Source organism: Diadema antillarum, unplaced genomic scaffold (assembly GCF_040938485.1).
Source record: "Diadema antillarum isolate AM-2024a unplaced genomic scaffold, OU_Dant_1.0 scf00000022, whole genome shotgun sequence".
In the NCBI taxonomy this organism is placed as follows: domain Eukaryota; kingdom Metazoa; phylum Echinodermata; class Echinoidea; order Diadematoida; family Diadematidae; genus Diadema; species Diadema antillarum.
In genome coordinates this window covers 1,743,975-1,845,448 of record NW_027270911.1, presented here as the reverse complement: position 1 = coordinate 1,845,448, position 101,474 = coordinate 1,743,975, and the positions used below count along the sequence as shown (strand labels likewise).

Below are 101,474 nucleotides of genomic sequence, written 5' to 3'. Positions count from 1 at the left end.
AAAAAACCAAGCCCAAAACAAAAACGAAACAACCATAGAGTACACTATCGATTGAAAATCTGTCCCCTACCAGCAGCTACACATTGTTCTTTTAAAGTAATCATGAATTGTGTCATTATTATTTAGTACCAGTGGTATACATTGTATGAATGAAATCCACTGTCATATTCCCTTTGTGTTGTCCTCCTCGGCCAAATGATATTGAAAATAATCTCTGTGCTTAATGTTATGTGTAATATCAGTGGCGGATCCAGAGGTGGCGCATCGGGCGCGCGCCCCCTCTAGTTATTTGTTGTTAAAACAAAACAAATAAAAAGAACAAAAAATGAGATGAAATCCTGAAGTAGCACCAGAAATGATTGCGCCCACCCCCTTTACGGAATTCCTGGTTCCGTTCCTGTGTGTTTGTTCCTTCGGTTCAAAATTGATATCCCAGTCAAGCGAATTGTTATTCATCGATAATGTTCAGTCTCATCCACTTGTATAAATACCTTAGAATACGATGAATATCCTATGTATATCATACACATAATAATGTGATTTTCTATTTTGAGTACTCATGTTTACACTTCTAATGATGTGATTTTGTTATAATGATTTCATTCGTATTTAAGCGGATGAATGAAAACAAACTGAGACTGAAACTAAAATTTGTCTCAAAAACTTGGTAGGCGTGTATTTTCAGTAGGGTGACAGAATCTTCATAGATGGGCACCATACCCCCACAATCCCGGGGACTCCCAGGGCCCCCCAGAACCCCTATAACGCAGATAATCTTTATAAACTATGTAACCAGCAATACTGCGAGTAAATGCACAATGAATGTATACATTCAAGGAATTTATGGATGCTCCAACGGTGGCTTTTTATTGGGGCAGGGAGCGAATAAGGGACAAATTTTTACATTTTGATCTGCTTTTTCAATATAACCGAGCAACCAATCTTATTTGATTTTCAGATTAGAGTAAACGAACCCTCGGTATAATGCGATAATTAAACATTCCGATTAATGAACATAACATAGCTTTGTGTGTTTTGGTATAACTAATCTTCGGGATAACGAAATTTATTTCACGTTCGGAATAAAGAAACCTTCGGAATAACGAACATGGCGTATCAATCAACATTGATTTCCGAATGTTACTTCATTGTTCACTTTGTTCAGCCTCCAAAACATACCATACAGCATCACCATGTCTGTTTACACGGGGTTGTTTTCCTTTTCTCAAGAAAAAATTACGGTGGTATGGGCCTACCAAATGCTGATCTTCGCTAGTATTTCATTTGGGTCTCACTAAATCATCATCGGTTTTTACTGACTGACATCTGATTAGAGTCTGTTTGGGGTGCTGTCTGCCTAAAGATTGCCCTTCTATAAATAAATGTAACTCTGTTTTTCACTAGATATGGTATGCAATGGCGCCACCTTACAGTATCTGACGATGAGGGCGTGACACAACAATTGCTCCTTCGACAATTGCTCCGATGTTATTTTCTCCGAGGACTTGGGGTTAGGTTCAGGGTGTAAGGTTTAGTTGATGTCTGTGTGAGGATTATACATAGAGGATTAGCGTTATGTGTGTGGGTAGAATTTATGTTTGGCCTATGGTGCAGATATTTCATGGGAGCAACACTGTCCCAGGAGCAAATGTCGTGGAATACATGAGGGAAGAGAACTTAATTGGCACAAGTACTCTTAGATGCCTTCAATTTAAAGTTTGAAATATTGAAAATAAAAAATATCTTAGACTGCTATAGTCTGTACGTGTGCGGATAGAAATTCAAAAATTTTCGTACAATAGGCACACAGTTATGAATAACAACTGGTTCTCTTATAATGATCTAAAAACGTCTGCTTATATTATAGAATGGCAAACGTTTGTTGATTCACTTTCAGTGCTCCATATCCATCGCCCCTCCGAAATATTGCATGTTGTGTTGTTATTATATATGTCTGTAGTCCATATAAGTGTCTGCTTACCTTTCATGGTTGCCATTTTGCCTCTGACGAAGATTCTGCTTGCATTGAAAATTTACTCCCCCCCCCCCCCCCATCTAAATTTTGCTCTCCTGAATGGGTCGCTATAATACCATCGGATAAGCAGTTTTCAACATTTTTGGTATTTTCGGTACTTTTTGTGTATTTAAAGGAGAAATTTTCCAGAAACAAGTTGATTCAGAAAATGAATAATAAATCCACTGAAAATGATGGATTTAGCGCCTGTTGGAAGCAAGCTCTTCAAATACAGAATGATTAGTAAAGACTCAAGAAATGCTTAGGGAAGAAATCAAATAACTTTCAGGGGAAATAAAGAGATTATCCTTGAATATCTTTGTAGGGCCTTTATGCATTTTGCTTAGCTCCTCCAAAAGGTCCGACGTTTATTCATTACTTAAATTTATCTTGGTAAAGCCCAGGGAATGTAAGCTCTTGGAAAGAAACGAACATTTTATGAAAATCTTTGTGTATATCATTGTAGTACTGTAACGTCATTACAATGACATTCAAGGGCGTACCGAGGGGGGGTGTTTTGGGTGTTCAAACACCCCCCTTTGCCAAAAGGGGGGTGTTTAAGGTGTTCAAACACCCCCCTTGGGCAAAAGGGATGTGTTTGAGCTATTCAACACCCCTCTTCAGCAATGCTTAGATGTTGACAAATGAAACAAAAGCTGTCTTTACGGCTTTTATTTCCGTTTTGAATTCCGCCTTTCCTTTCTTTTGCGTTCATTTTCTCTCTCTCTCTCTCTCTCTCTCTTCCTTGTTTTAATGTCTGTGTGGATGATGATACATTATGGAGAACATTACATTATATCATACGCACTAAAGAACTCGTGTACAGTACGTGTTAATACTACGTTACTGCACCGCGCGCGAAGCTGACGCGCAAACAGTAGACATTCCCGATCCCTGCTTTGCTTTCTGACCGAATCGCGAAGATACATTGCGCATAATGTTCACTGTTTACCGGTCAAAGAGATTACAATCTCTTTGTTACCGGTACTATGCCGTACGCGGTACCGTAAATTGTGTATGATGCATAATATTATGTGTGTACAATGCATGCTGCGCTGCAGCCTATTATAGGCACATTGCATGCTAAGTCGGTAGTATCAACTACCAACAGTGGCGTATCTGGGGGGGGGGGGGGGCAAGGGGGCACGTGAAAAAAAAACGAGAAAAAAGAAGAAGAAGAAGAAGAAGAAGAAGAAAAAAAAAAAAAAAACTCGCCCGGACTGGGGAAGGAGAATGGGGGGGGGGGGGGGGGCAGAAAACCAAATCAACAAGATAAAAACAAAACATGAATTCCATGAATTCCATGTTTCGTAACGCTGAAATATAAAAATTTTCGGCTCGCTCGCTGCGCTCGCTCGCCAAAATTTATCAAAAAAAAAAATAAGAGGAACAAAACGTAATGATGACGTGGAAATATAAAAATTTCGGCTCACTCACTCGTAGTAAGTAATTTTCCAAGTCCTTAGTTTGCTGGCATAAATCGTTATCTATGAAACCGTCACTATATCTTGATTAGAATTGTAAGATTTAATAACCAAAAAATGACAAGAATTCCATGTTTTGTAAGGTGAAATACAAAAATTGTCGGCTCGCTCGCTGCGCTCGCTCGCCAAAATTTATCAAAATTTATCAGATTTTATATCACCCTCAAAAAAAACCCTTTTAAGTGCTCGAAAAAGCATATCAAGTGGACTTTTTTTAAGTCCCTACCGGGATGGGATTGGGGTTGAACACTGTTGGTATAAATCGTTATCTATAAGACCGTCACTACATCTTGATTAGAATTGTCATTCGAAGATTTAATAACCAAAAATGACAAGAATTCCATGTTTTGTAAGCTGAAATACAAAAATTTTCGGCTCGCTCGCTGCACTCGCTGGCCAAAATTCTTCAATATCTATTACATTTAAAACACCCTCAAAAGACCCCTTCTATAAGTGCTTGAAAAAGCACATCATGTGGACTTTTTTTAAGTCCCTACCGGGATGGGGTTGGACACTGTTGGTACAAATCGTTATCTATAAGGCCGTCACTATGATTAGAATTGTAATTCGAAGATTTAATAACCAAAAATGACAAGAATTCCATGTTATGTATAAAGCTGAAATAAAAAAAAATTCGGCTCGCTTGCTGCGCTCGCTCGCCAAAATATATCAAAATTTAGGGTTGCCTATTACATTTAAATCACCCTCAAAAGACCCCTCTTAAGTGCTTCAAAAACCATATCATGAGGACACTTTTAAAGTCCCTACCGGGATGGGGTTGGGGTTGAACACTTTTTCAGAAATTAGGGGCGCAATTTTCGCGCTTGCCACGGGCGCCGTTTTCCCTAGATACGCCACTGACTACCAAGTACAGTCAGTATATTAGTAGCCTACTGGAAGCAGCAAGCTCTGGAAGCTCTGGAAGTAGCAAGTTACTTGCTATACTCAATGTAATTAGTAATAACACATGGACTTGGTAATCGACATGAAAGGATGATCAAGAAAAAAAGATATTTTTCTAAGATTTCTTTTAACCATATAATTAAAGAGGTATAACATTGTTCAAAAAGCCCGGAGACGACAAAAGATTGTGATTCAGCGTGATTCCTGGTTGGCATTTTGAATACAAGCAGGATGTGCGCAGTGTACTCAGAATATCGGAATGGCAAGAAGAGTCGCTGCAATGTTGCGCAATGTTTGATAGGTTGTACACATTTGCTATCAAAGCTTGATCATTGATTTTGCAATGTTGCTTTACATACTAGTCTATATTAAAATGCCTTGCATTGCCAATAATAAGACTTGACCTTGGCTATTTCCTAACTTTTCCATCTATATGAAACACACACACTCACAAACACAAACAAATTAGGGGATGCTCTATATAAAGTGCAGATTTTGGACATCCTTCTCCCGCTTGGTCACTTCGACGCCCCCTCGCTGGTCATACCTCCCCCAATCATGAACATTAACCGACACCCTTGACTACCAGTGGCGGATCCAGGGGGCGCACCGGGTGCCCCCTCCCTCCAATGCGAAAAAAATATAGCTACAAACGACAGTTTTTGGACGGTAAAATGTCAAAATTTTCAAGCTCGCTCGCTTCGCTCGCTCGCATTTAACCGTTATAATATGCCATTCTCCTGATGTTACTGCCAGTAATTGCCAGCAGTTGCGCCCAGTGCGCCCCCCCCCCCCCGAATTTCCAAAGCGAAAAAATAAAGCTACAAACGGCAGTTTGGGGACTGTAAAATGTCACAATTTTCAAGCTCGCTCGCTTCGCTCGCTCGCATTTAATCGTTATGCGATTCTCCTGATGTTGCTGTCAGTAATTGCCAGCAGTTGCGCCCGGTGCGCCCCCTCCCCTTAATTTCTAAAGCGAAAAAATATAGCTACAAACGGCAGTTTTGGGACTGTAAAATGTCAAAAATTTCAAGCTCGCTCGCTTCGCTCGCTCGCATCTAACCGTTATATGCCATCCTCCTGATGTTACTGCAAGTAATTGCCAGCAGTTGCGCCCGGTGCGCCCCCACCCCCCCGAATTTCCAAAGCGAAAAAATATAGCTACAAACGGCAGTTTTGGGACTGTAAAATGTCAAAATTTTCAAGCTCGCTCGCTTCGCTCGCTCGCATTTAATCGTTATGCAATTCTCCTGATGTTGCTGTCAGTAATTGCCAGCAGTTGCGCCCGGTGCGCCCCCTTCCCTTAATTTCTAAAGCGAAAAAATATAGCTACAAACGGCAGTTTTGGGACTGCAAAATGTCAAAATTTTCAAGCTCGCTCGCTTCGCTCGCTCGCATAATCGTTATGCAATTCTCCTGATGTTGCTGTCAGTAATTGCCAGCAGTTGCGCCCGGTGCGCCCCCTCCCCTTAATTTCTAAAGCGAAAAAATATAGCTACAAACGGCAGTTTTGGGACTGTAAAATGTCACAATTTTCAAGCTCGCTCGCTTCGCTCGCTCGCATTTAATCGTTATGCAATTCTCCTGATGTTGCTGTCAGTAATTGCCAGCAGTTGCGCCCGGTGCGCCCCCTCCCCTTAATTTCTAAAGCGAAAAAATATAGCTACAAACGGCAGTTTTGGGACTGTAAAATGTCACAATTTTCAAGCTCGCTCGCTTCGCTCGCTCGCATTTAATCGTTATGCAATTCTCCTGATGTTGCTGTCAGTAATTGCCAGCAGTTGCGCCCGGTGCGCCCCCTCCCCTTAATTTCTAAAGCGAAAAAATATAGCTACAAACGGCAGTTTTGGGACTGTAAAATGTCACAATTTTCAAGCTCGCTCGCTTCGCTCGCTCGCATAATCGTTATGCAATTCTCCTGATGTTGCTGTCAGTAATTGCCAGCAGTTGCGCCCGGTGCGTCCCCTCCCCTTAATTTCTAAAGCGAAAAAATATAGCTACAAACGGCAGTTTTGGGACTGTAAAATGTCACAATTTTCAAGCTCGCTCGCTTCGCTCGCTCGCATTTAATCGTTATGCAATTCTCCTGATGTTGCTGTCAGTAATTGCCAGCAGTTGCGCCTGGTGCGCCCCCTCCCCTTAATTTCTAAAGCGAAAAAATATAGCTGCAAACGGCAGTTTTGGGACTGTAAAATGTCAAAAATTTCAAGCTCGCTCGCTTCGTTCGCTCGCATCTAACCGTTATATGCCATCCTCCTGATGTTACTGCAAGTAATTGCCAGCAGTTGCGCCCGGTGCGCCCCCACCCCCCCGAATTTCCAAAGCGAAAAAATATAGCTACAAACGGCAGTTTTGGGACTGTAAAATGTCAAAATTTTCAAGCTCGCTCGCTTCGCTCGCTCGCATTTAATCGTTATGCAATTCTCCTGATGTTGCTGTCAGTAATTGCCAGCAGTTGCGCCCGGTGCGCCCCCTTCCCTTAATTTCTAAAGCGAAAAAATATAGCTACAAACGGCAGTTTTGGGACTGCAAAATGTCAAAATTTTCAAGCTCGCTCGCTTCGCTCGCTCGCATAATCGTTATGCAATTCTCCTGATGTTGCTGTCAGTAATTGCCAGCAGTTGCGCCCGGTGCGCCCCCTCCCCTTAATTTCTAAAGCGAAAAAATATAGCTACAAACGGCAGTTTTGGGACTGTAAAATGTCACAATTTTCAAGCTCGCTCGCTTCGCTCGCTCGCATTTAATCGTTATGCAATTCTCCTGATGTTGCTGTCAGTAATTGCCAGCAGTTGCGCCCGGTGCGCCCCCTCCCCTTAATTTCTAAAGCGAAAAAATATAGCTACAAACGGCAGTTTTGGGACTGTAAAATGTCACAATTTTCAAGCTCGCTCGCTTCGCTCGCTCGCATTTAATCGTTATGCAATTCTCCTGATGTTGCTGTCAGTAATTGCCAGCAGTTGCGCCCGGTGCGCCCCCTCCCCTTAATTTCTAAAGCGAAAAAATATAGCTACAAACGGCAGTTTTGGGACTGTAAAATGTCACAATTTTCAAGCTCGCTCGCTTCGCTCGCTCGCATAATCGTTATGCAATTCTCCTGATGTTGCTGTCAGTAATTGCCAGCAGTTGCGCCCGGTGCGTCCCCTCCCCTTAATTTCTAAAGCGAAAAAATATAGCTACAAACGGCAGTTTTGGGACTGTAAAATGTCACAATTTTCAAGCTCGCTCGCTTCGCTCGCTCGCATTTAATCGTTATGCAATTCTCCTGATGTTGCTGTCAGTAATTGCCAGCAGTTGCGCCTGGTGCGCCCCCTCCCCTTAATTTCTAAAGCGAAAAAATATAGCTGCAAACGGCAGTTTTGGGACTGTAAAATGTCAAAAATTTCAAGCTCGCTCGCTTCGCTCGCTCGCATCTAACCGTTATATGCCATCCTCCTGATGTTACTGCAAGTAATTGCCAGCAGTTGCGCCCGGTGCGCCCCCCCCCCCCGAATTTCCAAAGCGAAAAAATATAGCTACAAACGGCAGTTTGGGGACTGTAAAATGTCACAATTTTCAAGCTCGCTCGCTTCGCTCGCTCGCATTTAATCGTTATGCAATTCTCCTGATGTTGCTGCCAGTAATTACCAGCAGTTGCGCCCGGTGCGCCCCCTCCCCTTAATTTCTAAAGCGAAAAAATATAGCTGCCAACGGCAGTTTGGGGACTTAAAATGTCAAAAATTTCAAGCTCGCTCGCTTCGCTCGCTCGCATTTAATCGTTTTTATATGTCATTCTCCTGATGTTACTGCCAACATCTGCCAGCAGTTGCACCCGGTGCAACCCCCTTAATTTCCAAAGCAAATATATATATATATATATATATATATATATTATCATATATAGCTACAAACGGCAGTTTGGGGACTGAAAAATGTCAAAATTTTCAAGCTCGCTCGCTCCGCTCGCTCGCATTTTTATTGTACAGTTATGCAATTCTGATGTTGCTTCCATGAGGTGCGCCCCCCCCCATGTCTTGACCCACGGTACGCCACTGAACACCCCCCTCTAAAAAATCCTGGGTACGCCTATGATGACATTATTGTCAATTTACCATCTGATTGCTAGAGAAAGCAGTGTAATATACTATTACTAATTCGCCAAAACCTTAACAACTTCTAACATTGGAACGGATTGAAAAATTTTCTTAAAGCCTTCTCTTAGTATTTCAGTATTGATTTTCTTCATTCACAGAAACCGTATACCATTTCGGGTGCTGTTCGTTATTCCGAAAGTTCGTTAATCCGAAACACACAAATTCCCTATACCTAGAGGTTCGTTAATCCGAAAATGAAAAGGGGTTCGTTAATCCGAACATTTGTGGCGTTATTCCGAAGGTTCGTCAATCCGAAAATGAAATAGGGTTCGCTATTCCGAAGGCTCGTTTATCCCAAAATGAAATAGGGTTCGTTATTCCGAAGGTTCGTTGATCCGAAGTGATATAGGGTCCGTAACGAACCTTCGGAAGAACGAGCTTTGTTCATTTTCGGATTAATGAACCTTCGGAATAACAAACCTCATCACATGTTCGGATTAACGAACCTTCGGAATAACAAATCTTCGGAATAACGAACCTTCCGAATAACGACCCTTCGGACCAAAGAACCTTCGGAATAACGCACCTTCGGAATAACGAGCTGTAACCGATATTTCAAGGAATACGACTTCCCCTTTAATGGGTAATTTGGCAGATACTACACATACTATTAGTCATGAGGGGATTCGTATTTCTCCTTGTTTCACAACCTATTTGCAAAGTCTACTCGCTGGTACTTACTAATATAGCCTTTGAGAATTTGTGACGATTTATCTGTTAATATCGATCACTTTCTTTTGTCACTTCCACTTCAAAGTACAGTAGGCGTACGTGACAAGATCTGTTAGAACTTTCAATGTAGAAACATTGACTTGTGTCTTTCATTGCTCAATAATTATGATTTTATTTTTGTGGATAGATCTATAGATAAAAGAAAATGATGATAAAGGGGAAATGATTGTAAAACCATTTCATTTAATGTATATTAATCAAATTGATGACACCGCTAACATGTTAGCTGACTTCATCCTTATACAGGCGGTCTGGCTTTTGATTATGTTCGTGTTAAGAATAAATGTATAAGCTGAAACTTATGATAATTACCTATTCATGTGACTTGTGAAGATTAGCTCTTTAAAACGTGTTCACAGTGATCCATGCAACTCGTTTCCGAGTAGTGCTATTTAGTGCACTTATAACCTTACATCTATCCGCTGCCTGGCTGATCGAGGGCATTTTATCCCGTGATTAAATAAAATGCAACAAACAAACAAACAAAACCTTAAATAAAATCAAGTAGAATGGGAGTGAAATTTGATATTTCTGCCTCTTGCCAAAAATTAACCTCTTGTGATTTCATATTCCTTCTGGACATTCAGCTTGACAGTGTATCACACGATCCTCTATATTTAAAGTTTCATGTTACGCCATGTTTAGATTAATCGCTTTTAAAAGACTAAAGTCATATTTTTTACTTGCAGTATGGCAGAGGTCTCATCAAAATTGGATGTGAATTAAGGTTATTGCATCTCTTCCGCTTCACATTGAGTGACAAAAACAGTGATATTGGTTGCAAAACATGCAAATAACATCAAATAATAATGTCATCATTTCACGGAGTACCCAAGAATTCATGAAATCCTTGTCTTATACTTAAACAACTGCACTCCTAACCGTTTCATATAGGGCCTAGAAGTCTTTTTATTTTGTTCTGTGTTTGTTTGTTGTTGTTGTTTGTATTACGACACTACAGACAACTGACTCGGATACACGTTTTTATCTTACTTTCAAAATCAAAGAGAAGAATTTCAGTAAAGATCTCTGCTCAAGTCGATGGGAGATTCGTGAAGGGATGACACCATTTCATCATCATCGTTTTGATATTATTTTGTATAGTTGAGCCTAATATCTCTATGTCTTGTGAAAATATGTAAACCTTTAAATTCCATAACTTCCGTACTTTACGTTTATTCTATTTTGAAACCTCTATCATTTCTGTGATTTTTTTCTGAAGTTTCTATTTTATGATTATGAAAATGATTTAATGAAATGAAATGAAATGAAATGATTATTATTTCAAACATTATCATCACAATTATCAATACAAAATACAACTTTGCTGTATCTGAAAATGAAACCTGTAACATAGAGTGGAACTGCATTGAGGAAACACTTCATAACCCACTGTTCAGAAGATCTTGATTAGATTTGCTCTGGCACGTTCAAATTTATCTTACTTCTTGTAAAAACTCTAGGGCATTTTTCTAAAAACATTATGGGGGCAAAGGAGCCTCTCACTTCTCAGCAGGGCGTGCGATTACCAAACGAAACTAGAGTCCTGTGACAAATTCAGATTCTACCAGCAGTTGAGATATAGACGTTAATGTTCACAAAGATTTTGTTATAACGATATTCGTCATGCCAATCAGCAAAATAGTTTTGAGATCCGTATATAAGAAACTGTGCTTCTGTTTCCAAAGGTAAATTCCAAGGTTACAGTTTTAAAAAGTCTCTCAACCATGTCAACCTTACGCCTTTTCAAGATAGCAGGGTTTTTTTTTTCATCTCCGTATAGTCAAACTTGACTAAAAAATTACTCATTGATTTCTGTCAGGAGACGACATGTCGGACAATCTGTAACAAAATTTTAATAATTTAGCAAGAAGTTACCAAACCGTTTGGATTTATTTTCAATTTGTTTGAAGTATTCGGAACGCCTTCGGTATGCACGCTTTTGAGTTGCACTCACATAATAATGTACACACGCACACGCACACACACACATTATAAATATATATAATGTATGTACATTGTTATATGTATGTTTATATATTGCATACAATTTTTATTGCATATGTATTGCATATTTTTATTTGTTTGTGTATAAATGTATCTTTGGTCAATTCGTTTGTGAGTACGTAACTGTAACTGAGTGTGCTTTTTTACAATGTATGATGTATTTACATGTTTTTCTGTATTGTCCTTTGTCTTTGCCTTGTGCCTCCTGTTCAATCCAGGAGACAACCTATATTTCATGTTACATCGTTTATTGATCTAATAAAGAATGCTGAACAACAAATATATATACACATATATATCATGTATGCATATGCATATATATATGTTTATATATAAATATATGTATATATGAATATATATATATATATATATATATATATATATATAATGATATCAGAAATACTGTTGTATTGTTGTCTTGAGGAAATGATGCGATACCAAACAAACAAACAAACAAACTCATGAGCTGTGCAAAAAAAAATGTAATGTGTAAAGGCTTCGATTATCAAGCATCGATCTGTTTCGATGTTTGCATGTTTTGTATGCAAAATTAGCCACCATTTATCATCATTCCTAAGTGCTATGTGGAGCTGGAAGTCAGTACAAAGTGCAAAATTTTGTTAGTCAAACAGCAGTTTAGTTAGGGGAGGAAAGAAAAGTTTTGAAATGACTTAATCGTCAGAACATTCAGATGATTTAGCTGATAACACAACAGTTTATTATGATGAGACGAAAACTATTTTTAAAAGTTGTCTCATAAAGGAACTTGAATATAAAAAGAAGACATACAAAATTTTGATTTCATTTTCAGTGAATGACATTATGCTGGAGCCACATACTTCTTGCGTGGTCAGTTCTGTCTCTTGTCCTACAGAGAAAAAGAAGGATATGAAGAGAAATCTTAGAAAGATCCGGTAACAATAATAAATCTCTGTTTATTCAGCACGCCTTGGAAAAATATTACAGCATTTACCTTGACCCAATCTTACGTATATCGTAGCATAAGATTCAAATTTCATTCAAAAGCTAACCGTTTGCATCGCAAGCGTCTTGGAATATTCACTCTATTTCCGTCAAATAGAATAAATAAATAGAGAAAAGGAGTAGCATTTTCAAAAAGGCGAGGGAGAAAGGGGGAAAGGAATAGGCAAAGTTAAACAATCTCCTAAACTTTGCGCGTGCAGGAGATGCGAGTCTCTACCCCTAAGAGCGGGGGCAGAGCGATTTTAAAGCGGTCGGCGCAGGGCCGGCTAAGCTAACGCATTTTTCAATGGACAACTCCCGGGGGACCCAACCGGAGAGGTGGCGTCGCCTCCTCCCTTCAAGCTCGCTTGCCCGCTCCCTATATACCCGGTCCTAGCCGAGCACGCAAGCCCGCCGCGCGTGACAAAATAAACGAAGGACCTCACAGAAATGTAACTGATATACTGTCAGTTTACCATGTGTTGGCATCGCACTATGTGCCTTCGGAAATGGGCACCGTTCATCGATTTACAGGGCAAATACGAGGAACTGAATTGAAGACATTGCTTGGCGGGGACAGGTGGGTTGGTTTAACGCGCATAGTTAGAAATCGTTAAAAGACGGACGAAATGAAATTCTGCGATTGGGCGCGCCAATTTGGAAGCGCCACGACTCCAATTTATTTCAATTTGTTTTCGGCTGCACCCGTATATGCACAGGCGGCCTTGTGCAAAATACCGTGCCGGTTTGGGTCGGAAACCCAATCCCGTAAAAGATAATTTTCTCATTTTTTACTTGGCACGCTTGTTCAAACGGTGTTCAAACGCTGTTATGAACCGCCCTTGGGGCTGAAAATACTCATAAAACTCTTCGCTGGATATAATGCCTCAAAGGCAAAAACACTCTAATTGTGTCCTATCGGTTACATAATATCAACGACTGCCAGTACAGTAAGTCAAATGAAGAAATAGAATAAGCGGAGGAGACCAAACGGGAACTGATGTTTTCACAAAATTAAAATGCATATTATTGCTCGATATGTCGCACTATTTATGAGTAATAATATTTTGTCAACACAAATATAATGTCCTTATGACCCTGCATGTTCTAATTCGAAGAGAGAGAGGGAGAGAAAAAAAAACATAATCAGGTCGATAAATCTATTTCGCGTTATCATGATTGTAAACAACCAATTCGGCGAGACAAAAAAACAACAACAAAAAAAAAACATTCACCCCCTCCATTTCCAACTCCACCCCCCCCCCCCCAAAAAAAAAAAAAATGTATGTAGGCCCTAATAGGAGAACATGCAGGGAGGTTCGGAAGTTCTGGAATTTGAACGGAAATGTTCTTACAAGAGATAATCTGTATCACCAACATTTCGGAAGATTGAGGGTAATTAGAAGTCACTCATCACCCAACCTGCACGTGGCAATTTTCCTCATTCATAAATTGCTAGTACAACAGACCGATTTACCGTTATATTTTACTTAAAATGTTCACCGATACGTCTTCGATAAGGTTGTTCCTCACGTCAATAAAGTTTGCCAAAGTTTTGCAGAGCACCTATCATGCCTACATACCGGTGGGTGTCAACTAGTCTCCAGTTAATGCAAATTATCTAACAGGAACTACTGAGTTGACTTACTATTTCTCTGTTTCTTGCAGGTCGTCCAGTTTTTCATGGAATTTAAAAAATGTATGTATATATACTAAAGAGGAAATCGGCCGATTTCTAAAAGAGAGCAATGTGTGGCTGACTTTACACAGAGAGATAGTGCAGACACCACACTATCAGAGCTACCAAGTCTCACGCATTGTGAGTGAGACTCAAGCATTTAGGGTCCATCTCACAATCTCACGCATGGCACCCATTTTTCTCACGCATTGGGAGCATAGCTTAAAGGATTAAAGTGAGAGTTGCTATTGAAGGCATATTTCCCTTTTGTCTCTCAAAATAAGTAAAAAATAGTCACTTATTGCACCAGCTTGCACCATTAAGAGCTATAAATTGAAAAAGCTCCCTACCGTGGGAGGGCGGACAGCCCACTCCCACACCCTCCCCTCGCTCAGTCGCTTCGCTCCCTCACTCACGAACATGCACGCGCGCCGAGATGCTGAGTCATGAAAATCTCACTCATAACAATTTTTTGAACTTGGCATCTATGCACTATAAAACAGCTCAGGTATAAGACTTTTACTCCCAGGAACAAACTCTCCCGTACTTGGATTGAGAAAAAAAAAATCGCATGGAAAGAATGAGGAGAAGGAGGAGGAAGAAAAAACAGGAGCAGCACAAGGAATAAAAAAGTCAAGAAGAAGATAATGATTAAACAAATAATGTATGATGATAATGATGAAGAGCAAAGGGAAACTATCCTGGGGAATCAATGTAAACTCAGTGTGTGTGTATGTATCGTTGTGTGTAGGGGTTTTCGACAGGTTTCGTATATATTTTAGGCTCTCGATTTTTTTTTCCTTAGATGCATTTTATTTGGTTGCATTATTTTTTATTACTGCAGCGTAGATGGTTTTGTAAATGAAAGTGATGCGTTTGATTTGACTTATGCGTTCTTTTTATCTATTTTGAATTTATGATAGAATGTTATATTTATGTGAATGAATTGTATGCCTTTAATATTATGTATTGAACCCCTTTGAAAATCAGCGTCTGCTCAAAGAGCTTCCAAATAACAAGTGAGAATAATTCATATCATATTATATCAAGGAAAAGGGGGAAGAAGAAGGAGATTAGGAAGATAATACATATAATGAGGTCTTCTTTATTCAGGGTAGCTTCTTCAGTGTTGCCACTGCTCTACCAGACGGCCCTACCATTATAATTACCCTAGAGTTGCCAGATTCATACACGTGGATCAAGGGGGACGTTGTGGGTAAAAACATCTTGTCCAAAGACGTAAGCACTGCATGGCGGGAATCGAACTCGGGTCCTCCGATTGGGAGTGATGATGACGATGGATAATCGACGACGATGAAGCAAGCCGTCTCGAAAGACCTCCTAAATTTCTTCTAATTATACGTCGAACAGCGTGAGAGCCGCAAAGACAAACTCACGGTGATATTAATGAGGCTATACGGCCTTGGCGCGGAGTCGCGCAATATTAATCAAGTTAGCACCTCCAGCAAAATCACCGACGAAATATTGACAAATGCTCTGGCCAGGCTCCGAACCAAGCAGCGGAAAGATGGAACAAAAGCGAATGCGGCAAACGAATGCACGGATTTAAATATGCATTTACTCTTCTAATATAAATGTAGACCTTTGAATTTCTGTCTGTATAAACTTTTGTGTACAGATGTAAGTATTGTTTGCCAACCAAACACAATAATTTTGCTGTTTGAAGTGGCGTTGTGTTCGTCTCCTCTGTGGAACCTCCTACAGTTCTAGACCATTGTTTCTTTTTCTTTTAATTGGACATTCTTTAATTTGTCTCGTAATTTCATGATAGAAGAAGAGTGACAGGGTATCATAGTCACCCCTGGATGCCTAAATAACTTTGTTGAAATATAATTGACGAACATTTGAAGTTGTTTAAAAAAATAAGAAAAAAAAAACTTTGGCAGTTTTGCGTTGTAAATTCGTTAAAATTACGAGATCAGATCTTTTTAAGAGACTGATTTATTCAAGAACCTTATGTTACTCCCTCCCCCTCGCGAGTGAAACAGAGACACATAAATTGACAGTACAGCTAGTTTGTATGAGCTGTAAGTTGTTTCTACGAAATTAAGAGATTTATTTATGGCTTGGGATCATAACATCCATGCTAGTAAATCTTGTAATACATGTGGTATAAGATGAGACGTGTCAACTGAAATGAGCGACTGTCAATGAAGTGATTCAGAAGTTATCATGAAACAGCAGTAATTGTAAATAGTTCATCATTTCGGCAAAAGAAACAAAAAGGCTTATGACATACACAGCCATATACCATCAGTAACAACAAATATTCAGAATCACACTTAGTTGATGTAAAGATTCTGTTTTAACTACGACCTCTTCTAGTTTTCATGAGTCTGTTTTCGCAGAGCTGATTTCAGTTTGATAAATAAGGTATATATGTATTAGGTTTTAGGTTTCTATCACATAAATTATACATATATATATGTATATATATATATATATATATATATATATATATATATATATGAAGAGTCTGTTTGCAAAAACCGATAAGTCCATATTTGCCAAATGGAGATACATGTATTTGCGATTAAAGGTCAAGAAAAATAAAGAGAATAATAAGAAAACTTTTGCTTCTTTTGACCATAACTTCAAAATTGTACCTTTATGTAGTGACAATATATCATTTAAAAGGTATTATTTTGTACTTTATGACAGAGACCGTACTTCAAAGTCTTCAAAAATGGACTTATCGGTTTTTGCGAACAAACTCTTCATATATATATATATATATATATATATATATATATATATATATATATGATTTATGTGATACAAAGCTAAAACATTGCGAAATGGCATTAAAACACTTCATCCTAGCGGGGAAGCGCACGTCTTGTTTCTAAAACATGCGCTTCTCCGACGGGATGAAGCGTTTTGATGCCACATTAGGTTTTTATCACATATACGTGTGTGTGTGTGTGTGTGTGTGCATTTTCGATGTCTTTCAAGCCATAAATGCTGCTATTTGACAAAAATGTGATGAATACAAACAATATGTTGTCAGCGATTTAAGAAAAGTTTGTCTGTAAATCGCACGATTGAAGGGGAAATCATAACATAGGAACATCGACAAGATTCCCACTTGAATACCATTTCGAAGGCAGCAAAATTAGAGCTAGTCAAAGCAAATATTGAATTTAATCAAACGCCCAATGAATTCTAATTGGTACTGAATGCCTGAGGAAAGATAGTTTATTGACATTTTTCGCACGTCTTTAATTAGAAATGTATCTCGCTCTCAAACGCTTGTTAGATTCGCCACTATCCAACACAGCTCGACCCAGTTCACATTGAAAATGTAAGCTAGTCATTTCACGTTGTTTCTTCCTCTGTCATATACGAAGAGATTATGGTTCCCTTTAACATGATACTTAGATATCGATAATGTAAGACTGGGAAAATACGATTTTGATGTACTTCAGGATACGAATGTAGTTCAAGCACAGCAATGATTGACTCACACAGTTGAGATATATTTCCGATTCACAATCACATCCAGATTTACATTGACAATTATTGTCTTTTGCTAGAGAACAAGACTTATGTTTTTAAATTTTCAACATATTTCATTACTCTTCTGCTAAAGAACAAGACGTATGTTTTTGAATTCTCAATATATTTCATTACTTTCTAACTGTAACTCTTTTCATTATTCCTTTGAAATTTTAATTTTCATTCTTTTTATCAATTTCATTATTTCTTATTTTTTAACAGCTTTGGAGAATATACCTGTAGTATGGCTGTTAATTGTTGTCTCAGTACACCTGTACATGAGAGTGTGCGTGCGTGTGTGCGTGGGGTGTGTGTTTTGTGTGTGTGTGTGTGTGTTAAGAAATGATGAGTGATATTTGGATTAAGTATTTTGGGAAGGAGAAGATATTGCTATATAATTCAGTATCAGAGTATGAAATGGGTGCAGGACATTCGCCACCCAGAAGTGTCAATCACGTAGCCTATAAGTATAAGCTTTGTGCGTGGAGCTGTCGAGGAGTCACCCCCAAATCCGCCCCATTTTCACGAGGGAGTGGTGGTGAAGGGAGGAGTAGTAAGAGAGGGAGGCAGGAAGGCAGAATAAGAGTTGGTAAATAATGGTTCATGGGCATCCGAGATCCAGAGAACGAGGAAATGAGAAAGAAAGAAAGAAGGTGGAGTATAAAAGAGAAAATTGAGTGAGAGAGAGAGAGATGACTTTAATAGTGAGGATAGTTGTTAGCATTTGTGACGGGATGAGTTCGTCATCTTCGTGATGGGAGTTTTTTCAAAGGTAGGCCTATTAATCACATGGAATCGAATAATACATCAATTGAGGGGTGATTTTCGTACCTTTCCGATTTGAAGATTTCAATTCATTTGAATTTTTAATATTCCATCCAACAGAAAAGTAATACAAATACAAAGTATACATTGATCACATTGTTAGCAATTCATAAATGAGGCAAGTTTGTATACAAAATATATAATTATTATGAACGAATGAATATAAACAATTTATACTTTGCAATTACAACAAAGAAGAGCGGTGCTTGTAAAGTGTACAACACTCGAATAACAAATGCCAAAATCATTGTTATATCTTTTATATCCATATCTATATAATTATTTACTTTTAGAGCAATTTACGACAGATATATAGGCCTTTACAAGAGATTTAAAGCAGAAGGGTGAAGATATGAGGTTAGAGTGTTCTTTAATTTGTCTGCCCTCTGTACAAATGAAATATGTTAGATAGCAACTGCTGATCTACATTATTTAACAAACACGTCGAAAAACAGGAACCACCAGGCACGCCAGGAATTGAACCTGTCATCTAATTTCATTTGTACAGATGGCAGACAAATTGAAGAACACGCATATCTCATGATATATATCTATATTTCAAAGCATTTTAAAGTATCTATAAGAGAACATCTAATCTTAAAATAAAATAAATGTTGCGGCACAGACTCTATTCATTCACTGAGCTGTATGTACAAATTTTGGTCATTTCACCTTAAAATATTATAGCAATTTCCCGAAAGCGGAGATTTGTAAGAGTTCTTGCTTTTAAACATTCGATACTAGATTTCGTCAATGTGTCGGTCTTGTATATGTTCTTAAGCAAAAGTTATGTCCTTTTTTTCTGTCGCCTATATATAAATTCATCCATATACTTAGATGCAGAGAATAACAATGACAAAACTGGTGCTAATAATAAACAATATTGCACGACACTTGGGCAGTGTCGTGGAGAGGATCCACTGTTTATTTTTATAGTGTCTCGTGTTATATTTATTCACTTTATTCACTTCATCCACAATTAAATAAAAGGAAAGGATATGGAGAGGGTGTCGGACGGAAATTACGTAATCTTCGATTCAAAATCAATGTGCCTGTCCAAGTGAACATAAGAGTATTGTTAAATGTGAGAATTGGCTCAAATAATTTGCATTTGACAACATTATAGAGAATAGCAATTTCTGTTATAGAGAAAAAAAGTAATGACTAAAAGAAACTAGAGTAGAGGGGGAAAAACACACGCTCTATATACAAACAGTCAAAAAGACTTTGAAATATGTGGAGAAAATAATTTCAGCGGGAATGGGGGTGGGAAGGGATTGTATACTGACGGATACCAGGAGAGATTTTCTTCTGAAAACAAAATTTAGGAACAGAAAATTGCAGTCATGGGATGACTATTATTTTATAGATGATTCCAATGGCAAGCAGCACGTTCTTTTTTGTTCTCCGCAAATTTTCTTTTTTATTTGCCCCTCTTGACTCCAAAACAAGACCAGAAAATAATCTCCAATGTTTTATCTTGTCCACCGTGGGTGGCTCCTGTTTTTTATTCTTTCTTCTTCTTCTTCTTTTCTTCTTTTTACTGTTATTTTCTTTGGAAGTTCTTAAGGGTTCGTGTGGGTCCGTGTGTATACACAGATTCGAGTGGTGAAAGGGGTCTTCTCGGAGAAGGAAAGCAGTGAAAGGAATAGGAGGGGGAAACAAGAAGACGATTTATAACGAACTGGAAAATAGTGCGAGGAATGAGAGAGAACCAATAAAACTTAATCACCGTCTCACCATGCGAAGACACGTAATGTTTGAACACTGCTATTGTACCTTATCAAGGTGTTGCTTGTTGTCCCAGTGTAGCTACCTCTGTCTCTTATTTTTGTGTTATTTTCTCGACATCGACCACTTTCTCCCCCCACCCTCTTTCCCTTTTCCTTCTCCGTACTGGAAAGGACACCTGTACAAGCAGGCGAGACGGAGCCGAGCGAAGTCCTTTGCAATCGGCCGCCGCGACCCCCCTGTTACGGAACCGCAGCCCAAACATGGCGTAATAATTACTGTTTGCACGTGCGCATTGTCTGTGTGTGTACCATGTAATTAGTGCGTTGCTTCTCGTCTCCAGTGTGTGAGGAGGAATCGTGGCCAATTAAGAAGCTCCCAGATTTTAGGCTGGTCTGCTCTATCCCTTCCACGCAACTCACCCCCACCCCCTTTTCTAGCTCTCTCTCTCTCTCTCTCTCTCTCTCTCCCTCTGCTCTCCTGCTCGTAGATATAATGACTACATCATCTACTCTCTTTTCGCCAAACGTCTCGCACTGTTGCGGAAAGTTCATGGACTTTAAAGCAATGAAATCAGTAAAAATAAAGCGGACGTGTCTTCCTGACTTTGCTTTAAGTTAAGGTAACGTAGACACATTCTGGCATATGGACTCAAGAGAGAAAAGTTAAAGAGACTATTTCTTTCAAACGATACTTCCACATCTTTGGTAGCTAGCAGAACTTTCAGCGCCCGATATCGTGTACTTGAATTAATTGCCCACAACTCCTTTGATAAAATACACAGTCGATGATAGCACGTCCTACTCATATATTCATTCATAAATTTCTTCCTTACGTGGTTGCCTTCAGGTATCATTTGTCTACCTTTCAATATTATCAGTATTATCATTTTTATGATTCAGGGTCAACATGGTCCCATCCATGTGATAATCGCATTGTAAATGGGGTTAGAAGCCGAATTCATCCTGGATTTAATCTGGTAAGTGAGTTAGCAGCGAAGTGGGTATTCCTGCTGTATCGTGCAACCGTGGTCAAATATTGCCACTCTGCTTCTCTCTTTAGGAGCTATTAGGGGTGCAATGTAAACCCTGCCCCCTTCGCGGCAGGTGCATTGATTGTTTTCGGTGAGTGTGTGCCAAGTGTGTTTGACAACTCCATATTACTGTCTTGACTTTCGAATGACACGATAGACGCTAGCTTCAGGCGCTAAGTGAGTTCACAGTTCCCGTTCAAATGATCTTCCTGGAGTAAAAACAGTACAATATCAATGATTTATGTCGAAAAGGAAATAGAAATCCAACTAGGGAAATGAGAAGATCAATCATGTTTAAAACCAAAGCTTTCAGAACAGCGATAACAGTAATTATGTTTAAAGTGTCTGCGAAAGAGAGACTAGTTAATCCGAACGTTCCCCGCCTTCAATTTAAAAAATTTACACCTTTACTCAAGACGTTATTGTTCTCTCTTTTGACCGCTAGGCTTTCCACGAAACGGTCTCTATTTGAGGAAGACGTGATTATGGACATGACCATGGCTTAAATTCCCTATTTTTCGTGTAGCCTATATCCCAACGACTATAATGAGAACAAAACATGACAATGCACTTTCTCTTTTAAGACAACAGATTCTGGAGGTTTGTTGCTCGGCTTAGCCTGATCACGGTGCGTTTTCTTTCGAGAGCAAGCAAGCTTCGTGTAGAAAGTTGACGCGAAGCTAGAAAACATCATTTTCTTTTCGATTGTGGTCCTCGTGCAGGGAAGTTAGCACTCACTTTGGGAACTCAATTGTCATATACGAGTGTTTGACAACAAGAGAAAATTTGCAATTCTTGTTAACAGCAACCTGTAAGCCGCTTTGCATCACGATATCCACGCTCAAAAAGCTTGTCGAAGTATTCTATTTACTACTGAGAATGGCATACCGTCGTGTTTACTGCTGCATGATTAATTTCTGTGTTTCGAACGTGTTCCGTATGTTTCTGTTTGTATGTGTGTGTGTGTCCCTGTGTGTCCTGTTGTGTGTTTGGAAAGAGAAAGTTTGAATCTTTCGGGAAGAGTTGTAAATAATTATGTCTGCGTGTGCACGTAATATTTATCATGTGTGTTAATACGTCTGCATGGATTCGTGCGAATTTGTATATTGACGAGAAGGTATTTTACGTTTGTCCATGTATTGTGTCTGTATGTATGTGGGTGTGGGTGTTTTTCTTTATGTGCTACACAGCTGTATTGAAATGATTTTTCTCTCTACAATAGTTTCCTCTTTTCACATCCGCAATCCTTGTAGGCCATCTACTTTTCTTCATTCCTAAAATGATTTTTCACTCGTATATGCCATTCGACTCATGTGATAGCGCATAATCACAAAGCACACGAAACATGACGATGATTAAAATGGACCCTTATGTATAAATCATACATGTATGTATATACCTTAAATTGCACCTTTGGTATTTCATATCATAAGCATTAGCAAATGGAATATACTGTTCTCTATTAATGCTTGCAGTTTGATTGCGTCATAATGAAATTTTTGAGTGAGATTTGACAGTGGTATAATAAAAGCAAATCGAGCTCTGAAATTCTCCACAAAAACAAAACAAACCACAGAACAATGACAGAATAAAATGACAGTACTCATTATTTACTAGAACTTCTTGTTGTGGTGAACAAGGAAGTCTGAATGTAAGCCGAGAGTGAAAACATGTGAAAGTTGTATGCTGACTGCACGTGTGGTTATCCACAGAACAAACTACATCAATATTGATAAGCCGCAAGAAACGCTTTCACGACTTGGATGAGGAAAGGCATATAGGAGACCCCAGTTCACATGTTAAAATAAAACCTTTAACCATCCGCACGTCAACGAAATGATAGAAACTTACAATCCGGTGTTCTCCGTCAGAAGTATAATCTCTCACTGTTTTATGAGATTGTTAGATATTTCATTTGAAAAAGAAAATGGATTACAATAACACAAATCACAGAGACTTGTATCTACATGTATACGGCGCGCAATTCAGCCTTTGGGCTGCTATGTACTAGATATGTTTGACCACAATAAACCAATGGGTATCTATCTATCTTTCTATTCTTATCTGTTGATGTGGTCTCCGAGCCTTTCTCGGCTATAGGCATGATAGGTGTGAACAAGCGCAAAGATATGACCCCACCACTCTTACATAAAGCTGTCTGGTCTGACTTTTTTTCTTTGATATGTAACAGTAAAAATGCACAGCAAGTAGTAATCGAGCTCAGATTGCATTCAGATTGGATTCTGAAGCATGATGATATGGCAAGCACACCTCACACACAAAAAGAAAAGTCTACTGAATCAAATTCATAATGGCGTTGGTGTTTGAGTAAATGTGGTGATGTCCCATTACAAAACTCTGTCCTTATATTTTTTTTTCACCAACCTGTAAAAGTTGTGCAATGTAGAGTGCAAAGGGCGTCGTATCAAGATATATACATTTCTCGAATTCGGATTTAATTATCAACTCTGGCATTTAGAGTGTTCCATCGTGCCGATGTAGAGCAAGAGTTAGGAGACATAACTATCTTACAATGGTCATTCAATCGGTGAAAATGAAGCGTGACGTTGGAACATGAGATAATACCACACCACGAATATTTTCACAGAGTGACAAATCGAGCTTGAACTTTTGAGCGAAGAAAGATGTAAGTTAAATTCTCAATCTGAATCGCCCCCCTCTTCTCTTTACCTCCCCCACCCCCCCCCCCTCTCTCTCTCTCTTCTTTTTCGTTCTCGTCGCATCCACGGATCATCATAATAATGACCCTTCAATTAAAAGTCAAAAGTTAAAGGGATATTCTTTTCTTTCCCGAAGTGGTCTTGCTCTCCCGTCTGTGTCAACACTGAACACCTGAGCTACCGAACGCGGCTGAAAAGGGGGAAGACTTTAGCCAAACCACCGTACAGGTGAAAAGCAAATTAAACGCTTGAAAAGGAAGGGAGTCAAAATGCGCCGAGAACAAAGGCGGGACACATTCCAGACAGGACCCCCTCCTCCCAAAGTCCTTGTCCGCAAAATAAAAGGATGAACAGGCAAAAGGAAGAAGAAGAAGAAACTCATGGGGACCTGGATTTATTCTTCTCCTTCTATACGTTGACTTAACAGAGGCTTAAGTCGCTGCCCTTTTCTTGATACCGTGTTTGCCCGGGCCAAACAGACCCTTCGCCAAAAACTTCCGCTCCCGATCTGCAGAATGATATGCGGAGTGATTGGGCCTATTACATAGTTCTGCAAGACTTTGAAAACTTCAAAGATGGTCGACCGTTCCACCCAATTGTTTTGACCATTGCATGACAGATTGGTTGCAATATTTAGTATGTTACTCATACATAGGCCATTACTTTTCCTCTGAAATCTCTTTTTTTTTCTGTTTAAGGATTCAACCGGATGACAAATTGCCCACGCTTGTACAACTACAGTGAAATGTGTGACTTATTATGCAATTTGAATCACCAACCATTTTCAATTCATAGATTTTTTACTTCAATCTCGACAGCCTCACTTACGACCCTTAGAGAGCAAACCACATTTCAGATTCATGCAATAGCAGTCAACACGTAGGGAGAGTTCTGAATTTCTGATCAATTATGATTATGATGATGATTATAATTATTATTGTTATCATTATTATCATCATTACTATTAACAATAATGAAACAGTCTCTTGGGGTCATACAATGTGTGGAAAATTCTGTATTCGCAGTGTATTTTGTTTAAGGTAAGACTCAACACGAAATATGTTCGAATTTGAAACTGCAAAGTCAGCCAGCATAATATCATATAAGGCATCTCATTACGACTCAGAGGAGATGATTGAACTAAACGATATGTTGATTTTGAAACGCCCCTACCCGACAACAAGAAAACAACAACAACTAAGAGCAAGCAACATTTACCTCGTCTGGGAATTGGTGTTAGTGTCCTAATTTGACCGTCTGGGATCTATATGGGATCAAAGTTTGGACAGTTAGTTGGCGCGCGACGACCGCCATGTCGATACAAAAAGCTATCTAACGGCGACGCCACTAAATGACGAAGTATAAAAACATGAATAGCATTCGCCATTGAATACGCGCACTAATCACCGGGCTTTACCTTACAATAGGTGTGTGCGGGCAAGTGTGTGTGCTTTTATGCATATCTGTCCATCACACACCTGGTGCTCTGTTGGTCCTGTTTTCTATTTTCTTGTTTACACGGACAGACGTCAATTTCGGGTTTATCTAATCTATAACGCATTTACACTGTTCAAGTTCTCAAGGGGATGTAAGTGTACGCATGTTTGCAAACCTTACTCATTCTAGCTATGAACGAGCTCTTTTTATTTATCAAAGGAATAAAGATATCACCCATATGTCGTTGAAATGATGCACGTTTATGGTAAGACATTTTCAATAAGAAATTTCCGCCAGATTTTCACTGTACATTTATGAAACTCATTGTTCACATTAGCTTGTCATTAAAACGTTAAAGGCATTAGCATTTATAGATGAAACAAAACCCAGCTTTAGTGCTTCAAAATAGTTCTTCAGTGTGAGTTAGGGATAGAAACAACCAATGTAAAAACTTTGATTACTATAATCAATGTTAAGTATTGTTAAATATACAAAATGTGAACAATAGTTATAATAAGATTGTTTCTAGACTAAGCCGTCTACAGTTATGGTTTAGTGAGGAAGATAGTGGTTTCTCCTTATATTTAAGGCTGTATTGCGAATTCTTTATGGTAAGAGGTTTTGTTATACAACTGACCTACACATACATATCATTATGCATCAAATGTGATATCTTGAACATTTTTGAATCACTGCTCCAAATGGTAAATAGTACCTTTAATAAAAAACCACTGTAGCTCCATTAGTAATTGAAATGACATACAAAATATGGTAAACTCACACTCACACGCACGTATATGAATATATACATATATATATATATATATATATATATATATATATATATACACATATAAACTGGTCGTGATTAGTCATAATGAAATCACTTAACTAATGCAAAGAGAATCGAAATCGATGTAATGCACGCAGCGACGTCACGCCAAGTAATATGATTTCAAGATTTGATTGGCTACCGCGGAAGGGGCTTAACAATGAATTGATGTGTATTTGATATGTAGACCATTACAACAGAATATTGCCTTGTCTCCGGGCCTTGTCTTTAGTTGAAATATAGCACTTAACAGCCCCATAGAAGTTATATCTTCCCCTCCATACAATATTTTCCTTCAGCTCTGTGCGCTTTTTGAAAATGTAAATCATTGGAGAGAATGTAACCCCCACGGAGATGTCAAGTAGTGTTAAGTCGTAACATATATCATAATCTCATTTATTTCATCAATTTATAGCAATTTTTTGAATGCAATACATCATACAAAATGGTGCTCAGCTGCCTTCGTAATTAAATATGAATGTATCATATATATCGTATATATATGTATATATATATACACACAAATATATATATATATATGAATATATCCGATAATCATGTGTTCAAAAATTTGTACCCAGAACTAACAAGGAAAATCCAAAAAAGAGAGGCTTTTTTCGAGGAACAAAATCAACTCGCACGTTTTTAATGACATTTTCTGCACGCGCTGCCGGGCAATTCGGACGCTCTCTCGTCAAATCGCCTAATTACGATTCCAACCGTAGGTTGTCCCCCCTCATTGGCATATGTAAACTGAGGGAGTTAAGCGGCCGAAGTGAGGCTTTTTGTTGACGTACATGGACGTGGAAGGTAAAAACCGTCATTCCAAAGAGAGCGTTGATTCGAGAGGAGATAGGGAAAAAGAGGAAGGGGGTGGGGAGAAGAAACAACATCTTTTGTGCGTGAGCGTCCGGGACGAACTAAATTTTCAGGAAATAAGTAAACGAAGTGTGGAGCGAAGAAAAACGAAAAAAAAAATACCACCCACAAGTCGCCTTCCTATACCCCGCCATTCCCTACCAGTCTCCTTTGTGTCTTTAAAAAAAGATTTGACCCCCTCTGAATATTTTTTTTTTTCAAAGTGAGACTGGTTATTCTGTCTACTTGTGAGGTAAAATACAGAGCGCGAGGCCAAAGAAGCAATTGAGAGCGTGGTGGAGTGAATGGGGTAAGAGTTGAAAGCCATTCTTCGCTTTAATTGATGTTTTCACGATAAGCTTCGGTAGTTAGCGCCACAAAAGGATCACTTTAACTGTGATTGCCCCCCATGTAACAACTTTCCCCATTCAGCCTTTTCAAGTCCACCCCACTTATACCTTTGCCGGTCCACTAGACACTACAGCCCGCGGAGGTTTTTATTCCCCTCTTGTGTCTGAAGTGTGAACACCTTTAAACTCAAGCACGATTATGTATTAATTGCGATTATTAACAAGTCAGCCAAGGAGGTTTTTGCTACGGATTATTCAATATTTGTAAGAAATAGTCCATACATACACAGACACGCACGCACGCGCGCGCACACACACACACACACACACACACACAAACACAAACACACACACATACACAAAGAATCCTTGCAATGTAAATCATTCAGAGAGGATTATGCAGAACGAACAAATGGTGGTAGAGGTAAGGGACAAAAAGAGTCGTGTAATGGTCAGGAATGAGTGTGTATTGGTTTCATTTCTGTCACGCTCGCATTCATTTTAAGACGCCAAACAAGTTTCAGGTGGTTTAGGTGATAAACAAGTTGTCCTTTCTTTTCAGCAAAGGTGTCGATGCGTTCATTATGACCTTTCGTGTCTCCTCCTCCCCCACCCCCTTCATTTTCCCCCACCTCCACCATCTGACCCAATGAATTACCCCCTTTTTGTCGGACAAAGAAAAGCGCTAAACAATTTCACATGTTTGGGTGTTAGTCTCTCACCTGGTCAACCTGGAAATTGCCACCTCCCTGATCCCGTCACTCCAAAACATCTTGGCCCGAATTCACGAAGGTGGTACAAACGAAACCACGGTTTAAACCATGGACAAAAACCATGGAGCGCCAGGTGTTGCATGGAATATTTCTTTACGAAATCAGTAATTTTGACAATGAAATGATTATTTTGTAACGAAATGATGACATTTTGTAACTAAATGGTCATTTGTCCACGAAATGATAATTTTGTTAACGAAACGGTCATTTCATCGATGAAATGACTGATTTCGTAACGAAATATTCCGTGCGACACTTGGCGCTCCATGGTTTTTGTCCATGGTTTAAACCATGGTTTCATTTGTACCACCTTCGTGAATTCGGGCCCTTGTGTCTTTTGAATTGGTCATCACGTAGCACCCAGTATGGAATAAGCCAGCTCACAGTTTCAATTCTTCTTTTCCCAACAAAACATGACACAGAATAAATCAGGAATTATATCATAAACATATACATTCGATTTTGAAAAGGATAATGATACAGATAAACTTAAGAATGCATACTGGCAAAAATACAAAGTTATGCTTCATTTAAGAAAAAAAAAAGAATTGAGAGGTCTACTAAAAAGTAAGCTTGTATTATGAACCACTCAAACAAATTTGAAATGCTCTGCAATGACCCCTGAACTACAGACATTTCAAAACACGGATTTTATCATTATTATTATCATTTTTATTACTACTACTATTATTATCATAATTATCATCATCACCATCATTAATATATTATATTATATTATATAATATTATAATATATTATATTATATTATATTATATTATATTATATTATATTATATTATATTATATTTTATTTTATTTTATTACATTATGTTATATTATATTATACTATATCATATCATATTATATTATGTTATATTATATTATACTGTATCATACTATATCATATAATGTTATATTATATTGTATATCATGTTATGTTATATTATATTGTATATCATGTTATGTTATATTATATCATATCATCATTATATTACTATTATCATTATCATCATCATTCTAATCATCAATACTACTATTAGAGCAGTTAAAAACAGCCAGGCAGAAAGAGGTAATTTACACGCAAGTGCTGCATGATATGCTTTTGTTAATCAAGTTAAAAATGATACACAATCACCAGTAAATTCTGGTATTCACCTACTAAAAACATAAATATCAATAGCATAGTTTTCATAAAGAGCTGTCCAGTTTTTCAAAAACCTCACTCACTAATTGATTTAAAGAGAAGGTCTACGATGAGCGATATCTGCACATGGTCTGATTGTAACTGCGAAATGGTCTATAAAACTCGCACTCAGTTATATTCTAGACTATGTTTGCATTGTATTGTTTTTATCTTTTAATTCAGCAATACTATAAAACGCATTAAGACTAACAAAATAATGTATACAAGTAAAACATTTGCATGAATGAAACTGGTCTTTTCGGATAAGGTACTCAAGTTGTTAAAAAAATAATACAACTGAGTGAAATATGCACACATCTTTGTCTTTTAAACAAATACAGAAACACAATTCATCATTTTTCCACCGGCTACTGTACACCAATCGTGAATCTTAAAGGGTTATAATTTTTAATCTGCAATCTCCGTTCCCTTCACATTTTTTTTCTCTAAAATCATTATATATCACTTGGTCAAAATCTCCCTGCTTTTGATGAGATTATCAGTAATGATTTGACTTCTTGTATAATAGATGACAATAATTAGAATGCGTTATCTGCAAAGGTGCAGGAAATGACGAAGAGAATAACTATCCCCCCTTATCCCCTCCCCCTTTTGGCCACCGATGTCACTAGGTCACCAAGCAGACAACATCGTCTGACAAGTGTCAGAGGATGCAGGGTTAAGTATCGAATTCCAGCGCCCTTTTCTTTCTTTCATTGATTCTAACTTCGATTGTTACAAATCGCTATATTCAAGTTAAAGGAAACGACTCTTCCTACGCAATTGTATTGTACTGTAAAACTTTAAAGGCCCCCCCCAAAAAAAAACAAAACAAGAAAGCAGAAAAAAGAAGGAACTGAAAGAAAAGAAGAGGAAAGACTCGACAGTGAAAAAACGAGAGCGACTTATTAGTGCAGTGTTTAACTAGAGTCAACATATACGAGCGTGAGATCGTGTGAAACACTGAGTAATTACGCAAAAGGGAAGGCGTTTCGGGCAAGTCAAAGCGTGGGACAATAATAAAAAAAAAGGTAACAGGAGTGGACGCAGGTTGCTTATTGTAAAAGTGTTACAAAGTTTGAGTTAGTCATCGTGCAAATAGGTTGCAGGTGAGATGGTCAAATACAGTAAGAATGGACATGAGGCAGCGAAGAAGAAAAGAAGAGATGACCTCCCAGGAAGAAATTTGAAAGAAGATCTGCAAGGCATCTATACCCTATGTGGATGGTTAATTCTTGAATGACTCGGTTTTGGAAAATAGATCACATGATAATGGCTTATTCCAGATACCGGGATCAGGTTTGTGAAAAAAAAATGAATTCAATACTTATTGTACTATCTCTTCTGATATTTTTTATGTGATATCATTATGATAAGGAAAATATGACCCGGCTATTAAAGTACTCCATGTACTTTGTAAATAATTATGTAAGGAACACATCGAAATCCTTTGATGTTAATTCGTGTCGGAGGTGTTTCCTTTTCCTTGTCTTTTCTTTCTTTTTTTTCTTTTGCAGCATTGACCAGTTGGTTCTCTCTACCCCATATATGTTGTATATTACAGAAATATAAATCGATGAAATTGTTAATATGTAAAGATGATTGCCGTAACTATCTTATTACAATACACGCATGCACACATACACATACATACACCCACGCCCACCCCCCACACACATAATTTATGCACTCATACACACGCCAGATGGATAGAAATACAGTGATATATTTTGTGTTTGTGTCTGTTTGTTGTGTGCGTCTATCGATGATAATGATAACATTAAAAATAATGATATACACCATTGTATGTAACTTATACCTCTGAAATACGCATTAGAGTTTGACAAGACTCGTCTATAAGACTCTTTCCTCGTGCGATGTGGTTGGTTCCTGATCCCTATGAGTGTTGCGTCATTGATGCCGTCATGCAGGTGTGTGCATGACGTCATAATATCCACCCCGATAATCTATAAGTGCCACAGTGCGCGTCACAACCAGTGGCGATACATATCAAGACAGTTCCCAAGCGTAAGGTATGCGTCCATGCATCTACGATTATATGAACATTATCTTTGTGCATCTTCAAGTAATCGTCAAAGTTACATGATCACAGTAAATTATACAGCAGTTTATCTTTGAAACATCAATATTCATCAGTAAATGCTGTTTTCAGACAGAGAAATAAAGAGATGTGCAAAATATTCGGAGGCATTGGGATATTTGTCAGGATATTGTTTTCTTTATTTTGATCAACTTCATGCATGCATCACTGCGATTCTAATTTGCGATTCGTTCCGGTCTCTTTCACAAATATATTTAGACTCTATATACACAGAAAAACAAAATATATATACATTCGAATTGGCTTGGCTAAGATAAATACAATATTTATACAGAATAAACAATATACCCTCAAGAATAGCAAATGGAAACGCTTTGTATTATCAGCAATACCACTTAATCGGCATTTCAAGGAAACGGCAAACAAAAAAAAAAACTGCCACAGTGTCTGTTCTACGTGTATAATGCAAGTACAATTGCTTTTCTTGCATTCCTCTTGTTTGCATGGGATAAAGACGTAATCCACCTCAAACAGGCTAAACATAATTTTGGGGAGTGCTGTCGATTTTACACAAGGTATACGTAGCTCCTCAAAAAATACTCGCACTGTCCCACTTGTACACTATAGATAATGAACCAAGTGGTTCGATACCAGGATGCATACTGTAGCATAATGTAAACTTTTTAAGAGCAGACGGAAAAGTGTGAATATCTATCATTTCTTTGTGTGTGTGTGTGTGTGTGTTTGTGTGTGTGTGTGTGTGTGTGTGTGTGTGTGTGTGTGTGTGTGTGTGTTTGAGTGTTAATGCGCGCGCGCGTGTGTTTTCATGAACTGGCAGACGACTGACTTTATACCCGAGAATGTGTATTCAACACTATCTGAAACAAATTCTTGCTGCGGAGAAAGAAAACAAATCTTCTTCGAGAGGCAACATGTGCTATAAATGGTAGTGATGACGATGCTTTATCACATACATGCCGTTCAATTCTGCCCCCCCCCCAACTGCTGGGAGAAAAAAGTGTTACATCTGACACCTGCCAAACGTTTGTCATTAATGTTGTTTGCTTGTTTGCTTTTAGTTGGCCTGTCCGTTACACGCCCTCAGTTTCACATGCCAATACCAAATGCGGTGGGGGAATCTTTGTATACAGGTTGCCCGTAATTCGTATAACAGCAGCCAGGAATTGGCATGTAGGGGCAGTTGTCCCTGAGTTTAGCGGAGAAAGTCTTGTGTATGAGATGAATCAGTTTCAGAAAACTGAATAGAAACTAGAAAGGCAACAAGGGGTTACCTTAAATGATCGCATAATAGATTTGTATCGAAACATGAACTTGCAGAAATTCATGACTCAAGCGATATTGGGAGTACAATATTGCCCATCTGCCCCTGAGAAACTTTCCCGTGAACAATCTTGTCAACCGTGCGAAAATGAAGGCTACTGCTGGTTGGACTTACACTATATCGTCACTCTTCGGAGAGTACATTCGCACATACAAAACTAAACAAAAGAACGCAGAGCACATTTTCCCCAACTTAAGTACTGTACAAAGAAACATTTACAACTTAGACTCACACTCATGTTAGAGATGTGAGTAATAATTACAAGAACAAACGTGTATGGGACTATGCTTTCTCTTTGAAATGTCAGTCATGTTTCCCATTGTAAGTATATGCGTGATAGCCCGCTACCACATGTCTAAATGGTTCAAACTTTGGTTTATACAAATACTATAGGCCTACGTATTAAAGTTAAACAAACAAATTTGAATGTCATTCAACGTCCATAGAGTGTTAGCCCAGAAGTTCTCAACCGGAACAAAATTCAAGCCTCTTTAAAAAAACACATCAAACCTAGAAAATGGTAGTATGTTAGACAGGTATCATTAATCATTTGACACTTGCTACTTAGAAAGGATGCAGCAGGCTTTGAAAGCGTAGGTAATTTACTAAAAAAACTGAATTCACCTCTAAAATCTTAATTGTAACACATTCACTTTAGAGCATTTTATTTATTTTTTTCTTTACAGCGAGTCTACAGTTAAGTGTTATGTCATAACCAATCTATAGTTCCAACTTAATCTTTGTGCATTAGTTCTGCACATTGGATAGTTTTCGGTTTTTACGAAGAAATTCATCCAAAGCGAATTAACAAGAAAATAAAATGATTAGATAAGAGATTACACCATTGAACTCAAGTCCAAATTAGCGACGTTTATAAGACGATATCTGAGCAAAATGCATGAATGTTTGAAGAGGCGTGTCCATAAAAACAATTCACTCAACAAGCATTGCTAAATGAATACAAATTCAACTATGTAAAAACTGTAGTCAGCGCCAAACCAAGATTTCTATATCTTAGAGTCATTCAGTACGACAACGCTCACATTATTTATCCATTGTTGTTTCTCTTTGCTTTTTTCTTTCCCTGTTTTTCCTTCTACACAGATGGTGGCGTTAAAGGGTTCCACGAAGAAGCACTTTTGCCAATGAGTTGATGAGAGGAGTTCTGATGATGGTGGGGCGTATTACAGCCACCATAGCCCGTCACATCCAAACCGATAGAGCTGTTTGTAATGTCCGTGGGGAAAGTGTCATGATAGCCGGCTTGGTGGCATTGCGCCGCGCTGCTGGGCGAGGCGGTCAAGTCGTGTGCGTTGCCTGCGCTAATCGGCGCCGAAATGGGCGCCATGGCGGGATGGCTATCAGCGTTGGACACGGAGGCGGTCGTTATCGCAGCAGACGACATGCACGTAGCAACCGGCACGGCGCCGCTCGAGGACGTAGTGGCGTTGTGATGATGAGCGGCCGGGTGAGCGTTGCGGAAGAGACCAGACGACAGGTGCGATTGCGACGAGCTCACATGCGAGAAACCGCTGGTCGCTGCGGAGCTGGGCCACATACCCCCGTACTGGCTGCCGGCTGGCGACATGCCGTTGGCACCCGAAGTTGCGTTGGCCAAGGTTGACCAGCCATCAGCAGCTAGTAACGACAAACTACTGGAGAGACCGGGCGAAACATCCGTGCCGTATCCCGCACCTATGAGAACAAGCAGCAGAGATTCCATCATTAACTTTGGAACAACAAAAAAGGCAGCAGAAAGTGTGTCACTTTCTCCTGAAGATATCGCAAACATTCTAGTGTCAATTTCATCGAAAATAATAGAAAAATGGGTTAATGGAACTCTATGCCTCATTAATTTGGAACACTCACAAAAGAGTGGAGAGTTAATCATTTACACAGTCATGACAAGAATGAGGGAAAAATATTTATGTCGATAAGTTGCAAAACAAGAATGATATGGTGCAATTAGTACAGAGCTTAAATTCATACTTTTGTCACGGCAGTTGTATACACTTAAAGTTGGTTACCGTTATACAAATTGAAAACACAGCACACACAAAGTAATTGACGAATCAATATTTTGGTGGATTTCTGTTAAGAAATTAATTGTTACTAACACAATTAATGTTTCTTCGGTATTTCATCGTAGCACGTTTTGAAGTTGTACAACTTGTTTATGTGTGAATCTTTAATGGGAAGAATAGTGCATAAAGCCATCTTTAGATTCAAATCTAATGTGCATTACTGAAACCGAGCGATCAGTGTCTGTAAAAACTGTCTACAGCTCGAGCACTGTCACCAAGGTTGCATTATTATCTATGTTTGCATAATGATCTGGGATTCCAAAGTGATACTCTAAACGGAAAGGGCTGGAACCATGTCTCTGCTGATGATGACGAAGGCGCTATAATACAAGGAATTCGTAGCCTATCAATGTGGTTTTTCGGTCAGCCCAGTTGCGGCCTACGCCTGAACAGTCACAAACTATATACAGTGAGACACTCGCAGATGGTCTCATTCGCGTGGTGGAAGGCTGAATAATGTTTGCCTTCTTTTCCAATATAAAACGTTTATAAATACGAAGAGAAAGACCCACGCATTCCCACAAATTTGGAACTTGAAAACATACAGCTCCAAAACTGTGTCGTAAATCCTTTTTATTTGGTCGTGACTCACCCCCATTGGATCTCCGTGGAAGAGATCCCCCTTATATAGTTTGTCTTTTCTTTTCGCGCCCGCGCTTTTGATGTCGTGCCGACCCATTGTTTGGTTGACAATGATTTTCGTTTTAATTGACCGGTGTAAAATAAACTTGAAAAGATTACGTCGCGTAATCGGGATTGGATTTTTTTCCTCCTCGCTTTTATTTTCACCTATCTCTTATCAAGAGGAATAGGAGGATAAAACGTATAGGGAGAAGCGAAGGACTTGACGCCTTTCACGCGGTGTGGTATATTGAGCGCTGCCTCGAACACCCAAACAGACGACACGCCGAACTTTTATTTTATTAATTACGGCGGGGAAATCGTAAGATCAAAGGCTGCGGAGTGCGGAACTGCCTTGTTTTGGTCAGGGAACAGTGTCAACATGGCATCCCTTAAATCTATCTTCATTCTGCCGGGCGGAAATCGGGTGAATAATGAATTGCGGCCTCCAGATGTTTTACCTGTCTCTCTGTTTTCTTATCCCCCCCCCCTCCGAATATCTTAATGAAATGTGTCAAAGCTGAAAACGATTTAATTGTACGTGCAATGCTTGATGGGAAATACCTCCCCTACCATGCTATAGACGTAAAATCAATCGATATGACCCGTTGCCGATGATACAATCATACCACGAATCCCAGCGTACAAATCAAAACACGCACTGGCTCGGAATGATGTCACCAGTAATACATCTATAAATGTAGGCCCTATGGACCGAAAGTTTGACGAAAAATGATTACGTACTTTTGCCATTAGCAACCTGATGAAATGTTACGAGGAGCCGATTTAACAGACCGTTTTAAAAACACTGACAACCTAATCGTTGCTAAGAGTTTGGTTGGCATGTTTAGGTGTGACAAGACTATAGTTTAAACATGAACGGCGGTACATTGCAGGCTTCTGTTCACTATTCTTATTTTTCGCCGAAAAGAAATCATTACACCTCTAGAATGGTATGACACAAACAGACACCACACATTCACACAATTGGAAAGAAAAGCGATGTTAGCGGAACGACAACAATGGTGTACACCTCATTCTGTTATCTATGAAAGACACTTTAGCCAGCTATACACCACAAGCAATCAAAGAAGAAGCTACACCGCAAACCACTTTCTTTGCCTCCAGCCCCATAGCATTCACAGGCGAGAGTTCATCTTAAGTGTATTCTGGTTAATTCCTACTTCGATTGATTGATAATTGGCTTTCCTTTCGGTTTGCTTTCTTTTCAACTATATCATACTGCAACGAATAAAATCATCAGACAGATAAATAAATCATAATAAATGGCATGTAAATACATAGAGACCAGAAGTATTTACTCTATCGGCTCGAGTATATTTTGCCATGTTATGGTAGTCGTCTAAGAATCTTTTTTTTATATAGGGGGGGGGGGAGGGAGCACAATGAGTGTGTGCGTGTGTGTGTGTGTATGTCAAAGAGTGTTAAAGCAATATTTAAAGCAATTCATTTATAATTGAATCCCCATTTCGCTAATGAGGTAGGTATTCATTCTTATGTTCATCATAAATGTGTCAACTTTGTCTTTAGCTTCTTTTTTTTTATGTTTCCCTATATTATTAACGGGCAGAAATATTGATAGTCTCCCGACCTACATTGTTTCGTTCTCTTCCAGTCAAATGTTAAGTCTGTAAAAAAAAAGAAATGTTCCGACTGCAATTGCGTTGATCACATTAAGAATGCTTGTAAAACAGAGAAGGCTGGTACTCATATATGTCCTAATTTAACAGTAAGTGGTACAGAATTAAGAGCAAAAGCAAAGCTGTGCATGTGACAATGACGCCGTAGTTGGACGAATAATCAAATTCAGATGTATTTTTCTTATCAAAAAAAAGTTGTCATGAAGTTTTCCCTATCACTTGAAAAATGGCTCTCTGAATAACTACATTTACCAAAAATTCGTCGAGGTTGCCTGATCTTTTTATGATCCCGCGTTTGCATTCGCTTTGACGTCACTTGTTTACCACCGACACCACCTAAAGATTTTGTATTTCCGCTTCCAGCAAATTTTACGGCGTTAGGTTTACGATACCCTGACGTTGTTGTTTAGCCAAAGTGGTTATACTGTTACTAAAAAGAAAGAAAGAAAGAAAGAAAAAAGTACAGGCCCCCCGTGCGAGATATTCCCCAAGTCCCACCCGCGAGTGCGCATGTTATTCACCAGGCTTGTAAGTGTCGATCTTTTAATGTTTCCACTCGGGGTATAGAAAGCGGACGGGATCACTCGCTGAGATTCCATTCATGACTAGAGTGAAGCACAATCGTTTGAGTTTTATCCCCCTCTTAATCGTATTCAGCGACTCAGACTCAGAACTGACCAACGTAATAATAGTGTAGGGTATGCGCTCGTCATTTTGAATGGCGGCAAACCCTTTTACGCAATTTTGATGACAGCCGTATTTTGGGTCTGGCAGCCCGCAGCTGCGGAGTGCTTTGTACATCATCAACGGGTGGCATAGTGAATATAAAATATCATGTCTATACGCTCTGTCGTCCAAGCATTGCAGATTTTTGGTAACTTTTGATAACTTTGGAAGATGAAATGACAATCAATGCCGTGTATAACATCTTTGCAAGTGAATGACACCCTAAACAAACACACACACACACACACACACACACAAACAGCTTTGAAATGAGAGTTAAAAGAAGACAGTCAGAGATTGTCACCGAGACACACAGAAGCCAAACATACGGTTAATTCAAGCCAGTTATGGACTCTTTAATATCGTTGTTATTCAAAAGTTGTTTCACGCTATGAAGAAATCACACTCAGCGCAATAAAGTTATAGAAACTATAACCAGTTGAAAGCAAAGCAGAAGGCAAAAAAAATGCATACTGAATATATCGACACCAAACAACAGCGACAACGACAAAAATGGCGACAAAAACATTTTCAATAAAAACCAGTGCGTTAGTTAAGAAGAATGTGTGTACTAGTATAATATCAAGATCTTTTTGAACATACCAGGTGTGGAGTACTTCTGGTGGTAAGGTGGCGGAGGGTACGGGGAGGCGCGGTGGCTCCGTAGCCCGCCGTACCGCTCGCAGCCCGCGTGCGACGGAAGACCGAGGGAAGGGGCGAACTGGTGTGGACTCGGGCCGAACGCGCCCGAGCTAGGCAGGAACCAACCGCCCACTGTGAGTTGTATCAAGAGCAAGAATTTCGGGAGTAAAGAAGAGGAATTGAACAAACATCTGTAGACTTCTAGTGTAAACGACATAGATTATCAGCCTATGAAGTATTATCTTCAGAATTTATTCGAAAAAGGTCCGGAGGGACCTTCATATCGAAGAATTCGATAAGGCGAACGTGTTCATAGAAGGCAATAACATTCAGAATATTTGCAAACGAAACTACCAAAAAGTCGAAGATGAAAACGGATTAGTGAATTTGCTCGCATGATTTCACATTTCAATCACAGGTGAAAGAAGAGAAAGGAACCTCCTTCTTATATTTCTTATAACGCTTCCTTATACTCGTAGTTCGTCTCATTTTTCTTGCTAACCAGTTATTTTACCTCTACGAAATCAAACAAGATCTTCAATTTCTCATCAGCAGGATAAAATTCCATACAGTAGAATTATTATCTACAACAGAAAACTAATGCATGTATCATGAGCATTTTTGTTGTTGTTGTTGTTGTTGTTGTTGTTGTGAAGGCTGGGGTCAATACAAGAACAAATCATCCAATCTGTACTTGATATAATTTCTCATCACTTGTGGAGTTCGAATCACAACAGGGTATAGAGATTTCGTATAACATTTAAGCCAGTGTATGTGGCAGATAAATCAAAGAATTTGGGTCCAAATCCCAACAAAACTCCGAAAACTATTACTAATGACAAAGTGCAGACTAGCATTTGCATGCTATAGCTTGACTTACGCTTGACATCCTAGTCTTAGGATTACCATATACAATAAATCATCAACTATCAACCAGCAACAGACGATATAAGTCAATAGTACTGCGATTTGACAGATATCTTGTCATACTCACACTGAGGGTATCGCGATCCCTGTAGATCGTGGCTATCGTCAAACAGATCGTGCCCATCGTTTCTGCGGAAGGACAAAGATCGAATCGATAATTGACATCGAACGATATCTAGGCCATCGTTTCAGCTATTATTGCTGTTGATGCACCATACAGTGTGAGATTACAACTACGATACAGGTAATCAAATTTCCCTAACGGCTGTCATATAACGTACAATCCGGGCGTACAATGCTTGCATTGAAGAAGTTACCTTCTTATGTAGATACGAATACTTAACACCACACCTACGAAATGAAAATAAAAATGTATAAACAAATATCACATCGAGTGAGACAGAGTTAATCTATGGGATGGTCGTGGGGACTTCGTGTAGGAAAACAGGTTTCTTTGAATGTACGTGACAGGAGCTCAAAATAATTATTTATGCTCCTCTCTATACCACATCGATCCGCCATTGGAAAATCACAAGTTACCGGATCATGTCTTTTAGCAGGTGACTATCAAAGGACATACATGACGAAATGTATATAGGTCTAAGTTTAAATTCAGTTTTCATCAAATATCGGCAAAACATTGTCATCTTTAGCAACTACGTATACCAAGTGAATCAACTGCGATGTGGTTATTCTTGTTATAGACATTCATCAGTCAGAAATGAACAAAGTCTGATTTTTCGGAATCATCTTGATAAAATCATGATCAGGAAACTCACTTGTCTTTTATGTCGAGGAAAGCCTTAGCGAAAGGATTGTATTTGATTTTCAGCTGAGTGATCTGAAAAGAGAACGAAAGAAGGCATAATAATGATATGATAAGATATATTAAGATAATAATTATAATATACAATAAGCACGAGAGAAGCCAAAATATAACCCAAAGCATGACTGACATTTCTTTTCCTTTTCTTTTTCTTTTGGTTGGGATATAGTAGGTACAATGTATACGTGCTCGTATTTTGATGGGCATATTGTACGATCTCCTGGAAATTTCTCTCTTTTTTGTTTCATATCCAGATATTAGAAGAAAAATTCGTCAAATGTCAAGAGACAGAATTTGCACCGCACGCACTATTCAGACAAAGTGCATACACTACATTCTCTCCCTCTCTCTCTCTCTCTTCGTCCCTCTCGATTATTTTCCCTGTGATACAGGACATATTCAATCTCATTAATGTGATTTTCATGAATATCCTTAACTGTCGAAATGATGAATGATTTGTACATCTCTTCGAAAATCATAATTATCCACATTTTTTCTTTTTTTTTCTTTTTGGTGTGAACTTCATGCAAAGCTTTTACTGTTCCATCGTTAATCGAACTGTATTATCTGTATACTGTATATCATTCGTTTTGAGTCCCCTTGTATTCATATTGCTCTGTCGACCTTTGTTGTTTTTGTTGTTGTTGTTGTTGGATTTCCAAAGGCTTTTATTCAGCGTATATGATTTCATATTCTTCTCTTATCTGAGACTTTTCATCTTGCATCGTTTTCCCTCTTACTATCTTTTTTTTTTGACAGGCGATGGTGATATTGTTATTTTCTTTTATGTGGGGATGAATTGGTTTAGTTTTTGGAAAAGTCTATCAAATCGTCAACGGCACTCCATACAACTGTTTTCCCTTTTATGCGTGGGCTTTCATATTCGAATCTACCGTGTATAACCAACTTCGTTGACATCCTAACCCCTCATCCCCTCCATTTTCCTACCATCCTCCCCTCCCCTTCATTATCCCCCCCCCCTCCCTCTCTCGACCCAACCACGTATTGACATCCCAATAAAGAGCTTTCCTTGAATGCGCGATTGTCGCCCAAATTCGTCGCATTGTGCACCGATAAATCCACACCAGACATCTAAATGTCCGCCAATAGGGATGAACCTCCACGTGATTTTAAAGCCTGCCAGAAGATTGAGCGGCACTTTAATTCCGCGTGCTCAGTACAATGGGACTGGAAAATGGAAAAAAGGAAGGATACCAACGAAAGCTGCCATAATCATGCTCCTTAAGGGTATAGGGGCGTTTTATTGTTATTGCACGTCTGTTGTTGTCTGTTATAGGAATCGCTGTGTAACGCTTCCTTTGGCGGGATTAAAGGAGATCAAAAGAATGACTGTCTATTCTTCTTTTTTTTTTAATAGGAGAAAGAGAAGATGTTGCGGAATGCCTGTTTTCGTTATTCAACATAATCTGGACAGAAAAATGAAAGAAGAAAAACAGAGAAGCGCCGAAATCAAACTATCATTCCATCTGGATCGCCTTGGGTAAGGAGAAACAGAGCGCCAGATGAGAGGTGTATTTCCTAGGACACGTTGTTTATTACGCAGACATTACACATTGATGTATGTGCAGTAAAAGCGTATTAGCTTGCAAAAGCCAACACGGAATACCCAAAATCGATAACCGAGGGCAATGACATTCCCGTACAATAGTGAGTGAGTTGTTACAATGCAGTGGTCGCTAATTACATTCTCTTCTTCTCGTGGTATTCATAGAATGCCTTGGGCATAACTCCTCCCCCCATGATTCTGTTTTTTTTTCCTTCTGTTGAAAGTAGTCGTAGCGTAAACGTGTTCGGGTATTTCATGTTCAATTTATTAGAATCCCTTTCACACAGCACAATATACATTGAATATTCACGAACAACGCTCTCTGTCTTCACACGTTACACTGAATACACAAAGCGAAATTATTTTAATGCGTTATCATAACAGTCCGAGAATTAGATAAGGAAGAAAGATGGCCACATCGAACACGCAAAGCCAAATATCTCATTCCATGAATCGAATGTTGATTAGTTATTTCAATCAGGTGGAACAAACAATAAGAGAACCGATAGCGTGTGATTGCTACCCGGAAAAGACAACCTCACATGGCGTACTATGGAGCAGACATTATCAAGAGCATGCTGTATTATCTAACGGAGAATCTTACCTTTAATCTCTCAATTCATTACAGAGGGAATCATATTCGCGAGCAACAAAAAAAAAAATGTTGATGAAATTATAGACGAACATTAACATATTTCATGTTAATTTAGAACATTTGAAGGATCGGATGGCTGTTGAAAATATTTCTTCTTTAAATGCATGTCCTTCTTTTAGAAGTGTTTTCCCCTCCGAATAAGCATTATACATTATGTTACCAACATTCCAGGACAATCTAGAGATGTCCTTGATGAAATTAATGTGTGGGAAATGTGTTCTCAAAGAAGATGATTATTGAAGATCATTTTGGATTTCAGAGAACAAGTCTATCTGAAGCCTTGCTCAATAAGTGGATTGCGGTGTTTCCACTGTTTGTTCGGTTTCCATGGAAACAGAGTGTGTGTTTGAAGTGTTATCTACTTTATGTCATTGATTCACTGATAGTAAGCTCGTTCGTAGTTGGGCGATGACGGCATAAAGTAGCTCCTACCAACATATCGAACTTGGGGTTGACGTTAGTCGGCATATAAAGAGGGATTTTAACAAGAATCTGTTCGGATTATAGAAGTGTTTGTTTGAAATTAGCTACCGTTGATCTCCTCTCGTACCAATGCGTATTTGAGAGCTTATTTTTTCTAACTATTCTGTCTATCTCTGGAAGTGTTATTTCTGTTTTCATATTATTCCATTATCTATACTGCCACGTCGATACTATCTCATAATTAATTCGTTTTAAAATATGTCAAACAAGTTTAGGTTATTGCAACTGATTGACAAATTGCCCTACATCGACGTAAATGTACATCGATGTAGGGCAATTTGTCAATCAGTTGCAATGAAAACACCTCGACGGAAGAATTTCATGAATTTGAAAGTTTAGGTTAATTTGGTGACATTAAGTATTCGCTCTCTTTAACAAATTTCGCTACCTTCGATCGATGGTCATTAATGTTTTAGCTGTAGGGCCTACTAAATTTCGCGTGTAAGGACAGCCTATTTCAACTTCAATATTTCTCATAAATGTGATGTAATTCATGCGAAGACCGTGACAAAAACATGATCAAGCACATCTGCTGATAATGACTTTGAGGACAACGATTTGCTTTCAAGCAAACACATAAATAAACAATAGCACACATCCGTTATGAATAACGGAACGCATCAATGACACTGGCAACACACATTTCATGAAAATGAAATAGACTGGTGATACTCACATCTTCGTTTTGATACGCTGTGACGGCAATGAAGCGGGTTTCCTGAAATGAGTAGCTACCAACCAGTCTCTGTTTCTCCCGTCCCCCAACTCGGATGATGTGAATTCTGGGCTCGTATTTGTGAAGGGAATTAAGCATCACCTATGACGTCATAAGAATTAAAGGAGAAAAAAAAATCATTTTGATAAATCATACTTGTAAGTAGATGAATAAATTCCATGTGGCTCGCAAAAACAAAAGATTAATAATGTACCACAATGTATTTATACATGATGTTAACAATAAAAAAAAGATGCATTTTTAAAAAAATCAATACAGATTTCAGTCAATACAAAGCAAATAAAGAAACGAAATTGGCTGAGTTGCAGATGTCATGTGAAGTAGCACGTGTACAGTGTTTACGTTATTGAATAATTGGGGAGTCTTGAACTCTATTATCAATTTTTTTTTCAATGAGAAAACAAAACAAAAAGTACACTTTCTGTCAAATTTTCAGTGCAAAAATAGGGTATACCAACTAGATGATCATTCGGTTGCAAAAAACCCCCAATAAAAACAAAAACAAGCACAACAACAACAGCAATTTATGGAATAATATTGTGGCATGCTGATAAAGTGTAGAATTATTGCACTCCCTCACAAGTCATTCACATTTTGTAAGGGTTATGCAGCTATATAAGGTTTTTGTGCATATATATTTTAAACTAAAAAAAAATGGCAAACGTTAATATGCACAAAAACAAAGTCAAGCATAACAACAACAGCAACCCATGCAATAATCTTGTGGCATGTATCGTGCAGCTTTCCACGTTTTCGTGCATATATATATATATTGAAGTTGAATATTGCAAGTGCTAATGTGCCTCTGAGGAAAATGCGACGTATTAAATGAATTTATTGTGAGTGAATCGTTATGCATATAATTAGAATTTCTTGTTTTTTTAACGCACCTGTCCGCTGCCGTTCAGTTTGTTGGAGAGTTTTACTTTGCTGAAGTTGACCGCTTGCTTCATCCAGTGCGCGCCAAAGTTGGGGGAGTCCGGGTGGATGTAGGCGGTGGTCGGAGGGGAGGCGTCGGGCTTACCCCCGGGCACCCAGTCGCCGTTCACGTACTTCCAGCGGTGGTCGTCGGCGGCCGAGAAGTCCAGCAGCACCGAGTACATGGCGTTCGGGTCGAGGCCGGCGATGCTGATTGAGAGGACGGGGAACATTCGCCTGAGGGAGGTCGCAGGTCGGAAGAGGAGGAGGAGGAGGAGGAGGGGGACAGGGTAGAATGGAGGGGACATGAAAATGATTCTCAATCAAAGAGCGCATTACACAAAAATGATATCCTAAAAGTTTAGCAATCAAACATAAGTTTCTGAATACTCAATTCTAATTGTCTGATAGGCATACTGAGTTACGTTTGATTATCTGACTTATATTTAAGAGCATCTTTTTGTGCAACAGGGCCCTGTTTAATGATATCACTGAGTGTAACTGATATATATAGTATACAGACGATGGCGATATAGATTTCAGAACGCACCAACTCCTGGAAACATGGCGGTTGGACACAAAGCATGCATGGAAGCATTGATATTATTTTTCCTCTCTTGCTTCCTAATTTTTTTATTTTTCTAACGTACCTCAAGATTTTCCAGAACATGCACTATTTGAAAATTAAGTTGTCCAAACTGCTATTGTGCCTGATAATTACGAAAAGCATATAAGTTTTCTGCCTCTTTATCCTGTATCGACGTATATACTCAGTGAACATGTTACGGTAAATGAAATGTTGAATTAATGACCGTCAAGGAGAAACGTTAATTGAATCATAGTATCCCCTACCTGTTTCTAAAATATATGTATTTTACACAGAAGGAGTATTGCGAGTTGAAAAACATTGATTGGCGCTGCATTTCTCATGATGCTCGTTATCACATCAGCGCAGTAAGACAAAAGTTGATCTCAGATTATCTTTGGTCAAAATATACGAATGTGATTTACGATGCATCGATCATTCTTCTATTTCAATGTTGCAAAGTTTGCAGTTGGATCGTTATGTTTGGACTCTCCGGGGGATGGGAAAGGGTAGTATTCCCTGTCAGGACCGAAAATACTGGAAATGATAATGTCGGGGGGAAATTGATCATAGATATCTAGTTTAAGTTTAAATGAAGATATCTAACATGATTACATGAAGTAGACTTGGAAGATAAGAGGACAGTTTCCGCTAAAGTTTATCGTGACAAAATTACTCAGAATAAACAAGTGTTTTAAATCATCTTCAATCTCTATTTTTACAGTACTGCCCCGACGACTTCTTGGAATCAAAGGTTGATTGGTCATGATATAAAACACGTCAATGATTTTGAATCCTAGGTTGCAGCGACATGTTTGGTTACTGTGTTCATACTGTCATTGAGAGCTAGATGAAGTTCGTTCGATTGCTTGTTATTTTCTTTAAAAAACAAAACACCAAAAAAAAAAAAATCTTGTAGCTGTACAATGAGTCAGATGCAATGAAATGATATCAATTATTGACCACAACCATAACGCTGCCACATAAAAGTGGATAACCCGACAGGAAGTATACGTACAATGTAAGACATTGTCTTGTAATGGAGTACGATTTTTCTCTTCTTTTGCAACGATTGTTTGTTTGTTTGTTTGTTTGTTTGTTTGTTTGTTTGTTTGTTTAAATGGATGGTGTCTGTGCGGGGGGGGGGATCAGAATCTTGCTATCTACTTCAGATCAATCCTCACCTACGCTGAAAGTTAAAGTTAATTTTCCTTTTAAAGCCTGCAAGGTAAGTCGACTGATAATCTACTGTTCATCAAACGCAATCCTTCGTAAACTTCAGAGGCATAAGGTTGATATGCATTTTGCTTCTGACAAATGTTTCATTAATTTTATTCAGTTCGTATTTCCTACTTTTTAAAAGAATGGCGCGATTCTTAAAAAAAACACCCAGAGTTAAATTACAGTGGCGGTGATGACAAAACAAAAGAATGAAGAGATGCGTAAATTAAAGCATACTGCAGTAAAGTAAAAATACATTTCAGGTAATTAATAGTTTTTAATGAAAACTACTAAATATTCCCCTACTGAAGCACATCGTGGGTGCTGAAGGAAAACACTCAGATTGATTTAATACCACCCCTTCTTTAGTTTAATAAGTCTTTTCTTCTTCAAACTTTGAACGGAATTCAACCGTGTGCAAACAGTGCTAAGTTAAAAGTATCACACGTGCTAATTTGTCTGCTCTCATTTTGCGCTCGTCTGTAGAAGGAAAGTATAGGGGGATCCCTGCATATTGTGTGTGCAGACGTACTCCTCGCTCATTCGCTTGCCTTTGGGAGCTCGTAGGTTGGCCGAGGGTGTCAGTTTTCACAACGATGTGTGTAAGTTTTCTTTTTGATGTTTAATCAGTTGCAAGTGACGGAAACAGGTTGATTTGGATTTGGTGTTGATCTAAGGGAAGACACTATGCATGCAGCGATAACCCCAGCGCGGGGGATGAACATAAAGTTTGATCAGGGAAGACGGTGGTCGAATACATGCTCGACAAACAATGTGTAAAAGGGGAATATAGTGATATTCAGACTTGCCCAAGAATGACTAAAGAAGACGAAAACGATAAATGCTCCACTGTAGCGAGTGTGGAACGCTTTTCGATTACATTCGTGTTGATCTTGAGCAGATTAGTTTAATTCGCCCAATCCAATCGCTAGAGTTATTACTTTATAACAAATATGATTTGGAAATGAGTAAAAACTGCAAGGTGTTTAAAAACTCTTTTACACTTGTTGTATATAACCATTGTCCAAGTGGGCATGGATTTTTTTAGAAAGTATATCCTTATCAAAAATGAAATTAGAAGAATGACGATAGTCAAATACACATAATAAAATCATATCAATAATCGCTGCGATTAAATTCGATGCACCGATATCTCAAATAAACGCCGGACAGTATTCCATATAACATTAATCGAAAATATATGAAAAAAAAAATTGAGAAGCAAACTATAATAGTGTACTAATCTCAACAATACCATATAAGGTACTTAAGTACCTACAGTCCGACTATATAATGCAACACTTATTCTCTCATTGTTCAATTCCACAAGAGTGAGGGACGCATAAGAGTCATCTGACAATAGTGGAATGTATATGAAGTATTGATGATATATAAAATGACGTTCACAACAAATGAAGCATAGAGTATTAATAAAATGCAAACATTACAATTTAAGCAGAGTGACGCTATGATACGATCCCAGTGCTTTCCGGCATTTTCTATCAGTTTTATTGAAGAGACGACAGCTTCATATTCCCTATATGTCACATGCATGGGCATTTACACTTAAAGCAATAGTTGACAGACTCGAGAAGAAAAATGGAAAGATTTCAGCTTGAAATTCGGTTTTCTGGGCGATTACTCAGAGAAACGTTGACGTTTAAATATCAATTCTTAGATTACATCTGAATAAAAAAAAAGAAGAAGAGACAAATACTGTCGTTATTGCTACAGGCTTAGAGATTTACGCGTTGTGTGACAAGCCTATGCAAACGCTTGTTCAGTCAAGACCAATTATTCTGTTGTTGGAAAATGCAAACCAAGATTGAATGAAACAAATTCAATAACCACAAACACAATACCAACAGACAAACATACAGTCATAGACACACACACACAAACACACACGTTAAAAAGTAGAAAGAAATGATACCCGTCCAATGATATTGCAAAAAATAAGGACTATTACACTATCTCCATCGTCAGCAACAGCAATAGCAATAGGTCTGTCACACGATAATCCTGTCTGCCCATCCATATTAAACCAAATTTCAAAATTAATTTGATATAGGAAGTCCGTCCCGATGCAATGACTATATTTTGACCATCGTGGTGCCTCAAATTGACTCCTTTCTTTGAAGGCTCATTGATCAATTACAAACAAAATGAATCGGAGTTAAGTGAGTAAAATAAAGTAAAGTAAAATCATACCTTCCACTCTTTGTGACTATCATCTCATTGGTAAGCTTGTGGAATTTCTTCCAAAGTTCGGTCTCCTCAAGGCGAACTTTCAACCCCTTTTCGCTGGGGTCCCCCTTCTCGCTCCCTCGGTTCATCTCGGACTGTACGGCGTTTAGCAGGTGCGTGATGTTGTAGTTTGGGGCGCGGAGAGCTTCGGCGCTCATTGCTGGCATAGTGGCGGTGTTGGGTGCGAGTCTCTAGCGGCGATCGCTGCGAAGCTTTTCATACGAAGCGCGCAACGATGAAAATGTGGCTGATCCTGAAATATCTTCAACTGCTCTCAGATGTTCCTGACAAGATCCTTGCTTACAGTTTGAGGAATGTGGCAGAAAATAAGTTTGTCTGGTGGTGCATTTGACAACATTCGATGCGTCCCAAATGTGCCAATTCAATTGAGAGAGAGGATGCAAAAATATACCCTTGAACGTCTAAGTGCTCGCTAGAAGTAAATCGAAAAGTCAAGTATCGTTTAGAAATTGAGGTATTGATCCATAAAGCTCCACCAATGTCATCAGACGAAGTCGAAACGCAATTAAATTGCCGTTGTCGCTGGAGTATGAGCAGGCGACCTAATAAGTGGTTAAGTTTCTGTGGTGCCGCCAAGTTTTTATAGGAGGTGCACCGGCGCAGTTCGGCGTATAGCTTGCGAGGGGTCCATAAACTTCAAGTCGGTGAACACGCTTTCAAAGGACGTGAGTGAGTCACAGCCCTTTTATCTTCAACTCCAACAAAACTACCCACTGAACTTTTCCTCGACTTTGCACCTCTCTGCCGGGGCCTCTGAAGTTCTACGTCAGTCGCAGTTCAAATACGAGAAGTAACTTTCTGACCGACAGTCATCGGAGATGGGTGTTGCTTTCTTGAAACTTTTACTCGTGCTGCGACACGGTCCGGATTCCTTTTTTCGTGGTGCGGATCGAATGTTTACTCATTGATTTCACAGTGAAAGAGCTCTCTCTCTCTCTCTCTCTCTCTCTCTCTCTCTCTCTCTCTCTCTCTTTGGGGGCCCTTTATTGACAGATCGCCGACCACCCTGGACGCCTTAAAGCATTTTCTGAAATCGGTATCCATTAAAAGTGACAAAAAGAGGCGTGGTTTTCTGCCGTGATTGGCGGGTGGGCCCGTGCGTTTCGAGGAGCACTTTGCGGCGAGATCAAACACATTGGTTTGCGGTACATGCGGAAACATTTTTGTTCTTTTTTCTTACGCCTGTTGCAGGCCATGCACGTCATCAATACACCTTAGATTTTACGAATCTTCATTAACGATTTAATGCAAAGGTATTCGAAGAATATTGCCTCTTTAAATTCTTAAATTTGTATTGAACATTAAGGTAAAGGTAAACCAAACGAAAGGCGGCAAATCACAGCCATTGCTTGTGGTCAATCGGTTGGTACGAATAAAACAGATATAGTAAGTGGAGTTAGCCACAACTTGAATTCAGGTGTGTACAACTTGTTGTTATCTGTTTTCATCGGAGCTCTGAAAACTATAAGCGGAACCAGCAATATGTCCGAGGCAGAATTTGTCAGGGTTACTACAGAAGAAGAGCTCAATTTATCAAGTTTTCCTTTGAGAAGATTAACGAAACAAAGAAGAGGAAGTAAATAATGCAACACTATATTTGTTTATGTTATAGCTACAATACAAACTGGATTTCTCTGCATATTCCCGGCGCTCAAGTGCTTCGACAAATTCGACAAAATCAGACCGACCGTCTTGGGATTTTTTTCTTCAGTCATTTAAGTTGAATAGGAAAGGGGTAGATAGATAGATAGATAGATAGATAGATAGATAGATAGATAGATAGATAGATAGACAGATAGATAGATAGATAGATAGATAGATAGATAGATAGATAGATAGATAGAGAGAGAGAGAGGGGGAGGGAGACTGGGGAGGATTGCGCGGGTGTTCTCGTGTGTCTTTAGTTTAGAAAAAAATTGCTTATTCTAGACAACTGGAAAGGACTAAATTTTGTATATTGAATGTACGGGGATAGATAGATACATGTAGATAGATAGATAGATAGATAGATAGATAGACAGACAGACAGACAGACAGACAGACAGATAGATAGATAGATAGATAGATAGATAGATAGATAGATAGATAGATAGATAGATAGAAACAGAGAGAGAGAGAGAGATGATTGTCTATTCCTCTGTCTATTCTTAACTTTCTGTTTATTTCCCTTTTCTCTCAACTGGTTTAATACCTTCACTTATCAAATGTATGTTTTGGATTCCTTCACTGCATTCCTTTGTATAAGTGCAGCATATTATACAAGCTTTCACAATCATTCAAAGCATTGCAGGTTTTAGCCTATAAATCAACAGCCCTTTTCTCATGTGCTAGATCTAACGATCAGACTTTTCTTCATGTTGTGTAAATCTGCTGGAAGACGCACTGCATACTTTCGCTGTTGCTACGTTGGGCAAGCCTTTGGCAGCATTTGAAGTTGTCAATGGTTGCTAGGTACATATACATGAAATTTGAATGCATTGGTAAGTACAAGATTGCAGTATATTCAATGAATCTCTGCGTTTCCAGTCGACAACGGTTACTATAATCATGTGCATAAGCATTCCCGCAGTGGAGTGTTCACTTATATTACTCTACAAGCGAACTCGGTTTTGACGATACAAGATTGTGTCAGTACTACAGTTCTACTGTGTGCTGGTAAAATTGCAGTCATTTCAATATTTATTTTGTCCATTTAACAATTTTGTTATAAGATAATTCTCACGGTCACGACTATCTCATTACGATAGGGTTTTCCGGTAGTACCAAGTAAGACCTAGACAGCTTAAACATAATTTACACATTTTATCACTCCTGATTCCCAGGACTTGTTTTACTGGTGATGGAGTAATTGACACATTCTCTTACCTCAGTGTCTACACATCAATGATGTAAATAAAATTTTCGAACAGAATGAAGGAGACATCAGACACAAGGACATAGTCAATAAAATATCTTTAATTTGAATTTCTTCAAGCATTTCATGCAGGTCATAATAATGAGAGAGCAGAATGAGAAGCATACATTGTAAGAGATTATAAACTAAAGAGCAGTGAATGGAAGCAGAGACTATACACTGCTGTATATTTTGCTTTCATTATCAACTACCATGACAAAATGGCCGATCATCATTAAAACATTCTCTGCGGGATGAGATTCATGCTTGCCATAGAGCTCTGAAATAAACTGTTTCAGCTCTAACACAAGAACCTCCTTTCTGCTGTCACAGAAAACAAAATATAATAGAAACAGATGGTACACTTAACAGAACAAATAAAGACGGAATGTTTGTCCTTATAAGGTTCTATCTTACCACAATACGACTATCTCACCTTGACGACGGCACTGCATGTATAAAGGCCAATATAACACCAGGAATAAACAGCATACTATCCTGCTACTTCTACAACAGAATGATTACAATCCCAACCTACCTGAATTAAAGTATAAAAGAAAACAGTTACATGCCACTTCCAAATGTTATGGGGTTTTTTTTTCTTTAAAGTAAGGTCATCATGAAAGAGAGAAAATTAAATATCTTCAATTATACTGTGCTTGCTGCATAACAAGAAATACTGTTAAAGATGTCATTACCAAATATATTTTAATAATTTTATTTGTTTTTTTTGCAGATTTAATCTCAAATTTCCGAGAGAACATAAGAAGGATCTTCTTAATCTGCATGTAATGTCTGTTCACAAAAATGCCATGGTTAGTCTATCAAATTGCAAAGGACACATGCAGAAAGACAATGACAACTCGTAACAGCACAAAGATACATTTTTACTGGACAAACATGGCGATGGAGAGTTGGGTTCCTGTCATCACAATCCATCAATACAGTGGACTCCTGGTATAACTAAGTCCTTGGGACCGGCAGTTTTCTTTCGTTATACAGAAATTTCATAGTAACTGAACGAATAAACAGTAAAAAACAAAGAGCCGGACTAAATGCTGCGGCTTGAGTTTTTATTTCATTGTAACTGGAATTTCGTTACAACCGTATTTGTAATAATAGGAGTGCACTGTATCTTTTCCCTAAAATTTTACGAAGGATATCCTTTCGAAAAAGTTTACTCTTTCCCACAAGTAACATGTGCAAAGATCACACACACACACACACACACACTTTACTCCCTCAACATAAATGTAGACTCCCAAGAACAAGTACATGTAGTATGCCCACGCGTAGACTCTCGGAGCCAGTGAAGGGTGAGACTGTGCAAGTGTATTCAATGAGAGGATTTTTTTTTTATACCCAACTTCTTTATAAGGAGATTTCAGTGTAGCTTTTGTAAGGTACCAGAATAGTATGTCAAGTTTGACCAAATCTGTATACCGTAGATGTCGACCCTTGAGTGCTACATATTTTGTTCTTCTGATTCCACTTTCTATCACGTCTCATAAACTTGCATCAAAGCAGGAATGTCAAGCTGATGCATATTGTGTAAGTAAAATGTTTAACATCATTAGCATATCCTATCTCAAAATAGCAAATTTATGTATGTCTCGGTTGCAATATGACACATACAGTGTATTTTACATGTCCGCTGCTTCCATTTGGCTAATGAATAATATTGGTAAATACTGTATATAAACCTACGAAATTTCATTCATTACGACATAGAATGCAAGATACTTAAAACATACAGTTTCCCATCCCAGTCTCTCACCCCCTCCTTTTTACTGGAGGTGAGTGCTACAATCTTTAACCCATGGAATCCTGGAGACTGTGTATTTACAGGATACAGTTGTGTTTCTGTGACAAGGTCAGGGTTAATATCACGGCCAACATGTGGAGGAGCTGTACATCTCCCATGTGGTTCACTTGTGGACTTCATTATAATTGACTCTGTCTGCAACACGAGCAACAGCATATCACAAAGATGCCAACGATTTTATTGTAACATAGCAATTCCAAGAGGACTAAGAACAATTCCTGACACAGCACTGGTGATATTTCAAATATTTTGCACTCACACTCCAACACATCACAATTGCTCTCACATCCAAATACTAGACATCAGTAAAGACAGAATCAATCTATGATGAGTTCAACTGTGGACATCCACCGAAGGTACACGTTTGTGTTAGTAGTGACAGAGTAGAATTGTAGTTGGCATACCAACATATCAAACTGAAAGATAGGCCTTCACTGTAAACAGATTTCATTCCCTTTGCACCAAACACAAAAATCACAACAAAAATGAGAAAAAAACACACATTCCAATTGAGACACTGATAGTGATTGTTTTCCTCCCAATCATAAAGCCCATTTAACTGAATAAGAAAAAAACAACAACCCAACAGTAGATGTTTAAATCGGCAAAATTCACCTACGATCAAAACACTCATAACAGAAACCTCTAAATAAAATGGCAAGGTAATATCAATCAAACTAACACATTTTTGAAATTCCAGCAAATCAACCAACAATTTCATCAAAATAGAAGAAATAATTTGTGCATGATCGCCGCTCAGATCATATTAACAACTAAAGTGGTACTTAAAGCAACAAAAAAAAAGAAAAAAAGAAAAAAGGTGACAGTAAGAGATGTCACTTTTCTCTCTCGAAATTGCCAGAGTGGTTTTTGCCTTCAGTATTGCACGTCCAAGACTGCAGTTCTATAAATGCCCAGTTAATAGTCGTTTGTCAGAATGTGAAGAAATAGTTATCATCATTATTACTATTTCTTATTCAGGGGGCCTCCTGTAGAATCATGGAGGCTTGGCAAATCCACTACAGCTAGGGTGACATATGCCTTGGCTGGGCTAGTTTAGTCCTCACTCGCAGCTGCAGCTGCCGCAGACCCCTTCTTGACGAGGGCGATATCCTTGACCTTGTTCAGCAGCTCTTCCAGCTGTTTCTTCAAGGAGGCGACGTCGCCATGGTCACCGTCACCGGATGGGACGCTGCCTTCGCCTTCTCCTTCCCCTTCGGCCCCGGCCCCGGCCCCACTGCTGCCTCTCTGCCGGTCCTGTTCCCGGCTGGCCGCCATGAGGCCCTGGACCAGTTCCTGGTATTGCACCAGGAGGGCATGCTGCTCTGGGCCGAGGTGCTGCTCAAGATGGCTGATGAGCTGAGGCACACACCTGTGACATGAAGCAATGAGCATGAAATAATAGTTGTGAGTTGCAGGATTACATTTTACATCCTGTCACTAATACCAATAACAATGATAACAAAGGAATTGATGCAACTGCTGCTTTCAAGTTATGTTATGAATATGACTTGGATTAGCTTTATTGATAGGAATAAGATTTTGTGTGTATGTTTATATAATATGCACAATCACACAAACGAAATTGTACATATCAACATATGTACTGTAAAAAATTTCCATGAGAAAAAAGAAAAAAAAAACTAATTTGGTAAAAACACTCAAGTTTTCATATATGAATAAATAAGAGTCTAAAACATGTATTTATGTATACATGGTATGAAAATATAAATCAACAAATAAGTGAACAAGAGAAAGCACAAAAACAAGAGCTACCGTACTGGAGGTCCAATACAGGTGGAAAATAGCATAATTAGTGTACAAGCCATATATTTAGCGAGTCTAAATTTTCATGAATCGGGACTTCGCGACGATTTCGTGAGTGGTTAAATTTGTGATCATGGAGTACTTTACTGAACGGAGAAATGTATACATGTGTATCACATTCATATCAGGATCAGAGTCATTATTTTTGCGTGTCTTTAATTTCGCGAATAGCACCTGACTCGCAAAATTTGCGGAAAATAAAAAAACCTCGCAAAATATTTGGCGTATACAGTAGATGTGACATGGGTAACGAAGGGGGGGGGGGGGGGGGGAGGGGAAGGGGGATGGAGGTTTGAGGTGGGGTATTGAGAAGGAAATCCAGTGATGAGTTTTCTCACCTTCCTGGTGCGTGCAGCATACACTGGCTGCTGTTCTGGAAGGCGACGGTGACCGTGAGGTGGAGGGCCATGGCTGGGTCACTCTCGTTTCTCAGCTGCTCGCACAGGGCCTGCCGGTGGTGGAACACGGCTTGCCTGAAATAGCAAGAATGAGGATGAATGGATATTGCGATTACAAGTGCACAATGCAAGGATTTGAATTTATCTCTGTTATCTAACTTTCTGCATGAAATTCCTTATGTGCTTCTCAAGTGACTGTGTGGCCAGTTTGCAATATTCACCAAAAGCGCAGGGTGATGCAATATGAACACCTGACCACTCAGTTACAGACAACAGAGCATATTATAAAATGGGTTCAAGAATGTAGCTAATTGGAAGCGCTGAAATGAGTCACGTGCGCGTGCATTAATTTCTCACTAACATGCACAGCCTGACGTCACAAAGTTTACACTAGCAGTGCGCACTCAATCAGTTGTTACGCGCTACTATACGCGCTGTCAATCCTGTAAACAACTTCTAGTTCGGGCTGCCAGCCGGCCTTTCTTGTGCATACATGTGGCGTACGTATGCTCTTAAGGCCACCGCACACTACACGATCCGACTGGTCTTAAAGTCTTAAGCCAAGCTGGGTCTTGAGACCAGTCGTACGACCGGACACCGCACACTATACGACCCGACTGTAAAGCGCGCGCAGTGCGCACTGCGTGCGTTTTCATTTTGCTGCATTGTGAATGGCTGAAAGCTCACGACTGGTCGTAGAGATTCAACATGTCAAATCTCTACGACTGGCGCTAAGACCCAGTCGTACGACTAGAAAATGGCAAGACTGTGACGTCACACTTCTAGTCTTAAGGTCTTAAGACCGGTGAATCGGGGCAAAATCGTGTAGTGTGCGGCGGGCTTTATACGTACATCTCACAGTACTTATATGTGCGGGATTTCCGAGTGCGACGTGCGTAATATGTTTGGTACGAACATTTTCGGACATCTTGACTTTTTGACTTGAGCGAGTGCTACATGTAGCTGACTGGTATTGACCCACAAAGGTACGTGAAAAATGCTGTTAGTTTTCGACCAATTTTATAAAACAAATCATGCACAGGATTATTTGGTGGCGTTAGTGGAGATGTTGCGCACTTGAGGGTATTTACAATTGTGAAACATGCACGAGGCGAACTCTATCCTGTGCATCATTTGTATATTAATAAGTTGCCTTTGTCGTGTCTTTGGGCTCTTCCAGAAATACTGATATACTGATGTACGTACAGAACAGCACTGCTGACAAATTACAGCTGTCTTCATAAAAGCAATGCTCCACGACATTCTATTAGCAGAAAACTGAATTGGCTGTGCTTGTGCACAAATGGTACGATGGCTAATGGCAATCATTGCAAATAATAATGAATACCGTAGATACTGAATCTTAAAAATGATGATTAACCAGCAAAGTGTACTCATTCACTATCACACCAGCAATCTTAGTTCATTTACAATAGCTGTCTGGAATTACAGCTCAAACTCCTGTAAAGACTTTGTTAGCACAAATATCTCGAAGTAGCATGCCAAGTAACCCACTTCAAATACTATGAAACCGATACACATAATACAGTTCAACTTTGATGGATCTTTGGGCTAATTGTTCCTGGTACATTTCTATTCTGCATCAAGAAATAAAGACAAGTTATTGATTTGTCCTTGCGGCTGTGGTCCACGAAAGTCAATACAGTTGATGTGTCAGAACTCTGTGGTGATAAAAATCAGGGCAATTACCCCCAGGACAATTACCCCCCCCCCCCCAAAAAAAAAAAAAAAAAAAAAAAAACACCCCAAAACTAAATACTGGTTAGTGATAAGGTTAGAGTAAAGGTTAGGGTTAGGTTTAGAGTTCAAGTTTGGGTAAGGGCCAGGATTAAGTTCAGGATTAGAATTAGGGTTAGAGTTAGGATTAGGTTCAGGATTAGAATAAGGATTAGAGTTAGGATAAGGTTCAGGATTAGGATTAGGGTTGGCGTCAGGGGAAGGGTCTGGGGTAATTGTCCAGGGGGTAATTGTCCTAGAACCTTGGTTATGATGATGCCGATTAAAAAAAAAAATTACCTGTCTTTCTTCTTGTCTGCTTTCCTGAGCATGACGTCACAGATGGAGGGATCACAGCAGTGCTCTAGCTGCGTGGCAAATTCATCCAGATCCTAGGTGTGAAATAGATCGAGTGGATGCAAAGCTTAAGCATGCAGATCTTGTTATGTATGCCTCTCCTTCCCTTACACACAAAAATATCAGCCATTCAGGGACAACAAGGAAATCTTTCAGTTGCACATTAATCTCTAGTAAACTACTGCTAGTCCTAATTTTTTTTCTCAGTCCCTCTGCTCTACCACCCTCTTCCTTCCCTCCTCCTCCTCTTTCACCTTTTCATCTTTCACCTTTTTTCCCCCCATCTTGTTCCTGTTCCTGTTGTTTTTCTTCTTCTCCTCTTCTTTAGACCACCTGAAGGCTTCATGCTCTTTCAAAAGTGGAAATTAAATGTACCTGAATGTCTACCATACCATATTTGCCATCTAACATTCTAAAAGCCACTAGCATAAGCCTGGCTAATTACAGTGCCAACATTTCAGGAGAACACTGCTAATGACAATATGCAACAAAATCTTGCAGCAAATATAAACTAAAGTTTCCTAACAATTGACACGACTCTACGAACACCTTCAATGCTATACTGGGAGATAACATCCCATCTCTGAAAAGCAACTCTTTACATGTACTTTAGAAACTACTGTGAAATGAAGAATGTTCGTGTGCATTTTAATTTTGCCAAGATTCGCGAAATTAAAATGCACTTGAAAGCTCTTGTCTACACTATATGCATTGAATGCCAGAGGCACTTTGCGAAAATTTCATGCTGCTAAAATATTGTGTTTTACAGTAATCTTGCAGTTGTCATCATTGGCCTCACCTTGCCAGAGAGGGAGCTGTTCAGTTTGGTCATAGCAGACTTGATCTTGTCGGGGAGTTTGCTGATGATACTGGCTCTCTCCTGTACGAGGTATCCAACAAGAAATCAAGAATGTGATGTTTATGGGACATTTCATGGACTGCTAGCTTGATGCACATGGAAAACAGCACACTTTACACCTGCCGGTGCTTGCATTGTAAATTGCATACAGAATTCTACAAGTTACAAAGTTTCATTCTCCTCCTACTATACAGACATTTTTAATCATCACACATACTTCATCCTCAAGTTTCAAAGCAAAGACTTACTTGCAACATTACTCACTACTCGGGTAATGAAAGCATTCCTTTATAGAATTAGTATGTATTGTCATTTTGTAGTCATTGTAGTTTCTAAAGGCTATCTTTAATTGATCCTATTGATTAGGAAATTTTTGTCATTGCACATTGGGTTGCATACAATATTACGGGTTTATGAGCACTGAATCTTATGAAGAGGTGTAGAACAGTTTGGATGGCAATGTTGATGTACGATAGGAGCAAGAACAGTCACTTCGCTGCCATTGATTAAAAACAAATAGCCACTGGGATGTGCACTGCTACTACTTAAAGGCAGCCATCTTTTCCTTCTAAGTAATTTCGCAATGTCCACGAGAAGGGCCTCTCATGTCTTCTAACCTCTGGGGTAAAGTTTGTGGTGTCGGCCCCCATGACTGGTTCCGCCACCGCAGTGCAGAGCAGGTTGGTGACATTGGAGCAGAGGGAGCGAAGCAGGTACCGTGACAACTGGCCCTCTAAATCCTCATCTTCAAGGAGACAGAGTCAGAGAGAAATACACATATTTCTGTGAAAGTGGAAGCTTTTGCATATTTCACATGACCAAAACTAGCACAAAAATGAAAGCATACAAATATCTTTGCATGTTATATGTAAATTTTTTTAATGTTTTGAATTTGCTGACTTAAAAACATGTGAAAATTACCCACAAGAATATTTCCACTCATACAGTAACACAGAGGATATGAGAATAGAGCAGATGAAGAAAACAGCTCTGTGAATGAATTATAGATTTTAAAAAAGTAGAAATAAATACTCTGTGAACTGAATAGTACACAAAAAGGCTCTATGAGTGGAAGTGTTAGCCAAAAAGACTTTTGAGAATGGAGCCTTGGTTAAGACCCACAAAAAAGGGCACAAAGAATTCAATAGTAAAGAAAATTGCTCTAAGAATCAAATGAAAGGGTTAACAACAAAGATCTGCAAAGTATCTCACAATTGAGTGCAAACAAACAACCTGCACACAAAAGTTTTCAAAGTAAAAGGCAGTTTGAAAAAGACCTGGAAAATCGCAGTCATGTAGAAGTGTGTCACAACCTCTTTCTTACCATCAGAGCACTGCTTGACTCCCTTCATAAACTGCCGAATGTTACTCCATATCAAATTTATCTTCTCCTGCGTGTCGTCTCTGGTTTTTCTCCTGCTGGCCGCACTACCACCGGTCAGTGTCAGGAATGCTTCCTTGACCACGTCTTGGTATGCGCGCGTCAGAGGTCTATGTGCCAGAAAACAAAACAAAACAAAGAAGGACATAACAAGTACTGCAAACAGAGAATACAGCAGTCTGGAATTTGTTAAATTATCTCATTTTTCTTTTTAATTTAATTCAACTTGAGATGAATAGGAGAATACGGAAATGCAAATACTTTGCAGACGACATTTTGTTCAAAAGAATTTTTATGATAATTAGTGATGTATCTACAGTCAGCAAGATACTGAACACATAACATTCACCTTGCTTGAGAGAAAATTTCCTCTCTGCTTGGATGAGGATAATAAATGAGTACTATGTGACATTTACAAACACTCAAATGAGCAATCACTATTTTGTAGAGTTTTCATCAGTCAAGATTTCCATACACTATGTGAGCATTCTGTGGATACCTCTTGAGAAACCTATCACTCACCATCCTAAATTTAATCACAAATACACCATTTGAAAGACAGATATGTGGATATGTCAAGAGGTATTCATGCGTCAAGACCCCCTTGACACGCAGGGTAATCTCAATCTGCATGGGGTACATGCAAGACCATCTTTGTCTTGATCAATCAACCAGAAAAAAAAAATAAATTAAGCCTCAGCGACATAGTCTGTCAAATTGCTGCAAACCGGTGGGAGTTTGGTCAAAAACTGGAACAGCCATTCTTTTAACCTGTCCAAATAGCCCAGAGGCTTCAAGTTTATGAGACATCTTACTTGTGTCCATTTGAATCTTGTCTCGCTGGCAGGGAAGAATGTGATCATAATATACCTCAAAAAGATTCCGCATGATTACTGCACATCTGCATGTCTCTGTGACGTGCCTGACTACAATCTTCTAAAGCCTGCAGCAGGGCTGCCAATGTTCCAAAGAGCAATCGGGGAGATTGCAAATGGGCTATAGGCAAAACTACTGGCACTCCCCAAATCAGGGATATCTTTAAATTGTTTTGTCACGACATTCAGAGATATTTGAGGTTTTTGGGAAGCCTCCCAGAGAATCAGGGAGACTTGGCAACTCTGCTGCAAGATAAAGAAACCTCCTATTCATTTTCGAGTACAGTGGACTCCTGCTATAGACCGTTTCAATTTCGATGGCCTATTCACCTACCGCCGCTGGCGGCGCTATAACAGCCGCCATAACTGGGGGCCAACGGGGGCTTCCAGCGACCTAGCTACCCAGCGAGTTGCACTTGCAGCTAGCAGCCTAGCGTACCCATCGCGCATAGTTAGCCGGGCGCGGCCGCATGCACCGCCGGCGGCCGCTGCATCGGGGACAGCCGCGCTAAAATTGTGATTGTTTACTCACTGTGGAAAAAGTCATTCAGCGTCATTTATTGCCTTTCTTTTGGACAAATTGAGTAATTCAAACATATCGATCTAGAATGAAAGCTTCAAAGGAGGTCCAGAAAAAAAAAAACATACATGTATTGTGCAGTTGTTGGGTGCACAAATAAAGCCGGAAAGGGAAGCTGCACGTCAGTGTGTAAAATTCAGACACTACTGACGCATGATGAATATATACACTTAAGTGAAATAAAGCGGAATAAAAAATGCACAGATTTTCGGAACAAACTTTGGCCTATCCCTACTAGAATCTCTATTTAAATAGGCTATCACTGCATACTCGTAAAATAAAGTTGTTCAGTTTAGAAGACAAGTTCTGGGGCCCGTTGCATAAAACTTACCATTGAATTTCAATGGTAACTACCGTCAAAATTAGGCGTCACAGCCAATCAGCATCAAGGATTATAAAATTTACCGCTAATTTGAAGACTTACCGCTAGATAGGAGCGGTAAGTCCAGGGGTAAGGGTTTTATGCAACAGGGCACAGATCAAAGATTTTGAGAATTCACTAATTTTTTTTTTTTTTTTTTTTTTAATGCTTGGTGCAATACTTACCAAACACTTCCTGGCTATACTAGTTTCTATTATGACAAACATTTTAAAGCCTACACTACAGCTAAATGAATGTTTCAAATCGTGTAAAAAATATTCTTATAATTTTTTTACTTCTTCACTAAGCGTTCAGCATCAAATTGACCATATTCAATTCTGGCCTGGAACTCTGAATTTGAATTAATGAAGAGATACATATAAATATTAATCTGCCATGAATGGTGGCAAACATCCGTTCCTTATCATAATTCATATCAAGAAAGTTTGATCTGAAAATTACTTTTGCATAAATTGTAGATTATAATTTTAGGCGTTAGCGCGATGTTAAAAAGTAATGATTAGACCTTAAACAGAAGAAGTTTTGGTTGTTGGCATCAGGCGAAGTAAATTAATTTCTTTAGTTTATACGGCTTAGAAACGCCTAGATTTGCCTTCAGTTTGGTTTAAAAGTTAGTTAGACTTGCCGGAAGCTAGTGACAACCGAAAATAATATAGGATGTATCTAGGAATGTAGTATTCTAGAAGTCAATAGGTCTAGACGGATTAGATCTAGTCTGGACTGTTGCCTAGAATTCTAGACAAAATCTAAAAAACGTTAGACAGACTCTACCCCTCTGGTCCGAGAAAAGGCAAACCTTAAAACTAGTTAACGATAGCGCCATATCTAGCTCAAGATTCTGATCCATTATTTGTATAATATCAGTTAACCTCTCAACAGTCTAAATCAGGCTTACTATCTAGACGTCTACCTGCGCCTTGCCAGTTCTCCCAAGGCCCTTAATGCTCTTATAATCCTCTCTGTACACGCGAGTACCCAAGTCATCGCAAGGGAAATGGAGTCTACAAACACTCACGGATCGAGCCGATATTTACCTTGAAATTCAAGTTTTGGCTACATCCATATATGACATCTACCCATTCGTTCATAGTCGGTATAGGTTGTTTAATTCTATATTTAAAATGTAGACTCTAGTTGTCTCAAAGCCAGATGCGTCGATCGCTACCAGCGCCAGAGATAGCTAGCTGGCCGGCTGGCGCCGGGTGGTAAAAGCACTGGCCGCCGTTGGCACCCTTGCCAAGCACGCACGGCGCTTGCCGACCCGGCCTGGTTGGCCCCCAGTTATGGCGTCGCCTTAAGAGGGCGCACTTCCATGAACAGTCACTTGAATCGGTCTATAACAAAGTCCTCGGGGCCGGCAATTTTCTTTCGTTATATCACAATGTCATTATAACCAAACAAATAAAGAATAAAAAAAACATACAGCGGATAATTCTGCAGCCTGAATTTTTACTTCGTTGTAACTGGAATTTCGTTATAACTGTGTTCATTATAATAGGAGAGGACTGTACACCATTTCCTTTGACATCCATGACAATACCTGAACAGTTCTTGGGCTAATTCTGCTTGTAGCTCTTCGGGGCAATCACCTAGTCTCTCACTAAGGACTTCCTCGATCTTCTCAATGGTCAGGAATGGGAACTCAGTCGCTGATACTCTTGATCCTGAGAATAACAACGTCATAATATCACATGGTTAGAAGTAATTTACACTGTTTGCATGGGCTTAAATGTTTGTCTGACAAATAAAAATGAAATGCATGACTGACATTGAAGAGGCTATTCTGAAGCCCTCTTTTGGAATACTGGTTACAGATTTTCTATGTTTTTTTCATTACAATCAACTACATTCCTATAATTGTTTAATGGTATAGCATACTGTATATGCTATATACTTAGCGAGTCGAAATTTTCACAAATTGGGACTTCCCGACAACTCCGCGAGTGGTTAAATTTGCTATCGTGGAGTACTGCACTGAATGGAGAAATGTATAAGTGTGCATCACACTCATATCCGGATCAGAATCATTATTTTCACGTGTCTGTAATTTCGCGAACAGTACCAGACTCGCAAAATTCACGAAAATAAAAACCTCACAAAATATTCGACGTATACAGTATACCTTTGATGTTCCACGTCATCAGGATACTTTGAATGTCCACTGCCTACACATACTTGAGTTTGTAATCATTTTCTGAGAAATAAAACATATCTCTGAAACTTGGAGATTTTCATGGCATGTGCTCATGCAGGATCAACCAAACAGTGCCAACACTGTCATTGTAAGTAATGATAATGATTACATTCAATTATCTCTACAGTTCAAATTTGAATATCTGATTCGCACACAGACATCTGCCAATCAAACTGATTAAGATTAAAGGGGCCTCTGATCAAGATGATCTTTTAAGGTTGGAGATAATCAGTTTGATTATAAGGCATGGGCAAGCTGATGAAAAAAATTACAGTTATCCGGCCACGTTGGGACCAGCAGGCATACAGATATTGAAGTGATTTGGCCCGATAAGAGGGATATGCTCAAATACGGCACTTTCTAGCATGACTGTTTTGCTGGGGTATAAATGTGTTATCATCAATTCACTAATTTTGCAGATCTCTAAAAGTTGTGTTTGATTTGAGGGAGATTTAGAACTGAAAAGGCATGAAAACATGACAAAACTTGTAAGCCAGCCCACTTGATACTTGATACTTGATGAGGTTAATCACTCTTGCAGCTCCGAGAAGCTATACTGGGTTAAACTACACATGTGTCATGGGGGTACTACGGTCTGGATAGTAGAGAGATCTGTAAAAGTGATGGCTGGATAACTGTGGTCGGACTGCAGAGCACAGTGGATAATTCATTGCCGAGGTTGATGAGGATGGGGACCAGGAAATCCTCACCTCTTGAGGTATCATCTTCCTCCTCGTCCTCTGCCTCCTTCCCACGGTTCTTCTTCACCTTCTTCGTCTTGATCTCGCGTGCCTGTCCTCCACCGCCTCCCCTGGCACTACCACTACCTCCTGGATGGTGAATGTGATGAAGGCAGTGATGGTGGGGACTATATTACTACTACATCTGTCCTGAATTTTATCACATTTTGTATTCATGTTTGTTTCAACCCAATTACAAATGATTATAAATGATTACACATATTTACATCATGATATCTGTTTAGGGATCATTTTCAATAAGCCTACTTTGTGCTTCTCATGATTCCGCCACTGTCATATTTGTTACCATGCATTCTTGTTTGTTTGTTTGTTTTTATGCAAATTTTGTAAACCAATTATGAAAGTGGAAATAAATGAAATAAAACGAAATAACATCTACATTTGTACCATTACTATTACACTGCTACTAATAACAGTATCAATTATCACAATGAAAATAGCAATAATAACATCAATCAGCAAATATAGTGATAATAATCATAGTAGTAGTAGAAGCATTAATAATTATTATTACAGCTCTTTCAATTACAAAAACAATAATAATAAAACAATGATTTCTGCATCTATTCTTCTGAAATTGTAAAATTCCCCCAAGGCAGTAATACTCATTCCATCAGCATGGGATATCTGTCTGCTTTAGTGAGGGTTTTCTCTCAAGCAAGGTGAATGTTATGTGTTCAGTATCTTGCTGACTGTAGATACATCACTAATTATCATAAAAATTCTTTTGAACAAAATGTCGTCTGCAAAGTAGTTGCATTTGCACTATAAAGGAGGTTAAATTTTGAGAGCATTTGTTTGTCTTTGACTGTAAGCAATTTTATGCAAACTATTAGGCATGGATTTTGATGAAATTTTCAGGAAAAGTTCATTGTGGACAAAACAAGTGATGAGTATTGGTGGCAATTCAGATCACAATGCAGGTGGAGAATTATTCAAAGCATCATCAACCATTGCAAAATAACTTTACTGTATTTTCAGGGTTTTGCCTGCACAGTTCCATGGTGTTAGTGACCCTATGGCCTTACAGGAAATTTGTGCTCTCCCAGGTAGTTCTAGTTTAATTTTTGTTGTAAATGATGATGTGTTGTTTTTTTTTGTGTGTGTATGTGCTTGTTCTACTTTGTCTGGCTAGTAACCAACCTAAGTAATTTACAGGCAAGTAACAAGCCAGAAGATATGGGAGGGAATGAGATGACTTGATCTGAAAACTAAACAGACAGGTTAACATATACAGTTTGCATCAATCCCTCCACTTGTACACATAACCTTCTACTCTAGGAATGCCCAGTATTGAATGCCGGCGCGCCATGCCACACAGGGACACCCCGACTAGTTGACTTGGTTTAACCCTCCGCATTGAGGGCTGATTGACACAGAAAACCCCATAGCTTTGTACACACTGTAAAAAGTCCCTGGCACAGAAAAGGTTAACAGCTGAAAAATTGGTAGGTAGTTCGACTGTACCTGCGGCCTTCTTCCTCCTCTCCTCTTTGCGATCTTTCTTGGCGTCCGATCCCGAAGATAACGCCTTCCTGTCGGCAGCGAGTAACATCTCTGGGGCCCTTTTAGCATCCTGAAAGCAGGTGAGACAAGAGAAGGTGTGAAATAATGTCAATTTTCAGAACCAAAACAGCACTGTCTCCATAGACCAATTAAAGGGCTCCCAAATTCTACAGACTAATTTGGGGATTTTTTTAAAAAGACATTGTGATGCAGAGTTGAATAAAAAAATCATATTCTGAACTCAAAACACAACAAAAGCAAATATTGCTTCAAATATGGGGGAAAGTCTGATTCAGTTTAAGAAAAACAGACATGCTTCATCTCAAAGCAATCCTTTTAAACAAAAATAAACTAAATAGCACCTCTTCTCTGACATATACATCAACAGCCTCATTCGGAATTTCAATGATGGTAAAATTTACCATCCATACACCAGTAAATTCAGAGCACACTGATTGATACAGCTCACTTTCTCTCTCAAACAAGCACTAAAAGTTTAAAAGTTTCTCAATGCAAAAACTACCATTGACACCAAATAGTCATGTGAGCAACAAGTGTGAACTCTGTACTTAATTCATCACTTGCAATGATAGTTCCTTATATTCGAATATCATTTTAGGGAGCACATCCGCACATCCACACATTTTCATGATCTTTGTCAATACTGGGAAGCTCTTCCTGGGACTTAGTTTGACAGCTTTGGTATGGAGCATCATAACATGGAACCATGCAAATAAATTTGTGTCTCCAAACTTTCACTATACCACTCTTTCTCCCCAGTTTGTTTTCTTTCTGCCCCCCCCCCCCCTCCTACCTTTTTCCCAAACAACCTATCTCACCTCCTGTGCCTTGTCCCTCATCATGGGGTCAAAGATGGCCCGGCAGTCGGCCAGGAACCGCTGGCTGCAGACGATGGTGTCGCAGAAGACCTTCCCCTCAAGCTGACTGTTCCCTTTAAGGCACTGGTGCAAGATCTGACCGCTGTCGGACGACGAGAAGGAAGTCGGGAGGAGAGGCTGGTATGGAAGACAGTAGAATATAAACGTTACAGCATAGTCTCCACAAAACTGGTTTTATGGTGCAGAGCATCTTCTTACCCGATTAAAGGTCCTGTTTACCTTTGGGAGCAGTGATTTAAATGTTCAAGATATCACATTTGATGCATATGTGTAGATCAGTTGTATCACAAAACATCATACCATATAAGAATTTTGCAATAAAACCCAATATTTAAGGAGATATCACTATTTTTCTCAATAAATCATAACTGTACACGGTTTGGTCTGGAAACATTTTTATTAGAACCACTGTTAACATTTTGCATATGTAAGAATACTTGTTATTGATTATACTAATTAAAATTTTTACATAGGTTTCTATCCCTTACTCACATTTTAGAACTACAGTACTGTATTTTGAAGCACTAATACTGGGTTTTTATTTCATCTGCTAATGGTAAATAATGCCTTAAAGTGGCAGGAGAACATGTATCATTCACATCACAGATACCACACACTGATAATGCACCTGTCTGTATTACACACACAATGTTGTACATCACTATATATAGTACTAGCTTGTCGTCTCTCTGACTATTGGATTAATGACACCCGACTACCTTTATAGAAACCCTAATTTCCTATGTGCAAGAGTTAGCGTCTGCAAGGGTGATGTTGTTAACATTATGAATATAGCCCCATCATCGCATAAGCCAACCCCTCATCAGGCCCGATGCCCACTTCCAAACATGGGCCAAGTACATATCGACTCCTATACTTGGTAAGCAGCTACAAAACCGTGTATTTCATAAAGCTACATGCAAACAGTCCACAACAACATGGAACAGAAACAAAACTAACAAAAACAAAATGACAACTTTAAACACACACACAAAAAAAAGATACACACAACAGCCATAACACCCAACACTGTTAACCCACTGGGGACAAGCTGATTTTGCTACAACACGTATTTCCCATTGACATCTGCCCGAGTATACTTGGGACCAGTCTTCAACAGGTTAAACAGCAAAACGAAACATAACAAGAACAAAGCAACTGTTAAAAAACAAATACAAACAAACAAAAGAACAGTAGTAAACATTATAATAACAGATGCAAAAAATATAACAACAACAACAACAAAAAAGAGAAAACGAAACAAAATAGAGAGAGCACGTTGCTCACCAAGACATCAATCCATGTTCCGGTTGACAAGGCTTCCTCCACACTCGCCTCCACTCGGTCCCGGAGCACCTTCCCAACGCAGCAGGACTGTAGGAAGAGGAGGTTCTCCGACTTGAAGCGCCGCTTGGCGTAGGATTTGGGATCCGCGATGCCCAGCCGCGACAGGGTGTCATATTCTGTGCGTTGGGATGTGTAATACACAGTGGTGTAAAGGCCATTGATGCCAGAGGCATTCCCACAGAGTACAGAAGTGTAATGTTGTCATAACCATTAATTGCCATGGAAGCTGGTTCTACACAACCTCACATGGCCCAGTTACCCGTGAACACAATGGCTGCTAATAATGCTCATACCTGGTTCCAACCCACTGCTTGAAGCCTTGTACAAGGATATCTCGTTTGGAACCAGCTCTAAGCTATGACAGAAGACTATGATGTCATCACTGTGGTATTCCATAGCTTTCCACAACTTGGTTTTGTTCTGTCCCTTCACTGGTTACTGTATCCGCCATATATTTAGCGAGTCTAATTTGTTTGCGAATCGGGACTCCCCGACAATTTCGGGAATGTTTAAATTTGTGATTGTGGAGTACTGTACTGAACAGAGAAATGTATGTGTGCACGCCACGTTCAGGTCTGGATTAGAGTTGATATTTTCACATGCTTTTACTTGCGAAATTTGCGAAAATAAAAACCTCACGAATATTTGGCATATGCATTACCTATCACTGCATCCTTCTTCTTTACAATGCAAAATTGAAATTGGCTATATACTCATATCATGGTCTTCACAAGTGGGATACAAGAAAAAAATACTGTGAGATGAGGTGAGCTTTGATATTATATGTGATAATGCCGGACAGGATGATGCAGCTGTTTATATTATTACGATATGATTCCACTGTAGGATCTACCTGTATTAATTCCATTGTCTGTACATGCTACCTGGACAATGCAGTGACACAACATTTGCTCCTTCGATGATTGCTCCAGTCATATTTTCTCTGAAGACTTAGGGTTAGGGTTAGAGTTGGGGTTGTGATAGCGTTTTAGGTTTAGTTTGATGTGAGAATTAGGATAAGGATTAGGGCTACGCTTGTGGGTAGAAATCGTGTTTGGCTTAGTGTGCGGATATTACACGGGAGCAATATTGTCACAAGAGCAATTGCCATAGAACTGGTCAAGGGTGAAACCACCTTGCTTCTAGCACAATGGACACAAACTCACTCGCTGCTTAAAACCCACCCACATAAATCACTCTGCTTACCCAGGTAGCCGTTCTGTCTGTAGAACGAATCCACCCACTCATTCTGCGTGCGGGAGAATATGTCTGGGATATACAGCGCCTTGTCCTGTCGGCCCGAGAGGGAGCCCTTCAGACGATTCTCCTTCTGCAAGTCGTCCACGATGGCTGTGGGGGGAAAAGGTCATACAATGTAATTCACAGTTCACACTGGCATTTTATACTGACACAAATTTCACCCTGGAATTTCACATTGAAATCCCACATCCAAATTTCAGGTTGATTTGTGACTTGAATACAATATGTACAAATTTGACTTGGAACTTCTCCCCACAAGTTTACCAACTTACCCCACACACGATGAAAACAGCAAGATGAACAACACAATAATCAGCTCTAATGGATCAAAGCAAGACCCCTGATGAAGGTCTACATTTGATATCATAGTCCCTCCTGTAAATCAGCTTTACTTGCAAAGAAATTAGACACGAGAATCATAATTTCCTATGTGCAGGGCTTCAACAGTATTTATGCCAGCGATATGGAAGAGCTAAAAATAGACACTAGCTAAATTTCCCGAATGGTCTCGGCATAGATCTCCTAATGTTTAAAACATACTGTTACCTTAAAAGATTGGTACTGGGCAGGAATGTGTTAGAAGAAGTCATATTCATCAAAGAATCATGCTACCCACTGTGTCTTGGTAATCTTTCGCAACATTCTATTCCTTAGACTCACAGAGAGACAGTGAAAGTGTAATAGTGCATAGATACAATGTACTGCATGTTTTTTACTGACTGTGAGATAAGGTACTTACTGTGAAAAAGCTTGTCTGGAATGTGGTATTGATTCAGTATGTTGGAGATTGAAGTGGGTCTGTGCATCACAAGGAAAAACAAATCAGTAAACACAAACGTAGTCAACATAAGGTTTATAAATGCAGCTCAGAAACAGGCAGAGTCCCCCTGCATATTGCTTTTCTTAACCTGTTCTGTAAGGGAACCCTAATGGCCTGCATATTAAATCTATGGGCATTTCAGAATTCAGTATGGAACAGGTTAACATCCGCCACCCCTGACATGGTCTTTGTTAAACCACATAAAATTGCCACTTTAATGGTTGTCATGACATCAATCAAGCTTTTGATACTGTCATACCATGTCAAGGCGACGAAGTGATATTTTATGATTATATGTTTAATGCAATTTTTGTACTTCAATGGCAATATTGTATACGGTATATGGTTTTTAACATGACATTTCTGAAAATATGTGACAAGTCTTAAGTAAACATTAATTGCTTTGAAATCCAAGACTTCCTCATAATTCAACCCCAGACAATTTTGAGAAGCATAAGATTTGGACAAGGGTGTGGCGTCTGGACTGTGGACACATCTCAGGTACCCTGAGCGGTATTTATTTGTGATGGTAGACACATCTCCAGTACCCTAAGTGGCACTCACTTTGTGATGGCACTGAGGGCGCCCCGTATCCTTGACCTGTGCCGGTCCACAAAGGCCTGAGTGAAGATGACGCCGCGGTCCATTGGGTCCATCTGACCCTCAATGATAGTACCCAGTCTCTGTTCAACCGCCTAAGTCCAGGAAACAGAAACGTCTTTCTCCGGTAAAGTATCTTTTGAAACTTAATCGTGACCTGTCAGCAGACAGGTGACATTTTAGCCCATAGTGATGGATGCTAGATGTGATACTTATCAGTTCTAAAATGAATTCAGTCTTCAAATGTACTCTAAACAATCACTGATATTTGCTGTGACAGCGTACTGATATCATACAGTCATAATCTCATCAATGCTCGTCTGATTTCATTCAAACTTTCACTGAATCAGAACCTCTCAACCTCCCTGTGCTATCAGAACATGAATTTCTCCTAAATCCCCCGAGACAAAGTCTCTTCTACGGGACCAAAGGGTCACATGAGATAATGAGACTGCACGCTGGTCACCATTCATCTATAAATATGTAACAGGTCAAGATGGCAAAACTTTTAGTGGACTGTGGGAATGCTAGTATAGCCTAAGAGAAGCAATTTGGTGCAATCAAAGATTGATTTATGGTCCTCGAACGCCTTATCTGCCACTTGAGTTTTCTAACACCAGTTGCTATCAATGAACACAACCAAAAAGAATTCAACTCTGCAACATGCACAAGTTTTGACACAAATAAAGAATGCAAGATGTAAAGCAAAGAGTAGCCCAGACTTTCATCCATCGTATGATGTGAGGATTTTTCCAATATCTCAAAGAACAAACAGCCAAAGTCTAAAACTCCTTATATACTGAGTGCATAAAGGTCTCAGATACTATTTGATCGACAATTACTGCAAAAGCTTGTCAGTGCAGTAAAAATCAGAACCAATCCACCTTTGTGCCTGAAAAATGAATACAGAAAGAACACAAAGGCAGCCAAATCATTCTGTGACATCTGTTCAACCACTGCTTACCTCTGTGAGAAATTCAGCAGGGACATCATTAGCCTTGGTCAGGTCAGCAATGGTCAGCTGACCAGTATCCTGGAGTTGGTCATTGATCTCCTCGGCCAAGTGGTCAAGGTAATCACTAAACGTTAAACAAACATCAGCAAGCAATGGATGAATAAAGAGAGACAATAATATGGATTCATCTCTATGTTTTGCTTCAAGAAGTGCTGAATGGTAGATGGCACATGCTTATTAACCGCATGACAGAATCAAAATAACTTAGTGGCACGTTTAAATCGAAATTAAATGTTAAAGGCAACGTGAAGACATTCACATCTTCTGCTGATCACAATGAATGACAAGGCTTTTTTTTAGTCAAGTAGGCTAACATGATTTCATCCTCTCTGCACCTGGGACTTTGGAGAGTGTGCACGATGCTACAGGGTTTTCTGTGCCAATCAGCCATCAAAGTGTACAAAGGGTTAAACATCCAGTCCTGTATGAATTCATAACAGATTTGGTCACCTTGTGACATTGTTTTGACCTCCTGGGGGGGCATTTCATGCAGCATTTTGTCCGACAAAGTTGTTGGACAAATTTGCTCTCAGCCAATCAGACGCAAGGATTTCAGCAGCTTGTAACAGTTTGTCAGAAAAATATCTGACAAAACTGCTTCATGAAATGCCTGCCAGATGCAAGGATTTTAGTAGCTTGTAACAGTCTGTCAGAAAAATATCTGACCAAAACACTTCATGAAATGCTCCCCTGATAAAGAGTGAAGCTCTTACAAGAACAAAAGTGAGTTTGATCTACAATCCATACACAGAATCAGTTGTTTCTTTTGATATGATCACCAGAACATCAAACTTGAACTGCATGTACACACTGCTACTTACTTGTCGATGAGTTGGCCGAGAACAAGGAAGACATTGCGGTCGTGCTTCACCACCTCGTTAGCTTTGGCCTCGATGAAAGTGAAGTCGATGTTAAGAATCTGCCATTTGAAACGCAAAGCAGAATGTAAATTGTTCGAATCTACATCTCATCTCATTGCTCCAAAATTGTATTACTATGCACTGATACAGTTCTAATATCCATCCAATTATTATTTTTTTTTACTTATTCATTCACATCATGAAGATTCACAGTCTCGCTAATAATTTACTTTCTTGATTAGTCATGGCTCTGGAGATGAATGGGACTGGGCAGTAAACCTTAACCTTGACTCCCCAAAGAGAGCTAAAAGGAACAGAGTTCACATCTTTCAACTTTAATATTCGGATGATATATTATCTGGTTTTCCTTTCCTATGTTTCCTCTTCACAAAACTGCACAATGAGAAATTCTGTTATGGTTCCCACTTTACCTTTCCCTAGGGTTTTCTTCAAGGTATGGTTCTTGTAAACAGAAATAGCAGACATGTTTGAAGAAAGGTGAGGTGTAAAAACTGTGTCCTAAAAAGAATAAATAAATAGATAAATAAATAAATAAATAAATGGGTAGCTGGAGAAATCCCTTGGCCCCAGCAAGGTTTCTCTACTCATGAGAGATAAAATCTCAAAAGAGTTATCTCACCCTCCACTGGGACAAAAAGCAGTGAATTAGCCATGACTCCACAGAAAGGGAAATACATAGCCTGGATACTCAGCTAGTGTTATGCAATATGAACTACTGGCCAAAGGTACTTTGATCCTCTCAGTGACAACACTAATACTGATATAATGAAATAGTTGTGGACATTGCCAATCAGGCAGCATTTACATGAAAAAAAAAAAAAATGAAGAGATAATACACTTGGGAATTACTGTGTGCTCCCCCAGCCAGCATGCAACAGCTGAACCAAACTGTACTGCCATCTACATTTTTCATTCAGTATTCTTACCTGCTGGAGGTCAACCAAGTTGATTCTGCCTATGAAACAAAAGAACAAACACACGACAGAACATAGTGATACCACTTATTGGCAGCATCCAAGTTGCATCACAAAAACCATCCTGAACTTAATTTTGGGTGCTTGCATTAATTCATGATATTTTTTTAATTCTGATTACAGCACCTACTCCATTCACACTCTCAATACTTGATACTTGATACTGTAATCCCTCTCGCAGCTCAAAGAAGCTATACTGGGATGAAACTACACATGTGTGCCATTGGGAGGTGCCATGGTGATGATCTCTATTTACAATAAAAGTGTGCACTGTGCGAGTAAAATCTGAATGCATCCTCCTTTAAAGGATGAGTGATCCAGAAGAAGGCTGCAGGGTTGTAATACATGGGAGAGCAGCTTCTCTGAATGTTGTTAAGGTGGTGGCATGTACAACTTGACTAGGTAGGCGGTTCCAGATCCAAATTGTCCTTGGAAAGAATGAGTACTTGAATGCATCAATAGTTGTCTTGGGTATGTTGAACTTGACGTCATGATCGTTCCTTCCATAGTAGGTTGCAGGGGTAACCGCTGAGGGCAATGGTAGGCTTACCACTCCATAGTGGATTTTGTAAAAAAGTGAACATTGGTCCAGGAGTCGCCGGTGGTGTAACGTGTTCCATCCGTGTGCCGACACCAGACGGGTAGATGATGTAGACCATCTGTAGTCACCAGCAACAAACCGGGCTGCTGTCCTCTGCACTTGTTCGAGGCTGTTAATGGACGTCAAGGTGTGAGGGTTCCAAACCTCAGAGGCATACTCCAGTTTAGGCCTAACCAATGCTGTGTAGGCTCTACACTTCACTTCCTTTGAGCATGATGGCAATGTTCGGCGTATAAGTCCCAGGGTCTTGCTGGCCCTGCACCTGATGTTTTGACAGTGTGTATTCCAGCGTAGGTCAGGTGTTACAGTTACTCCAAGATATTTATACTCCGTAACTCTTGGAATTACAGCATTCTGAAGGTGGTATTTGTAGATTTTAGGATTGCGTTTTCGAGTGATTGACATTACTCCGCACTTCTTGATGTTGAAATTCATGAGCCACTTGGATGACCATAATGATAATGTCTGGAGATCTTGTTGTAGAGTGTTGTAGTCATCTTCTGACCTAATTTCCCGATAAGTCACACAGTCATCAGCATACAGACGGATGGGTGACGACATGCCATCCTGGATGTCGTTGATGAACAGTAGAAAGAGGGTAGGGCCAATAATGGAACCCTGCGGAACTCCTGATGAGACCTCCTTCCACGATGATTTGGTTCCATCAACGACTACAGCTTGTGACCTATCAGCCAAGAAAGCACATATCCAGTTGAGAGACTCTCCAGTAATGCCATAATAGCGTAGCTTAATAGAAAGTCGCTCATGTGGCACCCTGTCAAAGGCTTTCTGGAAGTCTAGAAAGATGACATCAGATTGGCTGCGATTTTGGAGTGTCTGAGACCAGTCATTGACAGCAGAAGTGAGTTGTGTTGTAGTTGATAAGCCTTGTCTAAAACCATGCTGGGAGTCTGCAAAGATGTTGTTTACTGCTATGTGCTTGGATAAGTGACTCAGCATGATATGTTCCATGACTTTGCAGGATATACAGGTTAAGGAAATTGGACGATAGTTGGAGGGATCACTTCTGTCACCAGATTTGTGGATTGGCGTGACAAATGCTTGCTTCCATTGAGGCGGAATCACACCACTGTCATAGCTTTGTTGGTAGAGGAAGGACAAGGCTGGTGCAATCTCATGGGCTATAAGTTTAAATAGCCTAGGGGGTATCTCATCTGGACCATTAGCCTTTGACGGGTTCAGCTGTTGAAGTTGTTTCTCAACGCCAGTGCTGTAGATATGGAGGTGCTGTATTTCGGGAAAAGGGGAGGAGCCTTTATGGGGCAGTGACTGGTCATGTTCTTGGATAAAAGCTGACTGGAAGAACTCGTTTAAGCTTTCAGCTTTGTCGACCGATGTTGCACATAGCCTGGAATTCCAGCGGAGTGATGGTATTCCAAAGCTCTTGGTGCGGCAGGACTTAATGTAGGACCAGAATCGTTTTGGATTTTCTGTTAGGCTCGCTCCAATGACTGAATTGACATAATCTGAGTGTGCAGTATGAACCAATTTAGCAACATGGTTACGGAAACGTCTGTACGTTTCCCAAGCAGCAGTGGTAGATTGGTGACGTGCTTTCTTAAACAGTCTGTCTCTCTTGCGCATCTGACGTTTGATGGAGGGTGTTATCCAAGGAAGATGTCTTTTGCCCTTAGTCATCTTTGACGGCACAAACTCTGTGAGACATTTGTTCGGAAAAGTGCTGATGTTGTTCCAGTTTGCCTCCACGGTTTGATTCTGTGGATTACCATTGAGAAAATCTGTTGTGAAGTCTTCGGCAGCCTTTTTGAGATGTTCAGGGTCTGCTTTATGGAACTGATAAATTTTCCTTGGTGGCTTGGTCTGGAACTGCGTGCATGTGGTTAGCTTGAAGGTAAGGATATTATGATCCGATATCCCTGGATGGACACAGAGATCCTGTATAAGAGCTGGGTGCGTGGTGACAATGAGATCAAGTATGTTGCCTGAAGCTGGCCTTGTGATGTCCCTAACCGTCTGAAACAGCGAGTACTGAAGGAGGATGTCCAGCAATCGTTGGTGGGATGCTGCGCTTGTTGGGTCTGTAGTTGACTGCAAATCCCAATTTATGTTTGGATGGTTGAAATCTCCAGCGATTGCGATATTTGGCTGACGTCTGCCATTCTTAGTCATTAGTTTCTGCAGTGAGTCACGAAGACCATCTAAACTGGCTGAACGGTTGTTTGGAGGGCAGTAATAACTACACAGGAACATCGGTTTAGTGTTAGCTAGTTGGATTGTGCACCACTGCAGCTCACAGTCCGCATCGAAATCTGGGCATGCGCTGACCGTCAGTGAGCTGTCAATGGCTAGAAAGACTCCTCCGCCATGTTTGTCCCTGTCCTTGCGGAAAACCAGATAGTTGGTGGGGAAAACTGAATAAGTTGGTATGTCTTTGTCAAGCTTTGATTCACAGCCAAAGATAACACCTGGTTTGTGTTGCTCTATAGTTGCCTGAAAATTTGCTATCTTTGTTCCACTTTTTAACCCATTGCAATTTAAAACCATTGCTTTGATTCCTCGTTTGGGTTTTCGTTTCTGAGTAGACGAGTCAGGGGAAAACTGGAGACGATTTTGACCAGTACGACTAGATGTTGGAGTAGATGTTTGTGGGAAAGTAGGCTGGAGGTTATTCCCATCAACACCACTTTCATCACAAAAGGACAAACTCAATGGTGAGTAGGTATTTGAGTGAGTAAAATCCAGTCCCAGTAATGAAGCACTGGAACCAATATTTGGTTCCCCACAGTTGATACATAGCCAAGAGAAACTCCTTGATTTGTTAGCAAGGCATTGGTACGAGTTTGGTGAGATGCCCACACATGAAATGTGACACCAATATCCACAAGCATCGCAAAGGATGGCAGCATCGTCATTAAAGACTGCCTTTTGACATACTGCACATGGGTAGTCTGATTGGGCATTGTTTGTAGATGGCCCTGGATTTCTCTCAATTTGGCCACTCAGTAAAAGTAGAATAACAAGATGGCTTGGAGATCTTGAGCTGAATTCAAGGAGACGTGCAGGTACAGCACTTGACCCCTTAGCAAGGGATGCACACACTGCCACCTTCACACAATCAGATTCAAAGGATTCAATGGATTGATATTGACTTACTTGCAGGTCTTTGGTCAACACAAGAAGAATACATACGGTTGCAAAAAATGCAAGCAAGAATGAATGCTGTGTTTTGTTCCAGGCACCCATATTGGTAGGAGTTTCCAAATGTTCCTACCCAATCTTTCAAGAAGAGTTCAAAAGTTGTCAGCAGTTGATCCTTGGTTGAGTGAAGTACAAATCTAGCTCCACGGGGTAAGAAACTGCACAATAATTTCTCCTTCAATGCACAGGAATATAAAACATCTCAAAAAAAAAAAAAAAAAAATCCTTGGCTGCTCACAAAAGTTGATCCTGGGGCTGATGCTGGATGACCCCACAGGAATGCATACATGGGACTACAATAAAGTTGTAGCCTTAAGCACTGCAAGCATCAAAAATTTGTTCCTCAAAATACACTCTTTCAACTGGTCAAAACTTGAAAAATAATCCACTTCTATGGCACTTGGGGTTCTAAATGAACAGGATTTCAACACCTTGCTGATTGATTTCAAATACAAAATAATGGATTAAACAGATTTTTACAGCAGAGAACACCTCACAAGTCACCTCCCCTAGACACACACATGCAATTCGAGTACATGTGGTTAGAGTTTCTCACTCTTGAATTGTCCTTTATTGGTTTGAACTAATTTACAAAACATCCTTCATGTTTATAGGTTGTATAAATTTTATATACCTTAACATACATATACATTAACATGAGACTATTTAAAATCAGTAAATATTTTTTTTAAAATTTTGCCATTGAACTTTACCTATAAAAACCATTAAAGAAATTATTTTTGATTAATAGCAACTAGTACAAAATATCACATAATTTTCATTCTTGACATCATCTGCAATAAAACATTCATAATCCATTTATTCATTACATCACATTTCATTATTTTGAAAAGTGAAAGAAATGATGAAAAAATCTTTACATCTGACCTCATGCTGGCTTTTGCCTAAAGGCTGCATGTTGCAATTGCAAGGAGTACTTTGTATAACATGCAAATGTGTTGGTGCAGGTGTTTTACTGGGAAAATATGTAAGAGGTATTAAAGACTATAAGATGCTGCACATGTATCATGTGTACATTTATAAAGAATCTAGTCTCAAAGGATCTGCATGCCCCTCACCTCCATGAATGATGAGTTCATCCCGAATCTCCTTGGTAACCTGCGCTGGGGTCAAATACTCCTTGCCATCGAGGGTGTAGATGACCTCGATGCTCTTTGCCTCAATCAATTTATTGACGATTTCAATGCAATTTCTCTCAGACAGCCTGCAGTCACACGAAGACAGAGCAAAGTTAGAATGTGCAGATAAGCTAATAGTTTTTATCTCTGATAAACGAGTAAATTATTGAAGTCACATTAGCTCTACAAGATATCACATGACCTCATTGCAATCAATTAAGACTACTATCCCTCTCCAATGTCCAACACAAGATTGAGAAGTTATCATCCAGCTAGATTTCAGCCTCTAACAACATACTCCACCAAAGATGTGTTTAAATACTCTTTCACGCCAACAGCTGTGAGGCTGGGGAATGATTTGTCGGTAGACGTCATCACAGTTCCATCCGTGGACGTTTTCATCAGCTGATATCCGGGCACACATCTCATACTCATCCAACTAGCTCCAAGGGATGGTTTTTACTTGCACTTGTACATATCATGCACCACCGGCTTCACATGCACTCAAGTTACACCTCGGCGTAATACCGGTATATCCAGTTTTGGACGTTGCTGAGTATCCACATCGTAGAAGTAAGTTTAGAGAAGGTAATCTACCAGTACCGGTACCAGTGTCAACCTTGTAAATTTTCAAAGAATTGAATGAATGGTTGAACATGCATGCAAAATTTTAATTAAAAGAACTGACGTGAAATGGTTAGTATCCTACTCTTAATAATAGATCTTGTAATTTGATCAACAAATCTATTTTACAAACTTGGGCAAGAGTTCCTTTTGAGACAGCCACCCAAAAGTGAGTATGTGCATCCGTGCGTATCGCAAGCAAGGTTAGGCTAGGTAGAGTTGTATAGATCTGCACTGATTTAGTACTAACGCTAGGTGATTGGGGTGGCTGTCTCAAAAGGATTTATTTCCGAAACTTCTAGGTCTAGACCTAGTTCTCGGGTTACGATTAGGGAAATGGTTAGACAAAAAAAAAATTGTCTCGCTCCGGAGCCAAGGAATTTTTATAATAATCTTTTGACATTACCAGCTCTTTTTCAGTAGCTGTTCCCAAAAGGAATACTTTCTCTTGCTTGCCTGGTAGTAAACACTGGTACGGGGAAATAAATTCAGTTTATAGAATCAAGAGAAGTCAAGTCTGCCTTAGTATGGACTATTCAGAACGCACTCACAGTCATGACATCATGCCACCACGCACACCACTCAACTCAAGAACATAGATTTCATACATATAAATGAGCATGTGGGACTGAACAAAAATGGTTCTCCAACTTGTTCGACACAACATATGGACGCAATACAACGTCCATGTATAGTAATAATTGCATTCTTCAGGAAAAACTACTCATGTTTACAACTAGTTCTTCCATTTAGCATAGCAACAAGCCTCCAGGCTTTGCTGCAAAACTCACTTTTGAGATGCGCTCGATAGCTGTGCGCGCTGGAAATCCTTCGCCAACCTTCGGACTTCCTCCCACTCGGCACTCGCCATGTTCGCGATGAAAATGTGGCACACTGTGTGACTGTATGGTTAGTCAACGCAGATGGCAGCATACAAAATCGTAATTGATTGTGGTTCACCTGTTCCGTGGGATATGCGTACGTTCAGTATATGTAGTCCAGTGTGTGTAGTAAAGCGATGTGTGTAAGTGCGTGTCGTTGCCACAACAAATGTTTCTTACCAAAATCGTGTGGTACTCGAAGCGTTCGTTCGGTTCGCGAAAACAGGTAAAAATGCTACTTTCCTTCGCTTTATATAGTGAATGAAATTTAATAAATGTTACATGAATCTCCAAACATGTCAGCTGCCGTCACTGCTTGTTTTTCGTAATTCAGAATCAAAATTCATGTCGGCAGAAAACGTGTCGAAGGGTACGTTACTCAGTGGTACTGTAGCGAATTCTCCAGCAGAATGAGGTCTCTCTCGCCCCCGTCTGTAGCGGGGCGCCGTACTCGGCATTTGCCGTGGTGTGCTGTGCCGTGGCCGATCTCTCGTCTCGTCACTGCACACTGTGCATACCCCGTTTCCAACTCCACATCTTTCCAATCGCCTTATTATGTTTACATCTTAATAATCCTCTTTAGATTTTATCACACGGCGCTGCCATGTCAGAAATCTCGCTACAGTACGTGTATTGCTAGCCTATTGGCTATAGTATAGTATAGATCTAATGTGGTAGACCAGGCATATACAGCTGTATATCAGTTCGGGAAACCCACTCACTCACAAGGGGGGCCCCTCCTTATAAGTAACCCGTCCCCCTTATAAGTAACCCCGTCCCCCTTATAAGTAACCCCCGGGGCACCCCTTATAAGGAGTCTCCACGCTTTTTTGCAATGCAACGCGAAAATGAAAGGACTGCGGCAATTCGCTTGATTATGTCCATAAAGCTTCACAAGTTTCCTAGTTACTCACGAAATTTGAGCAAAATCGGTTTGAGGCATCATATCTAAAATCATGGATTTAAATGCGATGTCAAACGACCCATGCGAATGCTGAAATGCGAGCGATTACTGGCGTGAGTGTCGCCAGGCGCGGCGGCGCGGCAATGCTTGAGTGCAGACGTGGCGACTGAGTACATCTACTCAGTCGCCACGTCTGCACTCAAGCATTGCCGCGCCGCCGCGCTACTCAGTCGCCACATCTGCACTCAAGCATTGCCGCGCCGCCGCGCCTGGCGACACTCACGCCAGTAATCGCTCGCATTTCAGCATTCGCATGGGTCGTTTGACATCGCATTTAAATCCATGATTTTAGATATGATGCCTCAAACCGATTTTGCTCAAATTTCGTGAGTAACTAGGAAACTTGTGAAGCTTTATGGACATAATCAAGCGAATTGCCGCAGTCCTTTCATTTTCGCGTTGCATTGCAAAAAAGCGTGGAGACTCCTTATAAGGGGTGCCCCGGGGGTTACTTATAAGGGGGACGGGGTTACTTATAAGGGGGACGGGTTACTTATAAGGAGGGGCCCCCCTTGTGAGTGGGTTTCCCGAACTGATATAGGGTACCATCATTGAAAAGCTAAAGTTTGCAGATCATGTTATTGTAATATAATGGTTGATATTAGTTTATGACTGGCATATCTTCTATCAATAATATCAGAATCATACATCAGATTGCTAAAAATGCCAACTTTAATGCTGATGTTCAATGTTGGGAGTGGCTCATTCAGATTAGACTTGTCTTTAGAGTATGATTTGCCAAACAATAAATGTCAAAGGGATCTGACTCATCAGAAGACTGTTTAATCTTTCCCACTAGATCTACTAGGTGTATGTGAGGATTTGTGGGGCTGAATTTGCAGAGAGATGGCTGATGAAAAAGGGAGGAGGCGACAGCCCTCTACCTTCTCTGACCAGCAAGCCCAAGGGAGGCCAAAGTCCGATGAATCCTTCGGCACAACCAGAAGAAAGTTCCTGAATGCTGCCCTTCCTACTACAGAGCAAGACAGTGAAAAGTTACATCATGTAAACTTTGTACAGGTAAGTCACTTCATGTCTTGAAATTGCACAGATAACCATGCTAAATTGCATCAGCAGCAGTGGCGGATCCAGATGGGGAACACTGGGTGCATGTCCCCTCTTTAGTGTTTGTTACAACAGAAGAAATAAAAGGATTTACGGGGGGTAAGTACGCCCCCTTTAATTTTTGTAAAGGCACCTCCCCTTTAAAGAATTACTTGATCTGCTCCTGATCAGAAACCATTTCAAGGAGCCTTATACCTTGGAAAAAGATTTCACTACTATTGTAAAAGTGGTTTATTTCCCGGTGGTTTTATTTTCACGCTTTTCGCGCTTTGACGTGAGGTTGAACCGCGAATTTAACATCATGCGAAAATGTTTTAAACTCGCTGCTTGTTACAGTGCTACAATTGCGCACATGCACACACAAACATTCCGCGCATTGTATTGATTGTAGTGATGGTCAATACACACGCAGCGATACCGCGCAATGTAGGTACAAGCATGTTATAAAGTACTCGAGAGACTGGATTTCAGGTAAGCCTGCATTTGATTTTAATTTCTAGTTAATAAATAAAAGAGTAATTGGATTATAGTTTGGGTTTTCATGTGCAAAATAAAACAGTTTTTGACGACTGTGAATTCACAGATTTTGCCGACCTCGAATTTAAACACACACGAATAAGTCGGCACCGATGGAAACTACGAAAGTATCTGTACGCGAAAGAAACCACTTTTACAGTATTTGATGCTATGTATCCGTTTTGCACAGCGCTCATTATCAATTATCTATTTGGTGTACGTGCAAAGAGGTTAAAGGCATTTTAAATCCTGATCCTGGGCTTTGATATCTGGTATATACGTAGCAATAACTTTTTTTTTGCCAAAATATGGGTCACTGTAAATAAGAGAGTATGGCTACGCACAATCAGTGTTGTCATACATAATGCCATTGAAGCTCAAGTGAGAATGACTTTTTGTCGAACCCTTTTGTCAGATCGGAGGATAAGTAACTATTTTCATTTAGTTCAGTTCATTTCTGTTCAGACTGAAGTGAACTGAATGATAGTATGTGACTGACTACCAGCCACCTACTATCATGGTGCATGGAATTACATGGCTGACAAATGTTCACCAATAGGACACCTTTGCAATTACCTGCCGTACTAGTAATAAAAATCGTTATTCCTCTTTGAAGAATGACAATTTTTATCAGGCAGAGGCTTCATCTGACTATAAACTGCCGTCTGATAATGAGGTATCCTAAAGATGATTGACATGGTTTAGTCATGTACAGATGTACTCCAATATCCTCACATACATACACTGTCCCTGTGGACTACCTCCCATTCAAAGCCTACACGAATGACTTTCTTAAAAGAAGATGCCCACCAGCTCGCTGGAGAGACCAAATTGAAAGTGACTCCAAGCATTCCCCCAAAAGAGGCTGAAAATCAAACCCAAGGTTGACCAAAACTGGAGAAGAGCTAAGGGTCAATCACAGGAGAGCAAAGCCTGAGCACGCTGCCCTATAGTTGCAATTCCAGGTCAAGTTTTAAAACTCAAAGTCAAGTCATGTATTGCCAACCTCTGAGCACACTTTCTTAGAAAGCCATTTTACCATGACGTTGCAGATGAACACTAATATGAAATTGCCGCATACATCCTTTTATCATTTAGTTATCAAGGCCATTAACAAAAATATTTATTTTGCATATTGTATCTTTGTTTTTGCATCTAGACTAGCAACAAATCTCCTGGCGGGAAAGAAAGAAAGAAAAAGAAGAAGAAGAAGACGGAGACGAAGGAATCGTTTGATCCTAGCAATGATGATAGAGAAGAACAGAGACTGAGGGAATTGAAGGAGGTAAGACTGTTTGGGATTCTGAATAGTGTCTTATATTACTATAAGTATAATTTTTGTGTTCTGAAGAACAGGTACACAATATTGTTCACCATACTAAGAATTTATTCAATAGAACATGTCGGGTACACTGGATGATTAATCCTAAATGCGTATGATCTTAAATGCATGAGGTAAACTAAATTTTGAATTGTAGGCCTTCCGTGAAAGTAATTTGCATCTATTATACGGCAAACACTGTAAATGCATGTTTTATAAAGGACCTTTTATTTTGACTTTTAATTGTCTGTATGTTTGAATATTATGATGAGTCATTAGTTTGTACATTTTTCCACCGATGTGTTCATTCATTAGATTTACACAGCAATAATTGAGTAAGTTGCTTCTGGGGCAATTGAAAGTACTCTCAACTCCAGGACAATTTTGTGCTAGTTTTAATACAGATATAAATATGAATGGCTTGGTCTCCTTGTTAAAGGGGACCTCCGGATGATTTTCAGATTTTTACACTTGAACAACTATAAATTAGTTAAACTGAGTACAGAGTTTTGGAATTTATAGTGATTGGGATGAGGAATGAGAATGTTTTCAAAATCTATAACGAATTGCAATGAACAAGGATGATGACATCGCAGCCTCACCATAAGAATGTGTGAGCTGGGGCTCAAGGAAGCAGAACAAAAGAAGAAGGCAGGCATAGATTTTTCACAGGTGAACTTGTTGAGCAAGCGGTATTGTAATGGAATTACAATTCTACATTTCTGAAATACATGAGGCTCTGATGTCATCAACACTGTTCAGTGTAATTTGTTTAAGATTTTCAATTTATTGGTTTCCCCTGCTCAAGGACCACAATAAATTCCACAAATCTATACATGGAGCTGTCGATTTATGTACTACATAATGTGAAATTATGAAAATCGTCCGGAATGCCCCTTTAATAGAAATCTTTCCTTGCTTGACATAAAATTGACAGCCAGCTGCTAAGCCTGAAGACGAGCATCAAAGAAATAATTTGGCTTTCTGTGCATGTTTTGTCTTAAATCACTACAATTTCCAGCTGATGGCTACCATGTTGCATAATATCAGTTATCTAACTGTGTAATGCATGCTTTTCATCGAAAACCTTTGTCTGCAATTAGCTTCAAGTTGATGGTTCTCATGATTTAAACTGTAACACATTCCATGCTACAGAGCTGTAATCATGTTTTTTTCTGGAATTGTATTTGTCAGTATTTAATTTGCTGCATAAACTTGCCATATATATGTAATCATCAAAAATCAAACTAACATATTAATGCATTATGCCTGTAATTTTTCTTCTTTCACTGTTATTTGCTGTCCAAATTGAAAAAAAAAATACACTTGATATCTTGTAAATCAAGTGGATGAATTTGGACACGGATAAAAGCCACATCTACCATGAGTTAAAGATTGCCATGTTGGTAAGATTGAAAAGTTTGCCTCCATGACGATGTAACATATCTTGGATTGTCATAGCAATGACATGCACCTGTTGGCGAAAATCAGCACTCCATGTACTTGATAGTATTTTTTTGTTGTGCATCATTTGTACCATAATCACTTGCATCATCATATGTGTGTCATATTCCATACTAAAAAAGCATTCCATGTAATATCCTGAATAATACATTGCTTGACATTCTCATATTTTGTCAAATTCATTTCAAAGTCAGTTTTAACTCAGAAATACCTAACACATTTAATCAGTAACTTCAGACTTAAACATTAGGCCTACACTGAAACAATGTTTGCATTTCTTAACCAGTTTGCTTTTAAGAAGATTATGATTACAGGCATATTAGACAGCTTGCAGGATAGATGCTTACACTCAGATGTTAACAGATGCTTACAGATGCTCACACTTATACAAACTCACTACGGAAATATTAGATTTGCTTGTTTGTATTATGTGTGTAGCAGATTATGAGATGCCTGTATCAAATCAAATTTTGCATCAAAATTCTTCCTAGAATTTCTGGGAAAACTCTGTCAAAAAAAGAAGGAACGAAACAAATGAAAAAAAAAATGAATATAGTAAATAAATGATATTTGTAGTACAAAACTGTGCATCTTGTGAAATACAAGGCTGTCATAAAGGTATGCAGGAATTGGTTTCAAACAGAGAAAACAAAGATGTACTCCATCACTTCCTGCCTATAGAATTACTTTGCATTTACAGAGGTGTTGATGAGGTACTAAATTCTTTTATTTTGATACAAACACAGAAATACTAAAACATACATTGACTATTGTTAAACCAGGAATCCATGTATGAAATATTAATACTTTGACTTGATCATACATCTAATTTTAATAGTTGACAATGATTTGTGGATAAAATGTAATTTAAAACGTAGCATTCAAGAATATCTTAAATTATGGATTTGTGTGTGTGTGTGTGTATATGTGTGTGTGCTGTAGTTAGTTATATAAATAACAAAGTAAGTTTATCTAAGAATAAAAAAAAGGAGAAAATACTGTTACCAGATGATGATAACCTTCTCCCATCTAACTGAATCCAAGTGTAAATTTATATTGAATGATATGATAAAAGTAATAGACATATCTGTAAACTACATAAACTTTAACTTGTGTGGCTCCATATCCCTGCACTTGTATTTATATTACGATTAAATGATGAACTTGGACACTGTTTTGTGATACTGGTTTAACTTACTCCAGTATAACAGTCATCATTGTTCCAAAGATTTGCTTTATAACACTGATTATACTAATCTCAATTATGAAGATACAGCAGCTCACTGTATTCATTGTCATAACCACAGACTTTGATCAACTTTTCAAAGTTTGACAACTTTAATGGACACATTCTCATTTTTCTTTGTAAAGTTTGCAATAAATGAAAACATGTGATTACACATGAAAGACAAATGGACATTCAGTTCATATGCTCACTTACCCAGAGCAAGCAGGAAATTCTCTTCTTTTGGGAAATGAACTTTTCCCCAATGAGACTACCATTGATTTCGCCTAATGAAAATACTGGGTTGTTCTCCCAAAATGTTTACATTGCCTTTAAATCAATAAAGCCCATCATTTGTTCTTGCAGTAAAGACAGAGCTCCATGCTGAATAAACAGTTTTTATTCTTTCTTTCTGTTTTTGCAATATTATGTATTATGATATCTCCTATCTTTATCTAATGTGGACAATCAGTTAAAAGCAAAACAAAACAAACACAAAAACAAAGGAAAACATGTTGCCTGAAAATGGTTGCAAAAGTAAGATATGTGTGTGAGGTGAGGATGATAAAGAAATTAAACACAGAAGCCATCCATTATCATGTATGTATCACATCACTTCATAGTCACAGGGAACATTCATTTTGGTTAGGGTTTTTTTCCCCCAAGGAAATTGGGTGTCCTAGAAACATCGTAAGTTTGTTGTCTTACATATAACATGTAGTTTGTCAATTGTATGTGATGTCATTGTGTCAGCCACATGTATGTGTCTCAGCAAAACAACTGCCCTTTGGTTTCCATAATGGATTCTTGGCAAACTTTCAGGAATGTCATCGAAATTGCATGGATTTTTGATAGCAAACTTAATCACTTTAGCAATAAATGAGAAATGCCCTTTTAATGTATCTATTTTACCATTTGACTAATATGCTATAAGTGCTAAATACTCTATAAAGCCTTAACTGGTGCTCTCAATGTGTTCAGGATATAAGAAAAGGAAATGTTTGTCACATGTGTAAAAAAGAAAAGAATGTTTGAACTTTTTTTCATCAACATTATAAGGCTTATATAAGTGTGTGATATTTCTTTCAAATGATTTTCATTAATTTACTGACATCTCTGCCTAATAGTGAGTATATAGAATTGCATTGAACTAGTTTAGAATCATTAACTTCATAATTAAGACACTGACATAACAGATTCATATCTAACCAGTTATAGCTTGGCTAATGTTAGTATTTCACCGTATCAACGTGTGTTTTGTTTGAACCTAATATTGTACAATGTATAACCATTGATTTGAATTATACAATGAGCATTATAAGTTATCCTACTTTATGGTACATACAGCATGTATCATAGCGCCTTGAGTATCTTTTTTAGGTAGAAATGTGCACTTTATAAGAGTCTCACTATTATCATTACTATTATTATTATTATTATTATTATTATTATTATTATTATTATTTTATTATTATCTTATCATTTACTGACAATCAAAGTGAGAGGTCATTGTGATGCAAAGAAGAAGGGATTTACAGAGACTCCAACTCTCCCGTTTTCAACGGGAGATCTCCCGCCGAAAGCCCATTTTTGCACAATCTCCCGTTCTCCCGTTTGAGATTTGATTTCTCCCGCCCTGGCTCTGTGTCTCCCGGTGGAAAGGATTTCTTACTTATTTCTATCGTATGTTGAAAAAATAAGCCTTAGATAGCACCAGAGAACATCTAGAATCCTAGGAACTTCGCGCTTCGCACACATCAACTTGGAGTCTCCCGTTTGCTAGGGGTTTCGGGCGGGAGAATCTCCAGATCAGAAGGTGCTTGGGGTTGGAGTCTCTGGATTTATAGATAAATGTTTGTGACAAAATTTTTACCGGTATTATATACACAAAATCTTTGTGCTAATTAAGATATATCTAAACGTAGTGTACTCACAAAATTGACTATGTATGGGCTTTATGTATCTACATAATACTGGTAGGTGATCATGTGTGGGTACCGAGATGGTGGTTCCTAAACAAAGGCATGTTGCCTATATAGAGCTAGTACTTAGTTCCTGTTTTGTATTACATTTGAAGTCTCAAATTTGCTAGTTTTTCAAATTGGCTAGATAATGTCAGGGTACAATAAGGGATGCATAATCAAACCTACAATATAATGGACTTATTGTTTTCTTCCAGCCTTTGTGCTAGCCTCAAAATTGTCTACACTTTGGACAGTAATTTCATTATTGAAGTATAGACTCGTATTAAAACAGTCTGGGTCTATGAGGAGAGTATGATCTCTTGCAAATCAAACTGACAATACCTGACTTTGACAGCTCTTAAATTTCATGTTAGTACTTTCCTTGCTTTCATACAGTGTAGTCTCCACGCCTACACAATTTGTACACAGTGTTTATGCATGGTAGATGTTTTGTTCTCATGTGCATCATGTATCACCAGCAACAAAACATGTGGCTACTGTCAATGTGTGTTCTGGCCACTGTTGTTCTCCTGGATGAACATTTGTCTGACCACTGGTGTGCATGTTTGCTTCTCAAGTCATGCTGAACAAACCCTGGATATATTTCATGCCACATATACATGTATATGCCTGGCTTTGCTTTGCTTTGCACTGCACGCTATCATTATACATTTGGCAATAATAAAATTCAAGCTATATTTATTATCTTAGCTCTCAATTTCATTGGGAGTATGTTCCCGGCCCCCCATAAGGTTCTATACACTTCACATGCATTTTGAGTTAGGAGAACCACAGCATACCACATGCAAGCAGAGTATAGTTAATTTTGTATTAATAAAAAACAGAGAACATATGTGGGGATGCATAAAATCCTTTGTGAAGGATGGGATATGATATGCTGTAAGTGATGTTAAAGAGCTATTTATAAAAGTCATTTTAGACACTTTTCCATGAAACTCATAAACTGGCTGACATAGTATTTTGCCTCGATCATGATTCCGAACATCACCGGAGTGTTACTACATGAGGCTGTTGTGCATGAGTCTTATCAATGTCAGAATATACACAGTGAGGTTTTGGATTTGAATCAAATGACCTCCCATCTCACAAGTTTGGCTTTAATAGCATGCAACCATGCAATGCATGCAATCATATTCAATTATCAAATAGTGCTCTGATCTATACTAGTTGATACTAGATTGGTAACACATAATAAATCTTTGTAGGATGTGTGTATTTGTGAGTTGTGTGGATATATACAACGATTCAGTGAATTTTCTTTTCATTTAAAAAACTCCGTACTTAGTAAAGATATGAAAAAACAAAGTTATCTAAAAAATCATATTACATATGCAATATCCTCATCAAAATTAAAGCTGTGAGTCTCTTGAGATGAAGAATTAAGTCAAATCACTGGTCAAGTGTAATAAGCTCATAGTGCGCTGTAATGTGGTGCTAGGCCAGTTTGGAAAGTGCAACGTATGGAATGCCAGGTGTGCATACATTACTTGCGCAAACCCAAAACTCTCATTTGACATGGTTGCATGCTTGACATTCCCGTTTGTGTGACAGAAACACATGCGAGTGCTTGATGACCTGGAACGCCTCAAGGCTCACTTCTATGTCGAGTACATGGAGGCGCTCAAGGACAAGGTGGAGGACCAGCGTGTGGACATACAGCAGAGGAGTGAGGCCCAGCAGAGGAAGCTACTTCGCAGGGAACGCAAACAGGTGATGCATTGCATTCTGGGTGATTTGTATGTGTGTGAGTGTGTTGATTTGTTAGTTTTATGATTCTGTGGGTCTGTTTTCTTAGTGGAAAAATAAGCATAGAAAATGGAATTCCAATGTTTTTTTTTTAATATTTAAATTGATGAAAAAGATAACAACAGAAACAAGTGGGTGAACAGGCCTGGATTAAGAAGTTTGTCAATCATTTTGTTAGAAGGAGATTTTTATCTTCATATTTTCCATTCTGAAAGGAAGATTTTTCAGGTATATGGATCTTAAATGTGAGGGCATAGAAACTAGAACTGCACATGGGGTAAAAGTTTGTGGAAATTTTAGTCTGTTATTCCTTTAGAAATTCTTCAAAGTATGGTTATTTTTTGTATGTGTTATTCAAAACATACATGTTCGTCAAATCTAAACTGTCACTTTACCAGTTATACTTTATTGATGATGGCTGTACATACAGATATATATATATATATATATATATATGTATATGTATATATATATACGTATATAGATAATTACTAGTAGTAGTAGTAATAATAATAATGATAATAATAATAATAATGATAATAATAATAATTATTATTATTACTATCATTATTTATTCATTTATTTATGTATTATATATATATATATATAGAAGTATTGCAACAAGTTCACTCGGTTGACATCAGGTACATCCGTATTTTATTGCTACTCGGAGTTTCATGCCACCTTCATTTAGGGGCAATCATCAGGCAATGATTAAATACATCCCAGAAATGCATTTGGATTGAATTAACGCATTTTTAGCGCGTGATACCAAAGCAAAAACAAAACAAAACAAACTATACGCGCCTGGACCATAGGGACCAGTGCGCACTTAATCATATCCATTATTACGTATATCGGGCAATGATTAAACCGTTGGACAATGCATCGACACCATAAGCTTGTGCGCTATGACCGTAGTTACCAGCGCATACTGAATAACATTCATTATTACGCAATAATAATAATTACAGTTGTTCAATGCATCGGATAGACTTAGCGCGCTTTATAGCGCGTGACACAATAACAAAGTAACAAAGTAACAATAGAGGCCAGTGCGTACAGAATCACTTTCATTATTACGTATGAGTAATAGCATCTGGAAATTTGCATTGATGTAAAGAAAGCCCAGGTGTATACATGCATCAAATTAACCAAATATGCGATGAATTATTAAACAAAATTGTTAAGAGTTATTAAACAAATAAATTTCAATGAAGATAGTTCACAATTAGATGTAGAATACTGAAAGATGGATTATTGCGGAAATCCTTCAGTAAACAGGAGGACACGACGATTTCAATCTAAGACTTGAAATTACAGATGTAGAATTTATTTTCATGGCGGCATTTCGACACAAGTTCTGGTCTCTTGTTTAGTAGCGTTTGCTTACTTGCGTTCATGATAAGAAGCTTCTCGGTGAGACATAGGTCGCACCTCTTTGACTCGCTGGTGTACGGGAAGGCATGGCTGGCGATGGACCATTCGATGGTATACGGTGTGCTGTTCTGGTTCAGGTTCCAGATGAATTTGGAAAGCTCCGTGCTGTTCTTGTACCTTTCGTGCCGGAAGGATTGGAGGTGGTTGTTGTACCTGAGCTTGAAGGGGGGCTCAGTGACGCCGATGTAGGTCATTCTTTCGTCTGGGGTTATGACCTCCGCGTTGTAGATGAGATTGGTTGCAAGGCAATTCCCTTGGAGTGGACAGAGGTCCTTGTTCCGGCAGTTGCACGTTTTCCTGTTAGATTTCTTGACATCTTTCATGGTTTGCGAGTTGTGATTTTTGATGATGCTGCCGACATTCGGCATACAACTGTAACTTACTTTTAGTGTGTTTCTGCTGAATATCCGGTGAAGCTTCGATGTTTTGGGGAAGTGCTTATCCACCAGCATCAGGAATGTGTGGCCGATGTTTGTTCTCACGTTCATACTGTACGGGGGGTTGAACCAGATGATATTGCGCTTTCTGTTTCTCTTTTTAGGTTTGGGTCGATCTTTGGTGTATGCCAAGCTTTCGGAGGTGTACCCACTGGCTTTCAGGGCGTTGTCGTACATCGGCGTGGCTTTCTTGAAGGTCTCCTCGTCACAGGAGATGTCTGAAATGCGTCTGCCTATAGAAGCTGGAAGGCCCTTGATTATCGATGGCGGATGGTTAGATTGCCTGTGGATGTACATCGGGTTGTCGTTGGGCTTACGGTATGGGTAGTACTTGCCGTTATTCAAGTTGAGGGTGATGTCGAGGAAGTTCATGATCTTAAGATTGCAGCTGATGGTGATTTTCAGGCCGAGGGAATTGCCTTGCAACCAATCTCATCTACAACGCGGAGGTCATAACCCCAGACGAAAGAATGACCTACATCGGCGTCACTGAGCCCCCCTTCAAGCTCAGGTACAACAACCACCTCCAATCCTTCCGGCACGAAAGGTACAAGAACAGCACGGAGCTTTCCAAATTCATCTGGAACCTGAACCAGAACAGCACACCGTATACCATCGAATGGTCCATCGCCAGCCATGCCTTCCCGTACACCAGCGAGTCAAAGAGGTGCGACCTATGTCTCACCGAGAAGCTTCTTATCATGAACGCAAGTAAGCAAACGCTACTAAACAAGAGACCAGAACTTGTGTCGAAATGCCGCCATGAAAATAAATTCTACATCTGTAATTTCAAGTCTTAGATTGAAATCGTCGTGTCCTCCTGTTTACTGAAGGATTTCCGCAATAATCCATATTTCAGTATTCTACATCTAATTGTGAACTATCTTCATTGAAATTTATTTGTTTAATAACTCTTAACAATTTTGTTTAATAATTCATCGCATATTTGGTTAATTTGATGCATGTATACACCTGGGCTTTCTTTACATCAATGCAAATTTCCAGATGCTATTACTCATACGTAATAATGAAAGTGATTCTGTACGCACTGGCCTCTATTGTTACTTTGTTACTTTGTTATTGTGTCACGCGCTATAAAGCGCGCTAAGTCTATCCGATGCATTGAACAATTGTAATTATTATTATTGCGTAATAATGAATGTTATTCAGTATGCGCTGGTAACTACGGTCATAGCGCACAAGCTTATGGTGTCGATGCATTGTCCAACGGTTTAATCATTGCCCGATATACGTAATAATGGATATGATTAAGTGCGCACTGGTCCCTATGGTCCAGGCGCGTATAGTTTGTTTTGTTTTGTTTTTGTTTTGGTATCACGCGCTAAAAATGCGTTAATTCAATCCAAATGCATTTCTGGTATGTATTTAATCATTGCCTGATGATTGCCCCTAAATGAAGGTGGCATGAAACTCCGAGTAGCAATAAAATACGGATGTACCTGATGTCAACCGAGTGAACTTGTTGCAATACTTCTGTCTAAAGCTCTTCCTTTGAGGATATCGAGCACTCTTCATAGAAGGATAGAATCACCAAGTGTGTATATATATATATATATTTTTTTTTTTTTTTTTAATTTACTTTTTTCTGCAGAGAGAGGCAGCCAGGAAGGCCAACATTCTCATGCACAGGCCAGATGTATCGACCGATAACTCTTTTCTGAGGAAGCTGAGTAAGACCAGATATCACAAGGTAAATGACCATATAGTGAAGCAATCCACTCCCATGGTGTAACAATAACAATCTCATATTATATCCTGTATGTTTCATAATAAGGCATTCCACTCCCACGGTTTAACAATGACAATCTCTAATCATAACCATAATGTGTCATAACACCAGGAGATAGCAATTGAAATCCCACGGCTCTGCATTCCCACCATTTTTTCTCTTGCAGTATACACTTGTTTACCTTTGCTTGGCCTTTAAATGTTTTGCAGTGTCCGGACAATGCTATGCTTTGAGCTGCAAAGTGTGGAATGTGTCAATAGATCACTGCCATTGGCAGTCTGCCATAGGCAGTCGTGGGGTTGGCAATTTACTTCACTGCCATGGTTTTACAGTCAAGTCATAGTAGTCTGGATGTTGAGACTAGGCCAGATAGCTTGAGACACATGGATCATGTGTAACATTTTTCCCTAGTATATTGTCATTGGCTATCACATAAAACCAGAAATATTTGTGTCATGAAACCTGCACAATTCACTCCTAGCATTCAGTGCACTGCGAGATGTGCATTTTACTTTCATGAATTTTGGCTTCTTGCCAAAGTTGCAAAACTTTTGTGCAGACAAAAATGTCTGTTTTAACTGTATTCAGTGCAAGACACAAAATCAGATGCAAAGTTGAAAATTACATCCTAAGAGATACAGGAAATATGACATTACATGATCAAAAAGAAAAAAAAAGCATATTGCTTTAGAGTTCTAGCATTGTATTAACTTGAAAGTTATTCTTTCTTTGTAGTGCAGCTTTTATCAGTTTTGTTAGGATAACATCTCAAAGTCTTTCTCTGAAATGTGATTCAAACTCAATGAGATTTGAGTGAGTGAGTGAATCCGTCTATTTACTGAGCAGCTTAACCTGATAATGTCACTATCTCACAGAAAATCATCATTTATGTCTTATAATCATCTTAGATATAATGTGGGGATTCATCTAATTGGTCTCTATCATCTCTGTTGACCTATTTGATCCACAGATCATAGTTCTTCAGGATCAGCTGATTCGAGAGGGGAAGCTCAGACGAGACGAGGACATGAGGGCCTTTTGGGAGGACGTGGCCAACCCGGAGAACTACCCCGAACTGCTGGAGGATGATGAGCAGACCGGAGACGGAGAGTCCCTCTCGAGGACCAAGACCACCAGACGAGATGGAGAGATTGGTACGGAGGATCACGAGAGCCAGGCCAGTGGTAAGTGGTGGTGGTTTTGATTGTGATGATGATGATGATGTTGATGATGATGATGATGACGATGATGACGATGATGACGATGATGACGATGATGACAATGATGACGATGACGACGATGACGATGATGAGGATGATGATGATGATAATGATGGCAGTGATGACGATGATGGTGATGAGGAGGAGGATGCTGCTTATTTATGTTAATGATGACATGGATGACAGACGGTGAAGAGAGTTTTGGAGTGATTTAAAAAATGGAGACTGTAGTGCTTTAGAGATGACTCCTGAGACAGAGCAAGGGGCTTGTAACCTCCATCTAATCCCTGTGTAATCCCAGTGTAAAGAATGGCATTTTCAATCATAAACCTGGTAGAATATAAACATTCAGGGCATTATTGGTTGAGACTTGAACCCACACTATTTTGTGTGACTGAGCAATACTGTAAAAGTGGAAATTTTTGCGGTGTCGAAATTCTCAAGCATTTCGCGCAAACAGAAGCTAGCGCGAAAGTGAAAACACACGAAATATTTTTGCATGCCATATTCTTTGATAGTTGATATCTTGATTCAGTGGAATTAAAAACTCTGCAAAACTCGTCTTACTCGGCTGAGCTTGAAGAATTACTCACACGAAAATATCCACTTTTACAGTAGCACCTTGAATAGGCGCATCTGAATTCATGACAGTACAAATATTCACGTGGTAGAAATTGTCTTTAACTAGAAACCCCTACCCCCAGACTGTGTTCTAAGACCCATATGTTTGTACATCATTCCACATTCACTCAAGTGCATATTTCTGTTTGAAAACAGTAATCACAATGTTCATGGAACTGTATGTATTTGTACAGTGTAAGTTTTGCTTGAGAAGTAACACAGTGATATGACATTTACAAATGTACTTTGTGACATGATAGTACAAATTGGGCTGCAAAAGTGGTTGCATGATCTTTTTCTTAATTTTTACTTTTTCATCACCATCTGTGAATTTCAATTTCCTAGTATTTTTCAGTTGAGAGTATACTATCTGTCCACATTTTGGTATATCCCAGAAATATATGCATCTTCTTGTTCATTTGGTAGTTTAGCAGGGCTCAAAATTGACAGTCCCTCGTGACATCTGGTCTGATTTTTTTCATTCTGGCAGCGCCAGATTCCGTCCCCGAGGACAAATCCTCGTCCCTCGGCTCCCTGCACCACGTTGACCCCATGATGACCTCCCTGGCCCAGATCCAGGAGGTGAGGGAGCCCTCCAGGCCGAACTCCATGGGTGGACCGGACGTCCACTCGTGGATGAATGTATCGAAACTCAAAAAGGTCAGTTTGCTGTGCAACACACACACACACAAGGCACAAATAAAGCATTTCTACTTCACATCAATTGGCCACATAATGTATATAATGTATTGCTGTATATGTCATGTATTTAGCGAGTCCGATTTTTCCATGAATTGGGACTTTGCCGAGGATTTTGCGAGTAGTAAAAAATAGTATTACTGAAAGGAAAATATGCATACAGTCAGTGATGAATGATTACACGGCAATTGACCAATCAATTCCTCAAATTGAGAATTCCTCAACCTATTTTGTGATAGACATTGATTACATAGGATCTACAACATATGTGTTTCTTACAATTGACTGTACTCCCGTATCCTTGTGGTAATGCCATTCTTTGTTCTTCAAAAAATGTGAGGTTTAAACTGATGCCACATTATTGTGTCAGTTATATTCTAGGTTGCTTATATTTGGAATATATAGAGTGTTGCAAAACGATGAAATAGTCTTAAAAATGACACTTCAATGCTATCTTTTCTTATTTGCAAACATTAACACTGTGTGCCCATTGTTGTGAAACACATAAAGTAGTAAAGTTCATTAAAGTTAATGATATAGTTGAAATCTTGCCTTTTCAGAGACTGTCTCTTCCAATTTCCCGGAAACCTGTTCATCCCAAAGTCTTGGAGATGGAGCAGAGATGCCCAAAGGTTAGTTTTTCACCTGTCTGTCATTACTGGTTATAGTAATTTGACTGTTTGATTTCAATTAAATTCGTTGCTGTTCGCTTAATGTTCTGCATGTTGGAGGGATTCTTTTTAATTTTTTTTTCACAATTGTTGTGAGGGAGAGCATCTCATGTTTAAGAGTAAAAAAATTGTTTTGTCTTTAATGCCCTTAACATGTTAGTATGACAAAGGATCCTGAGGGTTGATTTTGTTGTTGTTGCTGTTTTGTTTGACAGAGAATTATGTTTATAAGTATTGTGTTAATGGGTAAAATGTCTATATTCAATCTGATTTTCATGGTTTTCTTAGTTTGAGGATGGTCTATATCTATTGCCAGATTTTGTGGAGTCGTGTTGGGTATGATGTTTAGTTATTAATCACTTCTCCTCAAGCCTTTACTGTCAAAAGTTTATCATTCATGATTATACATCACTACAACTCAGGTGGACTTCCCCAAATTGGCAGCGTTCACTCTTGACCTGGAACCCCCCAAGGAAGATCCGGAGATAGAGCTAATGCGGGAGGAGTTCCAGTCAAGGGCGAGGGTTCGCAACTCAGAGAAACGCCGTCTGCGGAAGATGTACCAGTCGTCACTTTCGAATGGAGCGGCCACAAAAAGGTACAAATCACAATATAAAAATTTTCCGAGCAAGAAGAGTTTAGTTAGATACAAAGACTTTTGCTATTTCCCTCTCAAGGTATACATGATCAAATTCAATCATTTTGTAGGGTTGGGCTCACTGATTGTAGTTCATCAAGTGTTTACCTTGAATTATTTGGGAGATCATAATTTTCATTGGATTTATTTTCATTGTGTACTATTTCGCTAAGATTGTTTACTTATTATTTTTCCTAGGCCAATGATTTCATTTATCGAAAGAACACAGTTGGTTATTTTGCTTGCCAACATATCTTCTTTATCCTGACACATAAGAATTTTGTTTACTCTCTCTCTGTACATAGTTACACTCTGGTGTGTGAAAACAATATGCCACATGATGGAAACTTCAGATTCAAACGCAGTTACTATCAAAATTATTGTGAATGAGGAAGGAACCCTTTTTAACCAGTATTCATTTAGAGATACCTCAGATAGGTTGCAAAGCATGAAATGTTATGGTATTTATCTTATTTCTTGCAGAATAATTGACAAGAGTGGTGAGATCAACAAGATATTGAGTGGACCATCACTAGGAGATGTGGTAAGTTTGATACAGAATGATGCCACTGCATGTCTGTTTTGCAGTCAATGTCGGTGTAAATGAGTTTCTTTTGTCTGTCAAAACTTTTCACAGAGTAGGAAAGGATTTGTATAGGCAGTGGATAGGAAGATACTGCCAAGATCCAAGTTTTGTGAAACTGAATTGAGATTTTAGTAGGATTTGATTGATGAGCTTTAACCCTTTTTGTGCCCGGGACTTTGGACAGTGTGTACTGCACTATGGGTTTTTCTGTGCCAATCAGTACTCAAAAGCATGCCACAAAAAGTTGATTGATTGATTGATTGATCGATCGCTCGATCGATTATTGATTGAATGGTATCTTTATACTCTATTGTGCACAATAGAAACTATTTGTACATTGGATATAAAAATAAAATAAACATCAAATACATCATAAGCATGCCTCAGCCATATCACAAAAAAAAACCAGCTGAAACTAAGTTATATTAACATACAATATGATGCATAACATTGTGATGCATTAATCTGACACCTACAACTATACACAAACTACTTTTACACAATTATTCAACTCATAAATGTATTAATTAATATCCTTTCCTGCATCACCACTAAGTACTTACACTGTTTCGTAAGAACTTGTTGCTTGTTGCACAAGAGACTTTCAAAACTAAACTAAAGATGTATTTATTTAATCAATACTTTGGTCATTCTTTGTAATTTCTTTATTGTTGTTGTAGTCTGTTGTATTGTATTACATATGTATTTTCTAATTGTATTGTTATTTAGAAATTTTTGTAAAGCTCATAGAGACTTCAGTGTAACATGCGCTGTATAAGCAGAGTGTATAATTATTATTATTATTTTATGGTACCTTTGACAGCTGTTTGGAGAGGAGCCCATACCAACCCTGGCCTATCCGCAAAGAGAGGAAGAGGAGGAAGAAGAAAGACTGGCCCTACCAGCTCCATTCATCCTCGCTTCAAGTCAGGAGAGGGGTCACCATGGCAACGTCGCCCCCGGCAGCAGTCCGGAGCGCATCCTGAGGAACCTAGCCATGGAAAGGATTTCGGAGGAGGGGGATGATGGAGATGAGGACTGTAATGATGATGATGATGATGATGATGAGGAGGGTACAAAGTATCTCACATACAGCAGCCGGTCATCAAGTCGACGTAGTTCCCTGACCTCTACCGAATCAGAGAGAAGGTAACGCAAGATCTCATATCTTTTTAAGTTTGTAGAGAAATTGATATCTGTCTTCTAATGCTGCTATGGATGTCCTACATTATTTTCATTGATGCATCGTTTGAAGTATGAATCAATTTGAATATGCAGCATTGAAAAGAGTAACAAATTGAGTCTTTCTACTGAGGTTCCTTGATATACACTTTCAATTAAGACCAAGGAGAATTAGAGTAATCTTAAATAAATCAGATTGAGACAGATGATTCATTTGCATTGGTGTAAAACATACCCACAGGATATACATGTAGTAATATAAATTATCTTTATGATGATCATTCTTACTTTTTCCAATTGTTTTATGCTATTTCAAAACATTTTCTTTGAACATTGTGTACAAGTTACTGTAAAACAAGGAATTTTCGCGTGCATTTTAATTTTGCGTATTTCTTGAGTGCCAAGATTCGCGAAATTAAAATGCACACCAAAGTTTTTGTCTACACCAAATGCATTGAACGCCAGTGGCAATTCTCAAAAATATCATGCCATGAAAAAGGCTGTGAGCTCCCATTCGCAAAAATTTCATGCCGTGAATATATCCTGTTTTACAGTATACAAAGTTTTTGAGTTTTGATGTCATGTTTTGGACAGGAGGGAAAAAAGGAAATTGATTCACCCATATCATTGCAGTTCCTTCTCATATACAGAAATGTACCATGCTACAATTGTATGTGATTGTTTTGAATTAATATTCCACAGGAGAAATACACCGGTGATGGTGGCACCTCGCCGACCTCAACCTTTGACCCTCAATGCTGTCATCGAGAAATGTGACGTGAAGGTATGACTTGGTCTGGATAACAAGACTACAAAAATTTCAATACTGGCACAATGTGAAATATTCTAATGTCATATGTACAGGACATCTGGAAGCCCTACAAGTGATGTGGATAGGAAAGTTTACTTACGTTTAGATTTGCATCAGCTGCATTTAGTCTGACAACTGCATTTTTTTTTAATTAAAGAGCCTTAATATCCAAAACTATCCTTCGAATCCATCCCAAGGAAAGCTTTTTTATTTCATGTTTTCTTTTGTTTTGTTTTGTTTTTATATGCTATTCTTTGCATGTGTAGGGTACAAAGAACTTGTGACCTAGTGAATGAGGTGCCAGGTATGTGCCTGATATTCTCGACATTCTTCTTATTCTTAAATCTCCTTCCAGATTGCAACTGGTCCCAGCGCCCTGTGGATAAACTACGGGAAGTTCTTGCCTGCCGTCAAATGAGGAGGGCTCTCACGCTTCAGGGATGGGACAAGAAAAGACCAAAAAGATCAAATGAACAGCAGTGAATTAATTCCTGCTAGTATATAATATTTGAAGTGGCCTTGCTTATGAAAGTGTGTGAAATGGACCTTACGAGAAGTTCACCACAGTACATTAGTCACAAAGTCTCCTCATATTTGTATTTGTTTTGTTTTTTTGATGCCATACAGCATTTCTTGATCATTGACACATGTTCCTTTATAACATAAAAGGTCAAAGAGAAATGAGAGCAAAATAAAAACAAGACAAAACAAAAAAACAAAAATGAACAGCTAATTGTGACCTGCTTACAAGCTAACAGGAAAAGTGAACCCGTCTATCATTCATTTTGTTTACCAAACTTCACACCAGTTGACAAGGGCTCTCATTTCCAACACTCAGAGAGGAAGATTATTAAATATTGTTAAAATAATTTTCCCCCATT

The 101,474-nt window shown here is 39.0% G+C and overlaps 3 protein-coding genes across 3 annotated transcripts; 1 reads left to right on the top strand and 2 right to left on the bottom strand.

Annotated features, from left to right (window-relative positions):
* Positions 1–33,632: 33,632 nt before the first annotated feature.
* On the bottom strand, positions 33,633–48,603 carry LOC139730396 (T-box transcription factor T homolog). The gene is made up of 7 exons (XM_071641262.1): positions 48,401–48,603; positions 44,355–44,619; positions 43,405–43,545; positions 39,977–40,038; positions 39,265–39,326; positions 38,232–38,402; positions 33,633–34,231 (listed from the first exon to the last, which is right to left on the bottom strand). Exons 1-7 carry the CDS (start codon positions 48,601–48,603, stop codon positions 33,633–33,635), a joined length of 1,503 nt encoding a protein of 500 aa, XP_071497363.1.
* Positions 48,604–54,231: 5,628 nt separating this feature from the next.
* LOC139730384 (E3 UFM1-protein ligase 1-like) lies at positions 54,232–80,243 on the bottom strand. Its single transcript, XM_071641252.1, has 20 exons — positions 80,164–80,243; positions 78,689–78,834; positions 73,781–73,809; positions 72,795–72,892; positions 71,923–72,037; positions 70,923–71,053; positions 70,278–70,336; positions 69,485–69,628; positions 68,219–68,394; positions 66,872–67,048; positions 65,989–66,102; position 65,878; positions 64,476–64,595; positions 63,112–63,235; positions 59,678–59,844; positions 58,971–59,098; positions 58,294–58,374; positions 57,438–57,529; positions 55,341–55,475; positions 54,232–54,547 (listed from the first exon to the last, which is right to left on the bottom strand). The coding sequence occupies exons 1-20, from the start codon at positions 80,241–80,243 to the stop codon at positions 54,232–54,234; spliced, it is 2,433 nt and encodes an 810-aa protein (XP_071497353.1).
* A 1,820-nt stretch (positions 80,244–82,063) lies between these two features.
* Positions 82,064–101,073, top strand: LOC139731014 (uncharacterized). The gene is made up of 13 exons (XM_071641893.1): positions 82,064–82,237; positions 83,958–84,083; positions 85,466–85,525; positions 90,345–90,503; positions 94,029–94,127; positions 95,137–95,350; positions 96,498–96,667; positions 97,267–97,338; positions 97,800–97,975; positions 98,498–98,558; positions 99,424–99,749; positions 100,485–100,566; positions 100,949–101,073. The coding sequence occupies exons 1-13, from the start codon at positions 82,064–82,066 to the stop codon at positions 101,009–101,011; spliced, it is 1,782 nt and encodes a 593-aa protein (XP_071497994.1). The 3' UTR covers positions 101,012–101,073.
* Positions 101,074–101,474: the final 401 nt, after the last annotated feature.

Bases quoted from the DNA above. Each gene is read 5' to 3' on its own strand.
- LOC139731014 (XM_071641893.1), top strand. From the start codon at position 82,064: ATGGCTGATGAAAAAGGGAGGAGGCGACAGCCCTCTACCTTCTCTGAC. The intron at 82,238-83,957 runs GTAAGTCACTTC...TTTTGCATCTAG, and splicing joins ATCATGTAAACTTTGTACAG to ACTAGCAACAAATCTCCTGG. The intron at 90,504-94,028 runs GTGATGCATTGC...TTTTTTCTGCAG, and splicing joins TTCGCAGGGAACGCAAACAG to AGAGAGGCAGCCAGGAAGGC.
- LOC139730396 (XM_071641262.1), bottom strand. From the start codon at position 48,603: ATGCCAGCAATGAGCGCCGAAGCTCTCCGCGCCCCAAACTACAACATC. The intron at 44,620-48,400 runs GTATGATTTTAC...GACCTCCCTCAG, and splicing joins ATAGTCACAAAGAGTGGAAG to GCGAATGTTCCCCGTCCTCT. The intron at 43,546-44,354 runs GTGCGTTAAAAA...ATGACGTCATAG, and splicing joins AACTGAACGGCAGCGGACAG to GTGATGCTTAATTCCCTTCA.
- LOC139730384 (XM_071641252.1), bottom strand. From the start codon at position 80,243: ATGGCGAGTGCCGAGTGGGAGGAAGTCCGAAGGTTGGCGAAGGATTTC. The intron at 67,049-68,218 runs GTGAGCAACGTG...CTTCCATACCAG, and splicing joins GAACATGGATTGATGTCTTG to CCTCTCCTCCCGACTTCCTT. The intron at 54,548-55,340 runs GTGAGAAAACTC...TTCATGTCACAG, and splicing joins ATGCTGCACGCACCAGGAAG to GTGTGTGCCTCAGCTCATCA.